We start from the raw sequence: 107,235 nt of genomic DNA, 5'->3' as shown, positions 1-107,235 counted from the left end.
ATTGAACCTGCATCCCCTTCATTGCAAAGCAGATCCTTAACCACTGGACGACCAGAGAAGTCTCCTAAAATTTTATTTTTGAGTAAGTGATAATAAATTCACATACTTCAAAAATCAAAATGGATAAAAGGAACCTACATAGAGAATTTGTGCTCCTTCCCATGTTCCCATCTATCAAAGGCATAATTGTAACATGGCCCTTATAATTCTTGCAGCCGTACTATCTACGTGTGTGTTTGATTCCCCTCTCCTTCAGTGGGAGCAGATTTTGTAAATTACTTCTAACCACTGTGTGCGTGTGTGTGAAAGTCACTCCGTTGTGTCTGACTCTTTGCAACCCTATATAGACTGTAGCCCACCAGGCTCCTCTGTCCATGGGATTCTCCAGACAAGAATACTAGAGTGGGTAGCCTTTCCCTCCTCCAGGGGATTTTCCCAACCCAGGGATCAAACCCAGGTCTCCTGCATTACAGGTGAATTCTTTACCATCTGAGCCACCAGGGAAGCCCCATTCTAACCACTAGAATATGGCAAAAGGGAGGGGATGTTGCAGGTGTAATTAAGGTCCTTAATAAATTCACACTGAGTTAATCAAAAGAGATTATCCTGGGTGGGTCTGCATAATCAGGTGACATCATCACTTCCTCTTGAAAATGAAGCCATCTCTTCTCTAATCAGAGAGACCTGAGTCAGCTGAGACACTCTCTTGAGGAAACAGCTGTGTTGTGAACTGCCTAGGGAGAGAGGTAATCTCTAAGAGCTGATGGTCTCAATCTTAGAACTAAAGCAACCAAATTATGCCAACAATATGAATGAGCTTGGAAGAGGACTTCAAGTTCCAGGTGAGAATATAGCCCAGCCAACACTTTGATCACAACCTTGTGAGACTCTGAGCAAAGAATCCATTTAAGCTATGCCAAATTCCTGACCGATAGAAACTCTGAAATAATAAATGTGTGTTGTTTTAAGATGCTGAACTTGTACTTTGTTATGCCACAGATACAGGTAGGTTGGGAAAAATAGAGTGGTAAACTATGTATCATGCAAACAGCAACCATCAGACAAAATAGACTTTAAGACCACGCACACACACAACATTGTAAATCAACTGTACTTCAATAAAAAATTAAAATAAATATAAAACCACACATACACTAGAAATACACTCTCACAAAAGTTAATAGAAATACACTCTCACATTTGTGGTCAGTCGATTTTTAATAAGGCTGCCAAGGCAATTCCATGGGAAAGAACAGTCTTTTCAAAACAAATGGTACAGAAATAACTGTCTATCCACATACCAATAAATAAAGTGGAAACCCTACCTTACACCATATACAAAAATTAACTTAAAATGGATCAAAGACCTAAATGTATAGCTAAAAATATAAAATGTTTAGATGAAAAATGGCATAAATCTTCATGCTATTGTATTAGGCAATGGTTTCTTCAGTTCAGTCACTCAGTCATGTCCGACTCTTTGCGACCCCATGAATCGCAGCACCCCAGGCCTCCCTGTCCATCACCAACTCCCGGAGTTTACTCAAACTCATGTCCATCGAGTCAGTGATGACATCCAGCCATCTCATCCTCTGTCGTCCCCTTCTCCTCTTGCCCCCAATCCCTCCCAGCATCAGGGTCTTTCCAATGAGTCAACTCTTCGCAGGAGGTGGCCAAAGTATTAGAGTTTCAGCTTCAGCATCAGTCCTTCCAATGAACACCCAGGACTGATCTCCTTTAGGATGGACTGGTTGGATCTCCTTGCAGTCCAAGGGACTCTCAAGAGTCTTCTCCAACACCACAGTTCAAAAGCATCAGTTCTTCAGTGCTCAGCCTTCTTCACAGTCCAACTCTCACATCCATGCATGACCACTGGAAAAACCATAGCCTTGACCAGATGGACCTTTGTTGGCAAAGTAATGTCTCTGCTTTTTAATATGCTATCTAGGTTGGTCATAACTTTCCTTCCAAGGAGTAAGCGTCTTTTAATTTCCTGGCTGCACTCACCAACTGCAGTGATTTTGGAGCCCCAAAAAATAAAGTCTGACACTGTTTCCCCATCTATTTCCCATGAAGAGATGGGACCAGATGCCATGATCTTAGTTTTCTGAATGTTGAGCTTTAATGGTTTCTTAGATATGACCAAAAACCCAAATTAGAAAACAAAAAGAGAGATAAATTGAACATTATTAAAAGAATACCATTAAGAAAATGTGCTTCAAAAAAAAAGAAAGAAAATGTGCTTCAAAGGACACCATCAAAAAAAAAAAAAAATCAAAAGTCAACTGGTATAATGGGAAAAAAAAATTATAAATCATATACCTGATAAAGAACTTATAGCTAGAATGTATAAAGAACTCTTACAACTGAATAATAAAAACACAAATAATCCAATTTAAAATAGGCAGAGAAAAAAAAATTTTTTTAATAAATAAATAAATAAAATAGGCAGAGTAGACAGTCGCCCTCCTGCCTCCTCCACCTGAGCAGTTAGAGGCAGAGTCCGGGAAGCCAGTCCAGAGCCAGAAGAAGTGCAGCCACTGGATGGAGCACCTGCAGGCCCACAGCGTACCCCAGGATTAGTCAGAGGCCCTGACGGAGGCCTGGCTTCCCAGGTGCCTCGAGTGGTAAAGAGCCCACCTGCCAATGCAAGAGACTTAAGAGACGTGGGTTTTATCGCTGGTTCGGGAAGATCCCCCGGAGGAGGGCACAACAACCCACTCCAGGATTCTTGCCTGGAGAATCTCATGAGCAGAGGAGTTGCAGCCAACAGTTCACAGGGTGGCAGAGTCGGACACGACTGAAGAGACTTGGCACGCACACCCATGAAGGAGGCCACCACGGAGGTGCACACCCAGGAGAAGAACGCAGGGCTCCCGCAGAGCTGTCAGAAGGGCGAGGGTGACCCCAGACGGCTGTAAACTGGTGATGGCGTCTCGGTACCGCGTCTCTTTGGCCCTGGAGGAGCAGATAGAACACAACCAGGAGAACCCGGTCTACGCCCCGCCTCAGCTTCCCGAAAAGCTGCACCGCAGGGCCGCCCTGGAACAGGACGCGGCCTTCCGGTACGGGCCCGCGGCAGGAGGGCATCCCGTATGCGCAGGCCACCTAGCGCTCGAGCTGCTGGTGGCCCACGCCTACACCCGCTACCTGGGCGACCCGTCCGGGGTGCCATGTCCTCAAAAAGATCGCTCAGAAGGCCCTGGGCCTGTCCAGCTCCGGAGGGCCTGGCCTTCTTCACTTTCCCCAACATGACCAGCGCCACCGAGTTCAAGCAGCTAGTTGTACGGCTCCCGCAAGAACACTCTCGAGAAGATCCCTGAGGTGGGGCAGAGGGTCCTGCACGAGGCCAAGACCGCCTTCCTAGGCAACATGCAGCTGTTTAAGGAGTTGCAGGGGCTGCTGACCCCACAATGCCAAGGTCTAGGACCACTTGCGGACACCAGACCTCCGCAGGTGAGCTGGGAGCAAGGCGCAAGACTCCACTCCCACCAAGGCGTCCAGGAGGAAGCCCCAGCCCAGCATCATCTCCAAGACGCCGCTTGTGCGATGGGTCCTCGCGTTCAGCTTTCTGATAACCACGGTCAACTTGGGGCTTTATGCCATGTGAATGCAAGCGTGCTGGCTCCTGGGGGCCATGAACTCTTTCTGGGAAGGGACTCCGCTAACTTTTCCCACCTTGGGCATGGGGCGGGGGAGGGGCAGTTGTTGGGGCCCCTGCTGTCTCCCTGCGTCCCTCTCTCTGGAAGGAGCCTGCGACATCTTCCCCAACCAATAACACTCCAGTCAGTGACCTGAACTTTAGAGTGGGAGGAGGGGTCCTGCCCAGCCCCTCAGCAACCTCCCGGTCCTGTCCAGTTCCTGCAGCAGAGCCCAGAAGATGTAGCCAGAAGGGACAGCTGTCCCGAACCTCTGAATGCCCTAGGTCTGAGGTCTCCTTTTGACCCCTCGCCCTGTGGGCCATGGCAGTTTTTGTATAACTGTTCAAAGATGTTGTGTCTTGTGTTTCAGTCTTGTTTTTGTTGGAGCCACTTTTTCTTCCCATCTCAGACTGAACTGTGGTATTTTGTTGTGCTCTATTATGTTTTTATAGCAGGGTTGGGATGGGATGTGAGGGCTGGGGAGGGAGATGTTTAACAGGTCCATGGCCTTGGTTGCTAACATTTATGCCAAATAATAAACTACATGACCTGACTGAAAAAAAATAGGCAAAGTATAGGTATATACTTTCCAAAGAAGATAAAAGAATAGTCAATAAGCAAATGAAAAGATGCTCAATATCATCAGGAAAGAGCAAATCAAAATCGTAATGAGATACTACTTCACACCCCTGGAATGACTATAATAAAAAAAATTATATTAACAAGTATTATAATGTGGAAAAACTGGAACCCGAGTAGAACTTATTATAAGATAAAACCATTTGGCAAAGGTTTTTTTTTTTTTTTTTTTTGGCAAAGGTTTTAACATCAAGTTACCATATGACCCAGCAATTCCATGTCTACGTATATACCCAAAATAAATGAAAACATATTTTACACAAAAACCTATAAGTGAATATACATAGTGTCATTATTCATAATAATAGGGGAAAAAAAGTAGGAACAACCCAAATACATCAACTGATATTGATGAATAAAATGTACTATATGTACATCACAAAATATTAGGCAACAAAATGCAAGTGCTGATACATGCTATAGCATGGATAAACTTTGAAGACCTTATGCTATCTGAAGGAGCCAGTCATAAAAGATCACATACTGTGCAGTTCTCTTTATAGGAAATGTCTAGAATGAGCAAATCTATAGAAATGGAGAGTGGATTAGTGATTGCCCAGGGCTGGGGAGACTGGAAAGGGATGGGGAATGACTGTTAAATGGGTCCCAAGTTTCTTTGGGGGATGATGAGAATGTTCTAAAACTAATAGTGACAGTTGCACAATTCTGTGAAGATACTGAGAACTACTGAATTATAGACTTTAAAAGGATGAATTGTGTGGTATGTAGATTATATTCCAATAGATCTGTTATTAACAAAATGTAGGGATCTTTGAATTAGGTCTGGCTACAAGCATGTTCCAAGATGCTGTATTATTGAGAAAAATTTTTTTGGATTTTTTTAAAATGTACTTTTTGTAATAGGGGCTTCTTAATTATTAATTCAAAATGTCTTGAACAAGTTGGCTCTTTGGTGATGAATAATAAACATACTTTTGAAATAATAAAACATAAGCTCATAGTTTTAACCAATAAATTTGGATGAGGATTTAAAATTTTAAACAAATGTAGAACAAGGTTTTTTTGTTTAACTTCATTGAAGATTATAGTAAGAAAACAAATAAACGTCAAAGAAATACACAGACTAGATAAACTGTAAAAATATTTTTAGTTCTTTATGTAACAGTCTGTCACACAAATTCTAGAATTATATAGTTTAAGGAGCTCTCAAGGGATCAAAGAATAGCAAGGAGAGATAAGAAAGTCTTAAGTGAACAATGCAAAGAAATAGAGGAAAACAATAGAATAGCAAAGACTAGAGATCTCTTCAAGAAAATTAGAGATACCAAGGGAACATTTCATGCAAAGATGGACACAATAAAGGACAGAAACAGTAAGGACTTAACAGAAGCAGAAGAGATTAAGAAGAGATGGCAAAAATACACAGAAGAATTGTACAAAAAAGATCTCAATGATCCAGATAACCATGATGGTGTGGTCACTCACATAGTGCCAGACATCCTGGACTGTGAAGTCAAGTGGACCTTAGGAAGCATTACTACCAACAAAGTTAGCAAAGGTAATGGAATTCCAGCTGAGCTATTTCAAATCCTAAAAGATAATGCTGTTAAAGTGCTGCATTCAATATGCCAGCAAATTTGGAAAACTCAGCAGTGGCCATAGGACTGGAAAAGATCAGTTTTCATTCCAATCCCAAAGAAAGAAAAAAAAGTGAAAGTGTTAGTCACTTAGTTGTATCTGACTTTTTGTGACCTTGTGGACTTCAGGCTGCCAGGCTCCTCTGTCCATGGAATTCTCTAGGCAAGAATAGTTGAGTAGGTTGCCATTCTCTTCTCCAGGGGATCTTCCTGACCCAGGGATTGAACCTGGGTCTCCTGCACTGCAGTCAGGTTCTTTACTACCTGAGCCACCAGGGAAGCCCAATTCCAAAGAAGAGCAATGCCAAAGAATCTTCAAACTACCACATAATTGCAGTCATTTCACATGCTAGCAAGGTAATGCTAGCATAATAATCCTTCCAACTTAGGCTTCAATAGTACATGAACTGAGAACTTCCAGATGTACAAACTGGCTTTAGAAAGGCACAGGAATCAGAGGTCAAATTGCCAACATCTGTTGGATCATAGAAAAACCAAGAAAATTCCAGAAAATCATCTACTTCTGCTTCATTGAGTATGCTAAAGAGTTTGTGCAGATCAAAACAAATTGTGGAATATTCTTAAAGAGATGGAAATGTCGGACCACCTTACCTGCCTTCTGAGAAACCTGTACACAAGCCAAGAAGCAACAGTTAGAACCAGACATGCAAAAATGGACTGATACAAAATTGCGAAAGGAGTATGTCAAGGCTGTATATTGTCACCATACTTATTTAACTTCTATGTAGAGTACATCATGTGAACTGCTGGGCTGAGTGAAGCACAAGCTGGAATCAAGATTGCCAGGAGAAATATCAATAACCTCAGATATGCAGATGACATCACCCTAATGAGAGAAAGTGAAGAGAAACTAAAGAGCCTCTTGATGAAGGTGAAAGAGGAGAGTGAAATAGCTGGCTTAAAACTCAGCATTCAGAAAATGAAGATCATGGCATCCAGTCCCATCACTTCATGGCAAATAGATGGGGAAACAGTGACAGTTTATTTTCTTGGGCTCCCAAATCACTGCAGATGGTGACTGCAGCCATGAAATTAAAGGGTGCTTGCTCCTTAGAAGAAAAGTTATGACAAACCTAGACAGCGTATTAAAAAGAAGAGATATCACTTTACCAAGAAAGGTCCATATAGTCAAAGCTGTGGTTTTTCCAGTAGTGATGTATGAATGTGAGAGTTGGACCATAAAGAAAGCTGAGCACCAAAGGACTGATGCTTTTGAACTGTGGTGCTGAAGAAGACTTGAGAGTCCCTTGGACAGCCAGGAGATCAAACCAGTCAATCCTAAAGGAAATGAACTCTGAATATTCATTGGAAGGACTGGTGCTGAAGCTGAAGCTCGAATACTTTGGCCACCTGATGCAAAGAGCCAACTCATTAGAAAAGATCCTGGTGCTGGGAAAGTTTGAGGGCAGGAGGAGAAGGGGGTGACAGACGACAAGATGGTTAGATGGCATCATCAACTCAGTGGACATGAGTTTGAGCAAGCTTCAGGAGACAGTGAAGGACATGCCAGGGAAGCCTGGCATACTGCACTCCTTGGTGTCACAAATAGTGGGACACAACTGAGTGAACGACAACATAACATGGGATCAAACAATTTACAATTCTGAAATTTTTCCAACTGCCAACTCATTTTTCCTGGAATTCTAGAGAGGCAAGATTCCGTGGCTTTACCAGGTAGTTTAGTACCTATCCAGTGTGATCAGTAGAAGTCTTCCAAACTTTTAAGTTAAATCCTTAATTGTTAGTCTTTATAAGGCAGATACGAAAGCTGTTGGCATGGAGATAAGGAATCTTCTGAGTCACTAAGATCTCTACTATGACTGGAAGTTTTAGACCAAAGTAATCCTTTTGGAATTTTACCCCAGGCTCCTCTGTCCTCTGGAATTCTCCAGACAAGAATACTGGAGTGGGTAGCCATTCCCTTCTCCAGGGGATCTTCCTAACCCAGGGATCAAATCTAGGTCTCCAGCATTGCAATTCAGTTCAGTCACTCAGTCATGTCCGACTCTTTGCGACCCCATGAATCGCAGCACGCCAGGCCTCCCTGTCCATCACAAACTCCCAGAGTTTACTCAAACACATGTCCATTGAGTCGGTGATGCCATCCAGCCATCTCATCCTCTGTCGTCCCCTTCTCCTCTTGCCCCCAACCCCTCCCAGCATCAGGGTCTTTTCCAATGAGTCAACTCTTTGCATCAGGTGGGCAAAGTATTGGAGTTTCAACTTCAGCATCAGTCCTTCCAATGAACACCCAGGACTGATCTCCTTTAGGATGGACTAGTTGGATCTCCTTGCAGTCCAAGGGACTCTCAAGAGTCTTCTCCAACACCACAGTTCAAAAGCATCAGTTCTTCAGTGCTCAGCCTTCTTCACAGTCCAACTCTCATATCTATACATGACCACTGGAAAAACCATAGCCTTGACCAGATGGACCTTTGTTGGCAAAGTAATGTCTCTGCTTTTTAATATGCTATCTAGGTTGGTCATAACTTTCCTTCTAAGGAATAAGCGTCTTTTAATTTCCTGGCTGCAATCACTATCTGCAGTGATTTTGGAACCCAAAAAAATAAAGTCTGACACTGTTTCCACTGTTTCCCCATCTATTTCCCATGAAGAGATGGGACCAGATGCCATGATCTTAGTTTTCTGAATGTTGAGCTTTAAGCCAATTTTTTCACTCTTCTCTTTCACCGTCATCAAGAGGCTTTTTAGTTCCTCTTCACTTTCTGCCATAAGGGTGGTGTCATCTGCATATCTGAGATTATTGATATTTCTCCCAGCAATCTTGATTCCAGCTTGCATAGCGTTTCTCATGATGTGCTCTGCATATAAGTTAAATAAGCAGGGTGACATTATACAGCCTTGACGTACTCCTTTTCCTATTTGGAACCAGTCTGTTGGTCCATGTCCAGTTCTAACTGTTGCTTCCTGACCTGCATATAGGTTTCTTAAGAGGCAGGTCAGATGGTCTGATATGCCCATCTCTTTCAGAATTTTCCACAGTTTATTGTGATCCACACAGTCAAAGGCTTTGGCATAATCAATAAAGCAGAAATATATGTTTTTCTGGAACTTACAGCATTGGAAGTTCCAGCATTGCAGGCAGATTATTTACTGTCTGAGCCACCAGGGAAGCCTATAATCTTGGAATTTACTTCAGGTTTAAGTATAATCCTGAACCCTTCTGTTGCACTAAACATTCTCCCTTTTTCTCAGCTCAATGGAATCTGAATAGCTTACTTACTGATACCTAGGAAAACAGTTCCTTATACACATATACAAATTTAATGTGTCCTTTGCCCTACCTTCTCTGAATAAATTATCCTTAGTTCCCTGAGTCGACCAGGAAAATAAATGCCTTTCTTATCCAAGATTTTAAATAAATCACAGTTTGATAGAATGAACTGACCCTTAGGGGGGGAAAAATTATTAGAGTATAGTTGATTTACAATGCTGTGAAGAATTGACCTTCTAAAGAATGTCTCCCTCTTTCCACAAACCACAAATTTTCCTTCTAGGAACAGAGGTTGCTTTCCAGTCAAAGGATTGAATGCTGACGCTTCCTGAGTAGCTCTATTAGCTTTCTGTGCTGTAGAACAAATAGAAGACCTTTCAATATTATCTCACAGTTTCTGTGGCGCTGGCATCAGACACAGCTTAGCTGGATTCTCTACTCTGGGGCTTAAAGGGAGGCCATCATGATGTCAGCTGAGCTGCATTCTTATCTGAAGACTCAACTGGGAAAGAACCAGCTTCCAAGTTTGCTTGGGTTATTGACAGAACCACTTCCAGACGACAATAGAGCTGAGGGCTTCTGTTTGTCGTTGGCTGTTGGCTGAAGGCCACCCTTGGCTCCCAGAGGCCGCATGCGGTTTCCTGCTGAATAGCCTTCTTCAGCGTGGCTGCCTACTTCATCAAGCCGACAAGGAGAATGCCTAGCGTGAATCTGTCAACGTCATGGAGTTTTATAGAATGTAATGTTGTCATGGGAACGACATCCCGACACTCTTGCCATATTCCATTGGTTAGAAACAGTCATTAGTTTCAGCCCAAACTCAGGAGGACAGATTACATGAATGCATGAATACCAGTAAACAGGGATCACTGGAGATCACCTTTGGGTCTGCCCAGCACAGCCGACTTGAATCCTTTCTTCATAGAGATGGAGTATGTGACTGAACAAATTAATAAAGAAAGGCTAACCTATCTTTCAGTATTTTATGTTATCTATTTTCTTTCTTCATTACTCCTCAGAATAGCATTTACATGAGTTATTTATTGCTCTTTAACAAACCATGTCCCCCAAATAGTGGCTTAAAACAGCAACTGTTTGATTATTATTCTGAGGGTCAGCAATTTGGGCTGGCCTCAACTGGGCTGTTCTGCTGGTCTCCCATGGGGTTACTTGTATGGCAAGAGTCAAACTGCAGCTTGACATGGGTTGGTTGCTTTAACACAGATTCATTCGCATCTATGGAAATTGGTGCTGGCTGTAGGTCTCCAGTAGGCTGGCCTGGTCTTTACATGGCATCTGAGTTCCAGGAGGCAGAGAAGGGACAAAGGTCATATGTTGTACAATATCATTTCTGTCACATTCTATTGATCAAAGGTGAGCCCAGATGCAGCAAGTGGGGAAATAGATTCCACCTCTTTTCCTTTCTAGACTTGTGTGAATTTCAAAACAGAGACCCCTGCAAGCTATTTACCTGATAGCTACTACAAACTATCCATCCTCACATACAGAGCATTTCTTAGCTGGTTAAAGATTCAGCAGCATTTCATGTTTGTTATTGCTAAAGTAGCTAATTGATCTTTGCTTAAATAAGCTACTATCTCCACATATCTTCGCATGTTAGTCTGAAATGTTGCTAGGTTTATTCTTTTAATAAACGTCCATTTTAAATATTGCTAGTTGTTTTCCTTTTTCTTTCAAATTTTTATTTTGATAAATACTTCTAAGCATTTAGTAAATAAACCATAAAAGTTTTAGATGAACACTCTGTAGGTGAACTCTTTTGTAACACTGAAAAGGAGAATCTTTTCTTACTATCACATAAAATCCAGAATCATGAAAGAAAACACTAGTAAATTCGATTCCATAAAAATCAAAGATTTCTGAATAAAAAAAAATCACAGTCAAGACACATGGCAAATGGCAGCACAACAGTTTAACAGATCGTTCCCATAAAAAGAGTTGGCTCTTAAATATGACAAAAAGCTGACTTTATTAATAATGAAGGAACATTAAAAGTACACCAATAAAACCATCTCACCAAATAGTATGGAAATATAACATGTAGGCAAAAGCATGGCGAAACCATGTATGAAATGACACATGTAGGTGGCTGTTCATTGTAATGTAGAAGTGAAAGACTGGAAAATAATAGTCCGATGGATCATCAATGGAAGAGTGATTAACACAATGGAAGACCATATCCTGTGAAAATGAGTGAGGAAGTTCTCTGTGTGCTAAAAAGAAAAGATCTCTGATGTACATTGTATAGAGAAAAATACAAATAACAGAAAGGTTTACATAATACGCTGCCTTTCCTGTAAGAAAGTGAACAACAAAAGAATACATATTCATATTTTGTTTATATGTGTATTGTTAAAGCCCTGAAAAGATACAGACAAAATTAACAAAAAGTAGTACATGACGTGGGAGATAAAATAGGACACATTGGTGAACAAGTAGATGATGTATTAGGTTTCTCTATGTGGCATAACACTGTTTAAAAAAATCTAAGCAAAAAAAAAAAATCTAAGCATACATGTATCTGTTATTTATATTCAATTTTATACTTTTTCAAAATGTCAGTTCTATTGAGATATAATTCATATATATACAATTTACCTATTTAAGTTGTACAAATTAACGTTTTTTAGTGTATTCACAGAGTTGTACAACCATCACCACAATCCATTTTAGAACTTTTTCATCACCTCCACCCGAAAAAGCACCTACTCATAGCAGTCATTCCCCTCTGCTCCCAGACTCACTCCCTTGGCCCTCACAACCACGAATCTACTTTTTAACTTTTACTTAGTTATTTTTGACAGTGCTGGGTCTTTGTTGCTTCATGTTGGCTTTCTTTAGTTGTGGCAAGTGGTGGTTACTGTTCGTTATGGTGCAAGGGCCTCTACTGAGGGGACCTCTCTTGCTGCAGAGCACGGGCTCTAAGTGCGCAGGCTCGGGAGTTGTGGCTTCCAGGCTCTAGAGAACAGGCTCAGTAGTGGTGGCTCACAGGCTTAGCTGCTCCAAGGTACGTGGGATTTTCCTGAATGAAGGATTGGACCCATGTCTTCTGTCATGGCAAGACAGACTCCGAACCACTGAACCACCAGAGGCGTCCTCCTACCCATGTTTTAAAAGTTAAAATTGTGGTATTATTTTGCATTTATGTAGCCCCTTTCCTAGAAGCTCATGATACCTCTTCAGTACCATGTGGCAGTTTTTACAATATCTTCCTGAGGTTTACCACACCATTTCTTTCATATTTGTTGCTACTCTGTTATCCTCTCCCCAACAAAGCCCCTCCCATCAATTCACAAACAAAATTCAGAAAGTACTCCACATGAATTGAACAGGGAAAGCTCTTCTGAATAAAGTATACTGACCATATGAATCATATGAAACAAGATTCTGATACAAAACACTAATTTTACCAAGAGTTAACCTACTCAAAATAGAAATGATGACTTCGACTAGATTATTTCTTCCCACCGAAATGAGTTGAGAATGCAAGAAAGTTATCTTAATAGGTAATTTAGCAATATTCATAATAATCTTAATAATGACTATGTCTTCTTTAACTCAAAATCCCAGTAAAACTTTATTTTGACCCACTTAATAAATAAGATAGTGGGATGTAAGTAACTCTATTTCCTTCTTCTAAGAAAGGGATGTTCAAATAAGTCAAAATTTAAAAAGTAATAAATAATCCTAAATTTGATATTGAAATTGGGGTCTTTGGTTTCTTTTTTTAAGTTGCTTGATTAGGTAGGTTTCGGTTTTGGTTTTTAATTATTATTTTATTTATTTATTTATTATTTTAATTATTTGGTTTTTAATTATTATTCTTTTTGCATTTGCAAAAGAAATGGGTTTCAGAAATTTTATTATCAACCAACTACAGAAGATCTGACTGAGGAAGTCCTGGGAAGATCGGTTTCTCGGTCTCTGCATTGCTTAACTGCTATTATATTCTATTGATATTTCAGATCCATTCATCAACTCTTCTCTGCTACCTCTCAAAACCAATCTGTGGCCAATAGCTGGCCTACATCTGCCCCCCAATCAAGAGAGGGACTCTATAGCTCTTCTCCTTAAACCTGAGTAGAATTTGAGACTGCCTCAACAACTAGTGTGTGCATGCTAAGTCATTTCAGTCATGTCTGACTCTTTGCGACCCTGTGAACTGTAGCCCTCTAGGCTCCTTTGTCCATAGGATTTCCAAGGCAAGAATACTGGAGTGGGTGGCCATGCCCCTCACTAGTGGATCTTCCCAAACCAGCGATTGAACCTGTATCGCTTACACCTCCTCATAAACTGGCATTGGCAGGCAGGTTTTTTTTTTTTTTTTACCACTAGTACCACCTGGAAAGCCTCAGGAGATGGTGGAATTGACCACATAACTTCTGAGGGAGATTATAAATACATACTTCTAAAAAAATAAATAAATAAATACACACTTCTGCTTTGTTCTCTAAGGGCGATTGTTCTTGGAATCAACCGCCATACTGTGAGGAAATCCAAACAGTCTAAACTGCTCAGAGGCCCCCTAGAAAGGAACAGAGGCCCCTGGTCCACATGTCTGACTGAGCTCCCAGTTAGCAGCACACTTTGCCAGCCATGTGAGTGAGACGTCCCAAAAGTGAATTCTGGCCTCCAGCTGAGCCGTCCCAGCTGATGCCACGTGGAGCAGAGATGAGAAATAGAGACTGAGAAAGAGAGGGCATTCACTATTGAGAAACAGAGAACTGAAGCACCAGGTAGGAAGGATTCTCCTGGCTGGAACTGCTCTAGAGTGGAGTCTGGTACAGATTCAGATTCATAGAACTTCCCTCTTACTGAGGTAAATCAACCAAGCCAAGAATCAAGAGGAATTGTTAACTGCCAGGAGAACTCTGACCCTCTGTCAGCCTCCATCATCTCAACAAGTAATTTAGTGAAAGTTGACCCTACGCTAATTTTACAGGCCGGAGGTTTTAAACAGGAAGTTAAGTCATTGGTGGACACCAGGGCCAGGAGCAGTCTGACTGAGAAAGACAAGCAGGTTCATGAGGCAGTCTGGAAGAGAAGAAAGTTGAGAAGCTCTCAAGAGATGGGGTGAGACCCCTCCAACTGTGAGGGCAGGACAGAAAAAGACAAGCCAGTTAAGTGACTTCAGCTGATTTTGAGTAGCTGCCTCAGAAATTGTCTCTTGTTTTTTTAGCTCTCGAAAGCGGGTGTGGGTGGGATGAAGTCAGATGCCAAAGAAGTTCAATGAGTTTAGTACTTCTTGTTTTTAGAAGATTGCCTGCACCAAACAATATTTCGAAAATTACGCAAGTAACAAACACATTCTTGTGATAAAAGATTCAAACTAGAGTCAATTCCAGAGGGCAACTTTCATCCTCATCCCCATTTTCACATCTCTCCTCCAAATTAGCCAGGACTGTGGTGTGGCCCCCATCCTTCCATCCCCATTCTATGCGTTTATGTGTGACACATACACATACGTTATACAGATTCATGTAAAAGGGTTGTGTTGTATGCGTTGTGCTGCATGTTGCTTTTTTCACATAACAATGTGTCTTCGGAATCTCCCCATATCAGTGTGTTTAATTCTCTCTCATTCTTTTTATTTTTTAAATTACTTTTTATTGGTGTATAGTTGCTTTAGAATGTTGAGCTGGTTTCTACTGTACAGAAAAATGAATCAGCAATACATAGATCTGCTCTTTTTGGATTTCCTTCCCATTTCGGTCACCATAGAGCACTGAGTAGGTTCCTCTGAGCTATACAGTAGGTTTTCATTAGTTATCTGTTTTATATATAGTATCAATAGGATATATATGTCAATCCCAATCTCCCAATTCATCCCACCCACCCGCTTCCCCATTGGTGTCCATAACGTTTGTTCTCTGTGTCTGTGTCTCTATTTCAGTTTTGCAAATAAAATCACATACGCCATTTAAGATTCCACATATATGCATTAATATACAATATTTGCTTTTCTATATCATTCTTTTTGCTGTACTATATTTCACAGTATGGGCAAACAATTTAATCTGTTCAGTAACGATGAGGACACCTACCTTATTTCTAAATGTTCGCTATCCCAACAGTGCTGTGAGAAACTCCTATGTGCAAACATCTGCCTGCCAAGTGTTTCTGTAAGATTGCTTCCATAGCTCAGATTGAGTGTGGGCTCATGGATAAAGCAGCTCATGTCCTGGTTTATTTCTCTTGTTGACATAACATTCACATAGTCTCTGACATCCTTTTCTCCTCTGCCTTTAAGGACTGTTTCTTGAGTGACTGCTCCGGAGGAACTCTAGAAGGGCTACTCCCTAAAGAAACAGAAGACTCCAGTGACAGGAAAATAGAGCTCTGCAGAAGCTGAGGTTAAATAAGACAGAATTTGAGATGAGCCACGGGAAAGCAATTTTGGTCTCCCCAAGAGTTTCTTAAGAAAGATGGCCTTGACATATGTTTACCTTTCTCGGTTCCCCTACTATTTTTAGTTATTTGGGCAAAGTTAAGACTTGATTATAAATATATGCTTTTAAAATAAAAGAAACCTTATAACATGAATGTAGAAGGTTTCAGCTAAAAGTAGATGTTTTCTGCCCCTGTAGATGACCGTCCAGGCTGAATGGCATATACCCTTGGAAGAGTCATTAACTCCTTTATCCTGTTAAACTCCTCTCCAACAGATACATTTGCCTCATGGTACTAATTGATGCCTCATGACCTTAGAATCTTACTGTCTCTTCCAAAGTTCACCTGGCCAAGTCTAAATCTAATCACCAGGCTTCCCAGGTGGCTTAGTGGTAAAGAATCTGCCTGCCAATGCAGGAGACACAGGTTCGATCCCTGGTTTGGGAAGATCCCCTGGAGAAGGAAATGGCAACCCACTCCAGTATCCTTGCCTGGAGAATTCCATGGCCAGAGGAGCCTGGTGGTCTACACAAAGAGTCAGATATGACTTAGCAGCTAAACGATAACAGCAAGATAAATCATAGCTATAGCCAGCCTTTGGGTCTGGCTTACCAGCTTTACTTATTTAACAGTTTTTTTTTTTTAATATGTATTTATTTGGCTGCACCAGGTCTTTGTTGCTGCAAGTGGCATCTAGTTCCCTGACCAAGCCTGGGCCCCCTGTATTGGGAGCATGGAATCTTAGACATTGGACCACCAGGGGTGTTCTGTTTTCTGTTCAGTTCAGTTCAGTTGCTCAGTCGTGTCTGACTCTTTTTGACCCCATGGACTGCAACATGCCAGGCTACCCTGTCCATCACCAACTCCCAAAATGTGCTCAAACTCATGTCCATTGAGTTGGTGATACCATCCAACCACCTCATCCTCTGTTTTCCCCTTCTCCTCCTGCCTTCAATCTTTCCCAACATCAGGGTCTTTTCCAATGAGTCAGATCTTCACATCAGGTGGCCGAAGTATTGGAGTTTCAGCTTCAGGATCAGTCAATGAGCACCCAGGACTGATTTCCTTTAGGATTGACTGGTTTGATCTCCTTGCAGTCCAAGGGACTCTCAAGAGTCTTCTCCAATACCACAGCTCAAAATCATCAATTCTTTGGCGCTCAGCTTTCTTTATAGCACAACTCTCACATCCACACATGACTACTGGAAAAATCACAGTTTTGACTATGGTTTGACTATAGTTTGACTATGACTTTGTCGGCAAAGTAATGTCTCTGCTTTTTAATATGCTATCTAGGTGTGTCGTAGTTTTTCTTCCAAGGAGCAAACGTCTTTTAATTTCATGGCTGCAGTCACCATCTGCAGTGATTTTGGAGCCTAAGAAAATAAAGTCTCTCACTGTTTCCACTGTTTCCCCATCTATTTTCCATGAAGTGATGGGACCAGATGCCATGATCTTAGTTTTTTGAAAGGTGAGTTTTAAGCCAGCTTCTTCACTCTCCTCTTCTCAGTTTTACCAGTTTTACTTTTATCTATTTATCTCAATAAGGGTTGAGGAGGGGAGGCAGAAAACCAATAGGTGGTTGCCTTTTACAAAGGTCAGACCAGTGGGAGGTTTCGAAGGCAAAGCTAATTGTAAGTCAACATTTGTTCTGGGGCCTGACATAACTGAATTGAATTCCACCTATTATGTCAGTAAAACTATAGCATTTCATCTAGCTATATCAAAGATACACCTACCATTCTAAGAAGGGTTTTCTTCCTCAACCATAATTCCTCAGAGCTGTGATAGTCCCACTCCAGTTGCCACAGACGTCTTCTGTCCCCCATGAGAAAAGTTTCTTTGTAAAGGTGGTCTATTTGTTTGCTTGTTATTGAGAGGCATCTTTCAAATTGTCTAACTCCAAAAATTGTTTGCTTGTTTATAGTAGAAAAATAAACCTAAAAAGGCCATTGCAATTTGAACTAAAATTCATATCTCGGGAATAGGAAGTTTGGTTAGGAATCAACATTTAGAGAGATGAGATTGAGGACATCAGTTTGCTGTCTAATGGGACTGCTACTGAAACAGAGATGAAGGGTAGACATGGACTGGCTGCCGTGCTCTCGCCACTGTGCTTAGCGTTTCATCAGGGGGAGAAGAAATAGGAGAAACAGGTGATGTGCTATAAACAAGATCCCACCATCTTCCATTTCCTTTCTGTCTTTTTGACAATGAAGAAATAGTAGTTTTATGAGACAGTTAAGAAGCCACTAAGATACTTCTAAGGTATTACCTTCAATGATGCTCTCTATCTTCTTTTTAGGGAATACTCAGCTCCTACAGCTGGAGAAGGAAATGGCAACCCACTCCAGTGTTCTAGCCTGGAGAATCCCAGGGATGGGGTCTAGCAGCTCCTACAGCTACCAATGCAGCAAAGCCTCGTTTGAATTCTTTCAATAATGCACCAACAAAGAAAACATCATTTGCAAAGTTGCTCTGGTATCCCCCAAGCTTCACTGTGGCCCCCTGGATCCCTTAGCCCTGTGGGGCCAACTTCTCTTGGACAGTTTTGAGTGGGGTCCCTTCTATCTTCCATTATTTATGATCAGGAAGTTTCACTTTATTGTGACCATGTTCATACCCACATTCATGGGCCATGCCTAACCCATGGCAAACTGACTTCTCAGAACACTCAATATTCAGTCTCCAGCCAGAGCCACCGTATTCTGAGACCCATTACCATGCTCTTTCATTAAGCAAGAACTGTGAAGTGAAGTCAAAGTCACTCAGTAGTGTCCGACTCTTTGTGAACCCACAGACTATACAGTCTGATGGAATTCTCCAGGCTAGAATACTGGAATGGGTAGCCTTTCTCTTCTCCAGGGGATCTCCCCAACCCAAGGACAGAACCCAGGTTTCCCACATTGCAGGCAGATTTTTTTTTACTAGCTGAGCCACAAGGGAAGCCCAAGCAAGAGCTGTGATGCTCCCAAATTATCCTTTTGTTCTTCCTCAGGCATCTCTTCCCACATGGCCCCCCTAACCATCTACTCTTACACCCCTGGGTGGGCTTGAGGGGACTTCTCTGAAACACACCTCTTCCCTAAGTTACAGATGGGCATGAGACATATAGGCCTCTTCTACTCTTGTGTGTGCATGCTCAGTCATGTCTGACTTTTTGTGACCCCATGGACTGTAGACTGCCAGGCTCCTTTTGTTCATGGGAGGCTCAGATTCCCCAAATCAATGTTGTGGGTTGTTGGGGAGTGGAGTCCCCACCTTCTTCTGCTCACACTCATGGAGCTCAATGGGTAGGAGAGGGGTGCTTCACCCCATCCCTTGCTCTCTGCCAACTCTTCTTCCTAGCCAGGAGACCTTTAGTCAAGAGAGGTTGGGGAGGGTATGTTTGTGTGTATGTGTGTGTGTGTGTGTGTGTGTGTGTGTGTGTGTGTGTGCCATGAATTCTCCAGGGTCTTGCCACTTGCAGCCGCCAGTAGAATTGCACATGGGGAAAAAATATCCATTAACTGTATGAAGTACTCTGCTCACTTTTTATTCTGTGCTCAGTTGTTTACAACTCTTTGTGACCCCATGGATTAGGCCCACCAGCCTCCTCTGTCCATGGGATTTTTCAGGCCAGAATACTGGAGTGGGTTGCCAATTGCTATTTCAGGGGATCTTCCCAGCCCAGGGATCAAACCCACGTCTCTTGCATCTCCTGCATTTGCAGGCAGATTCTCTACCACTGAGTCACTCATTGGAAAAGACTAAAAGTAAAGTACTAGCCACCACATTTTCTCCAGTGGTTTGAATCAGACAAGGCATGACTTACCTCCTGTATGAGCTGTTGGGTCCTACTCTGCCCAAGATTTGGAGGGGAGGCATCAGCTGCCCTAAATTCCATATCATCATGCAGTGTTCTTCAGGCAGATTACTGGAAACTGGTTCACTCAACACCCTCTCCAGCCTCCTCCTAGCACATAAATACTTATAGAATCCTAAGTATATGTTACATGCTATTTTAATTGCTTTATATTTATTTATAATAATAATTATTATTATTTGCTATGCAACGAGGGATGTGGGATCTTAGTTCCCCAACCAGGGATTGAACCTGTGCTTCCTTCAGTGGAAATGCAGAGTCAATCACTGGATCGCCAGGTAAGTCCCACTTTATTAATTTGTGCCCTCCTCATAAAACCCCTTTGAGGTGGATAACATATTATCTCCATTCTCCAGATGGGGAAAGTGAGGTCAAGAGAGGTGAAGTAACTCTCCAAAGTCGCAGAGCTAGTAATTCTGGTAACTAATAACTCTAGTCACCAGCTAGCGTCAGAGTTGGAACTGACACAGTTTTAGGATTCCGAATCTGTGCCGTTGATCACTGCTCTGTGCTGCCATGGGCCAAAACCAACCCTGTTATCTGAAAAATGGGGAAAATCAATTTTCCTGAATATTCAGTCATTAGACTCAAAACTATTTTACTTAACAATTTTAGTGACCAAAAGAATCAGAGTTTATAATGTACACTCCTTTCCTTAAAAAAGAGCCTTGTTCCCCAAAGCGTCATGCAAAAGCAAGACATATAACACTTTAAACTAGGAACTCCTTGGTGATCTGCTGATAAGAATATGGCAAAATTCCTTATCAGATTTGTAGTAACTGTTCTACTAAAAAAGATCTGTCAGCTCTTGCAAGGTCATTCCCCTTTAAATTTCTCTTTCAGCTTATGAATCCAGACTGTCTCCAGCTCAGCAGTAAGTAGCCTTAAAAATTTTTTTTTATATTATATTTTATTCACTTATTTATTATTATTGGCCCTACTGTGTGGTATGTGGGATCCTAGTTCCCTGACTAGGGACTGAACCCACAACCCTGCATTGGAAGTGTGGAGTGGACCACCAGGGAAGTCCCTAAGTAGCCTTTATTTTACAAAATTTATGACTCGTTCTCCATATAAGGAGCTTCTGACTGAGTGTATTAGCCAACTATTGCTGCATAACAAATGATCCCCAAATGGTAGCTTTAAATGACAAAACAGTCATAACTCCTAAAGATCAGGAATCTGGCCATGGCTTAGCTGGGTGCTCTGCCTCAGGCTCTCTAGCAAGACTGCAGGTTTCCAGTAGGGCTGGACCTTAATAGGTTTCCTTAATAGGCTTCCAGTAGGGTTGGACCTTAATATTCAGCTAGGGGAGGGAGGTCTGTTTCCAGGCTTACCCCTGATTGTTATCTGACCTTAGGTCCTCAATACCATTAACCAGAGACATCAATTTCTTGCCATGTGGACCTCTCCACAGATAGCTCACAAAATGACAGCTTGCTTCCCTAGAAACCAAGTGCTCCAAACGAGACAGAGAGAGAGAGAGAAAGAGAGAGGAAAGTCATAGTCCTTCTTACTAATCTGTTTTGCCATACCCTATTTGTCAGAGGGAGTCACCAGGTCCAGCCCACACTCAGGGGGAGAAGACTCACAAGGACATGACCACTGGGACCCATTCTAGAGTCTGCCTGCCACACTGGGTAATTTTCTTCTTCCCGATCCTTGTTGTTCTTACCATCTTGTCTTTTTAAATTCATTCATTCATTCATTCATTTGGCTGTGTTGGGTCTTAATTGCAGCAGGCAGGACCTTCACTGCATCATGCAGGATCTTTAGGTACAGTGCAGGGACTCTCCAGTTCAGCCCACAGGCTTAGTTGGTCCCTGGCATGTGAGATCTTAGTTCCTTGACCAGGGATCAAACCCGCATCCCCTGCATTGCCAGGCAGATTCTCAACCACTGGACCATCTGAGAAATCCCCCATCCTGTCTTTATAGGATAATCTAGGTCATGTGATATGGCCAACCAGTCAACCCAGGCCTGACAGTCCATACTTGGAGAACATCCTGCATCCTTCCACGAATACAACCGTGTGCTTTTTACAAATGAATGCATAATGAAGCCTGGGGGTGGGGGGTTGGTGCGCGGGGGTAGGGTAGTTGGGGGGAGTCTTCCACAGCCATGTCCTTGTTTGGATGTGTTCAGGTATTAGACTCCTAGATCTACAACCTGTAGCATTTAGAGGCAAGAAGCTCTCCTGCCTCAGAATGTGCCTGTATCCTCTCTGCATGTCCTTGGAAGCCCTTTGTCCTATGGGTGCTCTACTGAAGAATAGGGAGTTAGAATAACTGTGCAGGAAAAGACTCAAGTTTTCCCAGTGAGTGTTTAGGTCTAGGAAATGCAGCTGAATAGAGAATAATGCCACGGGACTGTCAGGCTTGCTGTACTCTTAATTAAGCCTTTGCTCTGAGTAGTCTTGGAGACACAAGTTGAGATGTGGAGGGGGCTTATGAAGGCAGGTGATTTGGGTAGAAGAGAGGAAACACAGTGGACGAGAAAGGTGAAGATGACATTCTGTTAACCCCCTGGGGGAGCTCAGCGAGTCACTCACCCCTCTGGGCTTGAGTTTGTCCTCTCAGAAATAACAGGGCTGAAGCAGATAATCTGTACATTTTATGGGTAAGTGACCAGCAGGAAGAATTCATGAGAAGGCTAGACAGGAATGTGTTTAGCTGTTGGGAAAAGGAAAGGGGGATAAGTCAGTGCTGAGTCACTAGGAAGTTACTGAAAATAGTTTATGAGATTAAAAACATATCATACTGTATACTTTTTCTAACTTTAATAAAATTTCATTTTGGTGTGAAGATTTTGTTTTGTAAATACAGAGCTCCTTTCCTTCTGGAAACAAACACCTACTGTTACCAAAAGCTATGTGTGGGGGTTCCGCTTGCTCACCGCTCAAAAGCCAGTAAATAGGCCGGGTTGGTGGAAAGGAAAGTTTGCCTATTTCAGATGCCAGCAACTGGAGGGGGAGGGTGGTAGACATCTGTCCAAAGGCCGACTCCCCACCCCGACAAGTAGGGGGTGAAAGCATTTGCAAGCAGAGTCGGGGATGGGCAACATGCAGAAACAGCACAGTCAGTTCTAACAGTCATCTTCAAATTGGTCATCAGTGGTCTGACTAACATCATCTTGGTTGTTTTTGGTATAGTTAATCTTTAGTTCTGGCGTGCACTTGTTCTCAGCTCTTTGCAGTTAGTTCTTGGAATTGTGGTAGTTCAAGTCCTGGGTACAGTCCAGTCCTCATGTAGTTAATTTCTCCAACCTGGTGTTTTGGTATCTATAAGACAGCTCACAGGATATGGCTTAGAATATTATCTACAGTCCTTGAGAAAGAACTAAAGGTCCTTGACTATGTTTAATGACTGCATTAGTCTCCTTAGTGTTTTTGTTTCAGCATTTCTCACTTTTCTGAGTAAATTTACTTTTTAACTAAAGTTGTCCACCAGCAATAGGCAGGCAGAGGACATGGTGGAGGGGGGCAAGGACCATATGGTCCTGCTCCATTTCACTACTGTTCTTTTTCATTTCATTTCATTCATGCTGCATGGCATGTGGGATCTTAGTTTTTGACCACGGATTGAACCTGCACCCCTTGCATTTGATGCACAGAGTCTTAATCACTGGACTGCCAGGGAAGTCCCAACCACCTACTATTCTTCTCAGTTCCTTCCCTACCACACACACATATACACACCATTCACATGATAACCAGAGAAGCCGCCATGTTAGTGCACCATGATCCTGCCTCTGTCTGCAGGAGACCGGTGCACTTATCTGAGCTGGGACACTCCTAATCCTTAGCTGATTTGGATCTAGAGACAGGTGGTCTTGTCTGTCTTAAGAATCCCATGACCATGAACTATGAAGTCAGGGCATTCAAGGGACTACATTTTCTCTTACTTGAACTAGAGAAAATTGGTCTGAAAAGTAAGGAGGAAACTAAGTAGACATACAGAGGAAAGCCACTGAGATAGAGAAAGAACATAGGCCATGTTTGTATTTCTGGTTCCAGTAATTGCTGAGGCTGGACTGGTTTCCTGTCATTTAGTTTCTGAGATACAACAGGATTCTTATAACTTCCCCCTCTGATTAAAGTATATTTGAGTTGAGTTTCTATCTCTAGCAACCAAAGGGGGGAAAAACTCCTGACTCATTCACAAGTTCATTATAGAAACAATTGTCAAATTATTTAAAATATAAAGTGAAAGGGTTAATCGCTCAGTCGTGTCTGACTCTTGGCAACCCCATGGACTGTGGCCCGCCAGGCTCCTCTGTCCATGAAATTCTCCAGGCAAGAATACTAGAGTGGGTTACCATTTCCTTCTCCAGGGGATCTTTCTGACCCAGGGATCAAACCCAGGTCTCCTGCATTGCAGGCAGATTACTTACTGTCTGAGCCATCAGGGAAGCCTATAAGGAAGAAAATAAAAAATGACCAATAATTCTACAAGTTTGAGTATTTCTAATATCTTGGAATATTTTTCCTGTTACCTCTTCCCTGCATTTTTGTAAAGGAAATTAGAAATTTGACAGGAGTTTTAAATTCATGCTTTTTTCACTTAAGGATGATGTTGTGAGCATTTTCTTGTGTCAATTAATACACTCTTCATAAACAACATTTTCACGACTGTATGACAATTTACGTTCTTGAGAAGTGACTGGATTTGATTGACTTTTTGGAAAGATTCTGGCTTCAGAGTGGAGATCAACTTGGAGATTAACATCCATAAAGACGAAATGAGAAACACTGAGAAAGCAGTCCAGGTGCTGCCCAAGCTGGTTAAGATGTGTGTGGTGACAATGAGGATAGAGAGAAGAGGAAGGCCATTCAGAAGTCATGTAGTAGTTAGACTCCATAGGGCTTGCGTTTAATTAGGGTCAAGGAACAGGGAAAGAAGACATCCAGAGCAGCGAAGTGAATGGTACAGCCATTCATGAAGACACAACTCTGGAGAAGAAGCAAGTTTGGAAAGAATAAAATGAGTTTAATTTTGGATATGTTGAGTTCTAAGTGCTTCACAGACATTCAAGTCTTGCTATATGGGTAGCAAGCAGGAGATAAAGATCTGGAGTAGAGGCAGGAGATAAGGATTGGGGAGTCATTCATATCCACATGGTGATTAAAGCCACAGGAATGAACAACATTATCCAGGAAGAGGGTTAAGAGTGAGAAGGGACCTGAGGAGGATAGAAGAAAGAATTTCTGTCAAGGAGACTAGGAAGCAGCAGCCAGAGGGGTAGGAAGAATACTAGGAGAGTGTATTATCATGGCGCCCAAGAGAAGAGATTTACTCAAGAAGGAAATGGCTGACAGTGCTGGCCACTGAGGGAGTCAGTCAAGGTGTGGTGGGTGTTGATGGCCACCTCCCCAATGCCCACTTCCGCCTTCTTGGCTTGTCATGCTCACGCCTACCTGCTCCACAAGATGAGAACTGAAAAGTGTCCTTTGGGTTTGGTGACATAGAACTCACTGGGTTCTTGAGATAACAGTCTTAGAACGGTTGGGAACTTCCCTGTGGCTAAGGGAAGTCCAGTGGCTAAGACTCCATGCTCCCAATGCAGAGGGCCTGGTTCCATCCCTGGTCAGGGAACTAGATCCCACATGCCACAACTGAGAGTTTGCATGTCACAAAGAAGATCGAAGATCTTGAGTGCTTCAGCTAAGACCTGGCACAGCCAAATATATAAATTTTTTTAAAAAAAGAAGTTTTGTGGAGAAGGAAATGGCAACCCACTCCAGTGTTCTTGCCTGGAGAATCCCAGGGACAGGGGAGCCTGGTGGGCTGCTGTCTATGGGGTCGCAGAGTCGGACACGACTGAAGCGACGCAGCAGCAGCATACTTAAGTGGTAAAAAAGCGTTACTAGTAGAAATCAAAAAAGGTTTGGCTACAAATTGTATTCTTGGTAATGTTTCTAAATGCATTCTGTTAATGTTAAAATTTCTAACATACACATTTCTTATGTGTAAGTTTTTTAAGAAAATTGTCTTATTCAAGTATTACATGCGTGCTGCCTTTCATATAATTCCATATTACTTTTTAAAAATAAAGTTATTTCTAGGAAGAAAAAAAAAGAAGAAGAAAAAAAAAAGAAGAAGTAGTTTTGGGTGTACTGAAAAGTGAATGTGAGATGCGACAGTGCTGGAGGGCAGGCATGGGGGTGGGGAGCACAGATGGAGGAGGAAGATAGGATCAAGACATGGTTTTGTTTGTTTTGAGATAAGCTAGAGTGGGGCTCATTGTAATACTGATGGACAGGATCAGTAGGGACTAAAGGGCCATGTAAGTCACTCTGTTGTGTCCAACTTTTTGTGACTTCATGGACTGTAGCCTGCCAAGCTCCTCTGTCCAGGGGAGTTTTCCAGGCAAGAATACTGGAATGGGTTGCTGTTTCCTTCTCCAGGGGATCTTCCTGACCCAGAGATCAAAGCCAGGTCTCCTGCATTGGAGGCAGATTCTTTACTGTCCCAGCCACCGAGGAAGCCCAGGACTATCTCCCTGAAATAAAGGACCAGGGAGACAGAAAATAGAGAGCAAAGGTTCCTGAGAAGATAACAGGTAATGGTAGCCAGTGTTCAGGTCATGGAGTCCTGGGAGGCAGTCAAGTCTTTCAGAGCAACAGAGAGAAAAACAGTGGAAGAAAGTCAGAGGGAAGCCAGGAATGATGGGGAGTGTGGACTGGGAGCCACAACCTCCCTGAACAATGCTAGTTAGGTCCATAGCACTAGAGAGGATTTCCTTCCTATCTTTTCTATTAATAAATTCTATCTTCTTGATGTGGTACATATACACAATGGAATATTACTCAGCCAGAAAAAAAGAACAAAATTGGGTTATTTGTAAAGATGTGGATGGATCTAGAGTCTATCATACAGAGTAAAGTAAGTCAGAAAGAGAAAAACAAATATTGTATATTAATGCATATATGTGAAATCTAGAAAAAATGGTACAGACGAACCTATCTGTAGGGCAAGAATAGAGATTCAGCCATAGAGGATGGCCATGTGGACACAGGGGCGGAAGGGGAGGCAGGATGAACGGGGAGAGTAGCATTGGCAAGTATACACTACCACGTGTAGAGAGCTAGTGGGAAGCCGCTGCACAGCATAGGGAGCTCGGGTGGTGCCCTGTGACAATGCAGAGGGGTGGGTGGGGGACTGGGAGGAAGGCTCCAGAAGGAGGAGGTGTATGTGTCCATACAGCTGATTCACTTTGCCGTACAGCAGAAACTAACATCACATTGTAAAGCAATTATGTGTGTGTGTGTGCTCAACTGTGTCCGACTCTGTGCAACCCCCTAGATTGTGGCCTGCCAGGCTCCTACATCCATGGAATTTTCCAGGTAAGAATACTGGAGTGGTTTGCCATTTTCTCCTCCAGGGGATCTTCCTGACCCAGGGATCACACCCACATCTCTTGCGTCTCCTACATTGGCAGGCGGATTCTTTACCACTATGTCACCTTAAAGCAATTATACTCCAATTAAAAAAAAAATCCTATCTTCTCTATTAATCTCCAGTGATGGCTCTATTCATAAATATCAAAGCCAATCTTTCATAGTACTATAACAAGTCTGAGACCAAATTTAGACTAAATTCATCTCCTCCTGAATTAACTTCTTCAATATGTATTTATTGGGTTAGAATTATACAGTAAGGTTACAATGTCCAGGCACATCACTTCTGGATCCTATTGAATGTCTCTAATTAAAAGGAACCTCAACTGCCAGAAGCCAGAATGGAAAGAGAAACCTCAAAAAGAGACCAGTTGGGCTTCCATGGCGGCTCAGTGGATAAGAATCCACCTGCCAAAGCAGGAGACACATCCACACACGGCATGGATATCCACACGGAATGCACTGAAGTTGAATCCTTACCCTATTTCTGGGCATTCTATTCTCTTCCATTGATCTGTGCGTCTGTGTTTGTGCCAGCACCAAGTCATATACCTTATAAGGGGCTGGTATCTAGAACATACAAAGACTCTTAACTCAAAAAGACCACACAATTAGAAAATGAACAAAGACTCTGAATAGACATTTTTCCAGCTCCAAGGAAGATAGACCAATGGCCAACAAGTCCATGAAAAGATGCTCAACATTGTTGGTCAGTCATCAGGGAAATGTAACTAAAAATACCACTTAAGACGCACTGCTGCTGCTGCTAAGTCGCCTCAGTCCTGTCCAACTCTGTGCGACCCCATAGATGGCAGCCCACCAGGCTCCCCCGTCCCTGGGATTCTCCAGGCAAGAACACTGGAGTGGGTTGCCATTTCCTTCTCCAATGCATGAAAGTGAAAAGCGAAAGTGAAGTCGCTCAGTCATGTCCGACTCTTAGTGACATCATGGACTGCAGCCTACCAGGCTCCTCCGTCCATGTGATTTTCCAGGCAAGAGTACTGGAGTGGGGTGCCATTGCCTTCTCCGTAAGACGCACTAGGGTAACTCAAATAAGAAAGTCAGATAATAACCAGTACTGGCAAGGTGTGGAGAAATGGTGATCCTCATAAGTTGCTGAGGAGAGTATAAAATAGTGCAGCCACTCTGGACTACAATCTGGCAGTTCCTCAAGAAGTTAAACATAGTTAAACAGTGACTATGTGACCCAGACATTGCACTGCTAGATACCTATCCAAGAGAAATAAAAACACACGTCTGCAAAAAAAACTTGCACAAATGTTTCTAACATCATTAGTCAATAATGTGGAAGATGAGGAAACAACCCAAACTAAGGAATGGGTAAACTTAGTGGTTTGGATGGATATGGACCCATCCAACAGGTGAAATGCCCAAACTAGTGAACAGATAAATCAAATGTGGTATATCCATACAACAAGCTATTATTAGGCCACGCAAAGGAATGAAGTTCTGATACATCCTATATATATTGATGAACCTTGAAAACATTCTGCTAAGTGGGAGAAACTGATCACAGAAGACCACATACATGATTCTGTTTATATGAAATGTCCAAAATAAGCAAATATATGAAGACAGACAGACTAGTAGCTGCCTAAGGCTGGCAGCTCATGGGGGTTGGGAACTGATAGCTAAGGGTAAGAGTTTGTTTTGGAGATAATGGAAATGTTCTATAATTGATTGTGGTGATGGCTGCAGAGCTGTGAATATATTAACAACTATTGCTTTGTACACCTTAAATGGGTGAATTGTGTGGTATGTGAATTATACCTCAATAAAGCTGCTACCTGTTCCCATCTCCAAAAATAGAAACTCTCAGCTAAAGACGCTTGCTCCTTGAAAGAAAAATTATGACCAACCTAGACAGCATATTAAAAAGCAAAGACATTACTTTGCCAACAAAGGTCCGTCTAGTCAAAGCTATGATTTTTCCAGCAGTCATGTATGGATGTGAGAGTTGGACTAAAAAGAAAGCTGAGCGCCGAAGAATTGATGCTTTTGAACTGTGGTGTTGGAGAAGACTCTTAAGAGTCCCTTGGACTGCAAGGAGATCCAACCAGTCCATCCTAAAGGAAATCAGTCCTAAATATTCATTGGAGGGACTAATGCTGAAGCTGAAAGTCCAGTACTTTGGCCACCTGATGTGAAGAACTGACTCATTTGAAAAGACCCTGATGCTGGGAAAGATTGAAGGCGGGAAGAGAATGGGACAACAGAGGATGAGATGGTTGGATGGCATCACCGACTCAATGGACATGAATTTGAGTCAACTCCGGGAGTTGGTGATGGATAGGGAGGCCTGGCGTGCTGCAGTCCATGGGGTGACAGAGAGTCGGACACGACTGAGCGACTGAACTGACTAAAAAGGCAGCTTCCTTCTCCCCAGCCTGTTCTCTCTGGGAGTCATGAATACTCTAAACCACCTGGTCTAAGAACAGGGGTACCCAAAAAGGCAGCTCACTGGGACACAGCCATGGACTGTATCTCTGAACTGAGCAGCCATGGGTGTCAGGCTGGAATTCATGGAGCTCAGTTGCCCTTTGTCTTGACAACTTGGCTCCTTTCTGCCTGAGTCAGTCCAGGATAAGTTCTCCTTGTGCCGACAACACTGAGCCCTTATTCCCTGGCATGTGCTATGTTATTGCGAAGAAAACCGACAAATTTTGAAGCTGCTCACACAGTAGAAGCATAGATCAAACTGGTTAGGCACAGGCAAGAAATAGCATGTGTTACATTACATTTTTCTTACCACCTACTATAAACAGAGGCTGTTTAATGTCTTGGCATTTTGCTCAATTTTTTAAAAAAATCACAAAACACTTATTTATTGAATTCTGGCTGTTGTTTCCTGGTGTCTCATAGCTCAGAGGATTTGGGGCAGTGGTGCACATTTGAGAATGTTATTGCACTTGAAAAGGTTGGTGGGGCGCCTTGGAACTGGATGAACGTATGGGTGCTCTGGGAACTGAAAACACTACAGTTATTTGATTTTATTTAATTAAACAAAAGGTTCTAATTCACAGTAAGGATTGAATCACATACTCATCTAGTTTAATTTCACCACTTCCTGGGAGGCAATGGACAGGGTGGGTCAAGTATTTAAGAATTCTGGGAAATCAGAACCTGTAACCAGAAACTCTGGGGCAGGACAAAATTCAGCCTCTTAGTAGGAATAAGAAGGGCATTTAGAAATGCCCACAGGCATTGGGGATATATAGACATAGTACCCCTTAAACAAGAGGGGAGCCACAGGTAGTCCCACATTTGGAATCTGGGGAGAAATCAAGGAATTTATCTTGAGGTAGAAGAGAGCTGAAAGGGTTAGTTGTTACAAAAGCCCTTTATGATGCTCTTTGAGGTGCTATTATATAAAATGCATTGGAACTCTACCTCCTAATTTAGAGGAATTTTCACAAGACCACGCTGAGTGAGGCAAGATGAGATATGGGGGCCTCCCTGGTGGTACAGTGGATAAGAATCCTTCTGCCAATGCAGGGGACAGACACCACTTCAATCTCTGGTCTGGAAAGATTACACATGCCACAGAGCAACCAGGTCCACACGCCACAACTTCTGAGCCCACACACTACAACTATTTGAAGCCAGTGTGCTCTAGGGTCCAAGAGCCCCAACTACTGAGCCTGTGTGCTACGGCTACTGAAGCCCATGCGCCTAGATCCCGTGCTCTGCAACGAGAAGCCACTGCAGTGAGATGCTCACACATCACAACTAAGAGTAGCCCCCGTTTGCCACAACTAGAGAAAGCCTGCTAGCAGCAACAAAGATGCAAAGCAACCGAAAACAAATTGTTTTTTAAAAAGAGATATGGGTATAATCAACACCCTCCTAAGTTCATATGGTCTCTCAGAGGGTTCCTGGCAGGGCTGGGCCCCATCGCTCACTGCAGTAACTTACGTGAACCTTTTTTAACTGCTCACTCTTTGACGCTGTTAGTTGGGATCACTTGCCAGATAAACAAGTTGCATTCAAACATTTGTCCCAGAGTCTTGGCTATTGGGTAAATCCAAACTAAGCCACCGAGTAACTTTCCTGGTGGTCCAATGGTTAAGAATCTGCTGGCCAATGCAGGGGACACAGGTTCAGTCCTTGGTCCAGGAAGATCCCATCTGTCACAAAGCAACTAATCCTGTGCACCACAACTACTGAAATCTATGTACTTTAGGGCCTGTGTGCTGCAGTTAGTGAAGCTCACACTCCCTAGAGCCTGTGCTCCATGGCAAAGAGTAGTCTCTGCTCGGCACAAGAAGAGAAAGCCCACGTGTAGGAACAAAGACCCAGCACAGCCAAAAATTAACTAATTAATTAAAAAAAACAAACAAAGACATAGAGACCTTAGGTGGCAGCCACAATGAACCAAAAACTGCAGGCTGACTTCATATACCCTAAGCCTCCCATACAACTGTAGGGAACAGGGAGGAGTTCCCCCAGATACAACTATTACTGAACATCCAGTAAATCTTAACTACTGATATATATAATGATTGAATTGAAGTCAAGACTTGATCCAAGTAAATTTGGCCATTATATAATTGTGACACTTTTCTGCTAAGTCAGTAGTTTCTGGAAATCAGCAGTGGGCAGGGGCAAGAGTATATCCCATGTACCGACACATCTCACTGCTAGAAGATGCTCAGCAAACCTTTGGAGGTAGATTTTGAATATCTGAAGTGCTTACGTAGCCACCTTTGGAACTTGGATTCCTGTTTGGGGTATTTCAAATGTTAACTACTACTGGTTAAGTTTACACACACACATACACACACCTCTGTTTACATAAAGTATTTAAATGACCACATAATAATAGCTAACATTTGTTGAACATCTACTATGTAATAGACACTTAAGAGGAACTCATCATTAATTCTCCAAATTAATTCTCCAAATTCTCCAAATCCAATAAGATGGATTCTGTGAATGCTGCCATTTTACTGAGAGGGAGGGATGGTAACTCCCTCAGCCAAGTCCCACAGTTCATAAGTTGTGAATCAGGGGTTCAGATTCAGGTAGTTTGGTTCTAGAGAGGCCACCCCTTAACTATCACACTCCTCAGCCCCTGATGGGGGCCGCTGTCAGTCAATGTAGAAAAACACAGAAATGTGACATTCATAGTATGAAGAAACTTGAGAATCTGACAGGGAAAGATGACTGCCTCACAATGAATAAGCAGTGAATAGCCGGCATCTGTGCTGGGCAGGCAAGCGCACAGCACACTCAGAGCTGGGGGGAGTGGCCCAGTAAGATCCCGCCCCACAGCTGGCTGGCCCAGACTCTCCGCCCCGGATCTGGAATGGGACCAAGATTCCAATTCAATCTGACTGGTCTCTTGAAAACAGTTGTTGTGGGAGTTTCATCCCACTTCATCAGCTGGGAAGACAAGAAAGCTGGTGTGCAGACCTAAGAACAGCAAAGAATGCTCAGAATAGACTACAAGGGCTTCAGGGAGAATTCCCTGCTCATCCCATGGCTAAGATTTCACACTTTCAATGCAGGACCCAGGTTCGATCTCTGATCAGGGAACTAGATCCCACATGTTGAATCTAAAGATCCCATATGCCGCAATGAACTCACCTGCTGCAACTAAGACCCAGAGCAGCCAAATTAAAAAAAGAAAAGAAGACTACATGGGCTTCAGGAACAGAGACCCAACAGCATCTCTAACCTCCACCTTCAAACTCACAGTCTCTCTTTTTGTCTTAAGATACTGTAACCCAGTGTTCTAATGGATGCATCCATCACATGTTTTCAAGTCAAAAAGAAAAAGAAAAAAAAATCACATGACTGCTTTAGGAAGATTCACTGGCAACATGAGAGAAGGGACCAAAAGCAGAGAGAAAGGAGTTTAGAATGATGATCCAGGCAACAGAAAATGATGGTGCAGAGATGATGGAAACAGAAATAGGGGGCTCTGGGCGGTGGAGGTAGGGAGAACATGAACATTCCGGTTACTTCTCTGAGTTTCATTGTATCTTCCTGGTGGCCAGGTAGTTTTATAAGGATAGAGTTTCTCTTCTCTCATAAAAGACTGATATAGTTCTATGTACCTTTCCACCCTCTGTTTAGAATTAATTCTTGAAGAGTTTGTTTTAAAAATTTTCTATGGAATTCCCTGGTGGTCCAGTGGTTAAGATGCCACACTTCCACTGCAGGGGGCACAGATTCAGTCTCTGGTTGGAGAAATCGGCTCCGGCATGCTGGAGGCATGGCCTCCTCCAAAACAACCCAACTTTTTTTTTCACTTTTTGGCCACACTGCATGGCATATGAAATCTTAGTTCCTTGACCAGGGATTGAACCCATGGGCCCTGAATTGGAAGCAAAGAGTCTTAATCACTGGACTGCTGGGGAAGTCCGCAAAATCCAACATTTTATTACGAAAACTTCCAAACACAGTCAGTTTTAAAGAATTTTGTGGACACTCGTACTCCTACATACCCAGCTCAAGATCACATCACTGTCATTTTATCTACTATTATTCACTTTATCACATATCCAGCCATGTCCATCCCTCTACCCAGCCATTAATCCCTCCTGGTGTTGGTGCCAATGAAAGTAAAATGCAGACAACAGAGCATTTCCCCATTAATAATTTGTTGGCAGTATCATTAACTAGAGTTCAAGATTTGCTTAATATTCTCTTAATGCAAAATTTAAATACAGTGAAACACATAGCTTAAATGTAATTTCACCGAGATTTGCTTATCAAGATATAGAATGCTGTATACCCTGAAGAAACCAAAATTGAAAAAGACATATGTACCCCAACGTTCACTGTAGCACTATTTATAATAGATAGAACATGAAAGCAACCTAGATAGCCATCGACTCGACAGATGAATGGATAAAGAAGCTGTGGTTCATACACACAATGGAATATTGCTCAGCCATATAAAAAAAGGCATTTGAGTCAGTTCTAATGAGGTCGATGAACCTAGAACCTATTATACAAAGTGAAGTAAGTCAGAAAGAGAAAGATAAATATCATATACTAATGCATATATACGGAATCTGGAAAGATGGTATCAAAGAATTTATTTGCAAGGCAGCAACTGGGCTGGAGGAAGCACAAGCTGGAATCAAGATTGCCGGGAGAAATATCAATAACCTCAGATATGCAGATGACATCACCCTTATGGCAGAAAGCAAAGAAGAACTAAAGAGCCTCTTGATGACAGTGAAAGAGGAGAGTGAAAAAGTTGGCTTAAAGCTCAACATTCAGAAAACTAAGATCAAGGCATCCGGTCCCATCGCTTCATGGCAAATAGATGGGGAAACAGTGGAAACAGTGGCTGACTTTATATTTTGGGCTCCAAAAACGCTGCAGATGGTGATTGCAGACAGGAAATTAAAAGACTCTTACTCCTTGGAAGGAAAGTTATGACCAACCTAGACAGCGTATTAAAAAGCAGAGACATTACTTTGCCAACAAAGGTCCGTCTAATCAAGGCTATGGTTTTTCCAGTAGTCATGTATGGATGTGAGAGTTGGACTGTGAAGAAAGCTGAGTGCTGAAGAACTGATGCTTTTGAACTGTGGTGTTGGAGAAGACTCTTGAGAGTCCCTTGGACTGCAAGGAGATCCAACCAGTCCATGCTAAAGGAGACCAGTCCTGGGTGTTCATTGGAAGGACTGATGCTGGAGCTGAAACTCCAATACTTCGGCCACCTCATGTGAAGAGTTGACTCATTGGAAAAGACTCTGATGCTGCGAGGGACTGTGGGCAGGAGGAGAAGGGGACGACAGAGGATGAGATGGCTGGATGGCATCACCGACTCGATGGACATGAGTTTGAGTAAACTCCAGGAGCTGGTGATGGACAGGGAGGCCTGGTGTGCTGCGATTCATGGGGTCGCAAAGAGTCGGACAGGACTGAGCGACTGAACTGAACTGAACTGAACGTTCAGCTCTCCCTGCGGCAGTGCATTCCAGGCCCAGGTCCTCAGGTCAGTCTGAGGGATAAAATGTCGCCCTTCCGCATTCCTTCCCAGCCCAGGAATGGCACGCCCTGTGCCCTTTCAGCGCTGGGGATTAGCAGTGCACTGGCCTGCCCCAGGTCTCTGATTATTTGAAAAGTTCTCCATTCAAGACTAAAACAAACAAATGTCACATAGCTTTTCACAAAAGGAATATTCAAACCTAATATTTTTTTTAAAATTTAACAAACACTGGACTGACCAGCAAAACTAGATTTTTTAAAAAAGCCAAGGACTTCTCTGGCCGTCCACTGGTTAGAACTGTGTGTATTTCCATATGATTACATACCTTCATATCCTTAAACTGCTAAAGGCAGACAGTGTCATGGGAGGATTAAAGACCAAAGAATTTAAAAGAACCTGGGCCGGAACCACAAAATAGACCAAGTTGTCTGTTTTTAGAGATACAGAACCATCATTCTAACAAATAACTTTCCTGTTCAATATATAAATGACCCTTAACCAGTTATTTCGTTGTTACCCTGATTGGCCAGCCTGATTGCCAATACATTCCCATATAAACCCTTGCACAATACCTGGTTACACTGGAGCCCATGGCACAAATAGGGCCTTCTCTCTCACATCCCCATCTAACATTTTTAAGAGCGAGTGTGTTTGGGGATGGTTGCTAGAAGGGTCGATGTGGAAGGACCTGTTACTGAAGGCCCTGTCTCCTGGCCCTGCAGTGGTCCTGCCCCGGGGTGGGCTTCACAAATGCCCTAGGGCCCAGTAGGGCCCAAGCTCAGCTGAGACTCTCCTGCTGAGAAACAGTGAGCACAACCACGGGACCGGCTCAGAAAACAAGTGAGAGTCCAGGTTCCCTCCGCCCGTCCACGCACCTTCCAGGACAGGAGGTGACACGGGAGCCAGGTAGTCCGTTCTCAGCAGGAGCCGCCTCTCCCCACGGTCCTGTTTCATACCGGACGACGGGAAAGGAAATGCTCTCTTCCTCTCCCCGCCCTGCTTTCCCTCAGTCCCCCACGGCCCTCACTTGGAAATCCAGGAACAAGCAAAACCTGAAGAGAGGGAGTCCTCCCAAGTCCAAGAGCTAGTTAACAAATGTGGAAAACAGGACTGGAGTCGGCTAACCTCAGGGCTTCCCCGGTGGCACTAGTGGTAAAGAACCTGCGGCCGATACAGGAGACCTAAGAGATGTGGGTTGGATCCCTGGGTTAGGAAGATCCCCTGGACGAGGAAAGGGCAACCCATTCCAGTATTCTTGCCTGGAGAATCCCGTGGACAGAGGAGCCTGGCAGGCTACAGTCCACAGGGTCACAGTCAGACACAACTGAAGTGACTTAGCATGCATGCACCAGAACTTCTAACAGGAGTTTAATACAAATACCAAGTACCTGCCACACGTGAGGGCAATGCGGCAGCAGTGGGAGCATGTGGAGGTCCAGGGATGGCTCGGAACCGGCCCTGTGACAGGCCTGGCCCACAGCAACAGAGGGGTGGGCAGAGCCAGGGGAGAGGGCCGCGGGCAGGAGAGGGCAGAGAAGAGAGCTTCTCAACCAATCTCGGAGACAAACACTGAACAAATGAATGAGGAAAAAGTCCTCCTTGTACACACCATCCCACCCAGGCCAGCCTGCTTACTCTCTGAGGCAGGAAACGAAGCCTTTTCTCTTTCATCAGACCCCTTCCATCGACAAAGTTATTCTCATTTTATATATCCCCACAAAAGCAAAGAGGCAGTGATATTTAATCTCAGGGATTAAAAAACTCTCTCCCTTTACTTACCCTATAGGCATGCATGCATGCAAAGTCACCTCAGTTGTGTCCAACTCTGTGTGACCCCATGGACTGTAGCCCACCAGGCTTCTCTGTCCATGGGGACTCTCCAGGCAGGAATACTGGAGTGGGTTGCCATGGCCTGCTCCAGAGGATGGATCTTCCAACCTGAGTCTCTTACGTCTCCTGCACTGGCAGGCAGATTCTTTACCACTAGCGCCACCTCCTTACCCTATAGGGTGCTACCCTATTTTATTTCTTGTCATAGTATTTTATCACCTCCTGAAATTTTAAATCTCCATTTGGTTATTAGTTTTCCATCCACCCACTAACCAATCAACCACCCCCACCGCGACACACACAGTGACTAAATGAAAATAATTATACCATGTTATACCAACCACACCAAATACAGTAAATTGTGCTTTAATTTCTGCAATCAGATACGATGCAGTGAAATACAAGTATAAACTTTCATTGAACATCCAGAAAATAAAAAGCACATTTATACAGATTTAGCCCAACAGCTTATTCCCTTAAAAAAAAAAAAAAGTTTCTAATGTAATTAAAGCTAATTTATCTTCAGTGTAAAAACCTGGAGGTATAAACAAACTCAAGATATTATATACAGGAAATTAATATACATTTCCAAACGTGCACAGTGCAGCATTTTAGACAAAGTAAATGATCTCATTTTAGCTTTTACTGTTAACCATAATCCATATCTCAATCTTGAATAAAAATGTCACAATATATAAATCCACTGAGAATCCTGTACACAAATACAAGTTTATAGAAATCTCATTTCAGATATAAATACATAAACTGTCATGACCTTACATGTTAAAACAGCTTATTCTTCTATTGTAATTTTACTTTTAAAAAATCATAGAAAAATATTTCAATGCACATTCAACTGCTATGACAGGGGCCATGACCTTGTGCCTTTAAACCATACTTTATGGAGTGTAAAGCATCACACCGGGCATTTTTGGAATGAAAATTACTAAGATCTTAAGACTGAAGAGGCTACTGTATAAATATTCCCATTATAATATGGTAACAAAACTAGTTAACTCCACAGTGTATCTGGGAGGCAGTGGGGCCAGGAAAGGAGGTTCGTGCTAATTTAAGAAGGCCCACAGAACATAACCAATGAATTAGGGTCATTTTATAGTCCCCACTGCAAGCCTACACTGACCTTACTAGTGAGACTCTTAAGGCAACCAAGACTGGGCATGTGTTTGGCCCCAGATGCATAAATCCTGCCCTCCCCTCAATCTCCATCGTCGGAACAGACCAACAAGGCTTGAGCATCAATATGGCATGAGGAGGATTGCAAAGCAATTTCTTGTGGTGTACAAAAGACGATTCAGTGCAAACCCAGAAACTCCTCTTTGTCAACAGTTTCAAATTTTCTTATTGCCCTTCAGCAACTGAAAGCTTTTCTAAACAGGTAATGTTCAAATTGGAATCCATACTGGAGAGCAAACAGGTATAAAAGGCAAACTTCTGATAGGGAACATTCTGACGTGAGATCGATCATTTTTCCCACTTCCTTTTGTGGAACTGAACAGGTTTCCACGGAGAATGAAAAAACGGGTCCTCACTTAAGTGTGCTTTTCCGGCACTTAAAAACTATAGATCATTTAAACAGCAGATCCAGGAAGGTTACCAGGCATAGTCAAGTTTCTTCTATGGCTTTTTAAATCACTGAGGTACTATGTGGTCACCATCACTTCTGAAACTTATGCTTGACCGCTTCCCTATGATAGCCATGTTCAACAGTGATCTTCATGAGGCTGTAAGGTAGCAGAAACTGGGGACACCGCCTGAGGACGGCGGTCACAGACGCTCTGAAGCCTCGGCATGCTGTTGGAAAAAGGCGAAGCAACCTCTTTCAAACACTGCGTGCCTCCGGAAGAATGGAGGCGCCTCTGGGCAAACCTAAGAGATTTCCCCCAGTTTGACCCACAGGCTTAGCAGCAAGATCCCAGGACGAGGTACACCAAGGCGGGGAGTGTGAAGGGATGGTGGAAGCGGTGCACAGCTGGTGGGGGGGCAGGGTGGGGGGGACCTGGAGCTGTCGGCCCACGAGCCAGCCCCCCACCCCCACATAAAGTGACACAGTCTGAGGGTGGTCGGAAACGTCAGGATGGTGACACGCATGGCAAGAGGACACAGGAAAACTGCTACGGTTTGGAAATGAAGGCCACACATCTTAACAACGCTGTCTGAATCTGTTAATCCAACACACACACACATATACACACACATACACACACACACACACCATGTAAAGCTGAACTTGCTCTGAACCAGGATGGGCTAGAGACGCTACTCCTGACGACTGGATAAAGCACGCTGGCACAGGAAAGATGTGAGGACCGTACAGCGTCCAAGCACAGCTAACCAAAGCCCTTTCTAAGTAGTAAAGGAGCTACCATGGGGTCCGAGTGATACTAACGCAGAGGACGCCGGCCACAGCTGTTTCACAGGTCACGCACTAACTCCTTTCAATAATACTCAAATACGGGTGGTCAACTGCATAGTCTTCCAGAACTGGGGGCGGGGAGAAATGAGAACCAGCTCTTTTCCAGAAGACCCAGGCTTGCCCTCCACACCGACGTGGAGAGCAGACATGTCCAACCTCCTGTCCCAGCCTGCGAGGGTCCTCTCTCACCGCCACCGAGCAGGCCAGTCACACGTCCCCTAGGTCCACAAACTCGTCTTCTCGCTTGGCCAAGTCGTCTTCATCTCCCAGGGCTTTCCACCCGCTGGTGGGCAGGACAGGTTTGGAGGGATGGCGCTGCAGCAGCGCGAAAGGGAACAAGGAGGACAGGCGGCCCGAGGTCCTCGGTGGCGAGGCAGCCTCTGCCTGGAGGGCCTCCTGGCTGTGGTGTCTCGCCTCAATTTTCTCCTGTAGGCGCTGGACTTCCTCCATCATCTCCAAGAGTTTGCTCATGGTGGCCACTCCGCCGCCACCCAGGATCTGGGCCTCTGGAATCCAGCGCAAGTAGCGCTGGGCCCAGACTTTGATCTCTGGGCCCTCAAGGTGAGGCAGCAGCAGCCCCTGGTAGCTGGGCGGCCTGCTGTGCCAGCCGTCATAGAACTCTCGGAAGCCGTCCTGCAGCTCCTCTGAGGAGTTGATCAGTTTGCTGATTCTCTTGCCTAGCAGGTTTTTAATTAAGTGATCTGTTTCTTCCCTGAAAAATCCTCTTTTGGGAGATGATTTCGATTGGGTGAGGGGCAGAGAAAGTTGTCTTTGATGCTTTGAGAGAAAACACAAATAAAAAGTCTTTGGTTAGCCCAAGAGCACAGTGATGGTTGTTTCCATCCAAAAAAACAACAAAAAAAGCATAATTCTACTTTAAGAAGAGTCATGAGAACTGCCCTGTGAACGCAAATTCATTACAATGCCATCACACACAGAGAAAGTGGCAGTGGGCGGGTGGGGGATGCCTGTTTATTCCACAATGAGCATATCAGATGCACGCTCGGTTGCTAAATAAATGGGCGAGACCCGGCGCAGGGTATTAAGCACTCGTGAAGAACAAGCTGAAGTTAAGGCAGGCGATGAGGACCTCTCTGGTAGTCCAGGGGTTAGGAGCTCGCCTGCCAATGCAGGGGACATGGGTTCGATCCCTGGTCCAGAAGGATTTCACATGACAAGAGGCAAGTAAGGCTGTGCACCACAACTACTGTACTATACGGTACAGTATACCCGGCTCTAGGGCCCCGCAACTAGAGAAGCCATTGCAACGAGAAGCCCATGCCCTGCAACCAAGATTAGTCCCAACTCACTGCAACTAGAAAAAAGCCAGGGTGGACCAACAAAGACCCAGCGCAGCTGATAAATAAGTGAATAACAAGAGAGGCAGATGATGAGTCAGGGGAGTTTGGAGATGAGGCCGATTCATTTGTGAAGGGAGCAGAATGTTTCTTCTTTGAGAAACTTAGGGGCCTCACTTCCACAATATTCTGAACACCTGTGAGGAAGCAGGGCCAACGACCTGAAGAGCTTGTCGCTCCAACGAAATAGCTTACAGGGTCAACTGGTGGGAGGTAAGGCATCCAGTGGGAGGTCAAGCCTAAGTCAGAAAGGTTCTTTTGGACAAAGAGACAGATGGGAGCAAAGGAAGCCTGAGGACTGTCTAAATGGGCCGGATGTTCTTGTCGACCAGCTGCACAGGGTGGAAGATGCTGACAGCATCTATGTGCTTGTCCTCCTCAGGAATCTGATCTGCAGCCAAAGCTAGGTGCTATATTTTGGGATGCAGTGGGAGAGGGCTGTAAGGATGGTCAGGACAGTTGCAACAGATCCTTGGTGCCTGAAGATAAAGGTAAAAATCTGAGGAGGAGCTGTTTCTCCCCATCTCTTTTGCTCCTGAGGTATCATGTGAAATAAGAAGAGACAGAAGTTTTATTTTGGGGCTAGGCCTCTGTAACATGTTCCTACCAGTGGTTCGTCCTTATTAAGAAGTGTAGAACAAACAATAAAAATATAACGTAGAAAGCAAAACCATTCACAACACCCCAAGTCAGAGATGACCAGGATTTCTGACTTTCCACCTGGGGGCAGGAGAGTTGGGGGCTGGCCTCTTCTGCCCAGTGACCCAGGTGAGTCAGGGGAAGGGAAGCAGGTGGGCCTGTCACTGCCTGCCGGGTTCCATGCTCAGTGCGTAACATGCAACCACTCACCCATTATTAGTAAAGAGTCACCATTATGGCCCCATTTGACACATGAGAAAACTAAGGCGCAGTGGTTAAGTCAACCACAAAGGCCCCAGCTACCAAGTGCCAGGTGTGGTTTCACACCGTCTGGCTCCGGACGGAGCTGGGACTCTTAACAGAGCCCTCCGTGTCTTGGAAGCCCTCCTAAGCCCAGAGTGAATGGAGCGCTCCGGACAGGCCAGGTGGGGGCAGCACTGTGTCCCTGTAGCCTGGTCAAGGCCAGGGGCTGCGGCTGGGACCCCACACCAGAGCGGACCCCATGGTCTCGAGGGGTAATTCCCGGGGCAGCGCATTGGGCATTCCCAGGGCAGCTGTGGTTGGCTACGGCTCTTTGGTCTCTACAGAATGTCTCCAAGGCTGCCTGTCCCCCAACAAGAGGGCCCAAGCCTGACACCAGGACCCCTCACCCAACAGCCTCAAAGGTTCTCGTCGGCCCAACGCTGGCCCTGCAGGAGCTAATACAACCTCACATGCCCTGACCTGCAGCTCAAGCCTCTCCCACGGGCCAGCTCCTGGAACCTGGGCCCTTAGGTTCTCCACTCCCACCTAAAAGAAGGGACCCTCAGAGAAAAGGGGCCTGGGCAGAGAAAAGGCCTTACAGGTAGAGCTTTCACTTCCTCCCTCAGACCTCTGAGGGCCCTTGCCCCTCTGGTGGGGGCAGCTGGGCCATCCTGACCCGGCGGGAGGTGTGTGTGCAGCCACCAGGGGGCACAGCTCACCGGCGGAACTGACCTCTGGCCCGGCTGTGCTGGAGCAACAGGGCGGTTCTGGCCCCGCAGACAGGACAGAGGTTGGACCAGGAGCGCTAACACCCAGGCAGGGCCTGAGGACCCTCGGAGGGGTGAAGCGGCAGCCAGCAGAGGCACCTTCTGTGAGTGCTGGCATTGACTCATGGGTCCCCAAGCCCCTTTAGAATGGAGCCATCTCCCGCACCAGAACTGGCCAGGCTCCTAGGAGCCCCGCAGGATTTCTGAATCAGAAAGATGATGGTGGAGTAGGCAGTGACATGCTCTGACTTGCGAGTGACCATAACTGACCACCCTGCTCTCCTCTTTGTGGGGGGGCTCCCAAGTCAGGAGAAAGAACAAGAAATGCCATGTACATCATACCTCATCTAGGCAATGTCGGAGTTTTAATAACTAATAAAATCAGGAACAAATATCTAAAGGGAAACCCAAATAATTTGATGTTTGTCATTTAAGCCCAGGTCCGCAAATAACAGCCCACAGGCCCACTCTGGCCCGTGCCAGCCTCTTAAATACTGGAACACAGCCAGGCCCGTCTGCTCACATGGTGCCCATGGCTGTCTTCCAGCTCCAACAGAATGCGGGGGGAGGTGGTTGTGCCAGAGCTCTGTGGCCCCTGACAGAACACGTCAGTCACAAACACCATTTTTAGCATGAAGAGAGGCCTTGTTAGTGAAGACTTGAACTGGTACAGATGACATAAACCCACACTGTGATCAGCGTTCCCTCGGCCGTATCAATCACATCAAGGGCTGAGACCCTTGATTCCCTGCGGCATCCCCAGAGACACTCAGGACAAATGTGCATCTGCCGAAGGCAAGGATTCTCAGGGGCCCTGACAACCTGCCCGTCACAGTCTCGACTCTGTGACTGGGCCCAGAATCCACAGGTTAAATGTGATCCTTCCAGACAAGGAGATCTCTGCACAGACGAGGGGGTTACACACGCACAAATCTTACTTTGAAATGCGTTCCTTTCCGCTGGGCTTTCTCCAGTTTTGGCTTCTCCATGTAAAGAGGGTTTGTGAGCAACGTCTGGGCTTTGGGTTCAAACTGCACGGACCAGTCCCACACGGTGAGCAGATTCAAAGGCTTGCTTTGTGAGTCCTGGCTCTCCCTGCCCTGCCAAAACAAGCACAGGTCACAGCGTTTGCAGGGAGGGCTGAGGAAAGCAGACAGTGCCGAGAGACAGGCTCCAGGACGGCGCAGCCGGCCTGCCCTGAGACCTCCGCGGCATCGCACGTGAAGGCTGCGGCCGTCGGTGGTCGCTCACCGATGGCTTTAGGTGGGGAGGAGGCAGGACACGTTACTCCCAGAACTTGTGCCGGCCACTGTGCTGCACACGCTCACCACACCCTCATGAGGTCGCTCCTAGTTTTCCAATTTACCTTTGGGGAAATGGAGGCTGGGAAAACGGAAGTGAACCACCTGAGGCCATGAGGCTGGTGAGCAGCATGGCTATGTGACTGGAGGCCCGGGCGCTGTTTCCCACTCCCCGTGAGATGTGGTAAGGTCCACCTGGAGGGCAGCTCCAGCAAACCCCAGGTCCCCAAATGGCTAGTCGGAGCCCTGATGGTGCAGGGTTGAAGCCTTGGGAGGAGGGCCTCAAGGGAGACTATAAAGATCTTTAAGGTGGAGAGTGAAAGCCGAGCTCTCCTGGTTGGCCTCCACTCTCTTCTGAGTCACTCCAGGTATCCGTCAAGTGGAAGAGAAGGCATCTGAGCTGTTCACAAAGACTACTTTTAATGTGCTTAATCCCCAGCTCTCACACCGGCTCCCAGCCCCGATATTTACCCTGTGACCCAGGGCGACTGCTTCACTGTCTCAGTGACTCACTCTCAGAGATAACAGTAATTCGGACTTAATTACATATCAATACCCAGAAAGCGCTCAGAACAGGGCCCTCTGTGTAATCACTGTTATAAAGAAAATATCATTTTCATCATCACTCCTCTTACATCCTACTTGTTAGACATGGCTTCTTCAATACACAGGTTCCTAAGAGCGACTCTTACCACGTTCGTATCTTTTTGATGAGGCGAATTGAAGAAGAAAGTGCTAAAAATAGGTATGTACAGGCTGTCCGACAAAACGGTCAGGTACGTCTCCGTGAACTCGAACGCTGGGGGGTGCTGGTGCACCAGCTGCCACACGCAGTCCAAGAAGAGCAGGAACAAGGGTGCCTACGTGAAGACAAGACACACGTGATGGAGGGGTGCCAGCGGTCCCGGGTACAGGGCAGCCACCTCGACAGCCGTGGAGTAGCCTCTCCTGGGCGCTGCATGCTCTGGGAAGCACACTCCCGGTGACTGCCATTCCCAACTGCATCCCAACCACAGAGATAAACATGCTTGCCTGAAAACCCACACACCCCTTGGATTAAGCTCAGGACTCAGCAGTAGCTCTCTAAGTGAAAGACATTCCCAAGATGAAGAAGGAAAATCTCCTAAAGAATCCGCCTGCAATGTGGGAGACCTGGGTTTGATCTCTGGGTCGGGAAGATCCCCTGGAGAAGGGAAAGGCTACCCACTCCAGTATTCTGGCCTGGAGAATCCCCATGGACAGAGGAGCCTGGTGGGCTATAGTCCATGGGGTCACAAAGACTGGGCGACTATGCACAGCGCCCTGACAATGAGGGCTCAGAAGAGAAAGAGGATGGGAGAGAAAGCAGAAGCGACAAAAATGAGTTTCTAACATTTTTCACAAATGAATTTTTTTTCCATCGGTGGCCTCTTTTATTAGCTTCAGAGGCAAGCTCTTTCTTAGTGGAGCTTCTGAGGGCACCTTGTCGTTCCCCAGTGCTCCTCCTCCAGTCACCAGTGACCCTGTAAGGTGGACAAGGCAGACTACGTCTCGGCCTCTCCACTCCCGGGCCCGGCTGAGGTCTCACACGCAGCTCCTGAGAGGCGGGAGCTGGCAGTCCAGCTCTTGACTCAGTCCCGGGCTGCGTCAATTACATTGCAAACTGGACCGCCCAGTTTTCTGTCAAAACTCCAGGGTGTTGATGTTGCGATGTGAAGAATGGTCTACGTGGCAGCTTTATCTCACACGTCATGTTACGTTCAGTGGCGTTAGACAAGAGTGGAAAATATCTGAATCTCACAGCACAGTCAGGGAAATGGGCTCAGAAAGTACAGGTGACTCCTCCCAGCCCTGGGCGAGCAGGCGGATCTGCTCTGGGGCTCCTTCCCCTTTAGACACGGTGCCCGTCCATCTCCCTGCTCTCAAGATACACAGACTACACAAGATGTGCAAAAACACCCTCTTCCCGACACAGTACCAACTCTCTGCTACTTGAGTGCCAGCAACCTTTCAAATTAGTTTCCCAGAAAGGCAAGTCCCTTCTAAGACTGAACGATGGTGATGCGTATTCACCATCAGCCTGATGGGACACGGAGGAGTATAGACCAGGCCTCAGAGAAACGTGCAGACCCAGCAAGAGCGGCCTGGCCAGGACACACCAAGCCCTTATGGGCAGAAGCCTCAGGTCTGTTTCCAGAGGTGCTGTGTCAAGCTGTCCGGCACCGCAGACAGACAGGCCTATTATCTGGGGGAAGAAAAACCACCAGTCGCCCTGCTAGCATGTGTTAGCTCTGCAGGTGATTTAATTACAGTTCACGTTTTCATTTTCTCTTCCATGGTTGTTAACAATGCAGTCAAAGCAGTTGGTACAGTTATAACTGAGACAAGTACATCCCAGTTGCAGGCGGGGGGGGGGGCTCGTTTTCACTAAAACTGTCTCGATATCTCTCCAGCGCTTAAATTCAGAAGCCCAGGCCTGCAGCTATCATGGCGAAGGCCCGGGTAATGGATGGCACTCCCATAACCCTGGGCTTTATTTTGAAAGGGTTTATTGCAAGGGAAATTTACTTTGTGTTATTATGTATTTTCTTGTTATTATGTATTTTGTATGTATCATTATGTATTTTCTTGTTATTATGCGTTATTTTGTCTGTACAGGGAAACTTGTACCCTATTTATTTTTTTGCCAAGACTAACTTCGCAGAAAATGTGGGAGTTCCACTGAGTTCATTTTTATTTAAGTTTTACAAGTCAACATCACTTCCACCATGAACTATAATACACCCTTGGGACACACAATTTAGAAGAGAAGGCTCCGAACACACTTGCTAATGAATATCCCTTTTCCCTAGGAAGGGTTTCCAGTGTTTAGATCACTCAGAGTCACTGACCAGTGACCTGTCCTCGCCTTCCTGACAAGCTCCTAAGGCGTGCGCCGCGCAGGTATTAAAGCAGAGACAGGGCTCCGCGTCCCCGACCTGCCCAGGTCTGCACCGAGGACACTCACCTCCTCCTTGTCGCTCTGACGGAGGTGGTTGCAGCGGTCCAGGAAGCAGTGCCCACCCATGATCCACTCCTTTTGGACAAGGCTCTGGAAACCGAAAATGGTTCGACAGTGGGGGTCCATCATCACTTGCACCAGAGAAGAAATGAGGCAGCAGAGGTCGGAGGCGTTGTCCTCTGTGGTGGGTGGGGCAGGGGGTTGCAGGGCAACAGCGCAGAGAGGAAAGAGGGGACCAAGTGTTAAAAGAGCTACAGAGGGTGCAGGTGAAAGCAGGGCCCCACACCTACGTCTATCCCGACAGTCAAGTTCTAATTCCCAAAAAGGCTGGGCCATTGGTGGCAAGAGGTAACGTGTTCAGCTTGAGACACTAACGCTTCTGGCCTGGCTGGCACCGGCTCCAGCACACACTGGCACTAATGATGGACTCCTTACTGGTGAATAGATCCAACACGCAAACCCAGTGTCAGCATGCGGGCGGGTCAGATGCACCACACAATGAGGGCACAGGTATGGCGGCTTGCTGGGCTCCACAGACCAAGTTTAAAACCCTTTCAGCTGGGGTCAGGATCACCATCCCTGAACTCACTGTTTCACGGTTCAGCTGCCTCTCAGCCACCTTTCCTCCACTATCTCTGCTTTGGAGAAAGCATAATATTCCTGAATTGCACCAAAATGCTCTCTGATTGTCAGCTCCATGGCTCCGTCCATTTTTGTCTGAGAGCATGGAGGGGCCTGCCTAGCCTAGAGGTGAAACTCTCCCTGGTTAAGTATAAGCCACGTGTCCACCCCTCGGGCGATGGTACAAAACTCACATGATGAAAACTGCTCATATCCTTGTTCACCATCCATCACTCACAGCAAATAGCAACATATGTCTCTATCTGGGCATTTGTCTGAAGAGTTTTACAGTCCTGAAAGTCAAGGTCTACATCCTCATAGTTTCTACTTTATGAAAAGAAGTGCCACTCAAGTTGCTATTTTAAAACATCCATGAGGACGATGGTCTGCTAGTCACAGGGTTAGACAAACTTCAGAATGAATCCTAAGTAGGGAGGCGTTTGCACTGTTAACCTCTCCTGTGACCCTGAGACCAGGAAGCACTCCAGGACCAGGCTTACTGTGCTCCTATATCTCCTCCAGGAAAATAAGACTAAACTGTGGGAACACAAGGGTTCAGAAGAAACAGATTTTTTTTTTTTTAGAAACAGATTTTTATATTCGTCTTTCTTTAGAAACAAGTTTCAGTTTTCAAGAGAATCTTCCTTCTTGCGTATGAAGTATGTTATCAGTACACCTACAAGTCCCAGGAAGAGTGGCTAGAGAGTAAGATTTCAGAGAAGACACAGCTCCGCTGTCCGTCAGGGAGTGACGCACAGCTCAGCCTCATACGCTGACCATTCTCACTTCACTCTGCGCACCCCTGGGGTTGTGCAGTCTGACCTGGGTACTTGCACTTCTCAGCGCCCCCAGTCTTTATCCCTCCTTTTCACCAGTTACTCGGTACTCTGTTTGGCCGCTGTTAACCAGATCTTTTTCAATAACACCCTTATGCCGGCTCTCTCTCAAACTCAATAGGGTGTAAACTTCTAGAAGGCAGCAGCATAGAGCTCCATATGTAGGAGTGCTCAGTCCACGTGTTAAAATTTAAGTCAGAGGGTACAGAAGCCACAGGCTGACACATTTCCGGTCTGCTCACAGAAGCTAACTCCCAGGAGTCTGACACTCTCCTAGAGAGTGTCAGAAAAATGATAAAAGCTTGAGGGTATGGAAGCACGAGACACTCTGCTTAAAGCATGGGGCCACAAGAAATTTAAATATTCAAAATGGCAGATAACAATTTAGCTCAGATCTAACCAATCCCAGCAACAATCTTTGTTGCACGAGGCTTATACATTCTGGGCGTGTATGTCCGGTCCACATGTACAGCAACTTCAGTCCACTGAGGAAAAGGAAATCGTGGACCACACAGTTTCTACAACAACTGCACAAAGCTGTCAGACACAAAGATGTAGAAATAAGAATTAAACCATCCATGAGTCTCTTCATACAAAAAAGGTCATCCAAACTTTAACTGAGTTAGTATAAAACAAAACCCCAAAATATCAGGAAATGTGAGCTTTGGTAAAGATACCAAACAATTCCTTCTTGGGCTGAGAATATGTCTGCCAAGTTCCAAGTGAAGGAATTTATTTTTAAACTATAACAATGAAATCCAAGGGAAGGATTCCAAGGTCAGGGTAAAAAGTATGGGAAGGATTTCTACACTAGCTCACTCCTTTTACAAGACAATTCCACTTACATAAACCTCCATATACAGAAACAGAACCCCAAGTAGAAGAAAAAGGAAACCACCCTTTGTGCTTTAAATGTATTACCTAAAAGAAGAACGTTCATGTTTTGGGCTTCTAGACATTCTATAATCTCTACTGCTTTTTTCAGGCAGCGCCTATATAGGAGAGAGACAAGTAAAACAGATATTAGATCTTGAGCTTGGTATCGTGAACAACAAGAAATTTAGAGACCATCTAACTTGATCTTCAGTTTTCCATCTCATTTACTGTCTCATACTAAAATTCTCCAGAAAAGAAACAAATTATTGTTTATACTATTCAGGCACTGCAAGACATTCATCTGCTTATTAGAAACTTATAATTTTCAGAAGGGAATTCCAAAGTCGGACGTAAAAAAAATGCTCTTAGGTGATTCATAAACTGGGAATTCTTACTGCAGATTTACACCTGAGTGTGGCAGTGAGTCCTAGTAAGACCCTAAAATGTCTATATCTGGAGGCTGTGCTACAGGCTGATTTTGTTTAACTCAAGATCATTGGCTAAATGTATCCGCCTATCTGGAAAGGCCCACTGTGCCCCCAAATCCCTTTGTCTCTCTAGACACTCTATTCCCTTTGAAACTGCTGCCACCATCAGCAGCTCCACCTTCTGGACTGATAACCCTGCCTCGGGGGTGCCTCCCCCAGGCTCTTTACCCGATTATGGACGTGCACCTTCTCTACAAGCCCCACAGAAAGAAAGGGCCTCTTATTTTACAGCATCTATCACAATACTTGCAATTATATATTCAAATTATGGGACATGCAGCAGGCTCGTCAAAACCTATTTGCTAAGAAGGGTTTGGAGGCCTGCGGCTCCTCTGCACAAACCAGGCGGGTCTGAGGGAGAACGCAGAGCGAGGGGAGAGAGGGGCCTGCCCCGTCCTCAGCGGTGCCCCGGGGCTGGAGCCATTCTCTCGCTGGCTCTCACCCCAGAGTCGCGCCTGTTCTGTGCCTCCCTCTGCCCTCGCCTCTGTTTAAGGGCAACAGAGAGAAGCTATTCGAAATAGGAAGTAGGACAGGGAATAAAGTTTTGTTCTCTCAGAATCTCTACTTAATCCCCAAAATGAAAAAGACTAATTGGCATTCATTACACTAAAAAAAACCTAAATATGTAAGAGACATAAAAGATACAGAATTCTTCTAAAAAAGTATTCAATAAAAACTCAGCATCTGGGAATTCCCTCGCCGTCTAGCGGTTAGGACTCCGTACTTTTACTGCAAGGGTGCAGGTTAAATCCCTGATTGTCACCAACCGCCCTTCCCCCCCAAAATAAAAACAAAACCGAAAAACTCAGCATCCCCCCACCTTCCCAACCCCCAGCCTCCTCCCTGGAGGTGAGCACTGCAGCTCAGTTAGAATGCTGGGGTCCCACACCCCGTTTTATGCAGCCTTCCCATCCCTGGTCCGTAGTCTCAGGAGCAGATTTGTGTGGGCAGGTAGCATATTCGTAAATTCTGATCAGACATGCACAGAAATAATAAATAACGAATGTAAAATCCAGCTGAGCCCTGAACAGAACATGTGACCTAGAATATTTAACTGTGAAATAGAAAACAGTTACATTATTTGTCAGTTTGCTTTACTACTTTGCTTTACGGAACTGTGAAATTTACGAGCAAAACAACGCCTTTAAATACCTGATTATGTCCAGCCAGCTGCTACTTTCCAGCAGGGAAAACCATTTGATGTCTGTGTCCCAAAATTCAGTACTGTTATCTGAAAAGAAAGGAAACAGAGTGAAGAAGTCGGGCACTGTTTGCTGACACACCGCTGTAGAACCTGTGCTGCTCACTGGCATGGCCAGGCTCCGTTTAAGTAAAGCGCGTTTCAAGCCTTCAGCTGAAGTGGCTTTTGAACTGTAAACCTCTGGAAGGGTGTGGTAGTCAAAACCAGACTTTTTTTGCACAAGTAAAAAAGTGCCCTACAATCTGTCTACCAAGCCATGGTCACTCTCTAACTTGACAAGGAGAGAAACATGCTTTAGGCAGACACAGTCAACATTCAGCCTGCTGCTCTTAGAAGAGGAAGATGCAACAGGCCATGTCCTGATGCCGTGGAAACTTGAAGGGAGAGCTAGCTTCCACTGGAGTCTTAAACACACACACACGTTATCCTGCACACTGGACACAACCTCCCAACCCAACTGGAGACAGAAGTGCTGCATAAGTCTATGGCATGTGAAAGTTGCAAACTCAAATCAGTGAGAAGGCAGATACCCCTGCCAGTACTGGATGGTGACCAAAGAAGTGGAGAATCACAGTCCTGGATCAACCAACGCAATTTCTTACTTCTCCTTTCTGTGTGTTCCAGTTAGAGGTGCACACTGGTTTCCCTTGGTGTCACAGTCATCTTTGTCTCCAGTGCCTGGCATAGCTGGTGTGTATAATGCAAATGCAACACACCTTGGCTGCATGACTGAGTAAATCCCAAGTCAGACCACTAGGCCAAAAAGGAAAAGCTGGGAAACTGCCAATAAGCATGACAAATCTCAGAGGGTAAACACGCATTCAAGAGTAAAGAGAGAGGGGGACATATGTGTGTCAATGGCTGATACATGTTGATGTATGGCAGAAACTAACACAATATTGTAAAGCAATTATCCTTCAATTAAAAATAAATACATTTGAAAAAAAGAGTGAAGGGAGGGAACTTCCCTGGTGGTCCAGTGGCTAAGACTCATCCTTCCCAATGAAGGGGGCCTGGGTTCGATCCCTAGTCAGGGAACTAGATCCCACATGTTGCAACTACAGAGTCTGCACGCCTCAGTTAAGAGTCTGCATGGCACAACTAAAAGATTTCACATGCTAAAAGAACATCAGAGATCCTGTGTGCTGCAACTAAGATCCAGTGCAGCTTGACACATAAATTTATGAATAAAATATCTTTTTTTAAAAAAGAGTGAAGGTAATAGGGAATTCCCTGGCAGTACAGTGGTTAGGACTCAGCGCTTTCACTGCTGCAGGCCTGGGTTCAATCCCTGGTTGGGGAACTAGATCCCATAAGCCACGTGGTGCCACCAGAATAAAGGAGTGAAAAGAATCAACAGGTGACCGACTGGGGAATACAGGTACTGCATAGTTCTACAACTTCTAAAGGGAGAAGCCCAACGCTCACTGCTAGGGAAGGAAGAGAGGAGAAGGGTGGCTCTGTGTTCATTGCTCTGAGAAGGGGCAATGGGACAAGAGCCCAGGAGAAAATGGTGGGAGGAAGTGTGGCCAGGGCCGCCCGCCCCATGGTAACCGGCCCCTCTGTTCTGTGACCCCCACCCCCACAGCCGTGTCCGACCACGAGGAACCCAGGGACAAGGCATCGCCTTTCACCCGAGCCATGCAGCACGTCTTTTTCCAGGTGACAGCGAGTTTTGGCTCAGTGTTCTGCTCACCTATCAGAAACAGCTGTTTGAACTTAGAGTAAGCCATCTGGATTTCCTGCAGGGACAGGAAGTTGCTTGAGAGGTCTTCAGTTTTAGCAGTCTCATAGGGGGGCCTGTGGACAGTCTTGTAAATCCTAGGTATCAGAAGGAATGAGAGATTAGAAGAGCAGGCTTGAGTCAGAAAGTTTGTTTCTCCTGCACACTTCCGAGGCGCCAGGATCTGTGTGCAGAGCTCCCACCGACTCCTCCCCAGTGAGGTAACTGCTGCCCAGCGGCCACTCCTGGTCAACCGGAGCCAGGAACTCAGGGACAAGGAGCAGAACCACCAAGTTTATAAGCTGAAAGAGCCAGGATGTGAACCAAGGCAATTTAACTCCTAAGTCCACTCCTTTTCTTGTTTTTAAACTCATCCAGTTTAGGGGTGAATAAAAACGTTTAACTTTTTTATTTTGAAAAATTTCAAACAGCCAGAAAAGAATAGCACAGTGACATCTATACCTTGACCCAAATTTGACAACTGTCAATACTAAAGCCATCAGACTGCTTCCCCCTAAAAGCTTCCGCCGTGTGTCTCTCAATACACTGCAGTTGATGCACTTCAGGACCATGTCATCCTGACTCTTTTTCCATTTAAAAACGACCTCGCTGAGCTGTATTCTCAGCACTCGAGGGCTTTATCAGTAGGTAAACTGAAATGGACTTACTCCCAAGAACTGTTCCCAGCTTCCCGGAAAACAACCGAGCCAACTAAACGATAACAAGATGTGCAACAGTGCTGACCTATCCACGAAGTTCTTCTGGATCTGCAACATGCCGTCATCCTGTTCTTTGGGCAGGGCCGACATTTTCAAGAGGGCGCATCCGTTGTGGCAGGACCAACACCATATCTGCAGAAGAGAAGGAAGGTTTTCCAGACATGATGTAAACCACTTTACAGAGGGCAGGTAAACTGAGCCATGAAATTCATACAGGGAAATTACACCTTCAATATGAAAGACCTGAATACAGGCAACGCTGTGATGCCAAGGAATCAATGTGTTATACTCACAACAAAAAAGACTGCTTTAGTCTTAGCACCACCACCACCACCTCAGGTCTAAGTAGTCACATTCAGACTCACTGATGGTCTAACATATACCTAATGACTTGGCTTTAGTGCTGGGAACCTGGAGGATGATGATAAAATCATCATCATCATTACTGCTACTGTTATGATTATTATAATAGATGCTATTATTACTATAACCTTCAAGGCTATCGCTGGGGTAAAGCTCATTATTTCAGGATTTTACATGAGTGAAGTCATTTGATTCTTACAACCACACTCAGACGGGTATGAGTACTAGCCCCACTAACAACAAGAAATAGGGATGGAGAGGCTGAGAAACTTCCCCAAGTTGCACACAGCACAGCAATGACTCTGAAGGCCCTTCTCTACTGGGATGGTCAAAAGCGGGCAGCTCCCATCATTACAGAAAGTTCAAACTAGAAAGAATGGACAGCTGGTTATTCAACATACACTGATAAGAGACTTGCACATGCAAGACACTGAATTTGGTTGTGAGAAGCTGGAAAGAAGGCTAAGATACGTTGTCTACCTTCAGAGGGCTTTATACTCCAAAAAGGGAAATAAATTTGCAAATCTAATAGGAAGCAGAATGTGGTAAACCACAGGAGAAGGGAATTGCAATGAACAACAAAGGGCGGGCAACAGAGGAAGAAATCATGTGACTGCCTGTAAGTGACAGAGTCAAGTGTTTTAAGCATTTTTCTAGAGATGGGGGGAGTTTCATTGTTTGTTCTGTTGCACAGGACCAGAAGGAGATTAGAAGTGACTTGGGGGCAAAGTAATGTCATCTGCCAGTAGAACCTGAAACGGAGGAGAAGGCAGGCTGGTTGGAGCAGCTGTGGATTTTGAGCCTGTGTAAAGGTCTGGTTAAGGGTTTGGACAGGGAGGCCTAGCGTGCTTCGATTCATGGCGTCGCAAAGAATCGGACACGACTGAGTGACTGAACTGAACTGAACTGAAAGCCCAGCCTGCTCTGCTGACCAAGCCTTTAGGCCAGAAGTCAAAGGTCAACAGAGAGGATTTCAGCTGTCCAGAGAGGGCATCCTCTTGTGAGTCACCTGCAACGTAAATATTAACCATACACAGGAATGCCAGCGGCAGCCTGGGCTGGAGATGAGCAGACAATCCAGGCAATACTCCGCACTACACTCAGAAAGGGGAACTGGTTTGGGGTTTCAGAGGAAGATGGTAAATTAGTACTGGGTGTGTTGGGTGTCTAGTGCCCACAGGACATCTGTGTGGAGAGACTGAGGAGGCGCCAAGGTGAGGGGAAGGCAGGACTGCGGACACGGGAGCCGACTGCCAGCTACGGAGGCAGAGCTGCTGAGGGACACACAGCTGCCTCATGAGCTGCCAAAGCGAGCGCAGAGCCTGAGATTCCTGGCGAGGCAGAAGTGTTCCAACACAGACAAACCACAGGCCCTTTGCTGCCCTCTTACTCCCCTCTCCAGCGTCACACTCTGCCCTCAGCCCAGGCACTCCTGCCCGCTGGGGGGTGTGGCTCACTCTGAGAAAGGGGGACCCTCTTAGCCATGACTGGTGACAGGTTCTAGGAAGTCACGTGTTCTCATCCTCTTTATCTCCTCTCCTGGGGCAGAAAGAATCTGCTCTTGGTAGTAGCCAACCATAGCTCATTTTCCCCACTGGGGCTCAACTGTAACCATCTCCTCTCAGCTCAGGCACAAAAGGGCCTTCTCTATTTGAAACAGTAAATAGAAAGCAAGCAACATTCTTGGTCAGAGAGAGACTTCTCATAGGAATTCAGCAGAAGACACATGAGTTCCCCTATTACTATCTGTACAATTTCTGTCTGGGAAAGGGCCACAGGTTCTTCGTATGAAGGACTTGACAACAGACAAGAATCAGTTTGATGATCCTGTTTATTTTAAAAAGGGGATAAATCCCCCCATTATTTGCTAAGTCTCCTTTGTTTTTGGTCTTTTTAATTGAAGTATACCTGATGTACCAAATTAAGTTACAGATGTACAATACAGAGAGACAATTTTTAAAGGTTATACGCCATTTATACTTACTATAAAATTTTGGCTATATTCCCCATGGTGTACAATATATTTAATGCTAATATCTTTTATACTCTGTGTGATGGAGTGGAAACCAACCACGGAAGTGTCTGTCTCAGGGAAAAGCACCCGTGAGACTGACCTGAGAGCTGAGCTACGTGCTATCTTCATGGAACTGAAAGAGTGAACGACAAACTAGGGGTGTTCTGACTTTGGTATCTGGCAGACATTCATTTTGAAGAAAAAAACAAAACAAAACCCAACAACTTTAAGGAAAATATCTGCTCCTTGTTCCTTGGAAGAAAAGCTATGACAAATCTAGACAGTGTATTAAAAAACAGAGATATCACTTTGCTGACAAAGGTCTGGATAGTCAAAGCTATGGTTTTCCCAGTTCATGTATGGATGTGATAGTTGGACCACAAAGAAGGTTGAGCATTGAAGAATTGATGCTTTTGAACTGTGTGCTGGAGGAGACTCTTGAGAGTCACTTGGACAGCAAGGAGATCAAACCAGTCAATCCTAAAGGAAGTCAACCCTGAATATTCACTGGAAGGACTAATGCTGAAGCTGAAGCTATAATACTTTGGCCACCTGATGCAAAGAGCTGACTCAATGGAAAAGACCCTGATGCTGGGAAGGATTGAAGGCAGCAGGAGAAGGGGGCGACAGGATGAGATGGTTGGATGGCATCACTGACTCAAAGGACTTGAGCTTGAGCAAGCTCTGAGAGATGGTGAAGGTTCTGGGGAAGCCTGGTGTTCTGCAGTCCATGGGGTCACAAAGAGTCAGACATGACTGAGTGACTGAACAACAACAAAGAAAACAACTGACAATTTGTTGCCAATGATAAAAGTTGAACTTTCCAGCAAAAATTAGAATTTTGGAAGACTAGTCTCTGTCTTTTTAGTTGAATGAATTCCCAATATTCAAAGACTTTTCTGATGAGATAGGGATGATAGTAACAAATGTGATCTGTATCTAAGAAAGCATGTCAATATTTGAACATAACCTAGTGAGTTAATATTTTCTTAATGACCAATGTATTATGCTTTTTAAATCATGCATGTTTTAAGATCCATTCAGAGTACAAGACAGACCAATGGATATTAATGCAGTGAATGAAAAGTTCATTGATTATGTTTTCAGATTCTTTATTGCAATTAACCTTTACAAAACCACCATTTATCAATTTTTTGTGTACCATCATATTATCTGACAAGGCTATTAAATACTCCTTCCTTTCCCAAATGCATATCTGTGTAAGGCTGGATTGTCTTCATACACTTCAGCCACACCCAACACACCGCAACAGACTGAATGAAGGAAAGGGGATAAAAGAAGGCAGTTGTCTATTTTCAAAAACGTACAACAGTACTATCCTACTTTTTGTTTTGGACAATATAGTTATTTATTATAGAAATACTTATGTTAACATCTAATGAGTTTATTACTAAAATAAACATTAAACAATTTTCCAGTTTTAGTTTCTAATATGGCAAATATCAACAGATACAACCACATAAACAAAAAGTCTTCGACATCCTCAATGATTTTTCAAGAGTGTAAAGAGTTCTGAAACCAGAGAGTTTGAAAACAGCTGCATACATTTAGAAATAGGGAACACTCACATAAAAACCCATATCTCTGATTTCTCCTGAGAAGTCTGGGCACCTGGTAAGATCAGGCCCATGCTCCCACATGGCACAAACAGGCCGGCACAGAAGAGCAGGCAGCCCTTCATGCAGGCAGAGGGTCTCCGGCTCATCACAAGGACCACACTCATTGCCTGCCCAGCCTGCAGGCACTGCTGGGACTGGGACCGCTGCTGAGATACCTCACCTCCCATTACAAGAGTGACCTCTGTGGGGCACCAGCCATGTGCTCGGCCCAGCATTTATCTGTGATTCTCATTCTGTACTCAATTCCCTGCAGGCTTGGCAACTCCCAACCACCAATTAGAAACTGAAATAACTGCCAGAGTCTTGCTTTCTTTGATCAGCGACACGTGAAATATGGCTCCCATCCCAGTCTGTTCTGTGAAAACTAAGTAAGTCTCCACGCTGTCTCTGGGCGGGAACTCAGCCATGCCCATTCAAGATTAACAGAGAGACAGAAAAGGATCTGAAACCCTACAACCCTTGGAGGGGACGGTTCAGCCTCGAAACAATTTAGATGTTAAATTAGGCTGGCTTTCCACACCAGCTGGGCCTGAAATCCTCCTAAAGCTCTTTAAAGATGTCTCTGCTAAGAGCCCCAGGGCCTCTGGGAAAACTTCAGAACTCTGTCCCCGGGGAGCTTCCTGTCGAAGGGGCTCCTCTGGGGAATTCTGAAGGTATTTTTAGATTGCTCTCAGGCTGAGGACAAACTGTTTAATACCAAAGCCAAGGGCTTTAAGGAGGATAATCTGCCAGGACAGACCAATGAGAACCCCAGCTTTCAGGGTTTCCAGGTGCACTTACTGGTATGCCACGACCCTGGAAGAACGCTATGTCCTCTTCGAGAAGAGGGGCGGGGACGACAAAGTATGCCGGCAACCTAGAGGAAAGAGATGTCATCGGTTTTAGTACCGGAGTTAATTCATTAAATATGAATGCTCGCCATCGATGAACACAGGAAGTTGTGCAGACAGTCTTTACATGGACTGTATCTCCCTGTTAAGAACCAGCGCAGATAAACTGTCTCTGTCCAAATCAGTCAGGAATCTGAGTTCATATCCCAGCTCTGCCTCTGATTCTGTGTAACCCTAGGTAAGTTACCGCACCTCTCTGGGTCTGTTGCCTCATGTATAAAATGAAGGGAATTGGACATCTGATATCTAACAGTGTATGAATTCTTTAAAAAAAATTTTTTTTAATGGGAGGAAAGTTGTTTTACAATATTCCCTCCCTCTTGAGCATCCCTCCCTTCCCCCCACCCCTCCCCTCTAGGTCATCACAGAACGCCAGGCTGGGCTCCCTGTGTTACACAACAACCTCACTAGCTCCCTACTTTACACATGGTAGCGTGCATACATTGATGCTTCTTCCTCCATTTGTCCCACTCTCCTTCCCCTCCTGTGTCCACAAGTCCATTCTCTATACATCTGTGTCTCCATTCTTGCCCTGCAAATAGGTTCATCAATACCAATTTTCTAAATTCCTGAGTATAAGAATTCTGAAACTGGGAGGGATCTTTCTCATCATACAGAGACAATATAAGTACCTGTGTTGACCTGAGTCAGACTAACATGAAAACCAATAATTATGATGACTACTGCCCAGACATTTTATCAAGTGCTCGAACAATGTTTAACTGCTTACCGTATGTCAGACTGTTCTAATTACTTAACGTGAATTATTCATTTAATCCTCCCACTAACGCTACGAGGTATGTGTACTAGTATTCATTCCCATTTCACAGATAAAGAAACAGAGCTCTACTCAGGCCCTTTCCAGGTTATACAACTAGTAAGAATTCGTGGAGCTGGAACCGGGACCCAAGCAGTATGACTTCAGTTTCTAAAGAATAAAATAAATTTAGGTTCTAAAAATAACAAACCTGTCAAGTAGTAGGATGTAGCAGAGCTAGGTTTTTAGAGCTGCAGAGGTCAGAGATATACAGGGACACTATCTCTTCCTCTAATTAGGAGATATAGGTTTCTATTAAAAAGACCTCCTGAGTTCTACCATTGTGGAGCTATAAACAGCTTTCACTCAAAAAGCTTAAAGGAAGGACGAGAAGGAAGAGGGTGTCTATGGTATAAAAACTACAACGGCAAACAATTGGATGGTGTTTGTGTGCACACCCCTAGTTTGAATTAAGTTTCTTAAGTACCAGGGCATGGGAAAGATGGATTTTCCGAGTTAAAGAGATCAGAATTTGAATGGGATCAAGTCATTAGATCTAATCAATTCATAGGGGATGAAGCAATAGTTTAAACATCACCATGGTGATGTAATCATCAAATCCACACTGTAGGGAAAAGATCAGACAAATGGCCTGGTTTCTTCAAGTAAACAAGCAAGAAAAAGATAACAGTATGAGAGTCGATAGCTTATTTGAAAATTGTGATAATGGTTTTATGATTATGTTTATAAAAAGTCCTTAATCCTTAGAGATGTAAAACCGAAATATTTATGAATGAAATATGATGAGCTCTAGGATTTATTTCAAAATAGTAAGGGCGGGGGTGGGGGTGGAGTAGAGGCATAGAGACTAGCCATGAGTCAGTAACTGCTGAAGTTGGGTGATGAGTAAAAGGAATTCATCAAATTCTCTTCTATACTGTTTGAAGTTTTCAATTAAAAAAAAACCTAACTCTTAACGGTAATTAAAAAGAACAAAGCTTCCATAATATGTGAGGCAAAATCAGGTTGAGAACCACAGGTCGAGGCTAAGATATTAACACATCAAACCATTAAAGCTTAGAAGAATTATTTGACTTTTTGAGATTTTGAAGCATTCAGGGTATTTCCTTCAGGTCTGCTTGAGTGGGTGGGCTTCTTCAGGTGCTGTTACTGACGCAAAAACCTCTTCACAGATCAACAGCTTTCAAACTCAAGCTGCCTGTTAAAGTCACATGGGAAGACTGAAAGAGTCCCAGTGTCCAGGATGCACGCAGAACTACTAAATAGCAGAGATGTAAAAGCTCTCCAGGTGTGCACAGAGGATGAAAGCTGTTGTTCTAGAAGCTCCTGCACATCAGGGGTGCACAGAGGATGAGAGCTGTTGTTCTAGAAGCTCCTGCAGATCAGGGGTGCGCAGGGGATGAAAGCTGTTGTTCTAGAAGCTCCTGCACATCAGGGGTGCACAGAGGATGAGAGTTGTTGTTCTAGAAGCTCCTGCAGATCAGGGGTGCGCAGGGGATGAAAGCTGTTGTTCTAGAAGCTCCTGCACATCAGGGGTGCACAGAGGATGAGAGCTGTTGTTCTAGAAGCTCCTGCAGATCAGGGGTGCGCAGGGGATGACGGTGCTTAGAAGGAAGCAGATTCTCCAGCCCCACCTGGACATCTAGAATCAGAAGCTATGCTTTCACCAGCTCCCAGGTGACGGGGCCACACAGTCAACCATGAGAAGCATGGCCCTAGACGGCAACTTACAAACAGACCGCTTTTCCCCAAACCTTTCAGAAGAATCACCTGTGGGCTTCATTTATGAGCAGGTTCTTAGCTCCTTCCCCAGGGGCCCATGAGGTGGGGCCACACTGCCTTAAAAATCTACATGCCCTCCGCTACTATGGTGAGGGTGAGTATTTTACAATGTTGGTGAACCAGTTAATTTTTTCTTATAAAGTCTTTCACCACAGTGGGGGAAAATGTCAGAATCCAGTGTATTAGCATGTTTATATGCAGTCACTGGGGATTCCCAGGTGGCGCTAGTGATAAAGAACCTGCCTGCCAACACAGGACACGTAAGGGATGCGGGTTTGATCCCTGGGTCAGGAAGATTCCCTGGAGGAGGAAATGGCAACCCACTCCAGTATTCTTGCCTGGAGAATCCCATGGACAGAGGAGCCTGGTGGACTACAGTCCATGGGGTATCAAGGAGTCGGACACGACTGAAGCGACTTAGCACGCAGTCACTGAGAAATGGGCACAAATGGGCAGCTCTGCACCACTGGGGGGTCTGTGACATACCCTCCTGTCCCAGTGAACTCGAGGTGGCTCTACGGAGGCTCTGCCGTTAGACTGCCAGCATTTACAAGCAACTCACCCTCCTCCTTGGAGAGTGCTCATTTTGTCATTAGGATGAGTTCTGAAGACAAAGTAAACAGCCTCTCCAAACACAAGCTGACTTCCTCAAGGAAAGTTGTAGGACCCTCTCAGGTACCAGGGTGAGGGAACCCCTAGAGCAACAGCCCCAGGGCAGCAGTGTCTTCCTTGGCAGCGTCAGCTTCTCGGCTCCTGGACCACACACTCCCTACAGGGCCGGGGGACCTTCTCTGCCTTCTCAGGGAGGTGGGAGGAGGAAGGCTTTTCAGGAGAAGGCGAAGTAGACCCTCAGTTCCTGATTCTTATCCAAGCTGACTGGGGTCCCTCCTCTAACCACTGGGGCTTGTGTTAATTCATTCATTTTGGCCCCTATCTACTGAGTGGGTCTTATGAGTCAGGCACTATACATGGTAATGAGGGTAGAGAGATGAATAAAGACAGTGTCCTTGATTCCCCAGAACTGCTGGGCTGTGGAAACAAACATGAACCAAATGGCAATAGGTGCTCAGTCATGTCCGACTCTTTGTGACCCCACGGATTGCAGCTCGCCAGGCTCCTACAGATAAAAATAAACTCCAAGCCAGAGGAGTTGCAGGGAGACAGGCATATGGTGCAAGGAAAGCCCTCCCAGAAGACCTCGCCTAGTCCTGGGAAGACTCCCTAAAAGAGACGCCTGAGCAGAGATCTGACTGACAACGTGGAGGTAACTCCTTTGCGCAGCCCGAAGTGAAAGGAGCGTCCCAGACAGGAGACCACACGGGCAAGGCCCACGGGAAGGGTCGGGGGCTGGAGGGGTGGTGCACGGAAAACTGAGAGATAGGCAGGAATCCAACCACGAAGGGCCTTGGAGGGCTGTCAGAAGTTTCATCTTCCCTGTCATGCACAGTGAGGAGCACTGACGCAGGGGAGAGGACAGTGAGAAGCCTGCTGGATCCACCTGCTCAACCTGCTCCATGCAGCACGGATGCTGGGGCCAGAGTGGCTGGGCGAGACCATGTAGGCAACTACCGCGTGGCCCAGGTGTGAACCAAAGCATAGCTTCTCCTGTATCATTCTAATGGGGCAGAAAAGGGGGGTGTTGGGGAGGGGAGCCTGGTTGGGGCAGTTTCGGGGAGTGTGTTTGCACTGAGTGCTCTGAACACCAAACCTTGCTCAGGCTCCATCCTCCCTGCTGACCACTAATTAGAAACCCCCACCCCAACCCCGACACACTGCTCTGCCCACCTTCTCTACCTGGTGTATTTCTGCTGTGTTGACACCTATGCCAACACCAGTGACTCTAATCAGGAAGCGGCAGGATTTTAAAAAACAACCCTGGGAGTGGGGCTGCCTTCTCTCACTGTCAACATCACATTACAAAAATCACCTCCGAGGAGCAGGGGTTTTTGATCTCCTTCTAACTAGCTTTCCCTTCGCACGCTTTGTGACTGTGAAGAGGCGCAAGGAGGCGTGAGGGATGTGTGTGTGATCCCACACTTGTCCTGCAGGCCCTGCCCCACCATCACCCTGGTGTGTGCCTTAACGAGAGGGCTAACCGTATAAATGTCTAAGACTGATCAAAGTCAAAACAAAAACACCAGTACAGCACATTAACGCATAAATACGGAATTTAGAAAGATGGCAACGATGACCCTATATGCGACATAGCAAAAGAGACACAGATGTAAAGAACAGACTTTGGACTCTGTGGGAGAAGGCGAGGGTGGGATGATCTGAAAGAATAGCACTGAAACATGTATATTACCATATGTGAAACAGATCGCCAGTCCTAGTTCGATGCATGAGACAGGGTGCTCGGGGCTGGTGCACTGGGATGATCCTGAGGGATGGGGTGGGGGGGGAGGTGTGAGGGGGGTTCAGGATGGGGAACACATGTACACCCATAGCAGATTCATGTCAGTGTATGGCAAAAACCACTACAATATTGTAACGTAATTAGCCTCAAATTAAAATAAATAAATTAATTAAAAAAAAAAAACTGGGGGGGAGGGGGGGGAAAAAAAAAAAACTGATCTGCTGACAAGGCCCCTCAGAACGAAATGCTCTAGAAAAATAGATTTTTGGAAACTGTTAACAGGGTGTTGAGGATTGTGTTCCAAAATGATAAGATTCAAGTTTCCAAAAAAAGGGTGACGCAGAGTCATCCTTTAAAAATGTAGGTCAGACCACATCACGCCTCTCTGCTCAAGCTCCTCCGCTCTGCGCTCTAAATTCTGGAAACCTCCCCGGCAGTCAGCACCCAGCTGGTCCTCTCCTCTCTGATCGCACCCCCTACCGCTCCGCCCCCTGCTCAGTCCTCTCCAGCCCCTGGGTCCCTCACTGTTCCTCACACCACCACTCAATCCCACCTCAGGGCCTCCGCCCATGCTGTCCCCTCTGCCTGACCCACCCTCCCACCAACACCTCCGGCACGCCCCAGCCCCTCGCCTGATCTACTTTTCTCTTCATAGCACTTGAAGTGAAAATGAAAGTATTAGTCACTCAGTTGTGTCTGACTCTGTGACCCCATGGACTGTAGCCCTCTGTCCATGGGATTTTCCAGGCAAGAATATTGCCATTCCCTTCTCCAGAAGATCTTCCCCACCCAGGGATCAAACCCAGGTCTCCTACACTGCAGACAGATTCTTTACCATCTGAGCCACCAGGAAAGCACTTATTACCTTTCAATACACTGTCATTACTCTTAAGGGTTTCTTAAAAAAGCACAGTATCGATGTGGAGAAAGTGAAACCCTCAATTGCTGTGGACGCGAGTGTAAAAATGGTGCAGTGGCTGTGGAAAATAGTCTGGCAGTTCCTCTTAAGGTTAAATGCAGAGTTACTATATGACCCAGCAATTTCACCCCTAGGAATACACCCAAAAGAACTGAAAATACGTCCATATGAAACCTTATACTCATGTTCACAGCAGCATAGTCACAATAGCCAAAAAGTGAAAACAATTCAATGTCCCTCAACTAATGAACGGATAAATAAAATACGGCATACCCATACCATTAAATATTATTCAGCAGTAATAAAAGAATGAAATTCTGGTATCTGCTATGACATGGATGAGCCTTGATGACATTATGTTAAGTGAAAGAAGCCAGGCACAAGGGCCACATATTACATGGTTCCATTTATGTGAACTGCTGAGGACAGGCAAACCTACAGAAACAGAAAGTAGATGAGCCGTGGTCTAGGGCTGGGGCAGGGAGGCTGGGGATATGGGGATATCCTGGGGATGATGAAAATGTTCTAAAATTGACCAGGGTGATGGTTTCAGGAGATGTAAGAAACACAGGTTGGATCCCTGAGTCGGGAAGATCCGATGGAGGAGGGCATGGCAACCCACTCCAGTGTTCTTGCCTGGAAGATTCCATGGACAGAGGGGCCTGGTGGGCTACAGTCCACGGGGTCACATGGAGTCAGACACGGCTGACTGGGCCACTGAGCATACACGGCTGCCCAACCCTGTGAACGTACCGGAAACCACGACACACTTCACGTGGACGAACTGGTACGGCACACGAATTCAATCTCAACAAATCTGTCAAAAAGAAACACATGGTGCCAAGAGCTTACCTTTCACAGACTTTATAGCCTTCATTGACACTCACTGCCTTGTACTTCATGTTGCCTTTGGTCCGCTCCAGCTCCCGAAACCAGTCCTGAAGTGTGTCAAACATTATGGCGTGCTTCTTGGGGTCCGTAGCTAACAAAACAAATGGAAAGAGACATAAAACCTTGTCGTGAAGCCCTGGTGTTCTAATGCTGTGAAAGTGGCTCCTTGGGCCCCAACTTCCTCCACAAGGCCCATTTTTATCCCTGCAGAATGAACTCACTGCTTCATCCTAACCTTGTTCCCTTCTCTCTGTCATTCATCCAAAATTATGAGCGAGGCTCTGTCTTTTTGTACCAGGGGAAAGGAGCTGTTCTCGTTCCATTCCTTGCAAAAGTAATTTATAGCTCCATTTAGAGTCATCTGACCATGAGATAATTTATATAACATAAAAAGATCCCGTGAAGCACTAAAAGACTGGCTTGGCACAAATGCTAAAATAATAAAATATTTTTAGCCCTACCCATGTGTGCATAAGATGGCAAACTCATTTGAACAGCATGTCAGATTCCTGAGTCTGAAGCCTCCTTGCCAAGAAGAGGAGTCCTCAGTGTGACACCTGGCTTCTGAAGGCCACAGACAAAGGAGATGGCCACGTTGAGGGTCGGGGCCCATAGGCCAAGGGCCACATCTCGGTGATGGGCACTTCCGCCCCTCACCCTGCCACTCCCTGCAAGGAGGAAGGGGCCAGGAGTGCTGCTCAGACAACCCAGCAGGTGTGCCCGTGGTCCTCTCCACAGCACTGCCTGATGCAGGTGACATGCGCCAAAACACCCTTGGGTGGTCACACAGATCAGTTCGTTCCAACCTGTGCACATCTTTAAAAAGCAAGCCGTCTGGGGAAAACAAAGTATTAAATTAAATGCCCACCTGCTCCTTTTAATAAAACCACATCATAGTACAAAGGATGATAATACAAACAATGATTTTTAAAAAACAGCAACAGTAATGAAGCTTATATAGCACTTAGGATGCCAGGCACTATTCTGAGCACCTTACATGTAATAAGCCAATCCTCACAACCCTATAGGGTAGGCAATATTATCTCCTTCATTCAGAAGTGGCACAGAAAGGTCAATTAACTTGTCCAAGGTCACATAGCTAGGCAATGGTAGAACTGGAATTCAAACCCAGGCAGCATAAAATTTTCCGTAAAGTTAACAGATATAAATAAACTTCCCCACAGACATAAGTAATACCAATATTCCTATTCAAGCATACTAGGTCATTTTCTTAGCAACACAGATAAGTTCTTCCCTAAAATGCCATGTCATAAACATTTAGGACCTTTCAGCCAAAGCACATTTGTGAATTATTAAACCTGAGGAAAATGAAAGATGTTCAGGTTGCAAAGCACCTATTTCTACAAACCCCTACACAATATAAAAACTAACTGGTCCCCTTGCACCTCTCAGTTATAACCTTTACTTTATCAAAAAAAGGAGGCTGTAAGGAGAAGAGAAGGATGCTGGAATTTGGATAGAATACAAGATGCTACATAGCTTGGACATTCTGGCACCAAAAAAGCTCCATAAGGTAATGAAACTGCCAGGGTCAGTCAAGGTAAGGGTTTTGGCACAGAGATCGACATCTGCTGGGGAGCTGGGATATCGTCCTGTGCTGGTCCAGACCAAGAGTCAGGATACAAACCAGAGGCAGAGCTCCTAAAAACGGTACGATTTTCACATGTAGACACAATAAACGTTTATACGGAGTACAGCAATCAACAAAGAGGTCGTGTTTTGTACACCTCATACTGCAACGCGCTGTTGTCAGCCAGCGCCCAGCTAATCAGCACGTACACGTATTGCTACCATGAAAAGATGGTTCACAGACAGGAACTTACTACATGAAGGCACAAGTTTTAGGTTCAGACTAATAGTAGTGCTAAGTACATTTTCATGTCAATGTAATTCTCTGGGCAGAATCTGCCCTGAATAAGCAGTTATACTCTCAATTAACCCTCAGTCAATGACTGCACCCTATGTGCCGTGCATTTAACAATGTACAGTCTTCAAAACCTTCATGGGAAGCATTAACACTACTGTTTTTTAAATGAGAAAACAGAGGCCCCAGGAGTTAAGTGCCATCCCCAGGGTCTAGGCTACTAGGCAGTTGGACAAAGATTTGAATTCAGGAGGGACAGACCTGGAAATTCACACATTTTCTGCAAGATCACCACCGTTCCCCAAATGCAGCCCACTCTCCCAGATATCTTCATCTCTGCACAGGCCAGTCCCACTGCCTCAAACACTCCTGAGTGCCTTTCGGATACTCCACAATCTCCAGCAGCAGCTCAGGCCTGGACTTTGCCCTCTGACAGCCCTCCATCCCCAGTGTGGCCAGTCCCTTCCACCAGAGCACACAACACTCCGACTGGCTGCTCTTCTTTCTTTTTCTGGCTGCGCCACATGGCGTTCAGGATCTAGTTCCCCAACCAGAGATTAAACCCAGGCCCCCTGCAGTGGAAGCACAGTGTCCTAACTACTGGACCGCCGGGGAATTCCGAGACTCGATGTTCTTAAGAGGGCAGAGATTTAGCCCTGTTCATGTTTCCAGGGTGCCTGACCCATAGCAAGCATTCGAGAAACATTTACCAAGTGAGCAGTTGGTGACAAAGCAACTCTGCATTCCACAAAGCGTGATATGTGCAGGTAGAACATGTCATGTCCCTGAAGAAAGGCTCATGGCACACAGGATCGGTCAACACCAACTTCATGTTCAGAGTGACAGGCAGATAGGGACGTAATGTACAACATGACGAATACAATTAACACTGCTGTGCGTTTACGTATGGAAGCTGTTAAAGAGAGTAAGTCCTAAGGGTTCTCACCGCAAGGAAAAAATTTTTCTGTTTCTTTAATATCATGTCTATGTATGATGATGGATGTTCACTAAAATTACTGTGGGCATCATGTCATGACATATGTAACTCAAATCATTATGCTGTGCACCTTAAACTTATACATGCTGTGTCAATTATATCTCAGTAAAACTGGAAGAAAAAAAAATTAATTTGGAATTAAAAAAAAAAAAAGGAACGGGAAGAGCAAGTGAACAGACGGAGGGATCCAGAGAAGGATGAAGACAAACATCTGTGGAAATACCGTACAACACTGGGCATTATTAATAGCTAACTCAGATGACCACAGTTTCTTACTAAAAAGATTGCTCTTTTCAGGGAACCAAATGGAAAACATTTGGAATTTCAAGTTTTCGAACCAAACTGGTTTTCGGATGTGCTCTCTTGTGTACAAGTGTTCCATTCCCCATCCCCAAATATTTGCTATAAAGCATATTCTGGCTGTTTAAAAACTTTCTAGAATGCAAGACAGTTTTTAGGGTCTTATGAAATGAAATCAAGTATATTAAAGTGGAAAAAAGAACCCAGGGACAGAAAGGGTGATTTTAAACTTGTCTCAACTTTCTTTCTCTATAGTCTCACATTTCCAATGACAATCTATTGATTTTAGTCTTTCATAAGAACCCATCAAATAATCCCTCACAAAAAGCAAACAAACCTAAAAGATAAGTTAAAGCAACAAAGATCACAGGAAAGAAACAGAAACCTTTTTTAAAAAAAGAAATTTGAATCAAACACCCATGGAAGAGGTGACCCATTGCTAGAGAAGATGGGGGAAAAAACCCATGGATGGGTTTTCTCCCACGAGCTGCAGGTAGGAACTGGAAGGTCCTGCCTACCTGAGGATGAAAGCTTACCTGGATTGTTTCGTGCTGCGGTCGCGTAGGAAAACAGAAACAATCGTTTAAGCAGTTTAGGGGCCTGGGTATGATGAATTATGCCACTGACAATCTAGAAAAGAACCAAGTAATGCATACAGTCATGCTTTTGGCAAGTAAACACTGAGAGACAAGACCCAAGTTGTCTAGGTTTTCAATAATGCCCATGGGCTCCGCTGAGCAACATGCTAACTCTGTATCTGTGATGCTATCTCTTAGAATAAGGCCACACAAACAGAATGCTAACTATTTTGTCAGGTTTTTTAAGAGCTTTGAATTTCTAGGGTAATTTTTAAGACATAATCTATCAAAGACAAAGTGCTAAAAAAAACTTAAGTGCCATATTCAGACACTCCAAAAATCTGACATGTCAAAGATGTAAAGTAAAACAAAGTGAAGTCGCTCAGTGTCTGACTCTTTGCAACACCATGGACTGTAGCTCGCCAGGTTCCTCTGTCCATGGAATTCTCCAGGCAAGAATACTGGAGTGTGTTGCCATTTCCTTCTCCAGGGGATACTCCTGACCCAGGGATTGAACCCGGCTCTCCTGCCTTGCAGGCAGACTCCTTACCGTCTGAGCCACCAGGGAAGTCTTTCTAAAGATGTAAAGCTGATATCAGATAATAACCAAGACACTTAGCTACTCCAATCTATGTGTTGTGCCCTTAAGGATCTTCTTCTAGAAGACAGACTTCCCTTGGTGGCTCAGATGGTAAGGAGTCTGTCTGCAATGCAGGAGACCCAGGTTCAATCCCTGGGTCGGGAAGATACCCCTGGAAAAGGGAATGGCAACCCACTCCAGTATTCTTGCCTGGAAAATCCCATGGACAGAGGAGCCTGGCAGGGTACAGACTATGTGGTTGCAAAAAGCTGGACACGACTGAGCAACTTCACTTTCTTTCTTTCTAGAAGATAAGGAATTCAATCTACCATGCTTTTTGTTTGAAGCTCCAAACAAAAGTATATTTGGACAGATGATGAAAATCATCATTCAAATGGAAGTTTCTTGCTTCTCAGGGAATTTTCCGTATCTATACCAGTTTTTCCTGCTCAAAACAGATACCAGAGTCATGTTTATTATTTTAACCAAACTCCCGTGCTACCTGAAAGATCAAGGGGCTATCTAAAAAGAATGTCTAATAACTCACTGTAGCCAAAGCCAACAGATAAACTGGTCTCTCGCTAAAGGCTTCCCTGGATGCATTTACCATGACAGTAGCAAGTCTGAGACCTTCAATATCTTAAGAGAAACCTTGGAACTTAAAATAATCACTGTAACCAGTTCACCCGGTTACACATGTCAATTTGCTGCAGCAACCAGATTAAGTAAGTGACCAAAAGCACAGGCTCATTTGGTGACTCATTTTGCCCATGACCATGTACCTCCACCTCCCTCCACATGCAACCATGACCTTCCAGATGTCAACTCCTTCATTCGGGAGTTGGGGGTCGCTACTGCTGCTTTTGGAAAGGCTGTCGAGGTGGGAGAAGGGGACTGCTTCTAGCTGCTCCATCCATCTTCCCTTCCCTGACTGCCTTCTGACGCTGGTTTCCCACCTCCCACCCTCTGAAGGCTCTGGGGACAAACACGGTATGAATCGAAGGACTAAACATTGTATGTGCCATGATAATATTGTCCCGGTCAACCAAGTTCTCTCTCAATTCTAATCGAAGCACATGACATTATAACCAATTTCAACTTTTCAACTTTTCAGAGTGAAAGGCTCCCCTCAACCTTCGTGCAGTGGAAGCAAGAACTGAGTAAGTGGGGAAAACCTGATGGGAAATAAAACCTAAAAACACATGCGACTAGTTACCCTTTTGACTTCCTCTTCTTTTGTGTACCTCAGACAGAAGTGGAATACCCGGAGGTCTTTACAGTGGATGACGAGCTTCTCAGGGTACTTCTTCAGCTGTCCAAAGAGAGTCTTTTTTTTCTCATCAAACACTGCAAAACAATGAAATCAAGACGGGAAATCATGCTATAAGACAGGTTAATGCTAAAGAAACAGGTAGACTATTAACGTCCAAGGAGCCCTCTCAAAAGTGAGAGGAAATGTGCCATCTTCTCAGTAACCATTAGCACGGCCCCATCCCACCCAGCTGGGGCCTGTCCCACCCAGCGGGGGCCCGGGACTCTGCAACAGCCAGGGCTCCTCACTCCTCCTGAGGAAGTACAAGACCAAAATGGACTTGCCACTGTCAGCAGAATCAACTCCTGCAGAAAACCCAGCTCTGAAAGCTGAGATTACAAAAGATGGGAGATCATTAGGGACCTGACCTGGGACAGATGACTCCCGGGTTTATGGCTAGGGCCCCTCCTGACCCTGACCCTGACCCTGAGTTTGGACATCCTGGTGCTGGGAACTCCATAAATGGCTACTGAATAATTGCTCACAAAGCCTTGACTACCAAAATAGAGAAGTGATGCTAAGAGAGGCTTTGTGTAATCAGCAGAAGAGACAGCTGAGTGTGGAACAACAGACTTTTATAGGTTAGCCTTTAAAGCAAGACTTGCATAGCTAACACTGACATATGACCAACACCTAGCCTGTAATGGCACCGTGGAGTATTAGAAAGAACAGTTCACGTTTAAGTCCAAGCTTCTCCAGCTAATAAGCTCCTCCTCAAATAAGCCACTTCACATCTCAGTTTTATCATCCATAAGATAAGATATGGTGGTATCTTAAGATAAATGGGTGAAGAAATTTTAGTAAACTATAGAAGGCCAAAAAACAAAACCAACCCATCATTACAAGCTGTACATTCAAAGGCCTGGGGAACACAGATACTCACCTCCATAAATCTGATCAACACAGTGGAGGGTAATGTCATTTTCTCCTATGACCTTATTCTTAAACTGCGTTTCCTAAAAAATTCAAAAGGAAAGAACTGTGATTCCTTGCTAAGCACTGTTAGACATTTACAGGCACAATGAATTACTATCCCCAACTTGCATACTAAGAAAAATGAGGAGTGGGTGGGGGAAATGGGTGAAGGTGGTCAAAAGGTACAAACTTAGGTTATATTATAAAGTAAGTAAGTCCTGGAGATGTAACATACAGCATGGTGACTCTGGTTAGTAACACTGCACTGTACATTAGAAAGTTGCTAACAGGGTAGATCTTAAAAATTCTCACCACAAGAAAAAAGTTGTACAACTATGTGAAGAGATGGATGCTAACTAAACATATTGTGATGATCATTTCACAATATATACATATCCCAAATTCATCATGTTGTACATCTGAAACTACTACAATGTTATACGTCAATTCTATCTCAATAAAACTAAAGAAAAAATAAATGAAAAGGTATACGCCCTAAACAAACAGGGAAATGTCACATCCCGAGGAAAAGGACAATGAAGTAGCAAAGTGTGTGAGAAATGTTGCAAACACTCGTTTTCAAACCCGGCGGGACATGTCAGTCCTGGGCTGCCCCCAGGCCGACAGGCCAGGCAACTGCACATGGGCTCTGAGAGGTGCTGGGAGGTGGCACGCAGGTTCAGGTTTTTCTACCCAAATGCAGATGAGTGACAGGTGAGTGACAGAGCTACGAGAGGGCAGGAAGAAAACCCCGGGAGAGTCACATTTCTGCAAAAGCTATCTCTGTACAGGACTAGGAACGAGGCTGTTACCGCAGTGGCAGCACAGAGGCCCACACTGTGAGGCAGCGAGATGCTGCCGTGGCCGGGCCGACCGGCTTCAGTGACCGCGCCGTGTGCTCTGAGGGGCGCGGACATTCCTTTTCTCTCCTCTGCTCGGTCTTCATAAGGGGGACAAGTCTTACACAAGAACACTGCTGCTGGGTGCAGAGCAAACACAAACCCAAACTCAAGTGCTGCATTCAGCACCAGTCTCATAACTGAGCTTAGTGCTAAATTTAAGGAAGAGTTCAGTACAGAGAAAACATGGGGAACTGTGATTCCCCCGAGTGATATGTACCACGCTGAGATACAGAAGAAAATAAAAAAGTTGATGGTGTCAACCTATGAGGTCCAATGCAGGTGAGCATGATGTGAGGCACTGGTGGAACTGCAGAGTGGTCCTCCCACTGAAGGGAGATCCCCAAGGAGGAAGAGCAGGTCAGTGGTGAGAAGGACTCTGGCCTTTGTGTTTACATGCATTAAGGGCAAAGTTACTGAGAAGCTGGGAAAAAAGGACAATGGGGTCACAGAGGCAGTGCTACCCCAAACTCAGCCAGGTGCAGCTCACACGCACATCATTATCCGGGGCAGATTCATCGTCGCCCAAGAAAGCAATCTTGAAGTCTGTGCAGACAAGCCTCCCGTAGATTCCACGCTGACAGGAATCTTCCTGGACACACTTCAGGACTGTGTTGGCTTCACACAGCAGTTGTTCACCTGATGGAAACCAAAACAACGCGTCCTGAGAGTCCTCAGGCAGGCAGCACAAGCTTCCCCGGCTCTGCTCCTGCACAGACAGACACAGGCCACAACACAGCACAGGGGAGCTGCGAAACCTCGGGGGAGACAACGCAGAGTGGGGCCCACGGAGAAGGGAAATCAATGATTCACACACAGCTTCACACGGGGCTCGCCTATCTTCTCACTGTGAATAACAGACGTGTCCAAACGGGTAGAAACGACCTAGGCTACACTGGCAGGCACAGATCTCAGTGCTTTTATTACTTGAACCCGAACAGACGTTCTGTACCCGAGCAGAAGCGGTACCCAAGCGAGCAAAGCCGGAAGGGCTGGCCGGCAAGCTCTGGAACGTAGCTCTCGGGCTCCCCTTCCTGCGAGAGTGCCCGTTCCTCACCCCGGAAAGAGGACGGGTGTGTGCCTGGCCCGGGGCTCTCAGGCAGCTTCCTCAGGCCCAGGGGGTACAGCATGACCGCACTCGGTCTGGCTCCGCAGACAAGGATGGGAGGAAAAGGGAGGTCAGAGGTTTGTGGGAAAGAAAGCCTGTTTCCTCTCTTTCTTCGCTGAGCGTGTTTCCTCTCACTGTGTCACCTTTCCTGCTCTCTCTGCAGACGCCCAGCAGCCTGAGAGCTCTATTTCCTGGTGACAGAGACAGACAACTTCCGTCTCCAGTCAAAGAGACGAGGGTTTAGGGATAGGCAGGAAGCGCAGAGGCTCATGCCCGCTGGATGGTAAGGATAGAAAAATAAAAGAAGGATACAGGGGAAGTGAAAAACTAAGTATAAAATTAAAAAAAAAAAACCCACCTAAGTGTCAATACTTTGTGACAAGAAAAAACAGAATTTTCTCCTCATCCAACAGGCAACCGTCTTCTTAAAATCTCCCTCTGGATTTTTCCTTCAATGTCTTTAAATTTACCCTTTGGCTCAAAATTCATCTATTCTAACTTTCAATATGAAAACAAAGAAGAATTTCAGATACTAAGACTATCAAGGGACACATAAAATGTTTCACCTTGTTTTCTTCTCTCTTCCAAGCGGTTAAATACAATAGAAATACAGGAAGATGGCTCCGTCACCAGGTCCAGCCTCTACAGAGAGGTCACCCTCTATAGGTCAGTGTCTTCAAACCACCAGGCTTGAAGAAAACAATGAAGTGATGAGGGCCTCACTGGGGTTTAACATAGTCTCAGAAAAAGTGCCTTAGCTGAGTTCAAGGTAGAAGGCACGTGAGCAAGGCTTTCTGTGCTTTCAACCCCTGGTGTAAAACAGCTTTAAAAATAAATAAATAAAACAGCTTTAATAGTGAAGCTCTCCCAAGGCCAGGCAAGCCACATGGGTCCATGGTCAGGCACTGGAGACCTTGCCACACTCATCAACCAGTACTGATAGACAAAGTCTCGGGTCATATGAGGCACGAGCTGGGAAAGATCTTAATCTAATCTAGGAAACCTGGACTGCACACCAAGACGAGACGTCAGGAATCCAGGGAATGCGAGAATGTACGTAACACTAAGCTGAAGACAAAAGTAAACTTCCGAATCTGTAACCCAAGAAGAGGAAATAGAATAGGTTATATGGATTGAAGTTTAGGCCATTTTTATAGGGAAGAGCCTTTGACACTTAAAAACATTTTTTTTTTTTAAAGTTAGAGATTCTGATGTTTACCAAATAAGGTGGATCAGTCAGAAACTTGTGCATATTCATATTGTCCCAATAAAAGGGAATAAAATTAAAAGAACCAGAATGAGGCTTCAATTGTTTTGGGAAATGTACCTAAAAATACTTATGAAAAAAGCTGGGAAAAAAGAAAGCAGAAGAACTGAATGCACACAACTCACAGGATAGCCCCATATATGGAGAGGCTACCCGACCAAGTAGTTTGTTTCTGAATTCAGAAATGATTAAAACTCGACTTACACTATAGACAGTCACTCTCCTCCATCTCAACAACAACAACAAAAAATCCAACCAATCCAGTCTCCTTGGTGATGACAAACAGCAAGCCCTGGCAGCCCAGGGTTGGGGAGTTGGTTAAGCCCCACCAGGGTGGGATGTAAGGATCTAGAAGGGACCAGGATCTTCCGGATGGGGACCAGAATAGTTGATGGGGCCAAGTAAGGCAACCTGAAAAAAGACCTCATTTGCTTACAAAGAGGTGAGAATTTCCCACCTTTATTTTCATCCGCTGTGGGGAGGGGGAAACAAAAATTCTTTGCAGATGTTGTAACACTCAGTCCCAGGTGTGCGGTTACTGAACTAAAGACCTTGATATTCTGGTCCAACTCATTATTGTGACACACGGTCTGGATGAAAACAAAGGGGTTTATAAATAGTGCTACTAGAAATGACATAATTTATCTCTGGCTTTGAATTGCACACGAGGAGGTACAACGCGAACATGACCGTTACCTGGCAACAAGTGAAGAGTTACTTCCTTCTCGGTTGCTTCCTTTTCATTTGTGTGAATTTCCTAAGACAGAAGAGCAAAGAGTAATATATTTAAGGGCTCAAATGAATAACATAAAGCCATACTTTCAGAACACATGCTAAAACATCACGTTCAGCAGCTTTTTGTTTGACAAGCTAGGCGTTTTAATTGAAGTATAACTGATTTCTCAAATGGTAAAGACTCCACCTGCAATGCAGGAGTCCTGGGTTTGATCCCTGGGTCGGGAAGATCCTCTGGAGGTGGGCATGGCAACCCACTCCAGTATCCTTGCCTGGAGAATCACCAAGGACAGAGGAGCCTGGCGGGAGACAGTCCATGGGGTCGCAAAGAGTCAGACACAACTGAGCAACTCAGTACACACAGCTGATTTACAATGCTGTGTTAATAGCTTTTTAAAAGTAATTAAAAAAAAAAAAAGTTTAAGAAAATAGGTACGTTTGGTTTGTTCTTTTTTTTGGCAGCACAGCATGTAACATCTTAGTTCCCCAGCCAGGGATTGAACCCCAGCTGCCTGCAGGGAAAACACAGAAGTCTTAACCACTGAATCACCAGGGAAGTACCTAAAGCATCTTTAACTAAAGAAGCCAACAGGGCAGTTCAATGGATTACACTAACGATTCAGAATTGACAATGATTAGGAGGGGCAGGGATGGGCACTCCCCACATGCAGGAACAGATGTCCCTCAGCAAGGCAAGGCAGCTCAAGCAGAGTCAGAGAGAGGATGGAAGACAGCCCAAGAAGGATTCCCTTCTTCCTCCTGTGAGAATCAAGGATCAAAAACTAAAGACGACTGCAGTGTTTCTGAGAGAAAATGGACCTGTGTAAAGGGCTTGAAGGTAAAAATGGGGAGCTATGAACGTATCAAGTCAATACCGATCCATCCACTCTGCAGCATGTGCGTGCATGCTAAGTCGCTACAGGCATCTCTAACTCTGATCCTACGAACTGTAGCCCACGAGGCTTCTCTGTCCATGGGATTCTCCAGGCAAGAATACTGGAGGGGGCTGCCATGCCCTCCTCCAGGGGATCTTCTAGACTCAGGGATCGAACCCATGTCTCCTATGTCTCCTGCATTGGCAGGTGTGTTCTTTACCACTTTCGCCACCTGGGAAGCCCTGCAGCACACTAGGGCTCAGAAAAGGTGGCTGGGAACATATTTGCTCATTCTAAGTTCCCTAAAACCACACAACAGTGCCCCAGGATGCAATCATTTCTAGTAGAGAATCAAGGCCAGGTTCTTTTTTTTTTAAATTTACTTATTTCTGGCTGCACTGGGTCTTCATTGCTGCGCGCAGGCTCTCTCTAGTTGTAGAGAGCAGGGGCTACTCTTCGTGGTGCACGGGCTTCTTGGTGGGCTGGCTTCTCTTGTTGCAGAGCATGAGCTCTAGGGAGTACGTGCTTATTGCTCTGCAGAATGTGGAATCTTCTTGGATGACGGATTGAACCCATGTCCCCTGCACTGGCAGGAAGACGCTTATCCACTGGACCACCAAGGGAGTCCAAGGCGAGGTTCTGTCTCACTGTTTCTCAATTAACAATGTCTTTTCAAAGGCTTCTATCCAGGGTTCAGTGTTTACCAGATATTCAAAGATAACTAGCAATCCTTAATGAATGAATGGACCAAACAACAATCATAAATGGCTGTTAATTTTGACTCAATGGGGGTTACTTCTTTATAGAGATTTTCACTACTTTTAAGAACAATTTATCCTCATACTAGAATATTCATGTTAGACATTCTTCTACAGGCATCTATAATATCACCTTTTAAGTATCCAAGTGCAAGCTTATCTCCCTCTCGATAACAGTATTTTTCCAACTAGGGCTTGTATCTATCAATGGGTTGTAAATCAACTTAGTGGGTCAAAATCAAATTTTTCCACAAAAAGAAAGAATAAAAAATATCATGTAGTAAAACATTGGGGAAAAACAAAAACTGTTAAAAAGAGAGGCATGTTGTTGGGCCCCCTCATCAACCTACCACATCACCTATGAAGAATTCTTGCCAAAATATCTAACTTCCATCTGCTTGAGCTGCTACCTACCAGTTTACAAGAACACTGAGACAGGGAAACATGTTAAATGACACCATGGGGATGCAAACAATCAAATCCTGACTGCAGGAAATTCTACAAAACACAACCAGTTCTGTCAATGTTTAAAAATGTAATATTTCTATTTTGTTTTGGGTAGAAGTTTCTGGGTGGTATGAGTTTCTGGAAAATCTGTTGATTCAGATTAAAGCCCCCCAGTACTAGAAGAAACCACAGTACAGCTGAGGCTGGAAGAGGCCAGACAGCCCATCTTGAGGCTGAAGAATGAAGTCATGGCGTCTTCAGAGAACCCGCTTTGTGCCTGGTCTGTTTTGGAGATGACTATGATTTCCATCCCAGGAGACGCCAATAAATGAAGCCTCCCTGATGCAGTACCTCTCAAAGCCATGGAGCATCAGGTCATCTGGGGAGCCTGTTCTTCACCTCCGCAGACACTCAGGCCCCACCGCAAGCCTGAGGAATCAGCGTGTGGGGGCCGCAGCTGAGTCTCTCATCTGTGAACGCTCCCCAGATGACTCTGACACACTGCTCCAGGTTACACAAGAGAGACTGTTTTTTGCATATGTAAATGCTAGGAGTGGATTTGGTAATTTAGAAATTCTCATTGAGAGTTTTCATCATCTGTCATTGACAAAGAACTAAGCTAAAGCACAATTATTTTTGACAGGTTTATCATCTTTGTCTGAGGAAAGCAAAGCTATGCATTAAATTCAATCAGCTGTTAGAAAACTAGCAATCATCTTTAGTGCTTGGAATTCAGTTGAAAAACTGAAGCCAGGACACAGAAGACTGCCTTATTGTTACGCTGTCCACAGAAGTATCATCTTCCAATTTAAAGATTTTATACTATCCCAAATTACCTGTGTACATCAATTCTTGAAATGGTTAGTGAAATCCTTTGTTTATGTCCCAAGAACAAGGCAATCAGGAGACATCTTTCAGGATGGTCCCACCCAAAACTCCCTTGTCTTGGACAACTGTTCCCTGCTCCCCTAATCTCCTTCCTGGAGAGAACCACCTCCTCCCCACCACCTGCGTGAGCTAACAGACAGACATACTTGCAAGTGGCTGATCATTTTATCTCCCCCTTTAATTTGGCTGAAGGGCTAAGAGAAGCGAATCAAGCTGGCTATTTCAACTACAGGCTTTGTAGCATGTGTGCTAAGTCACTTCAGTGGTGTCCGACTCTTGGCGACCCTATGGACAGTAGCCCAACAGGCTTCTCTGTCCATCAGATTCACCAGATGAGTATAATGGAGTGAACTGCTGTGCCCTCCTCCAAGGGATCTTCCCAACCCAGGGATCAAACCTGCATCTCTTATGTCTCCAGCATTGGCAGGCGGGTTCTTTACTACTAGCGCCACCTGGGAAGCCCACAGACTGTAGATTTGGCTACAAATATGTGGCAGCAGAGAAAGCTGTTCTGTAGAGAATGAGACACATGAAGAAGCTAGGTGGAGACAAAAGACCGTCCCCCAAACAAATAAGCAGTTCTGGCCTGCTCTCCACAGATTTCCAGGCTTTGGTGACGCCCAACCACGCCTCTGGCCCACAGTTCCAAGCATCACACCGGTATCTTTATAACAGATTCCCCTGTGAGCCAAAGCTAGCTACAGTGATTCTGCTGACCATCACCAATGGTACTGACTTCGGTCAACTGCACCAACTACAGACAAACCAGAGATGACGGAATCATGTCATGCAACATGTCAACGTGCAGTATGTCCAGGGCTACAGGATTAGGAACCGACATCAGAGACACCGTCTCACACAAGTAAGACTGGTAGGAATCACACGCCAGACCTAGCATCTGCCACTTCAACTGTGTGGATTTTAGGTGAGGACGTATGAGGCCTCCAGGCTATAAAGCCTCACAGGGTTTCACCATTATTCAAGCAGAGAGAGCCCCCCCCGAATGGCGTGCCTTAGCTCCTACCCCCACAATCCCTGCATGACCTCTCAGGGTGTAGGGGCGCATACTACTCCCTGCTCTACCCCTTCTCACATACCAGGTAAAGCAGAAACTGCCTTAAAAACAAAACACCCCCGGGACTTCAAGTGGTTAAGACTCCCGCTTCCACTACAGGAGGTGCAGGTTTGGTCCCCAGTAGAGGAACTAAGATCCTGCGTGCTGCACTGCATGCCAAAAAAAAAAAAAAATCCCATAATGTTCTTAGCCTTGTCATTTCCAAACTAAGTCGTACAGTGTATGTATTTGTGCACATACACACACAAATATATATATATATATATATATATATACACACACACATGTATTGCTGTTTAGTTGCTAAGTTGTGTCCGACTCTTTTCAACACCATGGACTATAACCCGCCAGGCTTCTCTGTCCATGCGATTGTCCAGGCAAGAATGCTGAAGTGGGTTGCCATCTCCTTCTCCAGGGGATCTTCCTGATTCAAGGATCGAACCCACGTCTCCTGCATTGGTAGGGGGGGTTCTTTATCACTGAGCCACCTGAGAAGCCTATATATATATGTACAGATGTATATAAAAGCAGAGGATGCTAGGCTTCTAAAGATAATTGAGGTTTGTACATGAAAAAGGAGAAGGAGATTCATAAGAAACAAAGGTAACTGAATGAATCTCTACCAAGTGCTAGGTAAACAGGAGCTCACAGCCCAGTGGGGAGATGAGACAATACTAACACACTGTACCGCCATATGCAATAGAATGACGATTTAATGAAGGCTCTGATGGGGGCTCCAGGAACACAGAAGTGGGGACCTGACTCAGAAGAGGGGCCAACAGAGGGCGGGGGGGAAGGGCAGACTGTTCAAGCACGTGCTTCCTGGAAGTGGCTCACAAGGAGTGTGCAGGAGTCCAACAGACGGACCAGCAGAGGGAGGAGGAGAGGAAAGAGGAGGTACGGACCTGGTGACCAGGAAGGCCATTTGAAGGAGTCTGGGCTTTATCCTGTGGGCTGTGAGGAGCAAGGAGTTTAAGCAGAAGAATACACTAAACACATGGCGTTTACTATCTGCATCAAGTGTCCTTCAGGTAACAGCACAGGAGTAAGTCAGAAACCTGGGTGGGTTCTGGCCTACAGAGCAAACAGGACCATCTGGGCAAGAGTCCTGGCCTCGGGGTGCCCACTGAAGAGAACAGAATCAAGAGCTGCACTGCCTGCCTTATGATCACATCACGACAGCGCAGTGAGCCTCAGTCACTGTGCTCTCAAAGGAGGCAGGGTCCATGGTGCCTCGCCCTCACTAGAACGGCAAAGGAAGACTCCTGCAGACCAGCCCTCCATTCTAAAACATGGGCGCGACAGGGCACCACGATCTCAGAGGGGAGAAGATAAATCTACCAGAAGCATTTCCTCAGAGAAAAAAAGGAAAGGACTGGAGACCTCCTCCCCTCGTGGAAAAAGGGAAACTGGAGACTCACCCTTGTCTTTTTCAAATGCACCAGAAGCTTATTACACATTTTTCACTTTTAAGAGTAGGGACTCCTTGGTACTTCCCTGGTGATCCAGAGGCTAAGACCCAGTGCAGCCAAGTAAATAAACGAAAATAAATATATTTTTTAAAGAGTAGGGACTCCTTCTCTTCTCTGGAATAATGTTAAATACATTCTGACGCTGGCAACAAGTTGCTGACCAGACACTGACCTGAGAAAAAGGAAACCCACCAAGCAGCCAGGTCGTGGAGGAGCCACATGTCTCATGAAGTGTGCGGGACATTTCAGCACAAGAGGCGGTGGCAAAAAAACCACCAAGATTCCTAACAGTGCTTGACTTCCTACTAAAGCTGCCACTATTCATCAGACTTCCTTCAGCTGCAGACAGGGGGAGGAGAGGTCAGAATAATGCAGTAAGAGACACACTGGTGCGGACAAGCTGGCGTTCAACAAAAAGGAGTCTAACCATCCAGTGCATGTGAGTCCTTGCCTCGAAGCCACTAAACAACTTTGTGTGAGGGTGTTGTGAGCCGTTCAGTTGTGTCCAACTCTTTGCAACTCCATGGACTGGGGCCCGCCAGGCTCCTTCGTCCATGGGATTTTCCAGGCAAGAATACTGGAGTGGGGTTGTCATTCCCTTCTCCAGGGGATCTTCCCAACCCAGGGATAGAACCTGGGTCTCCTGCATTGCAGGCAGACTCTTTACCATCTGAGCCACTAGGGAAGACTAAACAAGTAAACAGCTTTACTTGTCCAAAACATAGACCATACAGCAACCTCAGCTATTTGAAACAGTGCTGAAAATCCCAAAGTGAAAAAAGACTTCTGAGTGGTAAAGACAGGGGTGTCCAAGTTTGTACACAGCAATCAAGGCCCTCCACAAGCTGTCAGTCTCAGCTTCCACTTCAACTGCACACATTTAGCTATAATAAGAAGTCACATTTATTAAGCTCTATGATGTACCAGATAAGTACTCGTCATAAGTATCTCATTAATCCGCATAACACCAGAATCGGTATTGCTTCCATTTTACAGATGAAGAAACTGAGGCTTAAAGAGGTTCAGGAACTTCCCTTTAATAGGAAAATAAGTCACTAACCAAGGGTTCAGCCCAAGCCCTGACTAACTCCAGAGCCTACATTCCTTGTTGCTGTGTTCCAACAAACATGGTCTCTAGTTTCCTACCACAAAAGAAAAAACACGGTCACATCCATTGCGTGTAACAGAAAACCACTCTCCTGCTACAAAACTCATTAGAACAAATTAGAAAAATTCCCTTACAAGAACTGTACTCCACTGTACAAGGCTTTGCCTCATAGAGGACAAAAGCATATGAAGGCAAGTGTCAGCTGTGCTCCTGAGAATCTGCTGAGAGACTGCAAAGCAGCCTGGTTGTTTTCACTCCATTGGTTCTCAGAGAGTGTTTTCTCTAGTGTCTTACCAAGTTCATATTCAGGATGCACACATCTCAAAAGTGTGGTGGACCTAGAATCCTGGTAAAGGCGGAAGAAGGGAAGGCTCTGCAGGTTGACCACTGACCTTGAAAAGAATGGGGCGGGGGTCTCTACCATGAAGCTCTCCTAGGCCAGATGCTTGTAAATGTTCACGTCAACCCTTCACTGCTTACAAGGGCTCTGAGTCAAAAACCAAAGTTGTTATTCTCAGTTTAATTTCATCCAGGCAGAAGGGCAAATTCCAAGAGGCAACATAACATCCCTAAAGGTTCCAAAACACAATTTCTTTCGATCACATCTGGCACCGAGTGCTAAAGAGACATAATACAAACATTTTTATTTCCTCCAAGTCACTCCACTGCTCTAAAGTGGACACTTAATACTCTGTTTTCTCCGCTAAAATAGAAAATTGGAGGGGGAAGATGCATTTGTGGCTACATATTAGGTGGCAACCCATGTCTATCTCAGAACAAAATTTACCTTTTTTTTTTTAAAGCAGAGTTGTGGGACTTCCCCGGTGGTCCAGTGGCTAAGACTCTGGGCTCCCAATGCAGGGGCCCTGGGTTTGATCCCTAGTTGGGGAACTAGACCCCACATGCCTCAACTAAGAATTTACATGTTGCAATTAATACCTGGTACAGTCAATAAACAAATTTAAAAAAAATAAATAAAAAAAATAAAGCAGAGTTGTATTTTTAAAACAGCATAGTACTAGGAATTTAAGTTTTGTCTTTCCCCTGGTTTCTCCAAATTTGTCTCTGTGCATGTATTAAAAACAATACGGACTTGAGGCAACAGTCCAAACCCAGCTCTGGTACCTACAGACATGAACTTGGGCTTGCCATTTAACGTGACTGAGCTTGGTTTCCTCCTGTGTGAATGGAAACAACACAACCTAGTATGAGGTTATGAACAGAAATGGGTGTAAACACCTGGCATACATATTCAGTAAACGAGATTTGTTACAACTATTGGACTGAGCAGAATCTGTCCTTCTTGATTCCTTTCTTTTTCTCTTCCTTTCCTCTGATGATTAAATAAAGATTTCAACATACTACTTAAGAGCTGTAATTATTTAAGATTCTGCATGAGCAGAATAATTTCTGTTTCTTTTGTCAATCCTGTTTCCCACATTAAACGAAACTGACTCCACTTAGGATACTTCTCAATTCTTTTTTCTGTGGATCAGAAAACTCTTGCAAAAAAAAAAAAGAAAAGAAAACTCTTGCGATTAGCAACACCCAGGCTGGTCCTAATTCCATTAGACTTTGACTACACAGGACTATCTGAAGTCATGGAAAAAGAAATGGCCGTTTTCTATTAATAGGACTTGTTTTCTACAATGAGTTAGGTCTGGTCATTTGGTGTCTTTTCTTCTGCAATAGAAAGTACTCTGAACCCACTTACATGACCAAAAGAGTAAACTAACAGCTTCCTTAAGCGAACACCACATCTGAGGAAGAGACTGCTCAGGCATAGCGAGAAAAGGAGTTTTCTCATCTGCCGAGTTTATTCAAAGTAGGGTAAACTGAGAATTCCCTGGTGGTCCAGTGGTTAAGACTTGATACTTTCACTGTCGGGGGCCTGGGTTCGATCCCTGATAAGGGAACTAAGATCACACACATACACAGAGTAGATTAAGCTACTGAAAGTTGGTGACAAACTGAGAATAAAAACTTATATAAGCATTTTCGCACTGGAATTTAAAGAGCCATACCGCAGGCTAATATCACTAACATCTAGTACCCACATCACTGATATCTAACCTGTCTCTGTTTATCATTTCAAAAACAGTATAAATAAGCACCATCACCATCAACCACCCCTTCACCCCTGAAATCAAAATATACCTAGTCCTGAGAAGAGAAACTACCTAGGGGACTCCAATAAATCAGGCTGTGTAAACAGGAATGAAAAGGAAACCGTTTCCTTAGAAAAAAAGTGAAATTTCCCCTTTTCTCTGCGAAGCCACCTGTACAGGTGGGGGAGAAGTCAGGGAACGGAGAATGGAGAGTTCTCACGTCTTACAGCTCCTTTGCCTACATATTTTTATAGTACTTTTTTTGGACTCCATAAGAAAAACACAGAAAGAACTAACAAATATGGAGATAATATTTTAATACTTCCAAGTGTTTTCTCTTTTTTTTGAGAAACAAGAGTTGTAATATCTGCTGTTGCTGATCCTGGGGGAATGAGCATAGCTGAACAGAGAAGAGGGGAAGTGGTTAACAATAAGTCACAGCCCACGTCTGGATGCACCAAGGGTTACAGGACACAATGAAATTCCCACGTGTACCTCCTCCTCCTGATCAAGCTGAGTTCTCAACGTGTAATCAGCTGCTGTCTTCTTGGGCAAATTTACTGGGTGAGTGATTAAAGGCTATCCAACTTGACCTTTACAACTGGATGAGAAAATACAATCTCTTCCTTACTGACATCACAAATTACTCCATCGTGACTCAGGGGTTGCTGGTGGACTGCAGAAATCACAAGTGTCCACTCTGTGAACATCAAAGCGGCTACTCTCAAGGGCCAGCGCTTACGGAGGCTGAGAGGTATATATAATAGTAACAAACATTTCTAGAGTCTTAAGTGCCAGGCACTGTTTAAAGGGCTTTATACTTATTGACTCATTTAATCCTCACAGCAAGCCTTGAGGGAGGGCTCTTATACCCAGTCTTCCCTCCACTCTGCAGGTGAAGACACTCAGCTAGCATGTGGTGGAGGTGGAAGTCAAACCTGATAGCTGGCTCAACCTGAGTTCTTACACGAGGCCACATTACTTCTTCTGTGGAATGAAGGAAAACAGCACAGGAAGATCACTGAATGTATCTGCTAGACAAGCATCACTGAAAGAACCCAAAGTGTTCGTTGTTCAGTCGTGTCTGACTCTTTGCGACCCCATGGACTGAAGCCTCTGTCCGTGGGATTTTCCAGGCAAGGATACTGGAGTGGGTAACCATCCCCTTCTCCAGGGGATCTTCTGACCCAGGGATTGAAGCCGGGTCTCCCACATTGCAGGCAGATTCTTTACCATCTGAGTCACCTGGGAAGCCCCAGGAAGAGCCTCAAATTGTTGTGGAGAGGAAAAGAGGCTGAAAGAAAAAAAAAATACATCTACCCCCAAGAGTAATGGCCGCTGTGTGGGGAAGAACTCGGGGGCTTCCTCAACACCAGCCGAGGGCTCACCTCTTAGGACTTATTCCACTCCATCCTCCAAGGCCCAGGTCTCTCAGCGTCACTCCAGCCAACCCTGGAGAGTTCCGTGAGAACCTTGTGCAGTCCCACACTCCAGGAAAGGTCCCAAGGCAAATAACACAGTATGGTCTGGGCTACCCTCTGCTTCCCTTCAAGAGCATGTCATCTAGGAGTCCCCTTTACACCTCCTTCCCCTTCACCCTCAGTATCCAGTCTGGGACCAAATCCTATTGGTATTGCCTATTACAGACACCCAGAGCCCATGCTCCTCTCTCACCTCCACCAGGACCAGCCTAGTCCAGGCTCTCATCGTCTCCCACGTGGACCAGTGCAGCAGCTTTCCAACTGCTCAGCCTGCATCTGCCCCTTTGGCACCCACTGCCCACCCTGGAGGGGCCGTGACCCTTCAGGACACAGCCTGCTCTGGGTGACTGCTGGGAGAAGGACAATGACCTGACAACGCCCGCCAGGTTCTGCACAGCCTCGTCCCTGCCTCCCCGTCCAGCCTGGTCTCCCACACTCTCCCCCTCAGTCTGAATGTCGGCCACACCGGCCTTCTGTCAGCCTCTCATACCTGCCGAGCTCCTTCCTGCCTGGAGTCCAAGCCCCTGCGTGGCATGTTTCTCCTCTCTGCCCTGTGAGTTTCTGTGCACCCATCAGACTTCAGGACAAGGGTCGTTTCCTCTGGGAAGCCTTCTCTGCCATCAGGTTCTTTAAGCCCTGTGTATCTCTCCCTCTTAGCACTTGTCACAATTGCAGTATCACATCTGTTTATGTAATTATTTAAGTCTCTCTCCCCATCAGTTTACAAGCTCTTTTGAGGGCAGGCTCTCTGTTTTTCTGTTCATCATATTGCCCCAGAATCCAGTGTGTGTGCATGTGCCTGCTAAGTTGCTTCAGTCACGTCTGACTCCTTGTGACCCCATGGACTGTAGCCCACCAGGGTCCTTTGTCCATGGCATTCTCCAGGCAAGAATACTGGAGTGGGTTGCCATGCCCTCTTCCAGCAGATCTTCCTTACCCAGGGATCAAACCCATGGTTCTTATGTCTCCTGCATTGGCAGGCGGGTTTGTTACCACTAATGCTGCTGGGAAGCCCCAACACAGGCCTTGCAAACAGTAAGTGCTCAAAAGATTTCACTGAGTAATTTAGTTAATAATGACTTTAAGTAACGAGAGGTTTTTAAACCACTCCAGCAGGGGCCAGAGAAACATTTGGAAGATTAAGAAACAATATCTAGGCTTGGGCATTAACACGGGCGGCATCACCAAATGCTCTCATGTTACTGGAAAGAACATTCCATTGAAGACTGTCACGCATATGATATTCATCCAGAAAGACTGGAAGTCGTGAAGCCTGTCCAGTGAGAGAGGCAGGGCAGAAGCCACCATGGATGGACTTGGTGTCCTCCCACGATCTCACAGGCAATTCAACCAGCGTCCAGGGACAGCTGCATCTACCCTCTCCCTGCTCTCTGGAGCAGTGGGAGCTTCTTAACTGTCACCTGGTTTCAGCAAAGGGCCCTGGGCTCCCCCTTAACCCTCTGCTCCTTCCAGCCCAGGACCCTTCAACTGTGACACTCCCTGCCAGCTGCCTTATCAGCAAATGGCCACAGCCTTATTTCCGGAGCTGGACATGTGGGATGAAATCCCTTACTGACCCCAACTGCATATCATGTTCAATGTATAAGAAAAGAAGGTTAGGAAAGTACAGTTCTTTTAACAATCAAGCAGAACTGGTTCTACTAGTTATGCTGACAGACTTTTTTTCTCTGCCACAGGCCCTGAAAGGAACTCAATTGGAAAGTGATGCAAATTTTCAACAAATGGGGTGTTAACCAGGGCCCCTGTGGTTTGTGCAGCATGTCTCTGAGTTCTGAGAGAGCTTGCTATTAGACACAAGAGAGTGGCAGAGACTGCCAGCTGGCGCTGGTCACAGAACGCCCAAGTCTTCCAACCCGGGAATCCGAGAGGCCTGAATTCAGTCAGAACAGCGGCTTGAAATAAATGGAGGGCAGTTATGCCAGAGGGGTGGGATCAAGGTTGGGTTTTTTGGTTAACTGCTTATTTTGATATTTACCCCAATGCTATGGCTCCCTGTTTGTTTGTTTTAAAAGGGGATAAGGGGCACAAACAGCAGGTCTTCCGGTTTCCGTACATTTTACCCCACAGATCAAAAGGAGCTACCTCTGTTCCTGCTGCGCTTGGACAATCAGCAGTTCCCAGGACTCGCTGCCCCAACGTGGCCTAGGAGCCCCGCCCCGCGCTGAGCCAGAGGCACGCCCGTTGTGGCCACTTGCGTGCCAGACAAGATGTGAGAACTGCCACCCATTCTCCAGCAAGCTTGCTAGAGGCACGCCCACTGGGACCCACCTCACACAGCTGGCCCAGCATGGATTTCTTTTCCATTTTTTTAATTGTGGCAACATAATTATGTTAACTATGATTATATAATAGTTATATATATATATAACTATATATATAACTATATATATATAACTATAACTATAGTTAACATAATATGTTCACTATATTCCACTGCACTGTTCAGTGGCAGTATGTACATCCGCCTTGTTGCGCAGCTGGTCCAGCATTTAAAAGGCGTCCACCTGATCGCTCAGACTTTCGTCTCTGAGAAGGAGTGGCAGAGAGCACAAGGCTGCAGTGAGCCTGTGGAGCGAAACCAGTGAGTCAACACTCAAGCTGTGTCCTCAGAGCTGCAAGGTGGACCTGCCTCCAATGGATACTGACTGATTTCAACAAACAGCTTCCAGGTAGGCTAACCACCAAACGCCTGGGATAAAAGACGGTGAATTGACTCCAGCATTCAAGACATTTAAACTGACACATAAAGAAATAACAACTGGAAAACTAGGGAATCAGTGCTATAAATATCCATTCATTATGCTAAGTCACTTCCGTCATGTCTGACTCTTGTGACCCCAAGGACTGTAGAGCCCGCCAGGCTCCTCTGTCCATGGGGATTCTCCAGACAAGAATACTGGAGTAGGTTGCCATGCCCTCCTCCAGGGGAATCTTCCCAACCCAGGGATGGGACCTGTGTGTCTTACATCTCCTACACTGGCAGGCAGGTTCTTTACCACTTGTGCCACCTGGGAAGCCAGTAACATATTAATAGACACCAAAGGTGTCAGAAGGTTCTCTTTCTACACATCTCGTTTAATCCTCACAGTTCTTGACTGTCATTACTGCTCCCATTTTAGAGATGAGGAGAGTGAGGCTGACCAAGGGTACGTGAAGCGAGACCTGAGCCTGGGCCTGCCTGCCTAGCGCCATGCCCTTCACTACAACAATTCTGTGCCTGCCCGCCAACCACATCCTCCCCAGCAACACTGTCTCCTCCCCCTGGCCTTTCAGACACTCTTTCACTGATCACACTGTCCTTTCTCAGGTACCTGCTGCACCAGCAAAAGAAGGCGTGAACGCAGCGCACAGCCCCCCCTCCCCAGAGCACATGGGGGTCCGACCGCAGTGCAGGCAGCGATGACGGCACGTGTGCAATGCTACACCGGGGGCGGGGGCGGGCAGGCCACCACGGGGACACGCACAAACACCTAACCACATTCGGAGGGGAGGCCAGAAGAGACTGCTACCCTCAGGAAGTGCCATTCAGACTGAGACCTGAGAATCAGCAGAAATGAGTTCCGGGCCAAACAACCAATCCGCTGTCTGGCTGTTCTTCCTCATCTCCCTTCTGGGCATCTCCTCACAGGACCTCTGCTCCTTGGGGAAACTCTCCAGCAACACATGCTGATGGCCCTCCTCCCCTTAAACGGACCTTTACTCCAGAGTCCTCTTCAGGGATCCGGCCACTCGCGCTAGAATGGCCCTCAGACCCTCCAAATTCCCATTTCTAAGTCAGCTCCTCACTTCCCCCGTCCCTCCCTGAACCTGCGGTCCTCTGGACTCCAGCCCCACCATCCACCCGGCAGCCATTCTCAGCTCTCCCTTGCCTCTCGTATTTCTGTCTGCTCTGCTTTCTTAACAGCTCCAGAAGCCATCCACACCCGTCGTCCTGGCTGCGGCACTTACCCCAGCCACCATCGGGTGTACCTTGCACACTGCACACTTCTGTGATTACCGTCACACTGCCTCTATCCCGCCCCACACCCACAGAGCCCCTCATCCCCCTCCCCAGTCCCGCCCAGCCAATTCACCATCCAACCCACTTGTCACATAGCTCACATCCTCTGCAAACCTTTCTTATACTGCAGTAGTCTCTTTCCTTGTCTGTCTCCCCATCGAGTGATGCTAAATGGGGGCTGGAGCTGTACTTTTTGTATTTTTAGCCTCAACAACTAACATGCTCCTAGATGACAAATTGCCAATAAAAGTCTACTGAAAGCCTGCATAAAAAAATACAAAGAGACATACAATTCCTGATCCTGGTAAATATTTTTTAATCTGAGACATAGTTCTTCAGACAATTCTATTCAAATTGACTACCTAATATTGTGAATCACTGTTGTACACCTATAATGTGTGTGTGAGATTAGTCACTCAGTCATGTCCGACTCTTTGCAAGCCCATCAACTGTAGCCTGCCAGATTCCCGTCAGTGGAATTTCCCAGGCAAGAATACTGGAGGGGGTTGCCACTTCCTTCTCCAGGATCTTCCCGACCCAGGGATCGAACCCATGTCTTCTCCACTGGCAGGAGGATTCTTTACCACTGAACCACCTGGGAGGCCCAACTTCTATAATATTCTACAATGACTATACTTCAAACAAAAAAAAATTTTTTTTCAAATTTTAAAGCTTAAGAATAAATAAATAAACACTACCACCTAAGTATGTGATCAGTGGCAAGTATTACTGATCTTTCCTCACACCTCTCCCTTATTAGCTGGCTTCCTGAAACACTCTCTAGTCTCAGCAGTAGGGCACGAGCATATTCAAAAACAGACTCTGAATCAGAAGCCTGATCACTAAGGATGGAGTTTAGAGACTGAGTGAGTCTACCTACTGTTGAAGTCTAGGAAGCTGGAGAAATCAAATTAGGATTTGTTTCTTAGAGCCGATTTCCAAGGCTGCTGACAGACGGCTCTGCACCCCATCGAGCCAGCCTGACCAGGTACCAGCTTTGCCGCTGACCACAGCTCGACTCTACTAACAGTACACTGCCTTGGCAGGTGGAGACAAGCAACAACTACTGTTACAATAAAGCACGATGTCAGCATCTGACGTCCAGTAAGAGGCGAACTGACGCTCTCTGTCTGGACTCAAGGTCCCAGACCACAGACATGAGGCAGTTCGAGACCTGGTCTTTAAGGACTCTGCTCTTTATACATCATGCAAATCAGTTCTCAGCCACAAGCAGTGTTCATTTCACAGGGCGAGCTGGGAACTCCCAGGAGCATTTCAGGCTAAACATCCATTATCCACAAAAATAGACGTCTAACTTAAACATATAAATATGTAATTAGCAGAGGTTTTGCTATGTCCTCTTTCACATGCCCCGTGTCATTTGTCTTAACAACAATCCCATAAGAAATTTTCATCCTCGCTTCATAGATAAAACCAGTGAGGCTCCAGGAGGTTAGATGATGTGCCTGGGCTCAGAGGGCTAAATAGGTGGTGAAGCTAGAACTCAAGACTTCAGACCCTAAGTTTGGTCATTCTGATTCATAAACTGTGATTCCATAAGAGTTTATTAAGACATAACTACCATACCATACAATTCACCCATTTAAAGTATACAAATCAAGGTGTTTATCAGTCCACTCACAGGATCGTACCCCTGTCACCATAGTCAACTCTAGAATATGTTCAGGTACCCAAAGCTGCCTGTACCCTAGAGCAGTCACCCCGTTCTTCCCACAGCCCTAGGCAGACAATCTTAAACTTTTCTCTTATTACAAAATAGTACCATCAAGTATCCCTTCGACTCTGACAAGTCTCCAGGGCCAGGGAACAGGCAACGACCTCCCACAGTGCCCTTGCCCACCACCACCCACAACAGCTGAGCCAGACTGACTCATGTGTCATTCTAAATCCCTTCTCTCCCATTTAGATCTTCTGCTAGTCCCCCTTATCTCAGTTTTTTTTTTTTTGAAGGAAGAAAGGAACTGCTCGCCACGATGACCCGCAGTAAAGCCCTCACCTGTTCTGACAGCTCATCACCCACTGCACAGCGGCGGGGGGTTGACTCCGGCTTCTTAGCAAGGATCCCTCTTACTAGGCATTCCCCAGGCCTTTAAATAATCCAAACCCTTTATCACATTCTCCCTGGTGGGAAACTCAAGCTAGAGAGGAAATGGTGAGACCCATGGGCAGCGTAAGCCTCAAAACCCACAGAGCTGACCTCGCCAAAGAGCTGGCTCGATTCCAGAAGACAGGGCCTGAGCTCAGGAGCTGCCTGGGGAAGCTAAGGGCGGCCCGAGACACACTGTGGGCAACAGCTGGGCTTCACGCATCCACAGAGGGCAACAGTCTACCAACCTCAGCACCACAGTGACAGTGAAAAGGAATATTTTTAGGCAAAACACCTCTTGCCAAAGCAGACTCTTGGGGCACAAAGACCCAGAGTCAAGTCAGCGATCACACCGAAGTTCCTCACATAGTTCTTAAACTCGGCCCCCAAAGCTCACTCTGCAGAAGAGGTGAACACGACCTCCAAGTGAAGGGCCCGCCAGCTACCTTCTGGCGGCCTCTCCCCAGATGGCCCTGGCCCTGAGTCCATTCACCCACCCTGAAGCCACCGTGCGCTCCACAAGGCCACGCTGAGTGGTGGGCACTTCAGCCCTGCCCTCGAGGAGCTTACAGTCCTGCTGGGGAAATAAGAGCCACAGCCACAGAGCACAAAGGAGGAGACAATAAACGTAAACGCTCGATGGCACCACCAAAACCCACAGCTACAGCCAGCCTGTACGACGGACACAAAGGAGGAGGCTGCCAATCACGAGGAAAGGCTTGAAGGAAACAGGGGCTGAAGGACAGGAGCCCTCGGTTCGGCCTGGTCAGCGGCCTTCACACTGCACCGCTCACACCCTCTCTCTTCTGGTCTGTCTCTACGCTTGGGCTTCCTCTGTGATTTCATCTGAAACAGCAGTTCTCAAGAAAGCCTCCAGGAAGAGATGCTAGAGAGCTAAAAAAAATACAGGTTCCTATTGCAGGTCCCCTTCCACTCCCTACCCCCACACACCACTCACATACACCCTTCCCCCCGCCCCCGGGGGTTCATAGCTCAATCTCTAGAGCAGGACTGGGGACAGTGAGTTTTGAAAAAGTTGTTCAAGAACCATGTGGTGTTGTTGTTTTTTTTTAAAGCTCCTTGCACAAAATATGTTTAAAAACACTTGCCTAATCCAGGAAATGAGACCCAAAGAGGTGAAGAGGCTTCCTCGAGGACACTCAGATAAGAAATGGCCACAGCCCAAGGTTCCTGAATCCAAACTATTGCTCTATCGACAAACCAGAAGCAGGCAGAATCTGGGTGAGCCTGGGAAAGGTGCTAAGGTTCGGACCAGTGAAAGGGGCAGGGGGCATGAAAGACCCTTAAAGAGGAAAATGACACGTCAAGGCGGAGTCCAAAAGGAGCCTGGCCATGATGTGAGGGGTGTCTAGGGGAGGGGGGTTCGGAACGGAGCAGTGGCAGGTGGGAGAACCTGTGTAAGGTAAGCAGCTGTGGTTGGTGGTCCCGGGCATCAGAGGAAGTGCTGGGTCTGGACCACACAGGACTGAGGAAACGAGAGAGGTGCTGGCAGCAGCTGGGAAGGAGGGAAGTGAAGCTGAACTGAAGGCAAAGGCCCAGGACCTAACATGCTGCCCAAACCCCGGGTCCCGCTGGAAGCCCCGAGACAAGGGAAGATACTGTTATAGGAGGGCAGAGAGGGCATCCATGAAACAGCTGAGAAAGAAAACCGTGCTGGGAGGGAGATGGAAAGGGTGCCCACTGTGGGTACAGCAGGATCCCACAGGAGGGATGGCGCCCCCGGCTCCAGACTCACGCCTCTGAGAGGGAGAGCGGAGAATGATGCTCAAAAGGAACGCAGGTCAAATCTGGCCATTATCGGGACCTGCTCCAGAGGCCAAAGACAAAAACGCGCGAACGAAGACACACAGCTGCGACTTCCGGGGTGAAGACTTAACAGCAAGTACTGCAGTTAACACTTCCTAAGCGTTTACTGCAAGCCAAGTTGTGCCGAGTTAGCAACTGTCCATGGAGGGCCTCACTTGAGACTAACGACACTGGTATGAGCTGGATACTATGACCTTTATTTCCATCATACAGAAACTGAGGTTTAGAGAACTTACATACCCAGCCTAAATCCACGCAGTGAGTAGCAGAACTCTAATTCCAAAGCCATGCCCTAACCCCTCGTGACACTGACAGTGAGGAGGGCAGTGCTGGGATGTACACAGCGCGAGGAGAAAGGGGTTGGGGGCGGTCACGGGACCACCACGGTCTCATCATTTAAGCTAACTGATGGGACCAACAGCAGCTGCAGAAACACATGGCACTTCCTTCTGGGTGCCCCTCCTTGTCCCCCTCCAGGGCTGGGCTGAGTCACTCAGTTGTGTCTGGCTCTTGGTGACCCCATGAACTGTGGCTCAGCAGGTTCCTCTGTCCATGGGGATTCTCCAGGCAAGAATACTGGAGTGGGTTGTCATGCCGTCCTCCAGGGGATCTTCCCAACCCAGAGATCGAACCCAGGTCTTACACATTGCAGGCAGATTCTTTACCATCTGAACCACCAGGGAAGCCCAAGAATACTGGAGTGGGTAGCCTATCTCTTCTCCAGGGGATCTTCCCTAGCCAGGAATCGAACCGGGGTCTCCTGCATTGCAGGCAGATTCTTTACCAGCTGAGCTACCAGGGAAGCCCCCCAGGGCTGTTATGTATAGATGCTAGGTCAGCAGAGGAGCTGGCAAGGAGCTGAAGGCCTTGCGGCAGTAGCTCTTCCATGATCTTGGAGCAAGAGGAACTGGGGCAAATGAGAAGCTGCCTACAGGCTCACCAAGAGCCAGGCTGACCTGAACAGCAGCATTCACAGAAACAGGGAAAAACTGCAGGTCCCAGCGGTACCCCCGGCTTCTATTCTTCAGGACCTGCCACGCTCGCTCGCACGCCCACGTGCACCTTACATAAGAGATGAAGACAGACGGTCCGACCACCTGGTCCCCACACACCTGTGAGTCTTCCAAGTTGTCCCTCTTGCCTGCAGCCTCCTCCTCCCCACACCAGAGCCCACGTCAACGCTGCCCCTTCCAAGTCCCACGCAGCCTCCCAATGAGGCCAGATGCTGCCGCGGGGCCGCAGTGGGCCCTCCCCCGTGCCCGGGAGCGCCATGCTCTCCTCCCTTGTCAACAGGCAGCACCTACCTCCACGCATCGTGGCCATCTGTCGATGTGCCATCTCGCCGGCAGAACGTGGGCCTCCTGAGCACACAGGCTGCTTTTTTCTCTCATTCCTAATTCTAACACGGTGCTTAGCAAATGGCAGCGACACACTCAGTAATTCTCCCAGTTCAAGTTATTGTTTGGGCGTACAGGGTGTCTCTGCTCATGCTCAAAATAAGCCTGCCAGGAAGATGGGCACCCAACGTTACATGAAGAAACAAAGGGAGGCTCAGAGAGGGGAAGTCACACTGGGAAGCCAACCTCAAGGGATTCAAGCAAGACAGGGATACGATCTTATGTATGGAGAAAAGGGTAGGAACGCAGTGAGATTTTTCATCCAAAAAACTGGGACCATTCCCGTCAAAGGCATTCTCAGGAATTTTAAAAACAAAAACAAAAACCCTCTCAGCAAAAACAAGAACAAACAAACAACCAAAAAAATCCAGCAGCTCAGGATCACTGCCTGAAACGGGGGCTGACCATCTGTCACCAGGGAAAAGGCAGACTTCAAAATATGTCACCCCTGCGGCCAGCGCTTTCATACCCAAGTCCTGCTTTTCTCCTGGGTGAAGCCACCCTCTCCCCAGAAAGCGAACAAGTGAGGGCTTAGACTCCTCCTCTGAAAGGCCGCTCACCAGCCAGGTGTACGAGGACTGAAGCATTTAAAGTCAAAACAGCACACGATCTGGCTACTGCCTTTGGAGCACATAAAGAGAATTATTACTCCCAGAGGTGATTTGATTTTCCTTACTCATATCTTCGATAAATCATTGACCAGATGTGATAAATGCACAAAATGTGGCCTATGATGGAGAGACTCAGAAATGAGGAGAGAGGAAAAAATAAGTCCACAGAATGAATCCAGCAAAATGTCAAAGGCCAAATGTTAACAATGAAAAAAAAGCCAACCACTCAGTGTTCTCATTAGGTTGGAATTTTAAATATAATCAAAGCATTCTCAAAAGTAAAAAGGAAATAAGAAAAGAGGAAAAGAAACTTTCAGAGATAGTGAAAAACACTCTAAGAAAGAGTTACCACACAGCGAACTTTCCGGGCACGGTGCCATGGCAACAACTGCCACAACTAAAACACTCCCCTGTCATTAACACCTTAGCTTAGGGAAAGATTTCTGTATTCTAAGACTGATGACTGAGTACTTTCTGGAACCCTCCAGGGGGCTCCTGAATAACAGTAACAATGAAAGCCCACATCTCCTGAAGGTTACCCAGCTAGCTACCAAATTCTCTGCTAAGCAGCACCCGCTGTGCACAATCACAGCTCTGATTCATAACTGTTCACATACACCTATCAGATAAGACAGATGTCACTATTTCCACTTTTCCAGTAAAAATACAACTGAGGCTTGGCAGGACTGGCCTCACACATAGGTGGCAGGACAGAGGAATGACAAGTGGTTGCTTTCCCTGGAGAGTGACCCAGGTACGCAGAGGTGCCTAGGGGAAGGGGAGGCCCCGTGGCCCTTCCAGCTCTCGGAAAGGTCTGCTCCCTCCGGAGTCCCTCTCCATGTCTACCTCCCCTCTTCTTCCTTCCAAAGCGGCAGCAGATTAGAGGTTGGCAGAATTATTCCGATTCAATCCTAACTCCCAATCTACCTCAAGAGGCTGACTCTAAGTGATTCATTAAAACTGCAAACCCTCTGTTCTCCTCGCGGTCTCCAAAAGATCACATCAGAGGTCACAAGTGTGGACTTCCCTGGTGGCCAGGAGTTAAGAATCCACCTGCCAGTGCAGGGGACACGGGTTCGATCCCTGGTCTGGGAAGACCCCACATGCTGCTGGGAAACTGAGCCGTACATTACAATTACTGAGCCCACGTGCCCCAGAGCCTGCGCTCCACCACAAGAACAGCCACTGCCATGAGAAGCCCCGCGACCAGGGCTAGGGCAGCCCCCACTCGCTGCAACTAGAGAAAAGTCCACAGGCAGCAATGAAGACCCAGTGCAGCCAGTGCAGAAGTAAATAAATAAATAAAACTTAAAAAAAAAAGGAGTCACATGAAAAACTGAGGGTGGCTCCCTGCTGAAAAAACAGCTCTTAAGTTTCTGCTCTGCTGACAGGAATCAGAGGTGCCATGTTCAAACGCGACTACCACAGGGCAGGCTATAAATTTTTACACATATTGTGATTGCAACTGTGTTAAGACACAGACCAAGCCTGGACATACTAAAAGAAAAAAATGGAAATAATCACTTTGGTTATTAGGGTAGCATATATTAAGGGTAGTTTCATTTTCCTAACTTCCAAAGTCGGCAATAGTGTCTTTATCATAAAAATAAGGTATACATCTTTTATAGTGACAAAAGAAAATTTTCTGACCCCCTAAAAACTGAGTTCTCTCTGACGCACACTGTCACACAGGACGGTTTCCTGTGGACGTAGTCAAAGGACACCAAATATGCGGCTGAGCATGTGCTGAGAAGGATCCAGAACTTCTAAGTTTCTAAGCATGGGTGTCCCACAGCCTGAGACTCTAACAGCACGGCTGGTTTTGACATCAGAGACAGAAGCAGGGTGCGGGAGAGTGGTGGCCACGATGGGGGCCGTTGCAGTGGCCGCTGTGGCTGGCTGCAGGCAGGACTGCCTGACATCAGCCTCCTGACATCTTCTGGGGCTCCCTCTGCAGAAGCTGTGTGGTGCTGGAAGGGACCCAGGGAGATGCCGCAGGAAGCACATGCAACAGAGAAAAAGCGGAAGCTCTGCACGGACCATCAGGCTAAAGCCACAGCTAGGAAAGTGGTCGTTTCAGGAAGAACTCCATGTCTTTTAATAACCTGTTAAGTCACTACCGATGATCTCAAAGCTCAAGGAGAAAATTCTGCCCTTAGAAAAAGTAGTTGGGAATGGAGAAGAAGTCACAGGATCTTAAAGTAATGGATCTAGATTTTGCTTTCAGAGGTATTCCTTTCTTGCTAGAACTGAGGAAGGAGGTCTGTTTTAGGATAAGCCAGTATCTTCTTGTCATCGACCCATCAAAGTCATCAAAGTTGGTATTAACAGTCCAATACTGTCATGTTCCACCAAAAAATAATCTCAATCATTTCATCTGTCCTGGATCCCCAACATCTAGAACAGTGCCAATCACCAGCCGGTGCTGAGTAAGTATCTGCTGAACAAATTAATCATATCTCCAATGAGCCCCGTATCTGCTCATGATCCCCTGGTGGACAACCTAACAAAAGCCAAGAAAGAAACTGCTGCTAGAGAATAGGAAAAAGCACTCTCATGTGCAAACACCAGGCATGCCTACACGCCTGTCGTTAATGAGGCATACGATATCCCTGGCATGCACAAACAGAAGGATAAGAGAATGGCCCTGAAGTCCGATCACCCTCGTTTAAATCCTGGCACCCACCCTTGCCAGCTGTGACCCTGAGCAGGGTACTCTCTGGGTCTCACTTTGCACGTCTAGACACAAAAAAGAGAGGTCACGGTAGTATTCACTGCATTAAGACAGATGAAGATGAAATGAGATAAGGAGTTTCTGGGACACAGAAGTGCCTAATCAATACCAGTAAAAAAAATTTTTTTAATTTTAATATATACCCACAGTCCTAGCTCTGGGAAGCATACTTGATCACAGGTTCACTCCCCCCCTCCCCCCAACCAAAAGAAATGGCCCTAAGTGAGGAAGAGGCAATCAGATGCATTCTTCTCCCTTGGGAAATCAATGAAAAGCACTGGCTTTTAAATCTGGATTTTTTGGACTTTTCTCAGTCTTCATATCTCTTGTCTTTCTCCTCAAATCTATGTAAAACCTTTCCTGAACCCCTGTGGGTCTGGCTTAGTCACAGGCACTGCTGGCCTCAGGAGACAGCTCTTAACCCTGCTCTACAAAAGCACTGTACCAATTAACCCTAAGGGGCCTCATTTCCACATCAACAGAACAGACCAAGAGTTCAGGGGCAGACTGGATCATCTCTATATTCTCTTCCAACTCTAAAAATTCACAACTAAGTAACTAATGACTATTATTAGTACGTTCAAGTCAAACACTGACCTAAACTCAACTAGAAAGTACATCTTCACCATATTTGGCATAACACACGAACATGGGCACAAGTAGAGCAGACCCTCAAAGCTGAATGAATTCTTCCTGGTCTTAGTTTCAGAGGGCGACACAGAAGCACCCCGAGGCGTTTATTCAGCTCTCTCATCACGAGAGACCCCGTTCTTATTAAATCAGAACTTTCTCCTAGGACCACCATTTAATGGGGTCTCTTTGGTGGCTCAGCAGTGAAGAATCCACCTGCAATGTGGGAGACCCGGGTTCGATCCCTGGGTCGGAAGATCCCCTGGAGAAGGGGATGGCTACCCACTCCAATATTCTTGCCTGGAGAATTCCATGGACTAAGGAGCCTGGCGGGCTACAGTCCACGAGGTCGCAGAGAGTTGGACACGACTGAGCACACACACACACAATGGTGCTTTATTTATTAATACAAGCTGCCAGGTACAGCGGAGAAAGCAATGGCACCCCACTCCAGTCCTCTTGCCTGGAAAATCCCATGGATGGAGGAGCCTGGTAGGCTGTGGTCCATGGGGTCTCAAAGAGTCAGACACGACTGAGCGACTTCATTTTCACTTTTCACTTTCATGCATTGGAGAAGGCCAACGGCAACCCACTCCAGTGTTCTTGCCTGGAGAATCCCAGGGACGGGGGGGCCTGGAGGGCTGCCGTCTATGGGGCTGCACAGAGTCAGACACGATTCAAGCGACTTAGCAGCAGCAGCAGCAGCCAGGTACAGACAGTAAGCATTTCTAACCACTAAGAATTACCAAACCAGAGCTTACAATTTCAAGGTAACTGAGCACAGAACTGACAGTCTAAAGGAAATCAGTTGTCCTTCAGTACCAGAGAAGGTAACTGACCAGAAAACCATTTTAAAACCATACTACCAAAAAAAAAAAAAAAACCATACTACCTTCCTGGCCTCTTTGTGCTACCTAACATCTCCCATCACACTGTCTGTCTCTGTTGAGGGAAAGGGGTCTAATTTAAAAAGAAGTTGCAGGTTGACAACTGACATGGAAAGACATTTACAATATACATTTCTGGTGAAATGGGCAGATTATACAATAATGTGATCAGCAATATTAATCCCATTTTGGTAAAAAAAAAAATATATATATATACATATATATATACACACATATATATATGCCCTACATACACATCTGACAGGATACACTCCAAGTCACTAACAAGCTTGTAATTTTTCCGTAAAAAAAAAAAAGTTTGCTTATCTACATTGTCTTATTTTTCTACAATGAACACTAATGGTTTCTGAAATCACAATAATTCAAACAGGGGTTTTCTGTATAAGAAAAGAAGAGCCGGCACCCAAACTATAAGCGAACACCTCGCTGAAGCAGAGCTCGGCATCCAGGGTTCCACTGCACAGAGGCGCTGTGTGCCCGCGCCTGTGCTGGGGTGAAGGTGCTGACATGTTTTTCAGGTACCAGCCACTGGGTACCACCAAGACGGGTCCAGCTCTCTCCCTCCTGTTCACCTCAGGGACCTGTTCCAAACCCATCGACTTCCCATTTACCAAATTTATTGATGTGCCACCCTCTGGACAGAGTTTACAAAACATGACCAAAGTTCCTAAATTACAGTTCAAGATTTTAACTTGCAAGTTCACTGATTTAGGAGAATCAGTGACAGAAGAGCCAAGTTACCGTGGCAGAGATCCAATGTTAACAGAGGAAGTACACTCCTATCCCTCATTTTAGGCCGTCCAATGCCAACCCTTTCTGAACACAAGAGGAAAAAATAAAAAGTCATTATGTGTAAAAGCATCATCTTCAAATACTTTTACCCAGTTAAGCCTTCTGCTTTTGGTAGAAAGTGCTAACTCTTGATAGCCTCTTTGGCATACAGAACACAGATCCTGTTAAATCTTACAAGATCTGATCAGTCAAGAACAAGTTCATCACTGGGTACAGGTACCATAAGGCACCTTACATCCTGAAGGTTGTTCTGGCGGCTTAGTGATCTACCAGCAAAAAGAGGTGTGAGAAATTGCGACCTCCCAGCTAACAAAAGCAAAGTGCGTACAAGGAAGTGATGGGAAAACACACATGAAAAGCACTAAAGATGAACTTGATATGAGGGAAAGGAATAGGAACAGCAGAATGACAGTCTTCAGAAGGACTCCTATTAAGTGAGCCAATAGAAGTTATCAGACCCAGGGCTCTCAGGGACACAAAGCTACACCTCAAAACTGCTCACACGTATTTCCGATAATGTAATGGCTAGCAAAAGCTAGATCATACTTAATGACAAATTGCAGCCTCACTCCTTCATTCCTTTATCTTCTAAAACTCATAGACAATTTAGGTCAGAGCCTTATCCTCTGTCACAAAATATTTTTAGAGACAGATTTCAACAAAGAAGCATAGTGTCTACACAGCATTATTTTATTGCGAGGAAAGAGAACTGCCAACTATAAGGATCTGAAAAATGCGACCACTTCAGGCTTATTTTGGGGTTGACCCACTCCCCTTCCCTAATTATCCCTCAAAGGAAATATATCAGGAGCTGTGGGCAAAGAGGGAAAATATGCCTAATTACAACATGTGTGCTTGGTGGATAAAAAATTGGAACATTCTTGAGCTCTGGCCACATTTCAGAAGACTTTCCGCTTGCAGTCGAAACTCACTAAAGAGGAAAGGTTAAAAGATCAGTTGCATTTCAACCCTGGCTCAATCAAAAAGACACAAAGAGAAACTGACCACATTACTTACCCTCAATACTATAAGGGGAGCCTGCTGAATATTCAAGATGACCCTGACTCCTTATCAAGCATTTACAGAGGAAGTGGTTTTTATTTTAAAATTAGGACTAAAAATAAGAAGAGGACTCTGCACTGGAAAAAAAGACACACATTTGAATTTAAAGATACACATGCAAAGGCTTCAGGCCGCTGGTGGTTTTATAGAAGCACTCCCTGATGAACACCTCTCCTCACAGCCCACCTGCCTCTGCTTTACAGAGGTGGGAAGACAGCACAAGAATTTGCCAATGCTTCTGCACCCGTTGCTGATTAAAGTGCTGAGAGAGGAGCAGGGGAAAAAAAAGCCCTTCAGAAATCAAAAATGAAAATGCATCTCATTAGGCATTTGGATCAGGAGCTCCGCGTGGCCTACAAGTTGCAGCCTAACTTCCTCTCCCAGGACTCAGGGATCCCCCTCCCTCACTGGATTCTGCAGGACTGGTTTCCTTGATGGCCCTCCAATACTCCAGACTCTACCCTCAGATCCCAAGCATCCTTCAAGTCCTTGCTCAAATGCCCCATGTGCAAGGAGGAAAAGGGGGTCTTTTCTTCTCCCACCATACTTTTCAACTTCTAATACACCATATAATTGAAAAGAAAAAAGAGTGTTAGTCACTCAGTCATGTTCAATTCTTTGCGACCCTAAGTACTGTAGCCCTCCAGGCTCCTCTGTCCATAGAGATTCTCCAGGCAAGAATACTGGAGTGGGCTGCCATGCCTTCCTCCAGGGCATCTTCCTGACCCAGGAATCATACCCATGTCTCCTGTGTCTCCTGCATTGGCAGGCAGGTTCTTTGCCCCATGGGCCATCAGTCAATCCCTGTTCTTATCCCACCTGCAACTTCTAATATACCATATAATTACTTATATCTATTTTATCGATTGTTTACTCCTCTCTCCCTCAGATAAGCTCCCAGAGAACAGGGATATTTGTTCTGTTTACTGGTGTATAACCCAAGCAGTTTAGAACAGTGTTTGGCCCTGAGTAGGAGCTCAAAAAATATCTTTTGAATGAATGAATGAACGTGACAGTAAAACTCCAGGAGGAAAGCAAGAAGGAGGTGGAAAGGCTGATGGTGAGGGAGTGAAATGAAAGAGGGAAGAAGCGACAGGGGAATTTACAAGGACGAGATAGACACTGATTGAGGCCGGGACCGACCCCACTTTCTCCCAGGAGTGCTGATGGGAAGCGGGAAGCAGGGCACGGGATCCCGCCAGCGGCATCAGATAGCACTCTTAGAAGCAAGCAGCTGAGATAAGCAAGCTCTACAGACTCACTGAGAAATTCCGAGAGCAGGGCAGACCCACCCGCCGGGACTGCAAGCTCTACGCAGGTCCCCGGAGTTGGGGGTGGGGGGAAGGTGGTCAGTCCCCCCAGCCCTTCCCCTCCCGTGGTGCCCCAAACCCCAGCTCCCCTCTACTGTAGCCAGGAGCCAGCCGGGCCGCAGGACCTTCCCGACCAGGGCCCCTTCACCCGGTATCCCGGTGAGGCGGGCCCTGCGCTCGAGCACCTGCCCGCCCGCGTCAGGGAATCCCACCCGGGCCCGCCCGGAGTCCCAGCGCGTCCCTGGGCCCTCATCCCGCTCAGCTCCCCTCCGGCACACGGGCAGGAAGCGCTCGCGGCCCTCCGGAGGCAAGGAAGGGGCTCCCGGCGCCCCCCGCCCCGGCCACTCCAGCACGACGCCCCGCCGGCGCGACGCCCCCTCACCTCGGGGCGCACGTACGACACGAAGGAGGGCTTCGGCGCCTTGGTGCCGCCGCCACCGCCGACTACCCCTTTCCCCAGCATACCGCCACCCTGGGTAGCAGCAACGCGCGGGAGCAGAGGCGGCCGCTCGCAGCGGCCACCAGCACTGGCGGCCGGGGCTCCGCCCATCCCCAGGGCCGCGGCGGCCGCGGCGCCGCCCGTATCCGGCTCCGCCGCCGACACCGCTCGCCCCGCCCAGGCCCCCCGGGGCCCCACCTCCTCCACGCTTGGGCCTCAGCAGTAGGGAACCCGCCGCCGGAGGCCACTCCCCCTCCGTTAGCGACAGGCGGATCTGATTGGCGGATAGTCGCCTTCAGATAGGCTCCGTTTCACCCTCTTGCTGCCAAGCCCGCCCCCATGCGTTCTCTGATTGGCCAAAATGCTCTGCCGGCCGCGCCCACACCAAGCCCCTCCTTGAATGAACCTGGAGGGATGTTTTCTCTGACCAATCCAGAGCGTTCTCTCCAGATTTCCCGGTGATTGGATAGCAAGAATGTCGCCGTCGCCCAGTGATCCTGCGGTCACCAAGTTGTGAGCGTTGGTTCACTGCAGTTCTCTTCTCCTCGCCCTTTTGGAATAAAACTTCCGAAAGCGTAGTGTATGGAACCTCACCGAATGAGTTTCAAATCCCCATCAGTGATGTTCAGGCTTACTATTTTGAAAAGTGAAAGTAGCTCAGTTGTGACCGACTCTTTGCGACCCCATGGACTATACAGCCCATGGAATTCTCCAGGCCAGAATACTGGAGTGGGTAGCCTTTTTCCCTTCTCCAGGGGATCTTCCCAACCCAGGGATTGAACCCAGGTCTCCCGCATTGCAGGCGGATTCTTTACCAGCTGAGCCACAAGGGGAAGCCTTATTATTTTAAGTGCAGACAAAAATGAAACAAATCAAGTGCTAGGCACTTAGGAATAGGTTTGAATGTTTGATCATAAAAGGCCTTGTAGACCTCTTTTTTCCAAACTTTTTGTTTTTTTATCTGTGGTTCTAACCATATAAAAGCCCTTAAGAGATTTATTTTATTCACCCTCCTGAGTTATGAATGTGTTAGTCGCTTAGTTGTGTCTGACTCTTTGTGACACGACTGTCACAAAGAGGAGCCTGCCGGGCTCCTCTGTCCATGGGCTTCTCCAGGCAAGAATACTGGAGTGGATTGCCATTTCCTTCTCCAGGGGATCTTCCTAACCCAGGGATTGAACCTGGGTCTCCTGCACTAAAGGCTGATTCTTTACCATCTGAGCTATAAGGAAGTCCTAAGTTATCAATAAAATCCTCACTGTTAGTGTAGATTGCAAAGAAAATTCATTTAAATTAGACATTTGGCTCCAAGCATTGTGTTAGACACAGGTGAACAAAACAGGACCCAACTCTCAAAAAATTCAGTCTACTGGAAAAAACTAATAATAAATATTTGCAGTTACCTTTGTTGGTGTCAGACACTGGTAAGCACTAGTCTCATCAATAACTAATGCTGTTTCCCCTCTTTATCTCCATGACTGCCCCACCACCAGTATCAAAGCTACTCAAAGTAAACATAAAATCTAAGCGAAAACAAATGTGCTTACTTTTGCAATCATAGTGTTGTAGCCACGCGTTCCAGGAAACAAACTCATTCAGAAGGACAATGCAGATAGTGGAGTCCAGTTTATTACGCCAGTGTACCGAAGGCAGAGTCTCCTCTTAGCCAAGGACCCCGACTAGTTTTTGTGAAAACCTTATATACCCTAAGTGTACTTGCTCAAACCCACCTCCCCAAATTCCTTGAAACTAGTCTGGACAAGGTAAAAGAGAGATATGATCAAAGTTAACCCATGATTTATGTGTCATAAGCCTAGATAGTTAAACAATGGACATTTATCAACAGGCCTGTGGTCATACAGTCCATGGAATTCTCCAGGCCAGAATACTGAAGTGGGTATCCTTTCCCTTCTCCAGGGGATCTTCCCAACCCAGGGATCGAACCCAGGTCTCCCATATTGCAGGCGGATTCTTTACCAGCTGAGCCAGGAGGGAATCCCCATATCCCGATAAACATAATGGAATTTACAACTTTGTTCTGTTACAGAGATAATTAGCATATTCTTTTAGGCTGTGGAGAGTCCAAGTACAAGTCCTGAGGCTCTTTTATCCCGGGGTCTGGTTTTCCATTGGTATGCCATTTCTATAGACACCAAGCACAAAGTTCAGAGTCCTCGGGGAGGGTAACCATGCATGTAGCCTAATGTTCGCAGCCTGGCCGAAGATGGAGTCGAGCTCTGTCTGCTTCCTCCTTCAATAGGTTAGGACAAGTCCTGTGGCCTCATTTCCACCAGACTGCCATCCTTCAGTCTATCCAATAGAGCAGTGCTGGAGCCACCAGCATTGCATTATCCCAATTCTCAAGTGGAAGAACAGATGCAGATAATTAGCCCCAGTCTCACAACAAGTTATTGACAGAGCTGGGATTCCAACTCAGGTGTGTCTGATTTCGAAGCCCAAGTTCTAAACATTATAATTACACAAATTAGGAAGGAGCACAATAAAGTGAAAATGTTAGTCGCTCAGTCATGTCCCACTGTTTGTGACCCCGTGTACTGTAGCCTGCCAGGTTCCTCCGTCCATAGGCATTCTTAAGGCACGGATACGGAGTGGGTTGCCATTTCCTTCTCCAAGGGATCTTCCCGACCAAGGGATTGAACCCAGGTCTCCTGCACTGCGGGCAGATTCCTTTCTGTCTGAGCCACCAGGGAAGCCCTGGCACAATAAAAGAGTGGTCAGTTCTATTTGAGAAGGTCAAGTCAGGCTTCATAAAGAAAGACAGTCCTTAGGGAGGTGTTGGGAATGAAGTTATCTGTGGGGACTAACAGCATCACTTTATATTTCACAGCAGTTTTTACTTTTCAAGGTGAACCAGCAGGGTAGATTTTTAGTAGTCTGAACAAATTTTTAATTTCTGACTTTTTCAAAGGATTTTCAATTTTCCACGGCTTTCCCGGTGACTCAGATGGTAAAGAATCCACCTGCAGAGGGGAGGTGGGGCGAAAAAAAAAAAAAAGAATCCACCTGCAATGTGGGAGATCTGGGTTCGATCCCTGGGTTGGGAAGATCCCCTGGAGAAGGAAACGGCAACCCATTCTAATATTATTGCCTGGAGAATTCCATGGACAGAGGAGCCTGGCGAGCTACAGTCCATGGGGTAGCAAAGATTTTTTTTTTTTTCCCCATGGACTGTAGCCTGCCAGGCTCCTCTGCCCATGGGATTTCCCAGGCAAGAATACTGGAGTGGGTTGCCATTGCCTTCTCCAGGGGGGTAGCAAAGATTTTTACAGTCTGAACAAATTTTTACTTCCTGACTTTATCAAAGGACTTTGAATTTTGCTTGATCTTCTACCATAGTCAGGATATTAGCATGGGTGCCCGTGGCCAGGGCTTGCTTCTTGCCACTAGCACAGTCACCCAGGGTAGGCACCTAGAGGGTCTTGGGGCTTAATGCTCTGTGATTGCGCCCTTCAAATTCTGAATCATTTTATCTTTACATTTGTGTTTTTTAAGTGAAGTCTGATGGGACGATGGAGCAAGCCCAGGGGTCTTAGAACCTCAGCTCCTGCACAGTCCTCTCTGGTGTCCACTATGCCCTGGCATCCTGCCCTCCTCCCCAGCCTAAGACCTGCTGGGGACCTCTGTCAGGGCAACAACCGGGCCTCAATAGAGGGGGCGTGGTGAGCAGGAAGTCTTGTGTTCAGCTGTGGCCATCCACCCCTCTCCCCATGGGTGCCTGAACATTGACAAGGAGATGATCAGGGTTAGGTACAGTTCCCCCAACACCTTCTGTGTCTCTGGCGGGGTGGGTGGTAAGCCACCATCCCTGCCCTAGGCTGGCAGTTCCATGGCAACTGACCGGCAGCTACTGTACATGGCCAGGTACAGAGGCTCCAGTCCCGAGGAAGGCAGGTCCCCACCCCCATGTGGGAAGAGAAATTGACTTCCCTGTCTTAGGCCAGGACCCTACAACTTCATTTTGCACTGGCCCTGACTATGCCCTTTATTATCTGTGTCCTCAGGCAAGTTACTTCATCTCTCTGGGCCTCTGTTTCTACCCAGGATAAGAGTAATAACAATAATTATGTCAAAGTGGTTGAGGACTGTTATGAAGATTAAAAGAGGTAATCCAGGTGATCCCTGGTAGGCAGCAAGAACTGCACAGGTGCTGGCTGA

The 107,235-nt window shown here is 45.8% G+C and overlaps 1 protein-coding gene and 1 pseudogene across 1 annotated transcript; one reads left to right on the top strand and one right to left on the bottom strand.

Moving 5' to 3' along the window:
* Positions 1 to 2,544: 2,544 nt before the first annotated feature.
* Positions 2,545 to 3,610, top strand: LOC122683907 (annotated as a pseudogene).
* Positions 3,611 to 36,964: 33,354 nt separating this feature from the next.
* MTMR12 (myotubularin related protein 12) lies at positions 36,965 to 103,215 on the bottom strand. Its single transcript, XM_043887331.1, has 16 exons — positions 103,003 to 103,215; positions 74,971 to 75,031; positions 72,396 to 72,538; positions 70,969 to 71,041; positions 69,990 to 70,120; positions 68,152 to 68,245; positions 64,395 to 64,524; positions 57,598 to 57,673; positions 52,826 to 52,932; positions 52,055 to 52,179; positions 50,310 to 50,388; positions 48,715 to 48,785; positions 46,343 to 46,515; positions 44,049 to 44,216; positions 42,994 to 43,155; positions 36,965 to 39,825 (listed from the first exon to the last, which is right to left on the bottom strand). The coding sequence occupies exons 1-16, from the start codon at positions 103,168 to 103,170 to the stop codon at positions 39,256 to 39,258; spliced, it is 2,331 nt and encodes a 776-aa protein (XP_043743266.1). The 5' UTR covers positions 103,171 to 103,215; the 3' UTR covers positions 36,965 to 39,255.
* Between the last annotated feature and the right edge of the window lie 4,020 nt (positions 103,216 to 107,235).

The sequence above is a fragment of the Cervus elaphus genome, chromosome 25 (genome assembly GCF_910594005.1).
Source record: "Cervus elaphus chromosome 25, mCerEla1.1, whole genome shotgun sequence".
NCBI lineage: Eukaryota > Metazoa > Chordata > Mammalia > Artiodactyla > Cervidae > Cervus > Cervus elaphus.
Note: the sequence above shows the minus strand (reverse complement) of the source record. Positions and strands in the feature narration are given on the sequence as shown.

Excerpts from the sequence above, each read along its gene's own strand:
- MTMR12 (XM_043887331.1), bottom strand. The coding sequence starts at position 103,170 with ATGGGCGGAGCCCCGGCCGCCAGTGCTGGTGGCCGCTGCGAGCGGCCG. Across the intron at positions 64,525-68,151 it reads CGCAGCACGAAACAATCCAG|CTACGGACCCCAAGAAGCAC; the intron begins GTAAGCTTTCAT and ends TTGTTTTGTTAG. Across the intron at positions 57,674-64,394 it reads GGCTATAAAGTCTGTGAAAG|GTTGCCGGCATACTTTGTCG; the intron begins GTAAGCTCTTGG and ends TCTTTCCTCTAG.